Raw genomic sequence first — 144179 nt, 5'->3', positions numbered from 1 at the left:
AACTAGAAGAGATAGAGCGATTTTAACTGTTTTTTGTGATCACTGGGAGTGCACAGATTCTGCCAATATATGATAATGGGCTGTAGCAAAAATATTTTTGGAGATATTTAAAAAAAACTTTTGGAAAACTTTAAATGCGTTTTCTGGCTAAACTAGAAGAGATAGAGCGATTTTAACTGTTTTTTGTGATCACTGGTAGTGCACAGATTGTGCCAATATATGATAATGGGCTGTACCAAAAATATTTTAGGAGATATTTAAAAAAAACTTTTGGAAAACTTTAAACGCGTTTTCTGGCTAAACTAGAAGAGATAGAGCGATTTTAACTGTTTTTTGTGATCACTGGGAGTGCACAAATTCTGCCAATATATTATAATAGGCTGTAGCAAAAATATTTTTGGAGATATTTAAAAAAACTCGTGGAAAACTTTAAACGCGTTTTCTGGCTAAACTAGAAGAGATTGAGCGATTTTAACTGTTTTTTGTGATCACTGGTAGTGCACAGAGTCTGCTAATATATGATAATAGGCTGTAGCAAAAATATTTTTGGAGATATTTAAAAAAAACTTTTGGAAAACTTTAAACGCGTTTTCTGGCTAAACTAGAAGAGATAGAGCGATTTTAACTGTTTTTTGTGATCACTGGGAGTGCACAGATTCTGCCAATATATTATAATAGGCTGTAGCAAAAATATTTTTGGAGATATTTAAAAAAACTTTTGGAAAACTTTAAACGCGTTTTCTGGCTAAACTAGAAGAGATAGAGCGATTTTAACTGTTTTTTGTGATCACTGGGAGTGCACAGATTCTGCCAATATATTATAAAAGGCTGTAGCAAAAATATTTTTGGAGATATTTAAAAAAACTTTTGGAAAACTTTAAACGCGTTTTCTGGCTAAACTAGAAGAGATAGAGCGATTTTAACTGTTTTTTGTGATCACTGGTAGTGCACAGATTCTGCCAATATATGATAATAGGCTGTAGCAAAAATATTTTTTGAGATATTTAAAAAAAACTTTTGAAAAACTTTAAATGCGTTTTCTGGCTAAACTAGAAGAGATAGAGCGATTTTAACTGTTTTTTGTGATCACTGGGAGTGCACAGATTCTGCCAATATATATATGATAATGGGCTGTAGCAAAAATATTTTTGGAGATATTTAAAAAAAACTTTTGAAAAACTTTAAATGAGTTTTCTGGCTAAATTAGAAGAGATAGAGCGATTTTAACTGTTTTTTGTGATCACTGGTAGTGCACAGATTGTGCCAAAATATGATAATGGGCTGTACCAAAAATATTTTTGGAGATATTTAAAAAAAACTTGTGGAAAACTTTAAATGCGTTTTCTGGCTAAACTAGAAGAGATAGAGCGATTTTAACTGTTTTTTGTGATCACTGGGAGTGCACAGATTCTGCCAATATATGATAATAGGCTGTAGCAAAAATATTTTTGGAGATATTTAAAAAAAAACTTGTGGAAAACTTTAAATGCGTTTTCTGGCTAAACTAGAAGAGATAGAGCGATTTTAACTGTTTTTTGTGATCACTGGGAGTGCACAGATTCTGCCAATATATGATAATAGGCTGTAGCAAAAATATTTTTGGAGATATTTAAAAAAAACTTTTGGAAAACTTTAAATGCGTTTTCTGGCTAAACTAGAAGAGATAGAGCGATTTTAACTGTTTTTTGTGATCACTGGGAGTGCACAGATTCTGCCAATATATGATAATAGGCTGTAGCAAAAATATTTTTGGAGATATTTAAAAAAAACTTTTGGAAAACTTTAAACGCGTTTTCTGGCTAAACTAGAAGAGATAGAGCGATTTTAACTGTTTTTTGTGATCACTGGGAGTGCACAGATTCTGCCAATATATGATAATGGGCTGTAGCAAAAATATTTTTGGAGATATTTAAAAAAAACTTTTGGAAAACTTTAAATGCGTTTTCTGGCTAAACTAGAAGAGATAGAGCGATTTTAACTGTTTTTTGTGATCACTGGGAGTGCACAGATTCTGCCAATATATGATAATGGGCTGTAGCAAAAATATTTTTGGAGATATTTAAAAAAAACTTTTGGAAAACTTTAAATGCGTTTTCTGGCTAAACTAGAAGAGATAGAGCGATTTTAACTGTTTTTTGTGATCACTGGTAGTGCACAGATTGTGCCAATATATGATAATGGGCTGTACCAAAAATATTTTAGGAGATATTTAAAAAAAACTTTTGGAAAACTTTAAACGCGTTTTCTGGCTAAACTAGAAGAGATAGAGCGATTTTAACGGTTTTTTGTGATCACTGGGAGTGCACAGATTCTGCCAATATATGATAATAGGCTGTAGCAAAAATATTTTTGGAGATATTTAAAAAAAAACTTGTGGAAAACTTTAAACGCGTTTTCTGGCTAAACTAGAAGAGATAGAGCGATTTTAACTGTTTTTTGTGATCACTGGTAGTGCACAGATTGTGCCAATATATGATAATGGGCTGTAGCAAAAATATTTTTGGAGATATTTAAAAAAAACTTTTGAAAAACTTTAAATGCGTTTTCTGGCTAAACTAGAAGAGATAGAGCGATTTTAACTGTTTTTTGTGATCACTGGGAGTGCACAGATTCTGCCAATATATGATAATAGGCTGTAGCAAAAATATTTTTGGAGATATTTAAAAAAAACTTTTGGAAAACTTTAAACGCGTTTTCTGGCTAAACTAGAAGAGATAGAGCGATTTTAACTGTTTTTTGTGATCACTGGGAGTGCACAGATTCTGCCAATATATGATAATGGGCTGTAGCAAAAATATTTTCGGAGATATTTAAAAAAAACTTTTGGAAAACTTTAAATGCGTTTTCTGGCTAAACTAGAAGAGATAGAGCGATTTTAACTGTTTTTTGTGATCACTGGGAGTGCACAGATTCTGCCAATATATGATAATGGGCTGTAGCAAAAATATTTTTGGAGATATTTAAAAAAAACTTTTGGAAAACTTTAAAAGCGTTTTCTGGCTAAACTAGAAGAGATAGAACGATTTTAACTGTTTTTTGTGATCACTGGTAGTGCACAGATTGTGCCAATATATGATAATGGGCTGTACCAATTTAAAAAAAACTTTTGGAAAACTTTAAACGCGTTTTCTGGCTAAACTAGAAGAGATAGAGCGATTTTAACTGTTTTTTGTGATCACTGGGAGTGCACAGATTCTGCCAATATATTATAATAGGCTGTAGCAAAAATATTTTTGGAGATATTTAAAAAAAAACTTGTGGAAAACTTTAAACGCGTTTTCTGGCTAAACTAGAAGAGATAGAGCGATTTTAACTGTTTTTTGTGATCACTGGGAGTGCACAGATTCTGCCAATATATGATAATAGGCTGTAGCAAAAATATTTTTGGAGATATTTAAAAAAAACTTTTGGAAAACTTTAAACGCGTTTTCTGGCTAAACTAGAAGAGATAGAGCGATTTTAACTGTTTTTTGTGATCACTGGGAGTGCACAGATTCTGCCAATATATGATAATAGGCTGTAGCAAAAATATTTTTGGAGATATTTAAAAAAAACTTTTGAAAAACTTTAAATGCGTTTTCTGGCTAAACTAGAAGAGATAGAGCGATTTTAACTGTTTTTTGTGATTACTGGGAGTGCACAGATTCTGCCAATATATCATAATAAGCTGTAGCAAAAATATTTTTGGAGATATTTAAAAAAAACTTTTGAAAAACTTTAAATGCGTTTTCTGGCTAAACTAGAAGAGATAGAGCGATTTTAACTGTTTTTTTGAGTGCACAGATTCTGCCAATATATGATAATAGGCTGTACCAAAAATATTTTAGGAGATATTTAAAAAAAACTTTTGGAAAACTTTAAACGCGTTTTCTGGCTAAACTAGAAGAGATAGAGCGATTTTAACTGTTTTTTGTGATCACTGGTAGTGCACAGATTGTGCCAAAATATGATAATGGGCTGTACCAAAAATATTTTAGGAGATATTTAAAAAAAACTTTTGGAAAACTTTAAACGCGTTTTCTGGCTAAACTAGAAGAGATAGAGCGATTTTAACTGTTTTTTGTGATCACTGGGAGTGCACAGATTCTGCCAATATATATATGATAATGGGCTGTAGCAAAAATATTTTTGGAGATATTTAAAAAAAACTTTTGAAAAACTTTAAATGCGTTTTCTGGCTAAACTAGAAGAGATAGAGCGATTTTAACTGTTTTTTGTGATCACTGGGAGTGCACAGATTCTGCCAATATATTATAATAGGCTGTAGCAAAAATATTTTTGGAGATATTTAAAAAAAACTTTTGGAAAACTTTAAATGCGTTTTCTGGCTAAACTAGAAGAGATAGAGCGATTTTAACTGTTTTTTGTGATCACTGGGAGTGCACAGATTCTGCCAATATATGATAATAGGCTGTAGCAAAAATATTTTTGGAGATATTTAAAAAAAACTTTTGGAAAACTTTAAATGCGTTTTCTGGCAAAACTAGAAGAGATAGAGCGATTTTAACTGTTTTTTGTGATCACTGGGAGTGCACAGATTCTGCCAATATATGATAATAGGCTGTAGCAAAAATATTTTTGGAGATATTTAAAAAAAACTTTTGGAAAACTTTAAATGCGTTTTCTGGCAAAACTAGAAGAGATAGAGCGATTTTAACTGTTTTTTGTGATCACTGGGAGTGCACAGATTCTGCCAATATATGATAATAGGCTGTAGCAAAAATATTTTTGGAGATATTTAAAAAAAACTTTTGGAAAACTTTAAACGCGTTTTCTGGCTAAACTAGAAGAGATAGAGCGATTTTAACTGTTTTTTGTGATCACTGGGAGTGCACAGATTCTGCCAATATATGATAATGGGCTGTAGCAAAAATATTTTTGGAGATATTTAAAAAAAACTTTTGGAAAACTTTAAATGCGTTTTCTGGCTAAACTAGAAGAGATAGAGCGATTTTAACTGTTTTTTGTGATCACTGGGAGTGCACAGATTCTGCCAATATATGATAATGGGCTGTAGCAAAAATATTTTTGGAGATATTTAAAAAAAACTTTTGGAAAACTTTAAATGCGTTTTCTGGCTAAACTAGAAGAGATAGAGCAATTTTAACTGTTTTTTGTGATCACTGGTAGTGCACAGATTGTGCCAATATATGATAATGGGCTGTACCAAAAATATTTTAGGAGATATTTAAAAAAAAACTTTTGGAAAACTTTAAACGCGTTTTCTGGCTAAACTAGAAGAGATAGAGCGATTTTAACTGTTTTTTGTGATCACTGGGAGTGCACAGATTCTGCCAATATATGATAATAGGCTGTAGCAAAAATATTTTTGGAGATATTTAAAAAAAACTTTTGGAAAACTTTAAATGCGTTTTCTGGCTAAACTAGAAGAGATAGAGCGATTTTAACTGTTTTTTGTGATCACTGGGAGTGCACAGATTCTGCCAATATATGATAATAGGCTGTAGCAAAAATATTTTTGGAGATATTTAAAAAAAACTTTTGGAAAACTTTAAAGTTTCTAGTTTAGCCAGAAAACGCGTTTTCTGGCTAAACTAGAAGAGATAGAGCGATTTTAACTGTTTTTTGTGATCACTGGGAGTGCACAGATTCTGCCAATATATGATAATGGGCTGTAGCAAAAATATTTTCGGAGATATTTAAAAAAAACTTTTGGAAAACTTTAAATGCGTTTTCTGGCTAAACTAGAAGAGATAGAGCGATTTTAACTGTTTTTTGTGATCACTGGGAGTGCACAGATTCTGCCAATATATGATAATAGGCTGTAGCAAAAATATTTTTGGAGATATTTAAAAAAAACTTTTGAAAAACTTTAAATGCGTTTTCTGGCTAAACTAGAAGAGATAGAGCGATTTTAACTGTTTTTTGTGATCACTGGGAGTGCACAGATTCTGCCAATATATGATAATAGGCTGTAGCAAAAATATTTTTGGAGATATTTAAAAAAAACTTTTGGAAAACTTTAAATGCGTTTTCTGGCTAAACTAGAAGAGATAGAGCGATTTTAACTGTTTTTTGTGATCACTGGGAGTGCACAGATTCTGCCAATATATCATAATAAGCTGTAGCAAAAATATTTTTGGAGATATTTAAAAAAAACTTTTGAAAAACTTTAAATGCGTTTTCTGGCTAAACTAGAAGAGATAGAGCGATTTTAACTGTTTTTTGTGATCACTGGGAGTGCACAGATTCTGCCAATATATGATAATAGGCTGTAGCAAAAATATTTTTGGAGATATTTAAAAAAAACTTTTGGAAAACTTTAAACGCGTTTTCTGGCTAAACTAGAAGAGATAGAGCGATTTTAACTGTTTTTTGTGATCACTGGGAGTGCACAGATTCTGCCAATATATGATAATGGGCTGTAGCAAAAACATTTTTGGAGATATTTAAAAAAAACTTTTGGAAAACTTTAAATGCGTTTTCTGGCTAAACTAGAAGAGATAGAGCGATTTTAACTGTTTTTTGTGATCACTGGGAGTGCACAGATTCTGCCAATATATGATAATGGGCTGTAGCAAAAATATTTTTGGAGATATTTAAAAAAAACTTTTGGAAAACTTTAAATGCGTTTTCTGGCTAAACTAGAAGAGATAGAGCGATTTTAACTGTTTTTTGTGATCACTGGTAGTGCACAGATTGTGCCAATATATGATAATGGGCTGTACCAAAAATATTTTAGGAGATATTTAAAAAAAACTTTTGAAAAACTTTAAACGCGTTTTCTGGCTAAACTAGAAGAGATAGAGCGATTTTAACTGTTTTTTGTGATCACTGGGAGTGCACAGATTCTGCCAATATATGATAATAGGCTGTAGCATAAATATTTTTGGAGATATTTAAAAAAAACTTGTGGAAAACTTTAAATGCGTTTTCTGGCTAAACTAAAAGAGATAGAGCGATTTTAACTGTTTTTTGTGATTACTGGGAGTGCACAGATTCTGCCAATATATCATAATAAGCTGTAGCAAAAATATTTTTGGAGATATTTAAAAAAAACTTTTGAAAAACTTTAAATGCGTTTTCTGGCTAAACTAGAAGAGATAGAGCGATTTTAACTGTTTTTTTGAGTGCACAGATTCTGCCAATATATGATAATAGGCTGTACCAAAAATATTTTTGGAGATATTTAAAAAAAACTTTTGAAAAACTTTAAATGCGTTTTCTGGCTAAACTAGAAGAGATAGAGCGATTTTAACTGTTTTTTGTGATCACTGGTAGTGCACAGATTCTGCCAATATATGATAATAGGCTGTACCAAAAATATTTTTGGAGATATTTAAAAAAAACTTTTGAAAAACTTTAAATGCGTTTTCTGGCTAAACTAGAAGAGTAGAGCGATTTTAACTGTTTTTTGTGATCACTGGGAGTGCACAGATTCTGCCAATATATGATAATAGGCTGTAGCAAAAATATTTTTGGAGATATTTAACAAAAACTTTTGGAAAACTTTAAATGCGTTTTCTGGCTAAACTAGAAGAGATAGAGCGATTTTAACTGTTTTTTGTGATCACTGGTAGTGCACAGATTCTGCCAATATATGATAATAGGCTGTAGCAAAAATATTTTTGGAGATATTTAAAAAAAACTTTTGGAAAACTTTAAACGCGTTTTCTGGCTAAACTAGAAGAGATAGAGCGATTTTAACTGTTTTTTGTGATCACTGGGAGTGCACAGATTCTGCCAATATATGATAATGGGCTGTAGCAAAAATATTTTTGGAGATATTTAAAAAAAACTTTTGGAAAACTTTAAACGCGTTTTCTGGCTAAACTAGAAGAGATAGAGCGATTTTAACTGTTTTTTGTGATCACTGGTAGTGCACAGATTCTGCCAATATATGATAATGGGCTGTAGCAAAAATATTTTTGGAGATATTTAAAAAAAACTTTTGGAAAACTTTAAACGCGTTTTCTGGCTAAACTAGAAGAGATAGAGCGATTTTACCTGTTTTTTGTGATCACTGGGAGTGCACAGATTCTGCCAATATATGATAATGGGCTGTACCAAAAATATTTTAGGAGATATTTAAAAAAAACATTTGGAAAACTTTAAACGCGTTTTCTGGCTAAACTAGAAGAGATAGAGCGATTTTAACTGTTTTTTGTGATCACTGGTAGTACCAAATGGGCTGTACCAAAAATATTTTAGGAGATATTTAAAAAAAAACATTTGGAAAACTTTAAACGCGTTTTCTGGCTAAACTAGAAGAGATAGAGCGATTTTAACTGTTTTTTGTGATCACTGGGAGTGATTTGGATTCACTGGGATGACACAGATTCTGCCAATATATGAAAATGGGCTGTAGCAAAAATATTTTTGGAGATATTTAAAAAAAACTTTTGGAAATCTTTAAACGCGTTTTCTGGCTAAACTAGAAGAGATAGAGCGATTTTAACTGTTTTTTGTGATCACTGGGAGTGCACAGAGTCTGCCAATATATGATAATAGGCTGTAGCAAAAATATTTTTGGAGATATTTAAAAAAACTTTTGGAAAACTTTAAACGCGTTTTCTGGCTAAACTAGAAGATAGAGAGATTTTAACTGTTTTTTGTGATCACTGGGAGTGCACAGATTCTGCCAATATATTATAATAGGCTGTAGCAAAAATATTTTTGGAGATATTTAAAAAAACTTTTGGAAAACTTTAAACGCGTTTTCTGGCTAAACTAGAAGAGATAGAGCGATTTTAACTGTTTTTTGTGATCACTGGGAGTGCACAGATTCTGCCAATATATTATAATAGGCTGTAGCAAAAATATTTTTAGAGATATTTAAAAAAACTTTAATTATTAAAAATTATAAAGATATTTAAAAAAACTTTTTGGAGATATTTAAAAAAAGGCTGTAGCAAAAATATTTTTGGAGATATTTAAAAAAAACTTGTGGAAAACTTTAAACGCGTTTTCTGGCTAAACTAGAAGAGATAGAGCGATTTTAACTGTTTTTTGTGATCACTGGGAGTGCACAGATTCTGCCAATATATGATAATAGGCTGTAGCAAAAATATTTTTGGAGATATTTAAAAAAAAACTTGTGGAAAACTTTAAACGCGTTTTCTGGCTAAACTAGAAGAGATAGAGCGATTTTAACTGTTTTTTGTGATCGCTGGTAGTGCACAGATTGTGCCAATATATGATAATGGGCTGTACCAAAAATATTTTAGGAGATATTTAAAAAAAACTTTTGGAAAACTTTAAACGCGTTTTCTGGCTAAACTAGAAGAGATAGAGCGATTTTAACTGTTTTTTGTGATCACTGGGAGTGCACAGATTCTGCCAATATATGATAATAGGCTGTAGCAAAAATATTTTTGGAGATATTTAAAAAAAAACTTTTGGAAAACTTTAAACGCGTTTTCTGGCTAAACTAGAAGAGATAGAGCGATTTTAACTGTTTTTTGTGATCACTGGTAGTGCACAGAGTCTGCCAATATATGATAATAGGCTGTAGCAAAAATATTTTTGGAGATATTTAAAAAAACTTTTGGAAAACTTTAAACGCGTTTTCTGGCTAAACTAGAAGATAGAGAGATTTTAACTGTTTTTTGTGATCACTGGGAGTGCACAGATTCTGCCAATATATTATAATAGGCTGTAGCAAAAATATTTTTGGAGATATTTAAAAAAACTTTTGGAAAACTTTAAACGCGTTTTCTGGCTAAACTAGAAGAGATAGAGCGATTTTAACTGTTTTTTGTGATCACTGGGAGTGCACAGATTCTGCCAATATATTATAATAGGCTGTAGCAAAAATATTTTTAGAGATATTTAAAAAAACTTTAATTATTAAAAATTATAAAGATATTTAAAAAAACTTTTTGGAGATATTTAAAAAAAGGCTGTAGCAAAAATATTTTTGGAGATATTTAAAAAAAACTTGTGGAAAACTTTAAACGCGTTTTCTGGCTAAACTAGAAGAGATAGAGCGATTTTAACTGTTTTTTGTGATCACTGGGAGTGCACAGATTCTGCCAATATATGATAATAGGCTGTAGCAAAAATATTTTTGGAGATATTTAAAAAAAAACTTGTGGAAAACTTTAAACGCGTTTTCTGGCTAAACTAGAAGAGATAGAGCGATTTTAACTGTTTTTTGTGATCGCTGGTAGTGCACAGATTGTGCCAATATATGATAATGGGCTGTACCAAAAATATTTTAGGAGATATTTAAAAAAAACTTTTGGAAAACTTTAAACGCGTTTTCTGGCTAAACTAGAAGAGATAGAGCGATTTTAACTGTTTTTTGTGATCACTGGGAGTGCACAGATTCTGCCAATATATGATAATGGGCTGCACCAAAAATATTTTTGGAGATATTTAAAAAAAACTTTTGAAAAACTTTAAATGCGTTTTCTGGCTAAACTAGAAGAGATAGAGCGATTTTAACTGTTTTTTGTGATCACTGGTAGTGCACAGATTGTGCCAATATATGATAATGGGCTGTACCAAAAATATTTTAGGAGATATTTAAAAAAAACTTTTGGAAAACTTTAAACGCGTTTTCTGGCTAAACTAGAAGAGATAGAGCGATTTTAACTGTTTTTTGTGATCACTGGGAGTGCACAGATTCTGCCAATATATTATAATAGGCTGTAGCAAAAATATTTTTGGAGATATTTAAAAAAAACTTTTGGAAAACTTTAAACGCGTTTTCTGGCTAAACTAGAAGAGATAGAGCAATTTTAACTGTTTTTTGTGATCACTGGGAGTGCTCAGTTTCTGCCAATATATGATAATGTAGTGCACAGATTCTGCCAATATATGATAATAAGCTGTAGCAAAAATATTTTTGGAGATATTTAAAAAAAACTTTTGGAAAACTTTAAACGCGTTTTCTGGCTAAACTAGAAGAGATAGAGCGATTTTAACTGTTTTTTGTGATCACTGGTAGTGCACAGATTCTGCCAATATATGATAATGGGCTGTAGCAAAAATATTTTTGGAGATATTTAAAAAAAACTTTTGGAAAACTTTAAACGCGTTTTCTGGCTAAACTAGAAGAGATAGAGCGATTTTAACTGTTTTTTGTGATCACTGGGAGTGCACAGATTCTGCCAATATATGATAATAAGCTGTAGCAAAAATATTTTTGGAGATATTTAAAAAAAACTTTTGGAAAACTTTAAATGCGTTTTCTGGCTAAACTAGAAGAGATAGAGCGATTTTAACTGTTTTTTGTGATCACTGGTAGTGCACAGTTTCTGCCAATATATGATAATGGGATGTAGCAAAAATATTTTAGGAGATATTTAAAAAAAACTTTTGGAAAACTTTAAACGCGTTTTCTGGCTAAACTAGAAGAGATAGAGCGATTTTAACTGTTTTTTGTGATCACTGGGAGTGCACAGATTCTGCCAATATATGATAATAGGCTGTAGCAAAAATATTTTTGGAGATATTTAAAAAAAACTTTTGGAAAACTTTAAATGCGTTTTCTGGCTAAACTAGAAGAGATAGAGCGATTTTAACTGTTTTTTGTGATCACTGGTAGTGCACAGATTCTGCCAATATATGATAATGGGCTGTATCAAAAATATTTTTGGAGATATTTAAAAAAAACTTTTGGAAAACTTTAAATGCCTTTTCTGGCTAAACTAGAAGAGATAGAGCGATTTTAACTGTTTTTTGTGATCACTGGGAGTGCTTAGATTCTGCCAATATATGATAATGGGCTGTACCAAAAATATTTTTGGAGATATTTAAAAAACTTTTGAAAAACTTTAAACGCGTTTTCTGGCTAAACTAGAAGAGATAGAGCGATTTTAACTGTTTTTTGTGATCACTGGTAGTGCACAGATTCTGCCAATATATGATAATGGGCTGTACCAAATAATTTTTGGAGATATTTAAAAAAAACTTTTGGAAAACTTTAAACGCGTTTTCTGGCTAAACTAGAAGAGATAGAGCGATTTTAACTGTTTTTTGTGATCACTGGTAGTGCACAGATTCTGCCAATATATGATAATGGGCTGTACCAAAAATATTTTTGGAGATATTTAAAAAAACTTTTGGAAAACTTTAAACGCCTTTTCTGGCTAAACTAGAAGAGATAGAGCGATTTTAACTGTTTTTTGTGATCACTGGGAGTGCACAGATTCTGCCAATATATCATAATAAGCTGCAGCAAAAATATTTTTGGAGATATTTAAAAAAAACTTTTGGAAAACTTTAAACACGTTTTCTGGCTAAACTAGAAGAGATAGAGCGATTTTAACTGTTTTTTGTGATCACTGGTAGTGCACAGATTCTGCCAATATATGATAATGGGCTGTACCAAAAATATTTTTGGAGATATTTAGAAAAAAACTTTTGAAAAACTTTAAATGCGTTTTCTGGCTAAACTAGAAGAGATAGAGCGATTTTAACTGTTTTTTGTGATCACTGGTAGTGCACAGATTCTGCCAATATATGATAATGGGCTGTACCAAAAATATTTTTGGAGATATTTAAAAAAAACTTTTGGAAAACTTTAAACGCCTTTTCTGGCTAAACTAGAAGAGATAGAGCGATTTTAACTGTTTTTTGTGATCACTGGGAGTGCACAGATTCTGCCAATATATCATAATAAGCTGTAGCAAAAATATTTTTGGAGATATTTAAAAAAAACTTTTGGAAAACTTTAAACGCGTTTTCTGGCTAAACTAGAAGAGATAGAGCGATTTTAACTGTTTTTTGTGATCACTGGTAGTGCACAGATTCTGCCAATATATGATAATGGGCTGTACCAAAAATATTTTTGGAGATATTTAAAAAAAACTTTTGAAAAACTTTAAATGCGTTTTCTGGCTAAACTAGAAGAGATAGAGCGATTTTAACTGTTTTTTGTGATCACTGGTAGTGCACAGATTCTGCCAATATATGATAATGGGCTGTACCAAAAATATTTTTGGAGATATTTAAAAAAAACTTTTGGAAAACTTTAAATGCCTTTTCTGGCTAAACTAGAAGAGATAGAGCGATTGTAACTGTTTTCTGTGATCACTGGTAGTGCACAGATTCTGCCAATATATGATAATGGGCTGTACCAAAAATATTTTTGGAGATATTTAAAAAAAACTTTTGAAAAACTTTAAACGCGTTTTCTGGCTAAACTAGAAGAGATAGAGCGATTTTAACTGTTTTTTGTGATCACTGGTAGTGCTCAGTTTCTGCCAATATATGATAATGTAGTGCACAGATTCTGCCAATATATGATAATAAGCTGTAGCAAAAATATTTTTGGAGATATTTAAAAAAAACTTTTGGAAAACTTTAAACGCGTTTTCTGGCTAAACTAGAAGAGATAGAGCGATTTTAACTGTTTTTTGTGATCACTGGTAGTGCACAGATTCTGCCAATATATGATAATGGGCTGTAGCAAAAATATTTTTGGAGATATTTAAAAAAAACTTTTGGAAAACTTTAAACGCGTTTTCTGGCTAAACTAGAAGAGATAGAGCGATTTTAACTGTTTTTTGTGATCACTGGGAGTGCACAGATTCTGCCAATATATGATAATAGGCTGTAGCAAAAATATTTTTGGAGATATTTAAAAAAAACTTTTGGAAAACTTTAAACGCGTTTTCTGGCTAAACTAGAAGAGATAGAGCGGTTTTAACTGTTTTTTGTGATCACTGGTAGTGCACAGTTTCTGCCAATATATGATAATGGGATGTAGCAAAAATATTTTAGGAGATATTTAAAAAAAACTTTTGGAAAACTTTAAACGCGTTTTCTGGCTAAACTAGAAGAGATAGAGCGATTTTAACTGTTTTTTGTGATCACTGGGAGTGCACAGATTCTGCCAATATATGATAATAGGCTGTAGCAAAAATATTTTTGGAGATATTTAAAAAAAACTTTTGGAAAACTTTAAACGCGTTTTCTGGCTAAACTAGAAGAGATAGAGCGATTTTAACTGTTTTTTGTGATCACTGGGAGTGCACAGATTCTGCCAATATATTATAATAGGCTGTAGCAAAAATATTTTTGGAGATATTTAAAAAAAACTTTTGGAAAACTTTAAACGCGTTTTCTGGCTAAACTAGAAGAGATAGAGCGATTTTAACTGTTTTTTGTGATCACTGGTAGTGCACAGATTCTGCCAATATATGATAATGGGCTGTATCAAAAATATTTTTGGAGATATTTAAAAAAAACTTTTGGAAAACTTTAAATGCCTTTTCTGGCTAAACTAGAAGAGATAGAGCGATTTTAACTGTTTTTTGTGATCACTGGGAGTGCACAGATTCTGCCAATATATGATAATGGGCTGTACCAAAAATATTTTTGGAGATATTTAAAAAACTTTTGAAAAACTTTAAATGCGTTTTCTGGCTAAACTAGAAGAGATAGAGCGATTTTAACTGTTTTTTGTGATCACTGGTAGTGCACAGATTCTGCCAATATATGATAATGGGCTGTACCAAAAATATTTTTGGAGATATTTAAAAAAACTTTTGGAAAACTTTAAACGCCTTTTCTGGCTAAACTAGAAGAGATAGAGCGATTTTAACTGTTTTTTGTGATCACTGGGAGTGCACAGATTCTGCCAATATATCATAATAAGCTGTAGCAAAAATATTTTTGGAGATATTTAAAAAAAACTTTTGGAAAACTTTAAACGCGTTTTCTGGCTAAACTAGAAGAGATAGAGCGATTTTAACTGTTTTTTGTGATCACTGGTAGTGCACAGATTCTGCCAATATATGATAATGGGCTGTACCAAAAATATTTTTGGAGATATTTAAAAAAAACTTTTGAAAAACTTTAAATGCGTTTTCTGGCTAAACTAGAAGAGATAGAGCGATTTTAACTGTTTTTTGTGATCACTGGTAGTGCACAGATTCTGCCAATATATGATAATGGGCTGTACCAAAAATATTTTTGGAGATATTTAAAAAAAACTTTTGGAAAACTTTAAATGCCTTTTCTGGCTAAACTAGAAGAGATAGAGCGATTGTAACTGTTTTCTGTGATCACTGGTAGTGCACAGAGTCTGCCAATATATGATAATAGGCTGTAGCAAAAATATTTTTGGAGATATTTAAAAAAAACTTTTGGAAAACTTTAAACGCGTTTTCTGGCTAAACTAGAAGAGATAGAGCGATTTTAACTGTTTTTTGTGATCACTGGGAGTGCACAGATTCTGCCAATATATTATAATAGGCTGTAGCAAAAATATTTTTGGAGATATTTAAAAAAAACTTTTGGAAAACTTTAAACGCGTTTTCTGGCTAAACTAGAAGAGATAGAGCGATTTTAACTGTTTTTTGTGATCACTGGGAGTGCACAGATTCTGCCAATATATGATAATAGGCTGTAGCAAAAATATTTTTGGAGATATTTAAAAAAAACTTTTGAAAAACTTTAAATGCGTTTTCTGGCTAAACTAGAAGAGATAGAGCGATTTTAACTGTTTTTTGTGATCACTGGGAGTGCACAGATTCTGCCAATATATGATAATAGGCTGTAGCAAAAATATTTTTGGAGATATTTAAAAAAAACTTTTGGAAAACTTTAAACGCGTTTTCTGGCTAAACTAGAAGAGATAATGGGCTGTACCAAAAATATTTTTGGAGATATTTAAAAAAAACTTTTGAAAAAGTTTAAATGCCTTTTCTGGCTAAACTAGAAGAGATAGAGCGATTTTAACTGTTTTTTGTGATCACTGGTAGTGCACAGATTCTGCCAATATATGATAATGGGCTGTACCAAAAATATTTTTGGAGATATTTAAAAAAAACTTTTGGAAAACTTTAAATGCCTTTTCTGGCTAAACTAGAAGAGATAGAGCGATTTTAACTGTTTTTTGTGATCACTGGGAGTGCACAGATTCTGCCAATATATGATAATGGGCTGCACCAAAAATATTTTTGGAGATATTTAAAAAAAACTTTTGAAAAACTTTAAATGCGTTTTCTGGCTAAACTAGAAGAGATAGAGCGATTTTAACTATTTTTTGTGATCACTGGTAGTGCACAGATTCTGCCAATATATGATAATGGGCTGTACCAAAAATATTTTTGGAGATATTTAAAAAAAACTTTTGGAAAACTTTAAATGCCTTTTCTGACTAAACTAGAAGAGATAGAGCGATTTTAACTGTTTTTTGTGATCACTGGGAGTGCACAGATTCTGCCAATATATGATAATAGGCTGTGGCAAAATTTTTTTTGGAGATATTTAAAAAAAACTTGTGGAAAACTTTAAACGCGTTTTCTGGCTAAACTAGAAGAGATAGAGCGATTTTAACTGTTTTTTGTGATCACTGGGAGTGCACAGATTCTGCCAATATATGATAATAGGCTGTAGCAAAAATATTTTTGGAGATATTTAAAAAAAACTTTTGGAAAACTTTAAACGCGTTTTCTGGCTAAACTAGAAGAGATAGAGCGATTTTAACTGTTTTTTGTGATCACTGGGAGTGCACAGATTCTGCCAATATATTATAATAGGCTGTAGCAAAAATATTTTTGGAGATATTTAAAAAAACTTTTGGAAAACTTTAAACGCGTTTTCTGGCTAAACTAGAAGAGATAGAGCGATTTTAACTGTTTTTTGTGATCACTGGGAGTGCACAGATTCTGCCAATATATGATAATAGGCTGTAGCAAAAATATTTTTGGAGATATTTAAAAAAAACTTTTGAAAAACTTTAAATGCGTTTTCTGGCTAAACTAGAAGAGATAGAGCGATTTTAACTGTTTTTTGTGATCACTGGGAGTGCACAGATTCTGCCAATATATGATAATAGGCTGTAGCAAAAATATTTTTGGAGATATTTAAAAAAAACTTTTGGAAAACTTTAAACGCGTTTTCTGGCTAAACTAGAAGAGATAGAGCGATTTTAACTGCTTTTTGTGATCACTGGGAGTGCACAGATTTAGCCAATATATTATTATAATAGGCTGTAGAAAAAATATTTTTGGAGATATTTAAAAAAAACTTTTGGAAAACTTTAAATGCCTTTTCTGGCTAAACTAGAAGAGATAGAGCGATTTTAACTGTTTTTTGTGATCACTGGGAGTGCACAGATTCTGCCAATATATGATAATAGGCTGTAGCAAAAATTTTTTTGGAGATATTTAAAAAAATTTTTTTTGGAAAACTTTAAGCGCGTTTTCTGGCTAAACTAGAAGAGATAGGGCGATTTTAACTGTTTTTTGTGATCACTGGGAGTGCACAGATTCTGCCAATATATGATAATGGGCTGTACCAAAAATATTTTTGGAGATATTTAAAAAAAACTTTTGAAAAACTTTAAATGCGTTTTCTGGCTAAACTAGAAGAGATAGAGCGATTGTAACTGTTTTCTGTGATCACTGGTAGTGCACAGAGTCTGCCAATATATGATAATAGGCTGTAGCAAAAATATTTTTGGAGATATTTAAAAAAAACTTTTGGAAAACTTTAAACGCGTTTTCTGGCTAAACTAGAAGAGATAGAGCGATTTTAACTGTTTTTTGTGATCACTGGGAGTGCACAGATTCTGCCAATATATGATAATGGACTGTACCAAAAATATTTTTGGAGATATTTAAAAAAAACTTTTGAAAAACTTTAAATGCGTTTTCTGGCTAAACTAGAAGAGATAGAGCGCTTTTAACTGTTTTTTGTGATCACTGGGAGTGCACAGATTCTGCCAATATATGATAATAGGCTGTAGCAAAAATATTTTTGGAGATATTTAAAAAAAACTTGTGGAAAACTTTAAACGTGTTTTCTGGCTAAACTAGAAGAGATAGAGCGATTTTAACTGTTTTTTGTGATCACTGGGAGTGCACAGATTCTGCCAATATATGATAATAGGCTGTAGCAAAAATATTTTTGGAGATATTTAAAAAAAACTTTTGGAAAACTTTAAACGCGTTTTCTGGCTAAACTAGAAGAGATAGAGCGATTTTAACTGTTTTTTGTGATCACTGGTAGTGCACAGATTCTGCCAATATATGATCATAAGCTGTAGCAAAAATATTTTTGGAGATATTTAAAAAAAACTTTTGGAAAACTTTAAACGCGTTTTCTGGCTAAACTAGAAGAGATAGAGCGATTTTAACTGTTTTTTGTGATCACTGGGAGTGCAAAGTTTCTGCCAATATATGATAATGGGCTGTAGCAAAAATATTTTTGGAGATATTTAAAAAAAACTTTTGGAAAACTTTAAACGCGTTTTCTGGCTAAACTAGAAGAGATAGAGCGATTTTAACTGTTTTTTGTGATCACTGGGAGTGCACAGATTCTGCCAATATATGATAATGGGCTGTAGCAAAAATATTTTTGGAGATATTTAAAAAAAACTTTTGAAAAACTTTAAATGCGTTTTCTGGCTAAACTAGAAGAGATAGAGCGATTTTAACTGTTTTTTGTGATCACTGGGAGTGCACAGATTCTGCCAATATATGATAATGGGCTGTACCAAAAATATTTTTGGAGATATTTAAAAAAACTTTTGGAAAACTTTAAACGCGTTTTCTGGCTAAACTAGAAGAGATAGAGCGATTTTAACTGCTTTTTGTGATCACTGGGAGTGCACAGATTCAGCCAATATATTATTATAATAGGCTGTAGAAAAAATATTTTTGGAGATATTTAAAAAAAACTTTTGGAAAACTTTAAATGCCTTTTCTGGCTAAACTAGAAGAGATAGAGCGATTTTAACTGTTTTTTGTGATCACTGGGAGTGCACAGATTCTGCCAATATATGATAATAGGCTGTAGCAAAAATTTTTTTGGAGATATTTAAAAAAACTTTTGGAAAACTTTAAACGCGTTTTCTGGCTAAACTAGAAGAGATAGAGCGATTTTAACTGCTTTTTGTGATCACTGGGAGTGCACAGATTCAGCCAATATATTATTATAATAGGCTGTAGAAAAAATATTTTTGGAGATATTTAAAAAAAACTTTTGGATAACTTTAAATGCCTTTTCTGGCTAAACTAGAAGAGATAGAGCGATTTTAACTGTTTTTTGTGATCACTGGTGCACAGATTCTGCCAATATATGATAATAGGCTGTAGCAAAAATTTTTTTGGAGATATTTAAAAAAATTTTTTTGGAAAACTTTAAACGCGTTTTCTGGCTAAACTAGAAGAGATAGAGCGATTTTAACTGTTTTTTGTGATCACTGGGAGTGCACAGATTCTGCCAATATATGATAATGGGCTGTACCAAAAATATTTTTGGAGATATTTAAAAAAAACTTTTGAAAAACTTTAAATGCGTTTTCTGGCTAAACTAGAAGAGATAGAGCGATTTTAACTGTTTTTTGTGATCACTGGGAGTGCACAGATTCTGCCAATATATGATAATGGGCTGTAGCAAAAATATTTTTAGAGATATTTAAAAAAACTTTTGGAAAACTTTAAACGCGTTTTCTGGCTAAACTAGAAGAGATAGAGCGATTTTAACTGTTTTTTGTGATCACTGGGAGTGCACAGATTCTGCCAATATATGATAATGGGCTGTACCAAAAATATTTTTGGAGATATTTAAAAAAACTTTTGGAAAACTTAAACGCGTTTTCTGGCTAAACTAGAAGAGATAGAGCGATTTTAACTGTTTTTTGTGATCACTGGGAGTGCACAGATTCTGCCAATATATCATAATAAGCTGTAGCAAAAATATTTTTGGACTAAACTAATTGAGCTAAGTTCACCAAATTTTCCCAAATGATTAATTATAGTAAACACCAGAAACCTATTTATATTGGATGTAATTGAGGTACTTGTTGGTTGTTATATTGGATGTAATTGAGGTAATTCAACTTCAAAATTTATTTGGCTATATCTCAGAAACTATTGAAGCTATAGTATTGAAATTTCACACAATAAAATATATTATTAGGGCCATTGCGTTTGACAAAATTCATTGAAAGTTGTTTTGATTTTGTGAGCATCTGCGATAGCTCCAAAAGATATTTGACATTATCTCAGAAATTATTAGGGCTATAATATACAAATTTCATGAAACAAGTGTATTTTTTGTTATATGTGATAAAAATCGTTGAAATTTCTTGTTTGGCCGTATCATAATTTCTTGTTGTTGAAAATATTGAAAACACAGTACTGAAATTTCACATTAATTAATTTGATAATAGTCTGTCAGATATTAGCTATGGCATATTTATTCACACATAGGATATCAAATTCGTACGGGTATCACAGAGTTGACACGATCAACTCTATTTTTTTCTCGTTTAATGAAAATTTAAAAAAAAATTGCAGAAAAATTTTTGTAAAAAAAAAAAACAAAATTTCTTCATTTTTAAAATTTTTTATTTTGATTTTTCAGTGACTAAATAAGAATATAGTTAAACAGATTACAAAATTTGTATTCATATTTCAATATTACTGAAATCAAGTTATTATATGCTGTCATAATTTTAAAAGAATTTTAACTTTAGAATATTAGAATTTTAACGATTCTGTTTTTCAGCCTTCGGATTCAAAATATTTTCAGAATTTACGTAAATAATAGAAATTCGTAATTAAACACAAATTATTATTATTCAAATTTACAGTTCGATTCTCATTTAATTTTTAAGATAATATTGTCGGCCAGCATATGGACAAGTTTTGAGGTATGCTCTTGATTTACTACATAATTTATCATCAGTTCGGAATTTATCATCTGGACAATTTTTATACGACATCCTTTTAACGCACCTTATTAAGAAATAAGCATGATTTTTCTGATCATATTTATCAGTATTTATATTGAAATATGGATGTTCTTTTCTATAAATTTGTCTTTCTAATGGTGTACTATCCAAAATATAATGTTCTTTAGCTATTTTTAAATCTTCCATGAATTCTTCGCCTATACAGGAGTATTAAAAAAACATTGACTGTGAAAAAGTCAGTAAAATTTAACATTTTGTACTTACGTTTTACTTTACAATCGTGGAAAGCTTCTTCCATTACAGGTAAAAATGGATTATCTTCATCTAAAACTTGACTTAAATATGATTTAACATTTGGCAATATTACATTATGTTGATCGTCTATAATGCCAGTTTCATTGAATATACAGCTCCAATAAATCTAAAAATTAAATAAGATTCCATTTGTTCAGTATTTTTTATTCAAATTTAATAAACAGAAGTAAATTCATGTATTGTGCTATGTAGATAATAAATAACGCAACAGTTGTACATAACATAATAGATAAAAATCTGAAAATATTTCTCTTTTCAAAATTAATACTCACTGATAATTTTTGGAATCTAGCTGAAATACTAGTCCATCTTGAAAAATCTCTATGAAATACTGGTACATAAGTATCATCATATTCATTTGGAATTTCATATCTATGATCAAAATTGTTTCTTCCATTAAAAGACTGATGTGGGTGATGACCGTGATGATGTCTTCTATGATGATGTCGGCCACGATGATGTTTACCATGACGATGATGTCCACCACCGTGATGTCTATGATGATGACGTCCATGATGATTCCTATGTAGTCGTCTTTCAAATGATTCTTCATTTGAACTGCTTGTTGAATCATCTTGTCTTCCTAATTCAGCTGAAAAATCTAATGATGAAAGTATTTCATCAACTGATCGCTTATTACGATCATTATTATCATTGTTATTGCCATTACTATCATTATTTTCATTATCATTGTTTGGAATTATGTTTGCTTCTGAATGATCGTACATTACGTTATGATCTGGATGTGAGAATCTGTTGGGTCTAAATACTTTACGCATACATTTCTCATGTAGATCATCCTTAACAATTGTTGGATCTAAACAACATGTACGAGGATTCTACAATAAAATTACATTTGATTAGAAAAAATAAAAAATTGTAAATTATGGTAATTTATGTATGCATGTATGTTTGTATGTGTATATACTTACAACATATGGCGGTTTAACAAAACATTTTGGATCCATGTCGCTAGATGCTGCCTGCAATAAAATAAATGATAATTAAATTTCCATTTAATCGAAGATATCTTCAAACACACTAGTACTAGCGAATACATTTACGATTTGCTGTACAATTTTATATACTTACTGCTATGGTAGTAATAACGATAAATATCAAAATCTTTTCCATCATGTAGGCTTGTTTTCTAAACAAAGACTGGAAATGAACTGATTTCGGTGTAAAATGTTCTTTAATTTATATCACTTAATAATATTTTAAGCGTTAAATAATGATAATAATTACATTAATCATTTCTTAGTTCAAGAGGTTGTTGTAAAAATTTTAAAAGAAAGAAAATTAAATTACGTATTAATAAAAAATTTAAAAATAAATTTTGGCCACATCTGAAATACGATATTATCGCAATCATATTCAATATGTTGGATTTTTTGAAGAAAACATTTGCAAATACATTCTACTAATGAAAGTTATATGCTCTTTCAAAATTTAGATAAACCGAACACAAAATTTTATATGACTATCTTCATATAATTCTACATTCGTAAAATTCTATGTCCAAAAAAAGAAGTGATTACTGGGACACGCGTAAGAGAGATCGAATAATACGATATCTAGGTAGATATTAGGTTGGAATCCAAACGGGAAAAGGAAGATGGAATGAGTCCGTAACTCATGGCCGAAATACAATTAAGGAGGCCGATTCAAATGGAAAATGGCGGTCAAAAATAAATTACCCAGCCAAAAACAGGGTACAATTCAGCAGATTTGTTGAAGTCGTATGCTCTCACACCGAATGAACAAAGAAAGACAAAAAAACATAAAACCCCCTTGACTATTGAAAACAAAACTATTTTCTCACTATAATGAAAAGTTTAAACCCTTCCGGTTTTTTGGAATTTTTGTGGAATCGGAGAAAAAAAAACTTAATGTTAATTACTTGCAATATTTTTGTCAAAATATTTGACTAATTTATCAAAAAACGAACATTTTATTTCGAGTATACTGTCAATTTTTATGGGAATCCACCAAAAAGTGTATGGACAAAAAAAATTGTAAATTGCTATATTTATAATATAGAGCATGTAAAATACAATTTACAAATTAAATATACTTATTTTTATTGGAATATTCATAACAATCATTAAAACATTATTTTAACTTATTAGATACGCTAGTCTTGTTGACGAAAATCTATTTTTGTTGCGCCTACAATTTGTATAAACCAACACTATACTTTTAGGTATTTAGAAAAAAAATTAAGTTTTAGTTTAATTATTTTTAGGGGATTTTTGATATTTCATTTTGAATTTTTACAATGTCATTGTAAATAAATAGATTTAATGTTGATTACAAAGCCTAGGTTTAAAATCTCTAAACATATTAATTAATTCCAATATTATAAGACACTCATGTAAAAATAAAACTAATTTTAATTTCTTCATTAGATCCAGTAGTATTTGGAAAATTTTATTCGAACCTGATTTTTGTTTTACTACTTTAGAGGACATAAAACATCACACTATAAATCTTTCACATTATAATTGATATTATTTTTAAAAGGAGAAACTGAAAATAATTCATTCTTAATTTTGGTTCATTTAAATGTAGTCGTATAATCAATGAATAATGTTATAAAACATTATAATAAAACCGAAATTCAAGATATTTTCGCTATACATTCAAGATTAAAAACAAAAATGGAAAATATTATCTTTTAAATTTTTTATCACAAACCATTTTTTAATGCTCAATATCTATATATACATGTATACGTGATGTACTGTACTATACTATTTATGCACACATTCTATATTCTATAAAACACTCATACAACCACCGAATACTAATATTCCACCGAAATAATATTTATTCAATTTTAGTATTTTGAACTGTTAAGACATACATTTAATCATATCGTAATACAAGCCAATGCCGCAAAATAACCATTACTTCTTTTTAATATATTAGTGTTTATGTTCGAAAGTTTATATTTTTTCCCAATTAAAACTAAATTTTAAAGAACGGTAACAATTAAAATTATCTTGAGGAAGACATCAATTTAGACTTTTATTAAATTTTTTTCCAAAAACAAAGATTTAATAAGTTCATAAATAATAAACTGAAGATTTAAAATTTACAAATTAGCAATTAATGATTCAATTTGATACTGTTCACCAAAGTGCATTTATTGTGAATTCACTTTTCGTTCAAGACTATATAATAAAATTTACTGAAATTATGTGAAAATTAATTGAAATTAATTTTATTGAAAACCTAAATTAAATAAGTAAACTAATTCTCTATTAATTATAAATTAGAAAACTTACCAATATAATTTTAAAATACTGTGCATAAATGGAAAAAGTTCAACTAATATTTTTAAATCTGATCCAGTACAGCAAATCATCAATAAATTAGCAACTTCTGCGGAATTTTTTTCAACAGATTCTAAATTTGTATCATCTCCACACATCATTTCTCTCTTAATTTGATTCTGAAGATCTTTATAAATTTTTGTTGCAATTGGAATTTTTTTAATACTAAATGCATACGTAGCATATCGCATTATCAAATTTCTGAGTAAAAGTCCATGTTCGATAATATTTTCATCAAATACTTTTTCTTTAATTATATTAAAAAGTTTATTTGATAATAGTATTTGTCGTTGTATATTTAAATTTAAAATATTTTCTTCAATCATTTTATAAATTTCATCCTGGTCTTTTTTCGGCAAATTGTTTAATAGCCCGGAAATCTAATGAGATCCGAGATTTTATAGTTATTATTATGATAGATTATGTTGCGTGATAACTTTACCTTCAATAATAATTTAGTTAACCAAATTTGATGTCGTTCTATTGGAAAATTTTCATATAAATCTAGTAAATATTTTCGTTTGCGCGAAATATATAATATTAATTTGCCATCACAATCTATTTGAAAACAAAGTAATGATATCATTAAAGCCAATTTCTAAAATAAAATTTCAAAAAAAAAAAAAGATCGTGAAACGGTATACAATCATTGCAAGGGACAAAATTTTTAACATGTGATTTTCAATGAATTTTACCTCATTATTTGTAAATAACAAAGAAGAATATTCTGCTTCATATTTCTTAACAAATACAAATACAAAATGTATTGCAATAAATGTATTTTTGAAATTCGTAAATTCTGAATCCAAATAACATTTCTTTACAGCATTTACAAAGTTATATAATGATTCATGATTAATTAATAAATTTTCTTTGCACATTGTTAACATTATATAATAAGTAAATTTTGTTATTTCAGTATTATAATTGGGAAATGGATAAAATTCGAAGCTAAAATTTAAAAAATCATAATTTTTATAAAATGTTGTTTTGATATTCTAAAATATTTTACCTTAAAAATTCACTTGGTATATTGATTTTCTCAATAAAAGCAAATTGTTCATCCAACTTTATGGGAGTTGACCATTGCCTATAAATTAAATCCTTAAGAATATCATTCAAAATTTTCTAAAAAAAAAAGCAATTAATTTTGTTTGGTTGAGTTGATAAACTATTGAATTCAAAACCTGTTTGAATAATTTCTGAAAAATCGCATTATATCGAAACCATAAACAGGAATATTCATTAAATACTCGAATAAAATCATTGTCAGTACTTGTAAAAATATCACCATGAATTTTATTCAAAATTTGAATTACTCCCAATGAATTATTTGATTGATTTTCCTTAATAACAGTGCCAAGAGCCGTTCGGATAATTTTACCAATTTCTAAATCAATTTCAATATTAAACCTTGGTTCATTAAAAACATCAATATAATTTGTTATAGCCTTTGAATCCACAGCAAGTTTTGCTAATTGAAGTTCTTTCTCTAGCCTAAAAATATAATTTTAAAAATTGAAATTTTAAAATAATAAAATTAATCCTTAAAATTTCGAACCTCAGTTTCTGTTTGGAAGAGCCTAAATAATTTAAATTTTCGGTACTTATTTTTTTATACAATTCATTATCATTATTTTTCAAAAATATTGTCGCACTTTCTGCATCTAAAGTTAGTTTCGCTAAAAGCTGTTAATTATAAAAAAAATTCCAGAAAGTTGATAGAATTGATAATTTTTTCCGGTTCCAATTCAAATAGTACCGGTAAAGTAAAATTAGAATGGCTACAACTTGAAATCTTTATTTTTGAAGATCAAGGTGCTCTTACCAAAAGTTTACTTAAAAATTTATCATCATTCTTACAAAATCCTTTCTCAATATCGTCGTTAAAACTTTTCATTAATGTTTCAATGATTTTGTTAAATCTTTTATATATTACAGCTTCCTTATTTCGTTGCATTCCTTCAGCTATCCATTTTGACAAAAATTGAAATTTTTGAAATTCATTCTACAAAAAAAACATAAGTATGTGTGTCAATGTTGCCACTTTTAGCATTAATCTAAAAAGGATTAAATGCATATATGTAGGCTTATTATACTTCGTCATATGAAACACAATCATTACGAAATATTTCAAAAACTCCAATTGTGTTATTTTCGAAATCAGTCATTGGAAAAGCTGCTATGTTTGTTGGACTAATTTCTGGAATTTTTTGAAAATTAGGAAATCTTATATCACATTTAAATGTTGATAGATTTAGAGGCTTTTTCTCTCTATAAACATGTGTTGCTGTCGTCCTGTCGAGATCTGGGGACATATTCCAGATTCCAAATAGAAATAAATTATAATAAATTTAAAAAATCTTTCATTAATTTTAAAATCATACCAATGTTAAAAGCAAATCGCTTTGAAAAGAACTTATTTACGTTTTCAGGACATATAAAAAGTTTTTTCTTGGTTTCATCAATTAAATATACAATATAACCTTGACTTTGGTGTTCTGTTCTTATTGCTTCACCTGTCTCATAAATAAATTCAATTATATCTCCACCATTTGGTTTGTAAAGAACAGCGTGATTCAGTGCATTCAACTTCGATTCAGTTTGCCTGCAAAATTTAAATTTTTTTTTTTGCTATTTCAAAAATAATTTTATTAAATAACTTATTTTCAATATTTGAGAAACCTTAAATGAAAGCTTATTTTCAATCAATGCATTTAGATGGTACAATTATTTCTACAATAATTTAAATATTTAATTTTATACATTGCATGTTTTGTAAAACTTTCAATTAGAAGCAAATATGTGGGTTTGTAATATGAATATCCTCAATTTAATATTAAAATCATAGCTAAATAATTACGCACACGTCGGCAATCTTATGTTCAGATGATTTCAAAGTATAGTCTTGCAAAAGTTTTGCAATTGCATTTCCTTGATTTAATGCAATATCAATTTGAACTAGAATATTCTGGAAAATTTCATATTCTTTCTATAAAATCAAATACAATGTAATATTATTAAAAAAGAAAACATTTAAATTTCAAATTACATGAACACTTTCACTTAATAATTTTAGTGATTTTTCTTTTTTAAAATTCATTTTTTTTTAATTTACTTGTTTGAAAGCATAATTAATGAATAATGACATTAAGTGAACCTATTAAAAAATTGACGTATGAAAAATTTTTAAAAATTTAATTTTTGAAAAAACTATGTCCATTTCGAAATTTTTTAAAAACAGAAATAACATGAATTTTTGAATAATTTCTTGTTGTGCCATCTATTATGAAGTAGTGGTAATTTAGTTTTAATTTAAATATAAATTACAAATTTGATACAAATGTTTTTTGACATTCCTATTTTATGTAAGACATATATTTATGTAATGACAATTTATTAAAATTCCATAGATTCTTTAATTTAAAAAATTAATTTAAAATTGTAAGCTTAATGTCTTTTATATTATTAATTTTTTAATAATAAAATGACATACTACCATCATTATTTTTTCATAATATGACTGACTTAAAATTAAAATCTGTGTCTCGTGAAGAAGCTTTAAATTTTATTTTGACTATAATTTCGAATACACGTTTTTTACTAATAAACTATTTCTGAAAGTGTAATTTTTCAAATGAATCTTGCAAAAAAATTTCAATTAATTAGTAAACTAAAATAATGCCGAATAAAAAATAGCATGTAAACAGGTAACTTAATTTTTTTTCGTAAAATAATTATTGACATAAATCGCATGATAGCGCCACAATCACTTAAAAGAACTTATTCTTCACTTATTTCTAAATCAATAAAACAAAAACAAAATATAGATTTAAAAACCCAATAAACCTTTTATCTAATTGGAATATGTCAAAAACATATGAATAGCACAACTTTTTTTTTTTTTTGTAAAATAAAAACCAAACATAAAGGAAAGAATTTCTTTTCTTCTCTTGTGTAGTTTCGGATGGTCGTGAAAATTTATTTTTTTGTTTTGTTATTTAAATAAAATAATTATTTTTTAAAAAAATATAATTAATTATTTAGTGAATAAGTTGAAATCAATTTTGAAAAATAATAATATATAAGAAAAATTTTGTAAATATTTTTTATATAAAAAAGAAAAATAATCAATTTTGTCTAGAAAAAGAAAAATTGTGTAGTTTCAAAGAAGGTTTAGTAGGAAAAAAAATTTGAAAAAAATTTCATTGCAAAAAAAAAAAAAAAAGTAGATGCCATTAAGAAAATTTTTTGAAATAAATTTTGTAGCAAGTCTTTCAATAATAAATTTATAAATAATATATACAAATATACAAAATATTAAATTGGATTAATTTAAATTATAAATCTATATAACAAAAAAATTTTTTAGAAGGAAGAGTAAATTTAAAAGGTAAATTTAAGAAATATTTAAGAAGAAATTCTAAAACTGTAATACTGAAGCACTCAAGGATAAAATAAAAAAAAAATTGAAATTTTTTTTTATGCATACATACAATACATCATCTATTATATATCAACATACCTATTTTGTATTTAATATCTACATAGAACAATAAGAAATTTATATAATCGGAGCATTGGATGTGTCACAATTCCATTGCCATCGGTAAGTTCAAAGTCACAGTTTAATAATAATTTATATAAGTAAATATATATATATATATATATTTATACAAAACAGAATATTGAAAAGCGGTATATAAATTTAGAAATTTTTTTTTTGTTTTTAAATTTTAGTACAAAAATATATTTATAACTATATATAAATAAATAATTTTAAATAATAGTGAGTGAATTCAAATGCAATTAATTATTTTTAAGTAGGTAGATATCCATATAGGCTAAGTAGGTATATATATATATATATATTTAGGTAGAGATATATTAAATACAATTTGAAAATAAACACAAAATTTTCTATCTAATTTTTTTTTATATTTATTTACACATGTAGGAACTGAATTTATAAATTAAGCATAAACTTTACTTATTCATTGTAATTAATTTTATTAAGCAATTCAATTATATTTTTTTTTACATTTACATGTTATTTTTAAAACACATTAAACATTTTCATTAAAATACATACTTTAATTTTTATATTTTACCGTAGAAAAGATAGGTAAACAAAATACATCCATTACAGTACCCACTACTGACCTAGAAACATTTAAGAAATTTTTATGTTTTTGGCATTAAATGTATTATAAGTACTTAATGGACATCAGCATTTCTTTATTACATAGTTAAGTATATATATATATCAACTCACTTACACATAATATATTTAACATGCATCTTTTTTTTTTGCAAGTAAAATAGAATTAAAGAAGAAAATATGAATAAAATTGTGTAGACAAACAGCTGATAAATTTTATAAAAACATTTCATTGTTAGTAGGTACACAATGAAAATTTTATTTTCTGGTGCGCGGAAATAAAATACCGAAAGAAAATAAACATATAATTAAACTACTTACAAACAATTATACTTTGCTTACTTATTTTTAGTATTAATATCTTTTTGTCTGTACTATTGGAATTGATTTTCTAAATTCAATAATAATATGTATTAAAAAATACTTACGAATGAAAATGAAAGTTTATTTCCTGTCTTGCATAATAATAGTCAAGGCTGAAATGTAAGTATACTAGGTATGCGTACTTATATAAATTACAAATTATTACAGATTAGTTGAGAGTACAAGAATTGAATTTTAGATAAGTAAAATGACTACTTAACATACTAGGCATTATAAAATATTACTATTCTGTTATACTGATTTCGTATTTCACACCTTATTATTTTCATTTCAAATTTTTTAAAAATTGAGTCACTACTTAAGTATTTAGTTATTTAAAATTAAAGAGACAATGAATCATAGAATCTATATGCCTAATTAATATAAAGATTATTTACGCGGGAGATTTTTCAATAAGAAAATTTTTTGTGCCGATGATTCTTAAATATCTTTATAAACTTTTATTTAGTAACTAGTATTATTAAATTTATACTTAATTTAATAATTTTTTTTTTTAATTCTTAGGCATTTTCTCTTTTAAATAAGAAGCTAGATACTAAATTTATTAATTGTTGAACATCAAGGAAATTTAATATTTAGAATATTTATGATAATTTTCAAGTCTTAATTTAATTTAAAAGATCTACTTAGTATTTATTCACGAAATTTTGTATTGATTATGAATATTACAATTGAAATTTCTTAAAAATAAATGTTTTTAAAAGACTTAACAAGTTTTTTAAAATAAAAATTTTCCAATATTTCAACTTTATCATACTCTAATTTTAATACTTAAATAGTTTTCTTTTAATTCCTACCGCAACATTACGTCATGAAATGTGAAATAGTTTTCTATCTTTTCCTTTTTTTCTAAATGAAATTGATTACTTACAAAAAGCAAATCTTTCGGTATATTATTTCCTTGTATCATGATTACCATTCCATTTTTCTTTTTTTAAATTCATTGTTTCTGTTAAAATTGATGGTAAGGGATAAGTATTTCATTTTTTTTTTGTTGTCTTGTACACATAACATAAATATTTTTTCCATTTTCTTTTTCTCATTTTATTTTTGAATTGCTTAATCTTTGATGATTTCATTTCTTTTTACAGGTGTAAGCATATACTTATATACACATTCATATTTTATTTAGAAGTGGATGATTTCTTTATAATAAATTAGAAAATAAAGGAATAATTTGAAAATAACGTTTATAATTAAGTATTTTTGATGATTCATATAATATTAAATATTTAAATAAATTCATGAAATTGAAATATCCATAATAAATATACGTAAATGCAAATAGTTTTATGAAATGTGAAAATAGTTTATTAATAGTTTGTTATTGTACGTAAAAAATGAAATTATTATTTGAATTGTCAATTTAAATTAACATCAATTACAATTACTCACGCCAATTTGTAACTAAGTACTTTATTTCAAATGAAATGCAAATGTTTAAAAAATTTTGCTAAAATTTAAATTTAAATAATAAAATCTGATTATTAATAAAAAATAAAAATTAAATACCGGTACAATTTCTTTTTCGTTTTGTAATTTTTATTTTAACATTTTATTTTTTAATTTTTATTTTATCGACCGGTTTTGGTTGAGGCTGCCACTCAGTAAGTATCGGTTAAGTCGCGCCCGAATTTACTCCCAATACCGGCTAAATTTTCACTATGCATTGTGTTGTGCTTATTCCTTTTGTTATAAAAAGTTATAAAAAGAGCAACCCACTGACAAAAACCGTCGATAACTAAAACCCGATTAATAGACTACCGGTCAATAATCTCTGGCAATCGAAAAGCCGGTCGATGAACGTAAGAAATCGAAAAGCTTATAAATAGGCTACCGGTCGATAAAGTGTTAAATACTTGTTTAAATTAATTCACTTACTTATTTAAAAACAGCCCCAGAATTCGCTTATTTCTTGTCTTAAAAATATATTATTGGATATTCTAATAAGTTCAGAGTATAAATATAATTAAGTAAGCACACATTAAAGAATTAATTATGATAGAAATAAATGATTGAAGTCTAAATTCTTCAGTATAAAATATTATAGTTTTAAAATTATTATCAAAAATATTTGTACACGTACATATTGCATTCACTTATATTTATTTTCATTAAGTATTAGAAATTTTCTAAATTTATCTAATCAATTTTTATTAAAATGGAATGAAACTTAACTACTTACTTATGTATAAACTTTTAAAATACAACGTTTTAGTAATTATTTGTGTAATTTGGTTGTATTATTTTATTTATATTTGAAGATAACATTAAAATATTTTTAATATTTTAGTATAGGCACTTTTTGTTTTCTATGCATTTTTTGGTGCAACTATAAATTTAAAATTATAAGATAATAGTAAAAAATCTAAAATTATTAATTATAACAGTTTTAAAATTTCATTTAATAAGTAAGTAATTATTAAGTATTTATTATTATTTCAGTTAATAAATACTTAAGTAAATAAGATTAATTACGATTTGATTATATTAAATTTTAAGGCGCCATTTGAGACAAACTGTTATATTAACCTAAATTTATATATTGTATGAACGTTATTTTCAAATTGCCTTACAGCACTCATTTAAAGTTAGCATTAAAATATAAGTGTTATTAAAAATAACATTCCATATTTTATTTACCAAAAAGTTTTACATATATACACAAATCATATATACTTAATTATTTATTTTAATTTATCAAATATTACACTTATTAATTAAATTATTTTTTGTTTTTAGCAAGTATAAGTAAAGTACGCAACAAGTGCTTAATTAAAAATAATTTTTTTTTTCTTATTTTAAAAATAATTTTTTTTTTGCCAAATTATTTTTAGATGCGCATAATATTTAAATGTGTATCAATTCAAAATAAATTTTTTTCATTTAAAGACTCATTTATAATTTTAATAGGAAGGTCATCTAATTGATCATTTTATGAGAAATGAAAAAAAAAATCATTATTTCATATTAAATTTAAATTATTATTAATAGAATAAATACGTATAATAATTTGAAAATTCATAATTAAAAAAAAAATAGTAAAATAGAAAAAAAAAAATAAGTATTTTGTTTATACTTATAAGTAATTAAAAAAAAAATATATTTGGCCACAATTTTTCATTCAAAATTTATAAAATTTTATGCTAGGAGAAAAAAAAAACAATAAATAAAATCTAAAAATAAAAATTTTCAAATTAAAATGAAATTTTTTTTAAGGATTTTGAAATTTTTCTGTATTTCAATATTATTTAAACATATACATAAATATATAGTGAATATGGTGATACCTATATGTAGGTAGGAAGTAAGTATTTAAAAAAAAATATTTACAGAAATAAAAATAAATCTATTCATCTTCTTTATATTTATAATATGTTTAATATTTAATATTTTCAATTTAAAATATATTTCAGGCATTAAGTATAATAATGAAAACAAAATATATATTTACTTAATTGAAAATTGATTTGGATTTTTTCTGCAATACAGATTTTAAAATAAAAATTTTTTTAAGACAGCCAACATGAATTGGGGAATTTCCTTGTGAATCACACATATTCGAAATATTGTTTTCCTATAATGAATTTAAATACTACTTACAATATATTACAAATTTGTTATATGATAACTGATAACTACTTAAAGTTAAAGTATTTTACTCACCTTCTCAACACAAATAGTTAAATTTGATATAAAATTGGATTTTATAAGCAATACTTTATTATTTACTTATAAGTTATTTAGAATATAACAATAACTGTTTTATTGTCAACATTATTGAAGTGTTTCGAGAATGAAAATTAATTGTTCTGATGCTTTATATTTTATGTTAGTGCTGCAGTACCTAAGCACTAACATATTTTATTCTACATATTGTATTTTAATATTTATTTAAGACTTTGTTAAAAATTTTTAATTTGAAAAATGTTTACTCATATACTTAAATATCGTATTTACTAATATATTTGTGCATATTCCATAAAATTATTTAATTTTATTTTAATTAAAATTTTTAATTAAAATTGAATTTTATTAATTACTCACAGAAGTAAGTGGGGATGGAATGAAATTATCTGTGATTTTTTGAAATATTTTTGTTTTCTTATAATTATATAAAAAGTTTGTTTGGAAGTTGACTTAAGTCCATTTTGCATTTTCAAAACTCTTCTTATTCCCAAAGCAATGATATTTTCAGTAATTGGAATTGAAACTAATTTTGTCGGATAAGAAAATAAATATTTTATCTTAGCTAATACTTAATTAACCGAATTTTTGGCTATACCCTAAAACCAAACGGAGAAATATTTCATTTTTACTCGAAATGGAATTAGGTTTCCACTAAAATTAATCATATACATAGTTTATTTTTAATTCTCTCAAAATTTTCATTCATAATCTTCCTTACGTTAGTTAAGACCTTAGATTAACTCTAAATTTCACAAAAAATTATATCATCACGTGGTTTTTTTTTTCTTTTAGAAAATTAAAATTAATTGCAAACTTTTGTTATTGAAATATTCGTTAAAATTTATTTAAGGTAAAAAATAAATTAAAGCAGTTTTAGGTAACCCAAGTTTTTTTTTCAATTTTGAATTCATTTTGGCAAAATTTTTTTTTTTTTGTCTTTTGTGTTTTTTTTTTGCTTTTGGGAATTTTTGTCGCAGAAAGCATTTAAATTATCGTTCGATTTCAGGTAAGGAAGTCAAGTTTTTCAGGTTCCTCATCACGAGTACGTACATAAGTAGTAGAAAAAAAATTTATACAATAAATGTATAACGTTTATTGCTACATTAAAGGTGAATAATATATTTTAGCGTTTAATATACAATATTTTTAGCACGTTATTGCTGGAAATAAAATGAAAAATGTTTGGGCTCAATTCAATGTTATTGTTATTATAGTTGCACGTTTTAAAAGAGATGCCACAAGTTAATAAATTTTGAATTTCTTATAAGATCGTAAATGATTTGCGTATGAAATTTGACTTTCTAATTTAAAATTTTCAATTTATTCATTTTGGAGCCTCAAGACTATAAAAACTTCTCAAAATATTTACATTATTTAGAATATTTAATTTATAATATTGGAATTGTTTTTAGGTACAATACTTTTAAAATTCTAATAATATTGCGTAAGACTAGTCCAATATTAATTGATTTATTAATTGTAGCGTATTTATTAAGAATTAATTTAATAATTTTTAACTAGGATTTCTCCTTTGTTGTCTAATTCAATCACATATGCATTAAATACTTTATCCATGAAATATTCGTGAAATTGTCGTTTGTCAATTAAAATATTTAAGTATGTTAAAATATATGTATGTATAATATATACGTATTCAATCAATAAAACTTAATAATTTAATTAAATTTTCAATTTAACGCAATTTAATTACAATTAAAATATATATTTTACATATTGAAATATCTGTTAACTAAAATTTATATTATTTAATATCGTAAATTTATAAAACTAACCGTATTATTTAAATTTCTAAATATAATTAAACTATTCAGCTATTGCTTATTTATTTTTTTATTTCAATATCCTATTTTGTAATCGTATAGTACACTTTCAGCTACATAGTAGAATTATAGTGTACATACTCGTACAACTAAAATATCAAAATGAACTAAAACTTTGCAATTTAATTAAAAAAAAAATATTTTTTTTTTAATTAAATTTTACAATTCTTTTCTTTATTTTCCTACTGTAACTCAATATTACATATAAGTACAGATGTTGTATAGATTTAATAATGGATTGATTAAATAACAATTCAATAACCCAATAATAATATATTGCTTACTTACTATAATCAATAGTCATTAATTCAATTGTTATCTTTGTTTTGATAACTTGCTGAATTTATACAATAAAATAAATCATTTCAAGTTATAAAAATAAATACACAAAAATTATTTATTGTAATCATCGTTTTATAACTTACTTATTTACTATTTTAGAATATGTTGATATGTCTGTATTGTATAAATATACATAATCATTTATGATTTTAAGTTAATATACTACTGACCAGTTTAAGGTGGTCAACTATTCAAAATTATTTAATTAAAAAGAAAAGTATTGTTTTTATATTATAATTAAAAATATTTAAATTATAATTTGAATTTTTGAAATTTACCTCATATATTCTGCAAAAAAATCATAAGAATCAAATCAAACAAAATAATTTAACTATTATTGAAATTTATAGAGTAGAACGAGTATTCTATAAATTGGAACGAGTATGTATATATACAGATATCATTATTAGGGTGTAAGCATAAGTAAAGATGTGAAAGTGGCGAAAAAATATGACGAAAATAATTTTTCAAATACATTATTCATGGTACATAAATGGGTTACACGCCATTGGGAAGTAATGAACTAGATTGGGACTGCTTTTTTTTACCGGTTACAGTTTTTGGGAAAATAGGAGATTTATATCAAAAAAAATAACTGGCTCTTAAAATTCCAAATGCTCGGAAAAGAAAGCTTCACATGAGGCTAAGCGGCCACGACGGAGTAAAATAAAATATCGGTAATTGCTATCGAATCACTTTAATTGGCCAAACAACACATATGTAAACTATAAATATTATGATATAAAAAGTATTGTTCTTATATATTGATTAGTTGATCAAGCTTATTTTAACATTTACAAATAATAAAAATACTATCGAAATTATAAAGTCGATAATAAATTGAATAGTTAAGTACTTCAATTTTGTCATTCATCTTCTACTATAGGGCAAGTATACATACGTTACGTATTATAAAATTTTAAACATACGTACATATTTTATATTTTTTATGCGTATTTATTTCGGATATTATCTATAGTTGTATATAACTATAAAGTACAATACATGTTACTAATAAAATGAACCTATTTAATAGATACCTACTTGTTTTAAAAAGCCCATGCTTAATATATCCGTTTACGATAAAAGCAAACGATTATAATAACGAAATCTACTGCCCACATACAATCATTCATACTTATAAATAAATACGTATATATATGTAGGTGTATGTACTTAACTGTTTTTCAACTTATTATATTTTTCAATACTAAAACTTATTATGACTTAATTTTTTTTCTGGAAAACATAAAGAACAAGAAGAAAAAAAAAGAAAAAAAAAATACCAGCAAAAATCAACTTTTTCTCAATGATAATCGCCTTAACCTTCTTTTTTTTCACGTCCTTGACCTTTTCTGTTTTTTAATGACATAATACAAGATACTTATCTATATGTATATATATACATACATATACATACATACAAATGTATACATAACAATTACAGAATTGCCATATTCGTTTATTTTTTTTTTTTGATATTTTCTCGATTATTTTTCTGATAACAGCATTGAACTTGAATTTTTTTTTTGACGTTCAATAGTAACTGCGTATACTACGATTTATAATAAGCGTTTGTGTCGTCATTTTATTTTTAATAATAAACGAGTACTTATACTCGTATACAAAAATTTATTTATTTAAAACAAATTTTGAAAACATATGTAGAAAAAAAAAATTTCAACTAATTTTTTTGTTAATGTAGCGTATAATGAAGCGTTTATTCATAATATAAATATTATAACATACATATATAACAATATGTATATCCATACACATTCTACACACAGGCGCGGTTCTGATGTATTCGTCGCCCTAAGCGGTTCCTAAAAAGTGCGCCCCCCCCCCCCCCCCTTCAACCTTTTCACCTATTTTATTACTGTGAACAAAATTTAATAGGCATTGCACATTGTGCATCATAAAGCAGTTTCTTGTAACCTTATTGTGCTGAATTATAGAATTAAAGTCTGGAACTAAACTTTCAATTTTTTGTTTTATAAATTCAAAAACAAGGTAATTTATTTAACTGTACGTTTTTTTATGAAGTTATGATCAGATTTATATCAATCACTTAAACTTGATTTTTTGATTTTAACAACCAAAAAATTTACTTTTTGACGTAAGTGAAACTTATTGTAAAAGGTTCTATGAAAATTATATCAAATGAACTTTTTCACAGCTTATTTGAATATGAAAAAAAGTAAAAAATTATTTTTATTTTTATTCGTAATTTTATTTTTATTTTTATAATTATTTTTATTTTTATTCGTAAAATTTGGCTTTTTATTTCACAAATCGCCTGAGAAATGAAGCAGCGTATAAAAAAAGTTTCGACTTGCATTCAAAAATTTAAGGAAAATTAAAGTTTCGTTCTAAAATTTGTGACTTAAAAACTAAGCTTTTCATGTACATAGCTATAAGCTTTTATACTGTTCATTATATTTTTTAGATTCTATTAAAATAAATGCATTTACTGGTATTTATAGGCTCGTGGTTTTGAAATTTCAGAATGTCGTTTTGCTTAACTGTTTTAATTTTGGAGATAAATGTGTGAAGCAAATTATGCGCCATTTCATTTTACTCTTATTTTTTGCATGACTTACACTACATCAATTCAGCATAAAAATTCTTAACATTCACTTGATTATTAAACAACATTTTTTCAATTCAATATAAGTAGTAGATTTTATCAATTAAAATTTAATTCTGTGATTGATAACAGTTTTTTCAAAAACGAAAGCAGAACATAGTAGTAGAAATTCATAACGATCATGTAATTTTAAAATTCATTCAAAATTTTTTGTTGTTAAACAAAAACAAAATATTGGTATACACAATCTCAATATCAAGCTATGCTTTCCATCATTTAAGAATATTGCTCTCATTCTCTTTTTCTAATTTCTTTCTATTCTCATTCTTAATTTGTGTTTTTTTTGTTTTGTTCTTGTTGTTTACTAATGCAATAGTATACAGAAAAGTAATACATTATAATAATGTGTTTGTTTGTTTGGTGAGTGGGCGCCAACTAAGCAAAAATAAAATTTTGCATGTATGAAACAATTTAAATATAATGTGTACGAACGAGTGTAGCCACTAAGCATAATAAAAACATTGCTTTGTGATATAATTATATGTGTACGAGCGAGTGTTGATAGGGAGCAATCTCAGCAAAATAAAAATTTTGCTTTATGAGATAATTATATGTGTACGCATGAGTGTTGATCTTATTCATATTAGACAATATAAATTATGTGTACATGTGTATTTTTGAATATTTTTATTTGTTGCGTACATTGCTTCTATATATGTATGTATATTATATGAGACGATTTCACTTATATATATGAACGTTTGAATGTATACAGCTGTGTGAAATAATATTCTGTGTTTATAGGCATATACAGTACATAAAAAATAAGAATGAAAGAGTAGTGTAGAGTAAAGGAATGTATGAGTAATTTTAATTCTATGAACATTTTTTGTTATATGGTGCAAATAGAAAATATGTGTAGGAACAAAATATTATGTTTGCATGTAGGTAGATTTTATTAAGTTAATTTCGCTATAATTTGATGTATAAAAAAAAACTTGGAATCCTTTTTTTTGGGTGAAAATTTTTTTTTTTAAATTTAGGGGTTTTTTAAGTTTTCAATGGCGCCCCTATTTTTTATCGCCCATTGCAAATGCATACTTTGCATGTATGATAAATCCGGGGCTGTCTACACATATGAATGAATACTTAGAAAAATGGAAATCTGATCTTTTTTCTATGCTAAAAAGAATAATATCAAGTGTACACACATTATTTATCAGATTAAAGTGCTTTGAAAAGCTTTTAATATTTATTTTTTATACAAGTTGATTAAATTTAGAAAAAATCAATGAATACAGTAATCTCCGGTTAATCGTTTTAGCACAAAATTAATAACACAATTAAGGCGGGAAATTCAATCAAAATTTTTAAAGAATCTCATTTAATTGTATAATACCGACTGTATATAACAGGTAAATTCTAAATCGCCTATAAAATGTAATGAATTGACAAAATAATTCAAAAGTTTTGTAATCGCAACTCTACACTATAATATTATAAACCATAGTTAAAATATTTTGGCTTTTATTTAAAAATTTTCGTAAATTTTTGCTTGTTTTTCGGTTTTATTTTATTTCAGTTATTCGATGACTGGTAAATTCTTTAATTTCGTTTAATTGGATTTACAAAAATCATTGAAGCAAGTTAATTAGTTGAGTAGAAAAACGCACCTGGTTATAATAATATATTGTACATAAAATTTAAAATTGCTCTATATTAATATGAAATTGAAAAGGAAACGTTATTAGTAGTGAGTTGAAATTATTCGGGGATTACTGTTCATAGTGAGTAATTCCAACAATTAAATTCAATTTAAATAATGCTTGTAACTGTGGTATTTGTGTATTACATAAAAATATTGAAAAGAGAATTACATACTTACATAGGTACCCATGTACCTACTACCTTTATACAATATTAGTATAAAAAACGAATTTTTTTTTATTACAATAAAACTTTTATTACAAAAAATAGACGATAAATTTGCTATCTTTTTTCAATTAAGAAAAAAGTTTAAAGAAGAGAAAATGAAAAAGTTATATTAATTGGAGTTTCGAACAAACTTTATTATCTTTTTTATTAATTAACTTAATAAAATATATATGTATGTATGTTGCCTCTAGGATTTTTAAATTAATACCCAGCTAAAGAATAGTAGGTACTTAAATATTAATTTAATTCAATATTTTTGGTTTAAATATCTTCTTAAATAAAAATTATAATAAAATTTTATTGTTAAGCAATAGATTATTTAATATATAAAACACCTGTACTTAATTTAGAAATTAGTTTTCGAATGGGGGCAAAAAAATCAATTAACAAAAAAATTTATCAATAAATTATTATAGTATTGGAAGAAAATTATTTAAAATGGTTTTGCAATCAAATTGAATTTTAAATTCTCTCAAACACATTTTAAGAAAGTACTTTTTTACTTTTGTACCTATTAAGATTTGTAATACATGACATCAAATTTTAAAAGATCTAACCGTTGTATTAAAAAAACTACAACTTCTTACATTTTCAATGAAATAAACAGCTACATAGATAATCACAATCTACGACATTATTTAACATACTTTTTTTCATATATATGTATAAGTATATGTGTCAAAATATATCAATTTATTGCATACATTTGGGATGAACAAAAGAAAAAAATTAAAGGAAGCGTCAACATAATAGTCGAATTCGACAGTTAAGTAAGTTAGATAAATAATTAGACTTTTTGATGGTATGGCGTTTACCGTTTTCCTCTTTTATAGAAATTTGGAATAGCTTATAAAAATTCTGAATAGCTTCTGAATTCTGAATAGAAATATAAGCCGCCTAAGATTCAAATTTTATAGATTTCGAGAGGCGATAACTTGGGAAGGTAGAACTGCAAGAAAATTTTTTTATACAATAAATTATTAATTAGTACCTGAAAGCTTCTAAAATTTTAAGCTCCTACAAGATCTCGTCTAGAAAAAAAAACTATATCAAAAATTTGAAAAAAAATGTGTCTTATAGATAACCTTTAATTTTAACGGCTATTTTGTCAGTTCCATGCTCAACTATATGTTTTGCCGCGGTAGAAGAAGCTAACTAAAAGTTTTCTGCGCTTGCAGAATTCTTCAAAAAAGTGTTTTGCATATTTATGTTCTACATTACGTAAATTATTTCTTATTTAAACTGAATTTTCTTAATGTATACAAATCTGTTCAAGGATAAGCAAATAATCACTTTGATTTTAATAATAATTTTTGTAAATATTTTAAGGATAATCTTTTATATTGATTTTGTATATACATACAATACATATATACATACAATATAATTTTTTTTTCTGTATTTTATCTACTCTCGCTTATATACCATATACATAATACATATGCATACTTATGACAATATTTTTTTGTAAATAAGTTATTTACATTTTAGCTATATAGTAATGAGAATAGAAAATATGCAAGGATAATTCAATATGTATTCTTATTTATTTCCGTTTACACACTTTTATATTCGTCATTTAATATTGTATTGCACAGTATATACCTATATATATGTTTGTATATACATAAAATTATCATAAAAGGAAATTTCATTGAATAACTAAGTAAACTAACATATTCATATATATATATAGCATTGCATACGAACTTTATGTAACTAAGTATATGTATGTGAAAATACATTGTTATTACATGACTTATGAATATTTTATGAGTAATACAATATTGTTTTTAAATTTAATTGTGAATATTTTGTATAAAGAAATTATTGAAAATATTTGTACAATTTTCCAATTTTATTTAATTAATTTATTAAACTAATGTTCATATAATATGTATACTAATTTGTATACGTATAACAGTACGAAATATGCGAATAGCGTATATCAAAGTAATTGCAAAAATTAATGAACTTGATAAAGAATTGAATTTTATTGTGTTTCTTCTGTTTAATTCATATATAAGCAAATTTGTATACGTACACCTAGTATACGAATTACGCCTATGTGTATACAATATATAAACGTAAAAAATAGATTTCGTATAGGCAGCACATTTTCATTATGAAAATATTATAATGTCAGTAAGTATATTTTACAGTTTTGACTATAATTACTAATAATCTAGTACTAAATTAAATTCTAATTTAATTGTATAATTTCCATAGGTAAGAGTGAAAATTTCAATAAATTAAAGTTCTTTTAATCTATACAACAATTATAATAATTCAATTTAGAAGTAACTTAATCTAACTTCTTGTATATAAATTTAATATTATGTACTTATGTATATACACATGAATATAAATTCTTGGTATACTATTTCTTTAATGGATTAATATCGAATTGATTGAGTTTAATTCTATTAAATGCTAAAAATAATTAAATTCACATTGATACATATACAATTAATATTTATTATAAGAATGCATCAAATACACACATATATGTATGTATGTACCACCCACCAATACCTGTCAACACGTTTGTTATCCGGTTAAGAAGTCAATCATTTCTGGCATTTTCTACGGCATTTTTTTGTGTTTTTTTTTTTTAAATTCCATTTTAAAAATAACAATTAAGAAAGACATGGTATTATGGCGCCGTTGGATATTGACATTATAAAATTTGTTATTTTTTCTATAATGGTAGATAACAGTTTTTGTTGAAATTTCCCGACGAATTACTTATTGAAATACATAATAACTAATATGTACAATGTATAATTATTGCTCGAATATTTCGAATATTTATGCATACTAATTAAATATTTTTTGATATAAAATGTATAGTTCTTGCTAATCAGACTACTTATATTTATTTGTTAGATCACAATTATTTTTTGGTTCAAATGTAAGTGTAGACAAATGCAATTTAATTAACTTTTGTTGTACTTATTATTAGTTTTGAAAATTGTTTGCAAGCACATACAATTCATATTGTCCTTTTACTTTTAATTAATACAATTTTTGCTACATTTTATAATAATAAGTACATAGTCTAAAAGTCTATGGTCTAGACTAAACAAGTGATTATTTAAATATACTATTTCTAAACAAGTTTGAAGATAAATTTCATATAACAAAAAAATAAAAATAGAAAATACAAAAAACCACCATACTAAATCTATACAAATAGAAAAAAGCTAACAAATTGGCATGCTGCCATCTGACATTGTTATGTTCGCCAAATAAATAATAAAACTACTAGTAAAAAGAAAAAAAACACTATTAAAAAATATTTTAAAAATTTGTACAAAAAAAAAAAAAATTAAATACCTTTTTTTTTATTTTTAAAAAAATTTTAACAATACAACGTGTATTTTAAATAAAAAATATTCAATGTTAACTACTAAAAATAAACAATGAAAAGAAAAAATTTTATACTAACGTCATCTTAAAATGCTCTTAGATTTTTATTGTCATACTTAAGTATCACAAATATTCAAATGTCATTAGATGTTTTAAGAATTTTTTTAGGTTATGATCTCTTCAAATTCTTTTTGTATTCTATTCTAGATTTATAAGAGCGCAATATTGTACTCATTTATACTTAAAAATAAATGCAATTTAAGTTTTAGAATCCTACATACTTATATTAAGTTCGTTTTATTTATTTTTTTATTATTTAATTCCAAGCATTTGTTTTCTAAATTCTGTATAAGAAATTTAAACTATAACTAATCTTACGTTTAGCAATTTTTGTTTCATTTTTCACTATGAATAAACTATTATTAATTTAATATGATAAAATTTTTAGAAATATTTTTTCAGAAAATCACAGAAATACCAAGAAATTTATATTTTTAATTTTAATTATTAACATGCTCCAATTCAAATTTCATTAATCAGATATCGTTTTTTTTTCTTCAATTGAACCTTTAATAGTTTTGTACGTTTGGTAACATCGCTTACGTAAAAATAAAATAAATAAGCAAGAATTTTAAAATTTTTTTTTAAATAACTGTTCATTATTTGGAAACAGTTGTATAGATTATAGATTGTAGATTATAAAGAAGGGGTAACAGTGCACCGCGATCAGAAAATATAAATCTATTTTGACCGCCAATTAGGTGCGGGACAAAGACCTACAACACCCCCCGAAACCCATGCTCCTGATAAATTCGAGCAACTTTGAAGGGCCGGTAGACAGCAGTTCCGCTAGAATGAGCACGTGGTTTTTGGAGACAATGCATACACCTTGGGGTTCTTTCATCAATACCGATTATTTTTCATCAGCTAGATTCTGATCAAATATGTAGTCATAAAAGTATTATGTATTTAAAATATATCTGATATTAAAAGTCATAAGAGATAAGAATTGCAAAATATTTTTCTAAAATGTTTTTTTTTTTTTTTATTTTATATTTTTCTCTAAAAATAGAAATTAACAATTTAAAAATTTTGTATATGAAAATAAAAAATTTTCTTTTCAATTTTATGTTATTATGTGAATTGTATCAGAAACACCTGTTAACACTTTTCTCGCAAAACAGAAAAAAAAAATAAAAAAAAAATTTTTTTTTTCATTCATAAAAACGCACAAAATTGAAAAAGAAAATCCCACTAGAATTGAAAATTGTTTAAATTTGTAGGATGAAGAACAATCACGTAAAAAAAAAAATATTAAAACCAAATGAACAACAATTTAATTAAATTATTATGATATTTTTAGGCAATTTTAAATGTCACAGGTGACTTATAGCAAATACATATCATGATTTAATTGTTAATAAGATTACTGAAATGTAGGCATAATTACGAATATATCTGTACGTATGTACATATGTACGTAGTTGTATTAAACTGTAAGAAAGAAAATTATTCTTGCCAAAATATTACTGGAATGCTAATAAGTAAATTTCAAATTATTACTAGGTAGATTATAATGGTGGCATATTAAATTTATAGGGTGAAAAAAAATTTTAGATTAACGTCCAAATTAATAATTTCAAAGTACAATTTGTAAGTATAACATTAATTATAGTAAAGAAAGTTCATGTACGCCGTATACAGGAAAAAAGAACTCATAAAGTGTTAAAACAAATTATTCATACATAGTGTTGCCATTTTCACCCAAATAAGTCAAACAGAGTCTATATATTTTGTAATTGCTATTGCTGACTCATTTTTCGTAAATTAATTTATAATATGACCCTTATTTTAATTTTTTTCCATGCGTTCCATTCATTTTCACTTCTTTTATCAAATTCTCTTATTATTTTAAATTTCGTTCAACCCTGTTGTGTGTAAAACAAACAGTGACAACCCTGTTATAATATAAACAAAAAAGAGTGAGTAAAAATTGATTCGTATGAGTATACAATTAATATTCTCATATACAACATAAAAATATAAATAATAATAAGTAAAAACTAATTAAGGACAAAAAATGATGAGTTTTTTTTTTACTAAATAAAAATTAAAATCATGTGATCGAACAATTAAACTTGTGCATATGTACAAATACATGCATACAAATTATGAGAACTTTAATGTATATAAGGTTATGTATAACAACATTGTTTATGCACTTATATATCAATTTTTCCATATGTATTACAGTGTACTCCATATTTTTTTCTATTATTTACTTACTCATTATTAATTAAACAAAATATATTGTAATTCTCAACGTATATGGGCACTCGAACCATTTACAATAATGAAAATGACATTTTAATAATAATATTGTAATCTTGAAATTCTATCTTCCTTATTGCATATTTTTAACAATAAAAAAAAAAATTTCATTATTTATTTTTCTAATCATAATCTTTTAATTGACAGCTGATATTTTTCATCACAATTAATTTTATAATATACGTGCATAGTTAGAGTATACATAAATATGCACATATGTTCACATTTATGTACATATTTGTAAAAGTTTAATTCCCATTACGCTAACTTTATTTATATTTCAATTTATGTATGTAGGTATATTTATATTTTAAAAATGGATTTAGGACATTAGTTCGAAGTTCAATTTTTTAGTAAATATCTTTAAGTTCGCAATCATGAATTTTATATTATTGTGGCAAAAATAATCAGTTCAGAATACTAGTTTTCATAAACCATCATCTTTTTCTTCAACACGATTTCTAAATTTTCTCTATTCGTTCCCTGTTTGAAATCCGAGTTGTCCGAACAACGACTAACTTGTGTTGTGATAGTTTAAGTAAAACAGAATAATAAATTCGGCGTAAAATTTACTCACCTAAAATTAAGAGAAATGGAGTCTCTTTCAGAAAACTATTTTCTCATCTTATAAGTAAAGTATTTTTATGATTTAAAAGTACTGAATTTTTTAATTTGTTTCCAGGTAAACTAAAGCAATTATAATTCGCCACCTCTGTTTAGAAATAAAAAACTTTTATAGCTAAGTTCGAAGAGTTCACATTTTTGAATAAAATAATCTGAAAGTGGAAAACATCTGTTAATGAGAATAATTTTGAAATTCCGTTTTAGTCAACTAAAATTTTGTTACTAACTTATTCACCTGTTATATTAAAAAAATTAAAAAATTTAATTTAAAAATGATAATAATTCATTAAATTTATTATATGTAAAAACAAAAAACAAATGAAAAATTAAATAAAATAGAAACATTTGAAAATTGGAATTTTTTCTGAAAATTTCATTTTTAAATTCCTGTTATTTATGCAATAGATTTTATTAAACTCTCTTGAAAATACAATTTTCTAAAAATATTTATTTAATTCAATTGATTCTATGAATTTTTAAGAATAAAAACGTGTGTAATAAAAATTTAATTTATGCAGGGAAAAAAAAAAATTTACTTATCTTACCTATGAATTGGTATAATATTTTTGGAAATTCGTTTGAAATAATGTTAACAGTTTTTTTTAAGGTTTATTCAATTTCTGAGTGTTTGCGTTAGGAACGATTATTGGGGAAATCAAATAATATATTTAAAAATTAATTTAAAATACAATTTAATTAATTTCTATAAAATTAATTTGATTATTTTTTAAATTTAAATTAAAATTTCTGTCATATTTTATGACTTTTTGCTTTTTATGCCCAATATAAATATTTCAAAAGTTTAACATAAATCCCATGTTAAAATCACCACCACCCTCTATATATGAGAACAACTCATTTTATTTTTAACATTTGCATAGAATGAAACAGATTTTATAAATTTTAATAAGTCAAAAATTTTCAGTGTAAGCAATTCAAATTTGACTCAATATAAGCAAATTGATATTCTTGTGAAGCCATAATTACTATAGTAAACCTAAAATATTTAATTCTGTTCTACTTAATGTGGATACTAAATTATTTAAAATATTTGCATAAATACAGTAATCCCTCGCTTAACATTGTTTTCGTGACCGAAGAATTACGACTTCAAGCGGAATGACTCAAAACATTAGATTCTTATTTACATACCTAATTTTCACGTAAAAAAAAATTAACTATTCAATTATGGTTATTTATAAAAAAATAATGAATTTTAATGAGATTTAAATGACGTACAGTAAGGAAATTATATTAGAAAGTTTCGGAACTTACATCGAATTCTTTGTCGAGGTGGATTTATGATAGAAATTAATTCTATTTTTGTTGTATAATTAATAAACCCTAAAATTTTCAGATACAACTCTCATTTTTACTTTTTTCAGATTTTCAATATAATTCGGAACGAAAGTTCAGAAGTACTTACTTATAGTATAAATACCCATAATACAATTCTCAATTTCACTCTCCATTTTTGTTTTGTAAATTGTACTGCTAAAAAAGATCATAATTATTACAAATAAATAAAGAAAAAAATAAAATAAAGATTGACAGAGAATACTACTCGTATATTCATAATAAAACGAGAGAATATACAAATTATTATTATTTTTTTTTTGTAGAAGAGAATCCTCTGATATACACACATACAAATTTAGAAGTTTTTTTTTTTAATTTCTGTCTCGTTAACAATATAAAATTTTGATAAGACTTTAGTTAAATATAGACAATCCGTGTGAATGGCATTAAATTCAGTAACAAATAAATCTTGTCAAAAATAATTCTAATAGGGGCCATCATCGTTTTAATTTTTTGTTTTTAAATTAAATATAAATAAGTACGAGTATTTAGAGTTCCTTATTAAAAAAATTTAATTTTTAAATTTATTTAATTAATTTATAATGTTTTAAATATTAAGAAAAATTAGTGAAAATTAAGAGCAATAATTGTGCGTTGTTAAAAGAAAATTATATATGAAAAAAAAAAATATTTATTAAATTTTTATGATTTAAAAAATCAATAAATAATAAGTAATTATTATTAAAAAAAAACAAGTGTGTAAATAAGTTTGTTAACATTAGATTTTAAAATTAAACTCTAATAGGAAAATAATTTATAAATTATTTATATAAATTTATATTAAAAAAAAAACAAATTTAGCGGTAAAATGTGCTAATTATTATATTTAAATCATAAATATTTGTGTCATCTGACTGTCAACAAACACATATACAAAAAATACATAATAAATATAGGTCTATGTATTTTATATAGAATTTCGTGCCCATATTTTATTACTTCAATAAAATTTATATGCAAATTATGTGCTAAATTCAATTTAAAATATATTAAATTTGCTATTTATATTGCTATAATAATTATAAATTAACATAAAATAATAAGTATGTTAATTTTGAATCTCTTATTTATAATAATTATTATAATATAATTTTAATATTGAAAAATATATTTATTAAAATACTTATAAATTTCATATTAGTTATTTAATTTACATTTTTATACTATGGGTGATATTTATTTACATAAAATGTATTAGATGGTACTTGTAATATATATAAGTACAAATATATATATATACAAACATATATTGTGATAAGATAATAATTAATATACTTATGTACATTTAATTAAGAGTGAAGTGAACTTAATGAAGGTTATTTTCTATATTAACATATGAAATTTTTTTTTTATTAGATTTTTGCTATACAAATAATGTTTATGAATTTATATTAAGTGTATAATAATATATTCGTTTATATTTACATAATTATGTATATATATAAATGTGTACATAACCTATATGCAAATAAATAAAAAAAAAAAGAATACGGTAAATAAGAAATGGAAAATACCGAAAATTATGTTTTCGATTTTTGCATAAAAAAAATTGTTTATAAAACTTTAAAAAAGCAAATTGTATTACACTAAATAAAAGTGTATAACAGTCAAAATATTTAAAAATATAAAATATAATTGTTTTTTAATTATATTCATAATTATTATTGCATTTTTCAATATAAAATATTAAAAATGAAAAAACATTATACCTTAAGAAATATTGGTAGAACATTTTCTGAAACATCACCATTAAATCCAAATTCTAATAATATTGAAATACGTCCAGCTAGTTCAACTGGTTATATTAGTTTTATACCATATTTAGGATTTTTAAAAAATTCTGTTTTAAGAAGTACATCTTTACAGGTTTGTAATTATTTAAAAAAAAAAGACTTAAAAATATTAAATAATGTATGTGTGTATGTATTTGAAATGATTTTCCGTCTTTCTGTTAAAATTTACAAATAAGAAATTGAAAGGTGAAGGGGAGTTCAAAACACTAGATCTGTTTGTTTACAAAAAGTTACGTAAATATTATGTTTTATTATTCGAAACACTTTCGTTAAATGAGTTTGAGATCATTTAAATGTCATTTAAAAAAAAAAAGACTCACAAAAGAAATGAGTAAAATTTTTTTGTGGAAAATAAAATTTGGAAAAATTTATTAAGTTTTATTCTCTGTTGTTGCTGTATTTTACTCATTTACTATAATTTTTCCCAACTTTTTTAATTTTTTCTTTCAAAATGTTAAACAATAAATTAACCCTTTAAGGTTTTTTGTTGAAAATATTGTTCGTGTACTTTTTTTTTTTTGCAAGTGAGAGAAAATTCAAAATTATTATTTTGAAGAGTGTCGAGTTGAATTGAATGCTTGAAGTACTTTTTTTCATTTCACTAAAATTGTTCTGTCAAATTTTGAATTTTTTTGCAAAAATAAGTGTAAACAAAATAAATTTTGTGAAACTGTATAAATTTCTTGTATAAACTTTTTTAACATAATAAACTTTAAATCTTACTTATAAAGAAACTGTTTACATTTTTGATTGATAATTTTTAAGAATATTGATCGACAAAATTAAGTATAAATATTTGAGCATTTCTTATATAATAAATATAGTTCAATATTTACACGTATTTTATTTGAATAAAATGAATAGCATATTATTTATGTCAATTTTATATTTCCCCCGTTTATATATTTGTGCATTTGTTCGTTTATTTAACTAGCGATGTGTAGGTACATTACTTGTATTATTTGTATAACATTTTTCAATAAGTACATATATGTATGAGATTGATAACAGGAAAAGTTTATTAACATGACATGGACCAAATCATGACAAGAAATAACATGATTTTGGATTCTTAGTGCTAAATTAGTAATAAAAATTAAAAATTAATCTTACTTGATATAAAAGCAAATATAAGTAAAATTATTTGGCTTTAGTCTTTTACGACTACATGTTCAATATTTGCTAATATAAGTATTTGCACAAGTATACTAAGTAAGTGAATTGTAAATATTAAGTATTGATTTTATTTTGTTGTAAACATTGTTTTAATTTTATTTTCTTTTTCAAGAACAAAATTATAAGGAAATACAACTTTTTATATTGAAATCTTACTAGGAACTTTGAGAAATTTTAATAAACATGAAATTAAAGAAAAATTGTTAAATTTGTAGATTAATGTTATGTACTTATATGTAAAAAAGCTATGATAAGATCGAAAAATTTGTTTTAACACCCAAACCGCTTACACAGACAAAAGTTATATATATACATACATATATGAAAATTGTGTTTTTATGAAGTTATAGGAGAGCGTAAACAGTAATTAAGAAATTAAAATAACATAAAAAAATCCACTCTTATAGTTTGTTAACAAAATTATAAGCAACTTATGGGTGAAATTTAACCGTAATCGGGGTCTAGGAGTTAGTACAAGTATATAATAATGTTATTGAAATCCCAAACTTTATGAACATTTTTTTATATTTAATACATATTTATCTGACCAATGCTGTACAGTAAGTAATTGTCATCAAATTTTTCACTATACCTTAATGTTCCCAAATTGTTAATAAACACAATTTTCAACACTTAATGCACAATTACTTAAATTCGTTCTGAATTATGAGTAAAATATTTTTGCTTTGTACTTTACACTTGACACATTCAATTTTATGATTTCACACTTCATTAATCTTTGTGTTCGCATTTTTTTTCATAAGTAATTAAGTATATTGTTATTAACTTGATCTTTAATTCAATTTACGGTATGAATTTCAAATTAAAAAGAAAAAATTTATGTAATTTTTATGAACTTTTTCAGCCCCTTATTGTTTATTAGACCTTAAATATAATACGAAATTGATCTAATTTTGGCAGCTGAATTTATTTTTTGATTTTTTTATGTTTCGACTTGCTTTAAAATTTTCCATTCGAAATATGCGATAATCACATTTGTAATTTTTTGCAAAAAAATATTTTTTCTCACTAATTTAGTATAAATTACAAATTAATTTTAATCGTGAAACAATCATAAAATTTTAAAACACAAGTTTTTTTTTTATTGTTATCACATAAAATAAAAAACTTCAATGTGATTTTAAATTTTAATGAATTTTCTGTGCACTTATTATGTCCACGTTTTTTTTTTTAATTTTATGATTTAAAATTAAATCATAAACTATATTATAATGAAATTCTAAAAATATTGTCATCTGTTTCGAACATGAATGTTTAAGTAAATAAAACAAAAACCTAGAAAAATTGAGTCATTGAATATTTTATCGCATTTATTGCATTTTTTTTTTGTTTTACGGAAAATTCCATTATACTTTTTGCAAATGTGAGCATTTGATTTGTAAATAATTTTTCGATTTATTTATTTTTTTTTTCTAAATCTAATGTTATTTATAATTCATACGAGTATGATAGCAGATATGTAGCCTATTATATTCTTTCCCATTTAGTTTGTAATGTTTAGGGAAAAAATTTTACGGTATACGTACACGTATTAAACAGAATTCTGACTGACAATTTATTTGAAGATGTCATTACAGGTTTTAGTATATACTTAAGTAATATTATTTTAAAATTTTATTATTAAAATTTAACAATACTATTTTAACTTGCCATATATCAGGTCAGATCATTATTAATTGCTAGGTGAATTTCTCTATTACCCTAGATGTAGTTATTATAAATAATATATATTTAATATTGATTGCAAAATTATATTATATATGAATATATTATATTATATATTTCTGCCTAAGTGTAGTTAAACTGAGTAACCTATGGATTTAGGAAAATAATTAACATGAAAAAACAAAATGTAAGCGTTTTTCTAATAATAATCCCAGAAATATGTGAATTTTATTTATGTACGTAATATTTACATAATATTATGTGTACATGTAATATATTTTTAATACAAAATTTTTCTTTTAATAGAACATTGGACGGAATCATAAAATATTTAAATACTTCTATTAAAATTAAATTTTTTTGTAATTATTATTTTAATATACCTGGGTATTTATAGGCCTTTTCGCATAATAGATTGCGTTTATACCCTTATGTTTAAAGGTATAAAAAACTTCAAAGGCATAAGTAATCCCGACAGCGCCATCTACCGTTATTATTGGAGATGATCGGTTTTGTATATCTACAATTATTCCCGTTTATGACTCTATAATATCTTATACAAAATAAATGTCGAATATTTTGTAAATGTATTTAATTTTATAGCTTAGTTTTACTTCGTTTGTAATAGACTTTGAAGTGATCTTATATATCTTCCAAGGAAACGTACATTAAACTAAAAATTAAGCTCTTATACATCTTATGTAATTTTCATATGTCCATTACAAATCAAATATCAAAGACATATCGGCTCTCTTTTAATTTTACAATGCCATGAAAAATATAAATAATTTCCAATTTATTTATTAATAATATACATAAGCTCTTTTTTTACATATTAATGCATACATATTGTATACACTATACGTAATTGTTTAATTCATGTGGTCCAAAATAATTATGTAATTAAAAAGTCAATAAAATTTGACTTCGTATAATATTGTGGTGTTTTGAGAATTTTTAATTAATTTGCCAAAAATTAATCCTTTTCGTTATTATTTTTGGTGTAAAAACGAAAATAAAAAAAAAATTTTTTACAATTTTTTGAAAATATCCACGAAATAAAATTTCCGAGAAAATTTTGTGTAAGTACGATTAATAAAAATGAATAACCATAATTGCGTGATATAACATATATAAGTATTCCATGTAATTTTTATTATTTTAACCTCAATTTAAAATTTTATTACTGTATTAAATAATTATTTATTTAATATGTATTAAATAAAAGTATACATACATATGTAAATTAAATGCTTACTATATAAATTTACAAATAATGTGTTCGTAATTAGGTAAAGGGCCAAAAAACAGATTGCCACATAATTAATTTAATCACATTTTAAAAATGGATTTTATATTAAGTAAATTGTTCCATTTTAATTTTGGATTTTTTATGATAAACTTATAGTATTTTTGATCTAAATCGCTGCAATAAAAACATCAAGGTTCTTAGTATATGTATGCATTCATTTCCTAGTACTTACATTTGTTGGTCATGTTTTAAACCAACAAATATATATATTTCTCCATTCAAAAATTAAAACCCATAAAACATTAATAAAAATTTATTTAGCTAAAAGTTTTTAGGAATTAAGGGAGTAAAAACGCAAATATCAGCGATTTTATTTATAAAAATTTCAAGAATATTAATTATCCATTGACAAAATATAAATTTGATTGCACTAATTGCGACATTTACCATAAAATTGAAATAAAATAAAATATTTTTAATGAATTTTTCGTGCAAAAATTTAAATTATTTTTTGATAAAATATTGCTTATGTAATATATTTTCAATTACCTTATACCTATAATTAAATATAATTTAATATGAAAATATTTGCAATAATTTTGAATACATATTTTGAATGCACACGTAATCGAAAATAAAATACTTAAATAAATTTGTTTTGAATAATTTAAAAATAAACGAAAAATAAGGTTATAAGTGTTTGTAAAAAAATATGAATTTGGTTCAGCGTTTGCAATCTGTATTTCTTCCAGTATTTGACTAAATAATTTCATTACTTGCTTCTGGTATTTCATTTTTTTTTTCCTTCTTCACTCCTAGGAGGAGTATAGAGCTAGTGCATGATATCTATCATGCCCTAGTTTCTATAGTCATAGAAAGTTAGCTAGGTAGGTGACTAGCCTACCGTAGTTTTTTATTTATATTAAATATTTCAGCTTATTAATATTTACTGTTTATTTTTCTTAGCCTTTAGTATCGAATATTATGAATATTTGAAAATTACTTGTATAATATTTATTAGTATTAAGTTATATAATATTGAATATAATTTTTATAGTGACCTGACCGGGGTTTGAACCCGAGACCCTTCGGTTAAAGGGCCGGTGCCATAACCATTGCACCAATGGTCAGATGTCTGGTATTTCATTACAGTAGAGAATTTCTTGTCAGTATTCTGAACTTTGAAATTTATAAAGTTTCAGTTCAGAATACACGCGAATTCTACTGTTCAACTATTTTCATATTAAATGAAATTCGAAAAGTTTAATATTGTCAATCTGTTTTGATTTACAATTTTAAATACAACTATGTAAAAAATTTGTTTAAAATAACCATTTCATGAAAAATATAACAGTTTATATCCTATATAACTTTACAGAACCATTTAAAATTGTTGCGTTACTAATAATAACTATTTAAAATTCTTAATTATATTAAACACTTACTAGTTATGCAATATGAAATTCAATTCAGGCTTACCAATCAGTGAATAAATATCACTGGTCTCATATTATCCTCCAATAAATAAAGAAACATTTTACTATTTAATATTTTTATTATGAATAAACTCTTAAGACGAATTTAAATTTTTTTTTTCGTAATTGTTATAATCATAGTTAATAATATCAAATGAAATATAACTTGGTCACTGAAATCAAAATTTTTTACTTTAATCGCGTGAAAATTCAAATTTGTAACACTTTATTAACATTACCAAAATTCTACTAAAACTAAAAATAACAATTAAAAATATAAAAGAAAATCTTTTAATTCATAATTCTTTTTGAAATTGTTTCAACGATGCGATTATTTATAAACTATTATGAGAATTTGAAATTAATTTTCTAATTAAAATTTTTTATATTTCTAAAATTGAAAGCGGAAAATTTTTTTTTTCTTTTAAAATTTTTTGTTTTCAGACGTTTAATCGTTAAAACAGGTGGTCGTTACGGTAAAAATTTTTAAATATAATTTTTTTTTTGTTCGTATGTGTTGCCATAACTTAATACATAAATTCATACATGTAGGTACATATTTGCTTACCGTTAGTTATTTAATACATTCCTATGTACTTAGCCAAAAAAAAAAATGAAATAATTGCATTTCCGATCCTATGTATTTGCAAAGAATCAAAAAATTAAAAGAAAAAAATAAAAATTGTATTTATGTAGGTAATAAACAAGGAAAATATTGTTTAACTTGCAAAACCCAATTAAAAAAGATAAAAAGAATAATAATTTCAAGAGCAAATATAATTTTTTTTTTCTTTATCAAAAGCACAACAAGCATTTATGTTTCTAACAAAAGTCTTGTATTTATTTTTTTTTTGGCTCTTTGTGTCTTATAAATTCTGAGGCTTGGAATTTAAGCTGTTTAAATTTTTTATACACAAAATAAGTCTAATAAATTAGAAAATTTTTAAATTTAATTAAAGCTAATAGTCTTATATCTTGTCAAACCTAAATGAATGCGGTATCCGGAATGCTTTTTTCAAAAATTCCATTAAGCCTCTGCGAAAATATCTAAATTCTGTGCGCTCTGCAATTACAAATAATCAATTGTTATATGTAAATGTATTAAGTACTGCCGTTTGTATAAAAAAATGAAAACGGTGAATATAGCGTCTTTAAATTTCAAACGCCAAACGCAGACGCTAAAAATTGAATAATCGAATCCGATACTATTGTCGCACGAAATGCATTAAAAATTGCATTCAATGCTAAAATCTACAGCAATCTATAAAATAAATAAATAAATATTTATTTGATTAACCTCCGAAAACGTGCACATATGTACGTATATACATATATACATGCATACAAAATGTACATTATATATTGAAATGACTCTTTCTTTTTCTGAAAAATATCTAATAAATATCTAAATTCCTATCGCCGGAATCAAAATAAACTTGAAATAAATAAAGTCGGCGCGCGATTATAGACGAAACAAAAGAAACAAAAAAAAAAACTTATAGATACATAAGTACAATATAAGCAAAAAACAAAAAAATATAATCATAATAAAAGTGCAAAAAAACACGCTTCTGTGCTAAAACCAAAGAGTTTTAAGAGTTTACACAACGTTGGCGTTAAGTTTAATAACAATAAAGCAAAATCAAAAATAACAAAAAAAAAAAAAGGAAATCAACAAAAGCTTTTGTAAACAACGAAAAGTATCTTCTCGGTACACATTTTACTTATGAACATACATATATACATACATGTATACATACCCACAATAATGAACATACAATAATATTTTATTCTATTAGAAAAAGGCCAATTCAAACAGCAATAATGCATAATAATAGTATAATATAACTATATAGGTATGCATACATATATACAATAGCTATATATTCAACTGTATATATTGAGAACAATAAAATATTATATATATATATATATATATATATATACAAATATATTGCTCACAATATAATTTTATAACCCATAAATAAAACTATACAATATACACAATAATATTATATTTAACCAATTATTTATTTAAGTTTGGCAACACTATTCAATAAAATTGAAACGAGAAAGAATTATAGTATGTATGTACATATGTATTTACATTATTAGCTATAGAATTGGAAATGGGAATGAAGAAAAATCTAAAGAACACATCACACTAAAATATTGTATTTTTTTTTTTTTGTAGTAGATTGCAGCATATTTTATAGTTTACATACACTTCTGTGTAAAGTCTACAGAGTGGCTAGTAAAATAGAAAGTAGTAAAGTAAGAAGCAAGTATAATATGTACTACAGAGAAACGATAAATTATTACAAACAAAATAATAATAAAAACAAGAGAAAAAAAGAGAAAGAAAAAAATATTTATCTAAAAAAGTTCTTAATCGAAAAATTCATTCACTTTCAAATGTTTTAGTATTGTGACAAGCGTGGCGCTGTAAATAGAGTATTCTCATGTATTTTGTATTTTTTTTTTTGTCTTTATTTGACCTATACTACTTAAGTATATTTAATGTATTTATTAATTATGTTTCGGTATATACATACTATGTACTTAATTATTTTTTAATTATTAATATTTAATTTTTGTACATATTTGCATAATTTTAATATGTACACAATATAAGTATAACAGTTTTTTTTTTTATTTTTGCAATTATTAATAAATTTAATTGAAACGTAATGATTTATTTATTCAAGTTTTATTTAAATAATAAAAAAAAATAAAAAAAAAATTAAAATAAAGAAAATTTTACTTAAAATTGAAATTTAGTTCATATAACGGTTTAGCAGTGTATAAAGTGAACTTTTATATTGAAATTAAATTTTATTTTTTCTTTTTGCCCGGTGTGGTTTGTAAGAATAAAAAACAAATTGAAAAAAAAAGGAAATAATCATTGAAAATATTTGCAATTCGCGAATGAAGGAAAATAATTTTTTTTTCGGGTTTTTAATTGAATTTTATTTTGTAAATAAATATTTATCTAAATTATTGTTTAACTATCCAAATTATATAATTATCTAAAAAATAACATTGTTTTATTAGGTATTAATGAAAAGTAATGCGCTTATTTGTAGTTAATTATGTAAATTTTATTTTTTAATGAAAAATCTATAAATAAAATTAAAAGAGAAAATTATGACTCTTTTTTTTTTCAATTGTTTCAAACTATTTAAATTGAAGTTTAATAGAAAATTAATTTTAGTATAAAAATTGGAGTTCATATCGTTGGTGTTTTTTAATTTTAACTTTTTTTTTTTTAATTAAATTTATTCCAAAATTCGGTCTGATATATAGTTCATTTAAAATATCCTTTTAATAGCTATAAAATTCAAATATTAGTATTAAAAATTTGTGATAAAAATTTATTATTAGATTACTGATTTTATAATTTCAATTACTTACTTATTAAATAAAATTAAATGTGATTTTAATAAAAATATAGAAAAAAGTTATTTTCAAAAAAAAAAAAAAAATTAATAAAATATGTTCAAATCACTACACCATCATCATAAAGCTGGTTCTTCTGATCGTGAGGTTTGTTTTGTTATACTTTTATACTCAAAATAGTAAAATTTATCCTTATTAATTTTGTATAACTTAATTCTAATTTAAAACTGAATTTTCTAACATGCATACTACAATTGAGTGTTTATTGTATAAATTTACTTAAAAATTTTCTTTTCGTAATCCTATAATAGTATGTTTGAATTTAACCAAAATAATATTTTCAAAAATTAATTAATTACATTTTATTCGAGAACTGTTTTTATATAACACAATTTTAGTATAAAAGTTTCAGTGATTGATTCGCAGAATATTAAATATCCATATAAAAGTGATTTAATTAATTACTTAATATTTCCAATTTTTGATTTATTTAAATTATATTTTAATAAATTCGATAATATGCGGCAATATGCACTTATATATATACATATTTAAATTTTATTATACAAAAATTTCAAAAATATAACATTAATGATGCCATCCAAGTTATGAAATTTGTATACTTATATAAAAGAAAAATATGAAAATTTAAAATACATATTTCTTTTATATTTTTTTTTTCTGTTCAATAAAATTATACACTTATTTTATGAGTAATACTTGAATAATAAATGAATGAGTAATAAGAATGTAAGTGCATATTATAATAATTATATACATAAATTATATAGTTATATACTTTTACAGATTTGAAAACATAATAAGTATAAATAAATTTAAAGGACATCTTTTTATTTAAGATTTATGAATTTTAGAATACATATGCATTATAATGTAGAATAAATATTTTCACTTAAAAATGGATTTTTTTTGGTGATTTTTAATTATTTGTTCACGCTTTGAAAACTCTTGAAAAATTTATTTATAAGAAAGTTTGGCCCTTGCCTTTGTTTACATACATGCATATAATTTGTTTATATTATAAAAAGAAATAATTGTAGTCCTGTAAAATACAAAATTATGTGAGTTTATAATTGTACTTATAACAGAAATTAGTGAAAATTTGTAATTTTTGAGATTAAGTACCAGGATTAATGAAATTACTTTGTGTTTTTTAGAAAACAGAAAAATTTCATTTCTGGACATTGTATATTGAATCATATTTCATCAGTTCATATTGAGTTACAGAAAATGACTAGTATTATAAGAAATGAAAGTCTACAATATTACCCTCAACTTTTTTTTTAAATTATTCTTAATTTATAATATTGAAACAAAATTTACTTACCATATAGACTTACCATATTTTATTAAATTTGAATGTTCTTCATTTCATTTTTAAATTTTCTCAGGGTCTGTTTTTGAATAACTACCTTATGTTTGTTTACTATAATTGCAATTTTAACATGTAAACTCACTGTAATATAAGTTAATATCATTTATAATGATATTAATCCCTTTGTTCTAAAATTTATTGATATTATGTTAAGCTCCTGTATAAATATAAATATAGTTCTAGAAATTCTGTAGTAAATTAATTATCAATAATAAACATAATGATTATGTAGTTACTACTCGTATATATATGAACGTTGTTAATGCAAAATTATTTTATAAAATATTAAATAGAAATTTTTACTATTATCAAAGTTTATCATAAAATATTTAGTAAATATTTTTATCAACATTATTCCGGAACTTTTGTTTTTTTGTTGTATTTGAAAAATACTTAATTTATTAATTTCAAGTTTTTATAACATTTAAAACGTTTAGATTTAGCGTGATATTTTTTAACTTGTTTGTTTAACTTTTTTTTCCCCATTTTATTTAATAAAGTCATATATCATTTACTAGTATATGTATATAAATTTGTTGTTTATTTTTATCTTATTACGTGATTTTTTCAACTCTTCATACATTATTATAAACCCATAGGCTTTTCTTATAAAAAAAATAACAAAATATTGGCTTTCTATTTATGGCAATATTAATTCTAGTTTTTTGAGACGTAGAGAATAATTCTCAAAACTTGTTAATTATAAATATACTTCAGATTTAGACAGAGTAATTAAGTATTAGAAAATCGAACCTACTGCCCCTATCAATTTCTAAATCATCAGTTTTTCTTTTACCTAATTAAGAGTTTTTGTTGTAAGCTATATAATTTTGTTAAAAATAAATTTATGTTGTACATTTTGTGTTAATGTATTTAAAATTTTTTACATATGGGAATAAAAACAAAAAACTGTATAATTTTATTGTATAAAATATCAATGAATGTGCGAAATATGAACGTGAAATTATTCTCCCATGCGACATTTTCTAGTTAAGAATATAAAAATAATAATTCAATATGTACAACATATGGTGATTATATAATCTAGTTAGTTATAATATAAGTCACATATCTGTTAGTATTAGATCAACGATATTTTTCAAAATCATTCTGAATTCCTCTTAAAAAATTCTTGTTTATAATATTGTACATTTGTAAATGACACATTTTATAATTCTATTGTGATATTTCTAATTTAAATGTCTTTTATATTATTTTGTCTTTTGCTCTTTATAAATTATTACGTTCCTATGTAGGCTTAGGCCTAAATTATTAGAATTTATTAGAGTTTTAAATTATTAAGAATCTAATAGTTTTGGTTTTAAGAATAAAATATTTTAGTAGTCACAAAATAACTAATAAAATAATAAGTACAGAACAGAATTTGCTCATAAGAGAATATGTTCATAAGAGAATGTGTTCATAAGAGAATGTGCTTATAAGAGAATGTGCTCATATAAGAGAATCATATATTATTCAATTGTTAATAATTTATATTTTAAATGATTTTTTTTCATAATTTTATAGTCTTAGCATTAGTAAGGGAAAGATGTCACTCACATAGAAGTCCGATCACTCACACGACTCGCATGTACTATAGGCCAACAAGAAGACCCATTGTAAACTCTCAAATTAAAATTTTCATATGCATTATACTTAAGAATTTAATAAAATAAATTTTACAATATTAGAACAAAATTTTCTCATAATTTTACTATTTGCGGCAATTTTCACTTGAAAATATTAATTCTAAAATATTGAAATTCCCGAGGAAAATTATATGAAAAATTATTTTTATTTCATTAAAATAATATACTGTTTATTTATTATTTTTATTTTTATTGCTTTCTGAAATTAAATAACAAAGAAATTTTCAGATTTTTTTTCTTTAATATTTTATTTATTTAATTATATAATAAATATTATTTCACTATATATTTAATGAAATAATTTTTGAAAAAAAAGAAGACATGTGTATATGTACATTATATTAAAAACATTTTAATTTCGGTTAATTAAATAAGAATGTTAAAGAATTAAATTTCCTGAATCAGCAAAAACAAAAAAAAACGAAACGACAAACAAAAAAAGATTTATATACAAAAAGTGTGAATTTCAATGTGGAAAAATTTGGCATGATCATTTTAAAATTTTAATTAAATTATATACCGATAGGTGAAATATGTATTTGAAATTGTTTTTTTTTTTAAATAACTCTCATAACATATATGATTCGTCGGTCTCTCATAATGCCAATTTGTCTGTAATATTCAAATAATTTAAGAAAGAAAAAGAATTAATTTTTCAAAGGAAAACCGAATTAATGATTAAGTAAATCATATTTTAATGAGATTTAAATTAAATTAAAGAAATTAATAATAAAATATTTATTTAGAATGTTGGGGAACGTTGCACGGATATGGTTTGTACACTATAATTTTGTAACTTATGTCTTCTTTACGTATTTCTTGAAATTTTTCAAACTAAAATTCTGTAGAGACCTATTACCTACACGAATTGAGTATATTGCGAGGACGCTTGAGAGAAGACAGTTTCCCAGACCTAATAATAATACAAGCCTTATAATAGTACAATAATAATACAAATGCAAATATTAAAATATCAAAGGATTTTTAATTCATTTTTTTGTTGCCGCGTCGCCATAAATTTAAATGTTCTAAGTTAAGAATTCTGAAAACAGTCAAAAAAATTTTTAAAATTATTTAAAATTTTCTCGAATAAACTTCAAAGCTACAAAAATTACGATGAAAATATGGTAAAAAAAAAAATACTTACTAACAATTTTTGCTTTTGACATCCAATTTATATCAAAATCAGAATTTACTCTTTATATCCACTTTAAATAAAAATTATTTGAGAAAAGAAAAACTAAAAAAAAAAAAAAGCAATAAGTATTGCCTTTTTCCTTTTCCAATAATTGATTGATTGATTACAGTCCACTTCCAGATTTAAGCATTTTTATCATAATTTTTTTTTATTGTTTTTTTTATTGTTTTTCTCAGTAATAAATTAAAGTATTTTATATTGTACGAGTACATTGAAAAATTTAATTTATTATTTCTTTGTACTTCTAAAAATAACCAACGTAAGGTTATTTTATGTTTTAGAATTGAAATGTTAATTGATTGATTTTTAATTATTTTTTTCGTATTTTTCTTTTCTATGTTTCCACCTCATTATATTAGAGTGCTGATTATATGCTTCTAATAAAATTTTCACAACTGAAATTGATGACTTCATTTGAAAATTTTATAAATTTTGCAAAATAAAAAATAAAATGTTCTCATTTTTAGATTGAGTTGATTGATTTTTGTACATGAGTGCATACATTAAAACCTATCTAAGACGGAATCCTATCGGTCAGGTTCTTGACAGACCTTTAACAGATTGGGTGACAGTAAAAAATTTTTTTCATTGGTTTTTTTATTCGAAAATTACAGAAGTAACTAAAAATTAAAGATATTGAATTAAATTACACAAAGCAAAAATTCAAAAAAATTAAATTTTTTTTAAGTTTAAAATTTTTGTAGGGACATACGAAACTAGATACGTATGAATAAATGCATAACATATTGCATATGGATGTCAGTAGTTATTTATAAATTTCTTCAAAGAATTAGTTCTAATAAATGAGTCGTATTCAGCTCACGAAAATTAATCCGTTTCTTGTCATTAAAAATTTCGTTTTTGACAAGTGACATTAGTTAACATTTTACTAAAATATTTTCATTTCCGTTTTAGACAGGTTTCTGTCTTAAAGGGTGATTTTTGTTATGAATTTTTTTTTTCAAATGTTTAATTGTCAAAAAAAATGTTCTTTTATAAACTGCTTGCTGTATTCTTAATGTTTCGTCTAAGACGGATTGTACTGTATTTACGTATATACGAAATGAATTTTTTTAATAAAAAAAATTTTAAAGTAATAAAAATTTTTGTTAAAAATTAACTAAGTATAATTTTCCGTAATTTTAAATGTTTTGATTGTATAACTGAAATTTGAGAAATACTTTATTTAAAATTATCTTTCATATTATTATTACAGTTATGTATTATGTATAATTATTCCGATCACCCTATACTAAGTACGTAATGATTGAATTTTTAAAACAAAATTTTCGATAAAAATTAAAAAATCAAATGATTTTAATTGCCACATTTCTTATCATATTGTTAATTTAGTATTATCTAATATTAAATATTAAATTTCAAGTATTAAAATTCTATTGTTAAGTCATTAGAAATTAAATAATAAAATTGAAATATTGAAAACAGAATCCTTATCCAAAATCATGCGTGCCCTGAAAGATAAAATGTTATCCTTATCAGTTATCATCTGTTTTATTATTTCCTCGATAATGCTGAACTGATTATCAGTTTTTGCTTTAGTTATAAGGTATTCGATCTATGAATTTGATAAATCGTATACAATATCAATTTATCGAAAAAAAATAAACATTTTTATAATCTCGTATTTTATAACAATATATTTCCTTAATAAATGCAACATAAATAGAATATACGTCCGCTCATAAAAATTGAGTGATTATTTTCTAAAATTTAATTTTGATTATTATCTTTGGAAACTGTACATACATATGTAACATAAAATATAAGTTAGTTAATATTTTTGTATAACACTTTAAAAATTATGATAAAACAAAGTTATCACTTTTAGGATATAGGATTGTTGTTATTTATATTTATTTATATATATTAGCGCTCTCTTTTATCGTTTTACGAGTTATAAATACGATAACAAATACGAAGATCATCATAAATTATTATTATCAGGAGATTTCAGGATTTAGAAATATCGATCTAATTTAAGAAATAAATTAACAATAAAGTTTACATTGTAGTATTTTCGAATATTTTTTAATAATTTGAAAATAATAGTTTTACTATAAAACTTTTTGTACCACAAAAAAATATAAAGTATTGCTTTTATTAAAAATATATTCTATACATATTTAATTTAAAATAATAATAAATTAATTAAAAATTTAAGAAAAGCACAAACCTACTGACTGTGTAAAACCATTATCTATATACTTAAATAAACTATTATAAATTATAACATTAAGAAACATGGCTCACTCTCTCTCTGCATCTTATAAGTATAGGAAAATTTTTATGCTTCTCAATTAAGATCAATCAAATATAATTAATTTGTATTGAAAATAAAATCTGTATAGCAAACAATATCAAATCAATACAAATTTAAAATAAATTTATACAATGTAGTACAATATTTTTATACACATAATGATATACAAATATTACTATGCTTAACCAATTAATAAAATACTATAGGAGTAATAATCAATAAATAATAAAAGGAAAAAATCAACAAAAATCCAAATCAATTTACAATATATTTTAAAACAAATTATATAACTAAGAAAATTTTTTAATAAATAAATTATGAATATTTTATACACTCTACTTGTATTCAAAACCATTTTTGAATGTAGTTTTTTTTAACGCTTTCTTATATAATATTAAAATTTAAAAAAAAATCAGTATATATTTAATAATTTATCATAATAAATGTACATATTATATATATATATAAATGTTCTCAATTGCATACAGAGTTCAAGTGTACAAAACTCGGTGGCAATAATAAATATTTTAATATTATTACAACAACTTGAGCATTACATAATTCGATTGTGTGTCCCATCAATAAATAACACAAAATTTATTTTATACACTTTCTTTGGAGTTTCTTCTTCAATTTCATATTTTTTTTTCTTCTTCTTGTATATAACAATAATTAATAAAAAAAAAAAAATAAAACGAAAAAAAAAAATATAATGACAACTCCATTGAAAAGTGATGCTCAATCACCACCAATGTCAGAACCACCAGAATTACCATCAAATATGAAAAATGAAAAAATAAATGAGCAACAGCAACAGCAAATAAAAGATGAACAGCAACAACAAAAATATAATAAAAAAAATGATTTGGAAGATCAAGAAAAATATCAGCATCAACAACAACAACATCATTATACACAATTATCATCATCGTCTAGTAGAGAATCAAAACAACGTCGTCGTTATGAACATATTAGTGTTCTATTATATGGTTTACATGATACAAAAACAATAACACATGATGATTTACGTAAACCATTAAATGATAATGATAATAATAAAGATCATAAAGTAAGATTTGCTACACCAGATGATTTATCATCAGATGATAGTACAACATCTATAAATAAACCATCATTACCATTACCACCAGCTGTTATAATTACAGATACTGATAATAGATGTGAAAATGAATTTATACCATTACATTTAACACAATCAGCACCAGTTGTATCTGATACACCACAAAGTCCAACAAGACGTTTAAGTCAATTTAATTTTGCTCATCATTTAAGACGTTTTTCACATTCTAATATGGTACCTAAAAAAAAAAAAAAAATTACAAAAAATGCAACGAATTAATTTTCTTGTGTTCTAATTTGTTTCTTATGTTCTAATTCTCTTGTTTTTTTTTTTGTGTTAAGAAATTCTTAAAAAATATTAGAAAATAATAGTTTGCATAATACTAAATCCTAAAAAGAAACAAAAAAATTCAAATTCGTTTATGGTTATTTGTTTACTTACTTACTTAAAAATTTTATTCTATTCACTTTCTAATTTTGTTTTTGTTTGTAAAAGACTTACGTTACTTGTTTCAAAGGGCAAAATCAATTTTTTTTATTCAATATTCTTACTTAACACACCCCTATTTTTAATAATTAATAATTTACTAATAGAATAATTTTTAAAATAGCTTTTGTTTTGGCCAAATATTTAATTGTAATTTATTAAATTTATATGTTTTATGTACTTATAAATACATTAAAATCAAATTTAATAATCTAAAAAAAAAATTTGATATCAGAATTGCAATAGTACTTTGTAATTACAGAATTCAGCAATTAGAAGTTATAAGCTGAATTGTGTAGTAACACAGTATTAATAAAATTTCGATATTAGCGATTCACCAAATTAATTTTTTTTGTTTTTGTCTTTCTAAATTTTTAAAATTAATAAAAATAAATAAGAAATTCACGTAAAAATTTTTAGTATATAAGATTTTACACTCTATTCTCTTAGATATTACGTATTTTGAATTCCAGAATATATTATAACAGTAAAGTTATTGTAAAATTAATTCAGCATAATCAAAAAATTTCAATAATTTCTTAATTCCTGGATTACAAGTATTGCAATATCTACCAAAATTTAAATCTATAACATCAATTTCACTTATTCAGCTCAACAATTTTTATTGCTGAATAAGTCAATTTCATATTAGATCTGAGTTTTGGTAGACGTTCTTTATAATAGTATTATGGAATTCATTTTGTCTTTTATATATATTTTTTAATGTATGTACACTTAAATCTAACAAAATTTGTAAAAAAATTAGCTATATAAATTTGGATTCACTATATTTTACATATATCAAAATTACGCTTAACCTAAATTATAATAATTATAAACTTTTAAATACTTTTAAAATATAATTGATGTATTTTCCTGTAATCTAAAATGTCATTTGAATGTTGGCTGTAAAAGCAGAATAATTTTAAATGCAACTGGTTTAATAACTGAATAAATTTTGAATTTGTATTTTTGTAGGTCGCAAATGTAATTAATAGCTTTGCAAATGACATTTTTGGTTTTCAGACTTTAATTTCACTTAAATTATAATGTCATTCTAAAGTTGGATTTATTGATTCATCGTATTCAGCTTGAACTGTTCTAAGTTCAAAATAATTTCTATCGTCAACGTTCGAATAGAAATAAGTTGTGACAGAAATTTAGACTTTATTAATGAAACTACGTTTTGAGAAGATGAAAATGCGGTATGTCAAAATATGTAGAGAATGTCAATTGTCATATATAAATTCTTATTAAGTTAATAATAAGTATAGCATGACTGAAATACAATGAAACAGTATATCCGGCTTATCTCTAAACTAAATTTTGTACTATCCGGCTTATCTCTAACCTAAATTTTGTGTCTGTTCTATTTTCTAAAGACAAATATCTTTCTTATATACCAATTACTTAGCATGTTTATGTTTAACTATACAAAATTGGATCACAAATGAAAGATGATTCAAAAGTTCTACATTCAAATTATGGCTTTGTAATAATAAAATATGTGTATATTTATTAAATATTTAATATGGATAATGTTTAGTTAACCAAAGGCAATGCTTATAATATTTCTCCCCTCTTTTAACGCAGATTTACTAAAAAATTGGTTGTTCAGCCATTTAATTGTAGGCGTTGAATAAGTTGATCATAAACCGTGACTTAAAAAATGTACTAATATTGCGCTACCGAACAATTTAGCAAATATTTTTCTTAGGCTGAATTTTATATATAAACCTATTTCAGTCTGTTCGAGTTTTTAAATATTCTAATTAATTTTCGAGTTTTAAGAATTCTAATTGTGCTACCGTACAATTCAGCAAATACTTCTCTTAGGCTGAATTGTATATTTATACACTATTTCAGTCTGCTCGAATTTTTAAATATTCTAATTAATTTTTAGGTAATTATCCTTGATATTTAATTATCTTTGACTTCCAAAACGCAGTGCCACAGTATTAAAAAACAATACGCAGTTTGTGAATTGCGGTATTAATATACGATTCAGCTTGTAAGTGTGAATTGCTGAATTGATTAACAATACCGTATTATTGCAATTTGGAAGTCAAAGTATATTGCGTAATACCAAATTTTGTTTACAAACTATGAAATCAATCATTTATGCCACTTGTTCTATAAATCATGTGAAAGTTATTGTGAAAGAAAACTACATACACCTTCGAATTCCCTCTATTCTATTATTTAAGCCATAAAATTTTAATCAAATGTAAGTACATCATTCATTATTAAGGTATTTCTTTGCTGTTCAATTTGTGATTATTCATAATTAAAAGGAAGTGTGGTCTTATATTACAATTTACGTTTTCATTTTATGTAATAGAGTGATGTGCATATGTGCAAAACGTATTTAATAAAATAAAATAATTAACCTCTCTATCTGTAAATCTGAGTTGAATAAATTTACATTTTAAAAATAAACCTTATAATTATGATAAAAAAAATTTATTTCATTTTTAAAACTAATTATAAAGATAAGTGACGGTTGCAATATGCATTTACTATTAAGATAAAACGTAAATTACATTAAATGGAGCCATATTATATTCATTTATTTTCTTTGCACTTTATATTTTATTCTAAATAATCAATTTTTTGTTTATTTACACTTCCTCGACATGAAATTATGAAATAAAAAGAAATTAAAAATAAAATGGAATGATCTACAAGAAAATAATATCAGTGCAAATAAAAGTGATCAATTCCATTTGAATTGTAAGAAAAAATTATGAATATGCAACATCATGTTGCCGTAAAAATAACTACAAGAAAATTTGAGATAATTCGCAGTTCAGCTATGGAGTAACGTGACTTGTGAACCATATGAGCCGAATTTCATATTAGATTAATTCAAAAATAAGTATCTCTGATTTCTTAATTTCAGTAGTACAATATTAACATTCATTTTTGTTCTTGAATATTTTATATTGTTGAATAATGTTGTTGAAAACCGCATTTTTCAAATAAGCATATATTTTGAATTTGTTCAAATGCTTTAAATAATTTCCTACCTTATTTTTCAATTAACTGCACAAAAGTATTTTTACAACCGTAAACATAAGAAATAATATTCAAATTATCATAATTTATAACTACTGTAATAATAACCGTTTTATATTCTGTTAAATCTTTTCATTTATAGATGGCGGTAAAAATGTATAAAATATTTTTTCTCTTATTTTTTTAATGTAAAGTTAAGGAAATTAGGAAAAGCTTTTATTAAAAAAGTTATTGAGAATATTTATGAATTCAATCTCATATTCTCATCAAATATAAAGTTTACTGATTTACCGGTAATTATTATTCATTTTTAAGAAAAAAGAGAAAAACAAAACTCAAATATAAAAACACGTTTAACACGTAAAATTAATTCATGATTTTTAAATTTTTAATTATTGTTGTTTCTCAAGTTACCTAAATAGTCATCTGTTTTTATTCTATGTAGGTGAATGCATATGTACATATGCATGTATATAATTGAGGATTCCCAATTCTAATGTTATAGTTTAATACAAAAATTATTCTATTCTGTTGAATTTCTTCCGAAATAAAATACCCAATTATCACAATAATAATAATGAATTAATGCACGTCAAATGTATCAGTAGATATGTATGTACATACACATATTATGTATAGGTATACATATAAAAATGTACGATATATTATTTTTATTAATTTAATTAGTTTGGGGAATTATTCTAACTCTTCTATATAAGTATAAAAATAATTAGCAAACCTAAAATTGGTGTAAATAAACGAAGAAATTTTTGGTAGGAAGCGTAAGAGACCTTCAGAATTTAAATTAAGGAGGATTTTTCCTAAATGCTTAGGAAAAATAAGTATATAGTTAATACGTGATTATAATTTATAAGTAAAACTTCATTCATTTTATCCTTATGCTGTGGCACATTGCACAAAATATTTTAGTAATTTTCATTGTCTGAGTTTTTAAAATAGGCAAGGTTCATGATTTTTGATTTAAGGTAACAAATGATTAACTCAATTTAATATATATGTAGCTGTAACGGTGAAACCATTACACATAATTTATTCACGATTAAGTATGCATTCTTCATTTCCATTTTTATCAACAAAATATTTTGTAAAACAAAAAAACCTACTCTTAAGCTTTTATGTATAATAATTATTTAAATAGTAAAAGTTTATTCAATATATCATTCTTTCGTAATTAGTCATTGTCCCACAACGATTATGACGTAGTTTAGTGGAATTTTCACAATTTCGTAAGCTTAACATTATGTTTATTATGCAGATGCTTTTATATCTTTAATAAACACGAAATAAATTTTTAGTATGAATAAATCTCATATATGTACTTATTTTTTTCTTGTAAAATTTAAATTTTTATGAAAAAAACCCAAATTACTTATGCATAAAATTTTCCAATTGTACTATCATATATGATGGCGTGCTACAATTACGATATCACTTTAGCAGCTAACATCCAAAATTAATAGCAAAAATTTTGCCCAAATAGATAATATTATTGATTTATAAAAAAGCTAATTTCGGTGTATATGGGGCGCGTAAATAGAACAAAATAGAATTTTATTGATTTTTAAGGAAAAAAACAAAATTTTAAAATTTGTTGATTTTAAGAACCAGTTAACAATTTAAATAGAAATAAAATTAAATCATTAATTTTTTTCATTATATTCTTGAAATTCCTAAATCTACAGAATATTCTTAGAATTCTTTAGGATTTCACTTTTTTTTTTGAATAATATTATTGAAGATTTTAAGATGAATTTAAACCGCAATTCTGACGTAATAACACCATGGTATCTACAATTAAATTAAAAAACTATATAAAATGAGTTTTGTAATTAAGAGAAAAGCGAGTCTGCATTAAACTGACGTTGTAATATGCTCTTTTTATTTTATTAATCTAATCTTTCTTTATTTAAATAACAAATAAATAAAATATGATATTAAAAAATAAATAAATTCAGATAACCTTATGTAAGTGAGTAATAAGATTTTGTAAGATTTTCTTGTCTTAATTATACATGATATAGTAATATAATTAACGTTTAAATATTATAATAATATGCAATTTGAATATTGTGATATTTAAAACAAAAATTCTTGAATATTATCTTCCGAGCAAGTGAACAAAAAAACAATGCCATTTGCCATCTTATTATTTAAGGCTTAATTTAAACTTAAGAGTTCAATTTAATAAAATTAAATTTTTATTTTAATTAAAATTATATTTGAAAATTTAACTATAAATAGTTTAAGTACTTAAATATTAGCAAAGAGATTTACGATTTTCAATTATTACTTACAAGGAAGCATATTTATTACTTACGAAAATTGTTTCGAGATGGGAAATCGATTAAGAGCGGAAAATTTTAGTAATATTAGTATAAGATTTTGTAATAAATTTCTAATCATATTACAATTGATTTCTTTTCAATGATCTCATATTTATATTCAATTAGAATTAGGTATTGTTTGATAATAATCGTGTATAATACTTATATTTTAAAATTTTAAGAAACAGCGAAATTAATTTCTAATCACTTAAGTAATAGAGTTTTCTATTTAATAAAATTAGTTAAACGGAGACTATAATTCTTTCCTTCATTTTAAATGCTTGAACATACTTAAATCACTATATGCAATATTTATTTTTATTCAATAATTCACAAAGATATTACTGTGATTTTAATAATATATAAGTATATAGAGACATAATGATTAAAATTAATATAAATAAGTTATAAAGTATTATTGACAATTTCATTTTTATCTATAAAATTTCGTTTGCACTTTATACACTTTATTGGCTTGCACTTTTATTAGAATGAACAAAAAATTTTAAAATATCATAAAAAATAAATAAGAATTTGCTATTATTTCGAAAAGTAAGTACTCAAGTTTTTATTTAAAATCACATAATTTCAATCTTAAGTGCTCAAGTACATACACAAGTAATTTATGAGTTTTATAATAATTACAATTGTAGGAGATTATAAAATCCTGTAAATTATATATGATGTAATTAATGTAAATAATTATTTTCTATATAAGAACCACTTATATATATACTTGTTTACTTTACATTATACTCAGTTTCATTGATTTAAAAAATTATTAATTATAAAAAAAAAAACTGGTATAATTTAACTAACATAAAAATTTTAAAATTTTACGCACATTTTATCGGTAATTAACCTACTCAAAATATTGAATGTATAGTAGATACAATTAATTTGAGCGTATGGTAGTTATACGTACGTATATACAAATTTTGTTTTAACTTTTTTAAAAATATTATAAAACACAGTTAAAAATTGGAAAATTTTTTTTTCCATTTATAAATAGATTTGTACTACAAAATTGCCTATTTATGTATAGAAAACTCGTTTTTATTAAACTTTTTTCTTCATTTTCTTAATATCCAATAGAAAATTGCAAAATTATGGTTAAAATACAAAACTAAAATATCATAGTAGAAAAAATTGCAATACTACTTAAGAAGTTTTCATATAGAAGCCTAGATATACAAAACAAAGTCTACTTGTACATTTTTTATTGAGTACAAGGTGATTTAATGACAAAAATTGGAAATTTTCTTATCAATAAATATTATTTAGGACCATTAAACAAAATATATATTTTTTTTTATAAAATGTAGCTATTGTTATTTAATTTTTTACTATAAGATTCCTGTGAATCCTCGTGGAAATATTCAAAAACCTAATATTATTAAAATTGCAATATTTCAGTACTCATGGCGGTTTGAAAATTTTTAAATATAGTTAAAACACGCTTACTATACAATTATCCTTATAACACGCTCAGAATACTTACCAGTAGAATTACCAAATTTTGGTACAGTTACGTTTTGATAGTATAAGCATAATTAGTTCTCGTTATTAACTAAAATTGAACAAAAATGGGATTTCTTACATAATTCTAGCAAAATTACTTTCGAATTATCTGATGTATTTTCTCAAATTCCATGCATATACACATATTCAAATAAGATGCTTAATAATGTTTTAGAATTTTCCATTTTATACAAATTATATATATTGAGAAACCCTATAATAATTTGTAATAAATAAAAAAGTCTATCATATACAACTAAACACTATTACGAAAACTTGAAATTTAGCTAAGCAATTTTTTTCTATTTTTTTTTTGTTTTTTTTTTTATTAAGAACAGACAAAAGTTCAAATACATCATCATCGTCATCATCGTAATTCACCTACAGATTATAGATATGTATATATATTTAGTATAGGTACAGTAAAATGAGAATGCAACTACGAATAAAATGTTAATCACCTTTTTTATTATATATACGTAATTGTGAATATATAAATATATATTAAGTAAATATTTTATATTAAGTGTGTGTGTACATGTTTGAGTAATATATTTATGCAAGTAATAAATATTATTCAACTCTTATGTTAAGTATAATAGTATACAAATAAATGTTATACACTATTAAACTCATAGTATACTTAAATATACTTATGTTTTGTTTTCTTTCTTATTTACTATCTCATGTGTATTTTTAAATTTTGAACACCTGTACGTGTTCTTTACAAAAAAAAAAACATATGTATGTATGTATATATATTCAATTACAAAATTAATTGTTCCACAGATGAACTTGAAAACCTTGAATATTATAGTTATGGTTGCTTTCAATATTTTGAGAACAGAATCAAAATGTTTAATGCCTATCAACTTATGCACATAATATAATTTATGTAATGAACACCTATGAAAATTTAATGAACAGTAGTGAGCAAAAAAAAAATTTTTTTTTTTTTAATTAATTTTTTAGTAAACATTAATAAGCACATAAATACATGTGACTATAAACATAAATTATAACTTAAGTTACAATTATAAATCGAAATCATTTTGTTACAGCAGAAAATTAATTTATTAGCATTAATAATTATAATTTATTACAATTGCAGTAAGTATACACGGACGATAGAATTGCAATAATATAATGCACAAAATTCAGCTTATAAATTATAATTGCTACACAATTCAGCTTATAAATTATAATTGCTGAATTTCATATTAATACCGTATTTTTATTATAATTTGGAAATCAATAATATTTGTGACATATTAACTACCTTTTAAAAATTTATTAGTTTAAACTAATTTGGTAAACAATTTACTATGAAGTAAACTCGATTCCACAAAAATAAGGCGAATTTTAATACATTCCAACTATTCGTGATTTGAAAAAGGAAATACCATTATATCCTTCACTTTTTATTTTTATTAATAAATTTTTATAAAATAATAAATTTGAAATTCAAAATTTCAGTAACATATGGTATTAATACACAATTCAGCTCATAAATGTAAATTGCTGAATTATCTAATAATACTGTATTACTCCATTTTGGAATTTAAAGTATATTTTTATACAATTCAGCAATTACAATTATTGAGCTGAATTGTGTTGCACCATATGTTTTTATAAAAATTAGAAATAAATTATTTAAAATCAATTATAAAAATTTATTGATACTTTTTTGTTCGTAACTGTACAAATATGTATTCTGGACCTGTATTTAATATAAATGGTATGAAAAAAAAACTGTTCTCAAATGGCCTAAATTATTATGCATTTGTATGTGTTACTTATTTATTTTTTTTTCTTTCTTATTTTCATTATTATTTATTACCATAGGTTAATTTTAGAACTTCTTTATTAAAGATTAAGTACCTATGTATACTTATTTGAAGAATACAAGAATATAACATTATAAGTATAATAAGAAAACAAAATCTTTTATTGTGGGATGCGACAAGGGATTGGGAAATTGTTATGTGCACTTTATATTTTATAAATAAAGAAAGGAAAACAAAGAGGATATTTTTTTCCTTAGTCTTTTTGGTTTAATTCTAATTTTTTTTTTGTATTTATGTTTTTGCATTTTAACTTTTTTGTTTTTTTTTGATTTTCTTAAATTTGTTTTAATAAAGAAACTGGTTTAGTGTGACCAGTCGCAGTTAGAATCGCGTACATATATATTTTTTTTTAAATATACATGATCACATATTATATCTACAATACGTATAGAAAATTTTATTGTTTCACCCAATGTTCATTCAAGTATTGTAACGTAACAAGCGATGAGGTTATAGAAATTTTCCTTTTTAATATTTTGCGGTATAATTTTATAATAAAAAAAAAAAATTATTTAATTTCTGTAAATGATAATAATAAAAATAATTTGAATTGGAAAAAAAATTAAATTTTTTATTTCATGTTAGCCTCCAATATTTTATTATTTACTTTTATATTATTGCGTGCATACATACATTTTACTTTTTATGTATGTTCTTATTCTTGTGTTGTGTGGAATTGGAAAGTTCTTATTATAGAATTTTACTTATATACATATTTTGTTTTTTATTAATTTGCATTCTCAAGATCAATTAAAAATTAATTATAATTAATAAAAAAAAAAAATAGCAAAAATAAATACTTAAATAATTTTTCATAAACAAATAAATTTACAGTGAATTATTGGGAGAAAAATAATATTTTTTTTTTATTATTTTGTGATTTCTTATAATAATAAAAAATATTATTAAGATTGTAGAAGAAATGAGAAACTTTTAAATAAACGAAAAACTAAAAATTATAACAAAAAGAAAGAAAGAAAAATAAACAACACAAGAATCACCACTTTATTAATTTCAATTATAAATACTTAAAGTAGAAAAAGACAAAAAAACAAAAAAAAAAAAAAAAACAATAAAAAAAATAATAATTTTTTTTATCATTTTAAAAAAATGAAAAACTCTCATATTTAAAATTTAGTTGAAAACACGTAGTTATTCTAAGCAGTTCACTGTTATTCTTTAGCACAATATAAAATCAAATGTACCTACAATATTTGAATAATTTAATTAAAAAAAATAAATAAAATCGCGGCGAATTTATTTTAATTTCTAATTTTATCGAATTATTGAAATTCTTTTTTTTTTAAAACTACTATAAATTTTTTTAATAAAATAGAAAGAGAACGTTTATAATAAAGATATTGTGATAGGTCAAACACATACATTTTTCTTAATTGTTATACGCAATGTGATACATACAAAAAAAAAATAATTCTTTAAATTTTGTGATAATGAAATCTAAAATAACATTTAGTAATTCGTGACGTGCCTAAGTATACAAAAAAAAAAATGAAATAAGTACTAAAATTATGTACTAAAATTTAGTACTAAATTGTTATACAACTTTAATTCAGTGCTATTTTTTTTTTTTTAATTATAAAATAGTTTTTAATATGTAAAAATCACCTGTGATTGAACATAATTATTAAGTTTTATATTTTATTACCGGTTTCTATTAACCCAATTATTTTAATTATAATATACTTATACCTACGAGTATATACATTGTGTGCAAATATTTTGTGCTACTTATACTTGAATGCGCATATATAAAAGTATATTACTTGTATTACAATATAATGCAAATATAACAGTATATATTATGATGAAAAAATGTTTATTTTTTTTTATGTTTTAATTATTAATTAATTTAAAAAAAATTTAAATTACTTACATTGTTATTAATAAATTTAATTAATTATAACAGCATTTTACATACTTATGATATTATAAAATTCAAAAGATTCTTAAAATTTTATTTGCTTTTTTCTTTTATAATGTGAAAATTTTTCATATACATACATTCTTATATAATTTATTAAAGACAATTAAATATCGTGTTGCATTTTATGTTTAATTAAAAATTTATATTTTTTTTAAATTTAAATATAATTTTTTCTATTCATATTATTATTTGTGATTTAATAGTTTTAGTAAAATTTATACTTAAATATTTGTTTTAATATTAATAAATAATTGTAATAATATATTTTATATACTGTATATAAATATTTATTAATGTGTTATACATTTAATAATGGAAAAATCAAAAAGTTTAGATGAATTAATATTAAGTCCAGCACGTTTAAATTTAAAGAATGGAGAAAAGAAACAATCAAGATGGATATTAAATTTAAGTAGAAAAGTTGGTATTTCATTTTATTTTTAATTTTGTATATAAAAAAATTTAAATGGGTACTTAATATTTAATTTTGAAGAAATTTTTTCGAGATCCGGTAACCTCATTATACCCGTACGAACGTATGTTCGAAGGGTATACTAAATTTGCCTTACCGTTTGTAACGCTAAGAAATAATGGTCTGAGATATAGACTCAAGTATATGTTTTTGATCAGCGTCGAATTCTGAGTCGATTTAGCTTTGTCTGTCGGCGTGTCCGTCCGTCCCGTCCCAACGATAATTCAAAAACTAATTAAGAAAATTTTACCAAATTTTCACAAATGGTTCATTATTACGTATAAATGCCAGAACCCTATTTAAATTGGACATGATCAGGGTACTATTTTGGGTAGCTGCCATGGAAACTTCAAAATTTATTTGGCTATATCTCAGAAACTATAAAAGGTGTGATATCGAAATTTTACACAAGCGAATACATTAATAGGGCCAATTTGACTAATAAATGTTGTTGAAATTGCTTGGCTCCTTTTGGTAGCTGCCATGCAATGGCGGTAATACGACAACTTAAAATCATAGGCATATTTATTTGCATATAAGATAACAAATTCATACGGGTATCACAGAGTTGACACGGTCAACTTTATTTTTTCTCGTTTTTGACTAATTCTGTATAATTGATATTTAAAAATGAATGTTAAATATGAAATTTCTGTTGTATCATAAAGCCTGATAAGATTTAGTTGAAAACTTTCTATATTGAGATAAAATAAAAAGATAAAAATGCAAATTTTTTTTTTTTAAAACTGTTTTTTTTTTTTTTAAATTTTCATATCGTCATACTGAAAAATTTCACTTTTTGTCATAAATGTTGGGTTTTAAAATAATTTACATCGAATTATAAATTAAAAATATTAATATTTATTAGTTATTAATTAATTAAATAAAAAAATATAAGATAGATTTAATCATTAATGCATCTTTATCTTCAAATAAAGTACATTTGTTTTTAAAGTACATATTATTGTACTTTTTAGTGCTATGTATATGCAAGTACTATGAATTTTTTTGCGAATATTCAGTATTTACTACTAGATTTTATGTATTAATGTTATTTAGAACAGGAGTAGGTACCATTATTTTTTACCGTTATAAAAGAAATCGCATTTTAAAAACCTGAAATTTCGTATTCCCATAAAATTAATCAAAATATATGACTTGCAATACTTATACTACTTATATATACAATCACCATTTCAGTCCTCCCGAATAACTCAATTCATAATTATTAATATTGATTAAGTGAATTGAGATATTATTTTTCTTTTCGTCCCATTTACACATATTTAAATATTTTAATATTGAATTATAAATATTTATTTGTAAATAATATTAGTGTACAGATGTAAAAAGTGGAATAATTTCATATATTAGTAAAAATTTTAAAATATAATTAAAGTCAATAATCTGATTACAATTAAAGTAAGTAATAGACACACGTGATATGTTAAATATACTTATTTCATTACATACATACATACATGCGTAATTAACTGTGAATTTAACATAATTTTTTTGAATTTATTTATTTACTTATTATACGTTTTTATAACTATTTACTGCCTCACATTACAGAACAACAAAAATTTGGTAAATTTTAAATATTTATTTATAAAGTTGATAGAAAATTGTAAATGTGCTTGTAAATCAGATTTCTGTACATAAGTATATGAACAAAGCACAACTACGTATGCAATTTATTAATTTATGATATTTAATTAATTACAAATCTTATCAAAGTTACACATTACAAAAACAAGACAAATTAGAGAAAATGTCATAAATAAAACTGGTTTTCACAAATATCAGATTATTTAAAGTCCTTCGTATAAAATTTCAGCATTTTTAAGCACATATAATTTTTATACTACTTTGAGTTGGAATAATCCCCATTCTTTAATTAAAATTAACAAAAATATAGGGTTTTTGAGTAACATACTTATGTATAAAGAAACTATATTGCAGTTGTAATTGGCTCACTTTATTTTATTTTAAATATGGAATAGATCTTATAAATAGATGGTATCTATACATATGGTTTAACTCTCTTAATTGGATGAATGAATAAAAAAGCCTATAAGACAGGCAAATTCATTTAAAGATCTTGGAAAATTTTTTATTGTAGAACAATATTTCATGGTATACAAATCAGCTTATATTATTAATACTATATATATACACTAAATACTTATCATTATAATTCGTATAAACACAATTACACTCCAATTATGGGAGTTAATACGGAAAATACAGAAAATTAAATATAATTTATTTAATATTTTTTATTATACATAAATATAAATTTAGTGCATAATTTTATGAATTATATGCGAAATATTTATAATATTAACTCAACATAGCTAGTTGTCTGGCATTTTTATTTATTTAATAAGAATCACGTAATAAAACACGTGACAATAATTTTCACTTTTATATGCTCGTATATATTGCAATTTACATTTTCTTTTACCGTAAAATAAAACTATATATGTATTTTCAAGGATGATATTTAGGAGAAGGTTATTTTCAAATATATACTCAATTGTTATACAGTACGGCTTACTGTTATACAGTATAATCATTCCTTATTTCCTACAAGTATTAAATATTTGTTGAATCAATATATGTACACGTGTATTTAGTGTATATATACAAAAAAAATATTAATATTACATTCGTTAATATAATACAATAACTGTAAAAAATTAAATAATAAATGCATCTGCCTTACTTACAATATAATATATAAAATGTGATTAGTAATAGGCAAATCTAATTTTTTTTATTATTTCCCATTTTGATTACTTAACTAAATAGGCTAATTAAGAGTTTTTGTTTCAATATTTAGATAAAATTGTCTATACATTTAATTATCTTTCAATTTAGTACAAATATATATACTTATTAAATAATTCTAATTTTTTTAAATGTCACTTTAAAAAAACAAGTTTTCTAGATTAGATTTTTTTTGAGCAGAGAATTAATAGACAAAATTACTTCATAATTAAAAAATAAAAATAATCAGTCGTTCACCTTTTTTACCGATATTTTTTGAATATAAAATTAATTAATTACAATAATTTTACATATACGAGTATATGTATGTGGTTTAAATTTTGGATTTGATTTTTTCATCATTCATTATTATCTGTTATACTATTTTACCACAAGCTATTTTTCGCCACACGCAAAATGCAATACAGTATAGGTTATCTCTTAAAAACAAAAAATAACAGAATTTATATGAATGATGTTGCTTTAACTGTAATACAAAAAATCTGTAATATATAAATTACATACATATGAAGTGATAATAACAAGTAAAGCTATTACACATATTTTTAATGAGGAATATAAATATATAAGAATATACGCAGCCCACTGTACTCTATATACTAATATAAATTAGTCTGAAAGTTAGTGTAGTACAGTTTTATAAATGATAAAAATATGAGATGAATATAAAAATACTTTTGGAAATTTTAAAATTATGACTATACATTTAATATGAATATTGTAATGACGCATTTGTATGACTCTGGTAATTTTACAAGTAAAAAGAATTCAATTATTTTCCATTCAAATCATTATTTCTCGAAAAGTTTTCCTAAAATCGGCACTAATCTGTTATCTCACTTATTATACATGTTTATACAACAAAATATCTATTTATTTTAACAATATTATACTAACTATAATCGAATCCTTATTGAAATATTCAATTCGATCGTATGATAATGTTATTTTGACAATATTTTCAAGTACTATATTCTTTAAAATTTATACGGCGTCATCATAATATACAAATACTTATATTTTACAAGCTATTAGAATTGTTAACATAATAATTTAGTAAGTATTTATTGACCAATTCAAAATTTATTAGTTGATTATCAAAATTTTAATTGTTAATGCACTTAAAAATTTAATAGGAATGCATATTATTTTACCTTTTAGTACGTAAAATAAATTTAAGTATCACCGATTGAATAATCAATTAAAAATATAATTAATTAATTTAAAAAAAAAAAAAACATGAAAAAAACTTGAAATTTAATATCGAAATTTTGATAGAAAAAATGGATTACGTACAGCACAATATTAGAAAACTGTCATATTATTGCCACATTTCAAAACTTTCTGCCATATTCAACTCTACCTAGTAAGTAGAATAGTAATTGCACTCACATCGCATAGTAGTAATGTAGCTTTGCAACAAGTTCTGTAAATTTTCTGTAATGGCAAAATATTTTTAAATTCAAGGTATATAATGTAAGGTACTAAATACAAAATATTTCCACAAATAATTTGGCAATAGAACAAACCTTTATACTAAATACTTATGTATGAAAATGTAGGAAAAATGTTTAAAATTTGAATAAATGTTGATTTATGGCATTTATGACATTTATTCTTTCAACGGTAAAATAAATAACCTCTTCAATTTGAAAAATTTTAGAATATTTGAATTGTTTACATACTTACTTATAAAAATTATAACAGTATAATGATAGTAAAATCAAAGATTAGAATAACAATTAATTATTTCACATGATATAAACTTAAAATTTTGATTTTAAAATGACCTAAAGACATTTAATTAATAATTAGTCTTAATTTTAAAATTCAAAAGAAATTTTTTATAATAATTATTTAACAAAAATTTTTTAAAATTATTGTTATTAATATATAAATCAAATATTCTTTATTAAGTAAGTAAGTACTTTTTAATATTCAAATGACACAATAAAAAATTATTCGTACTTACGTACTTATAATTTTCTAATGAAAAATTTTAAAACTGGAGGGATCCAAATGAATGTATGTATGAGTTATTAAAATAGTAATTAAGATGGTAAAAGTGCCATAATATTTATGTACCGTTACGTACTAATTAGTAGTTTTGATAATGTGATGAGATTATAGAATTTTGTTAGTGAATTTACTTTAATCAAAATTTACTAAATTGACTCGAAATTGCAGAAATAACACAATAGTAAACAGTACTTCCCTTGTTTAAAGTAAACTTGAGTATTATAGCAGACAAAATATTTTAATACCAAATTTCTAACAAAATAACAATAACTAATCATTTTAAATTATATAATAACAGTAATTAATTTGATTTTATAATTTTCTTACTAAATTGTTTACTTATTTTTATATATATTTGCTTTGATTAAGCATAGTGCGTTCTACCATTATAAAATATTTGAATTTATAGAATGCATAGTTAAAATTAAAGTATACGAAGCTAAATGAAAGTAGGTACTTAATTTAATTTTAAATATTATAAGTACTTATAAATAATTTGTAAAGCTTATGCAGAATTTAACATTGCCGGTTAATTTTCCAGTTTACTGATTTTGCAGTCTTTAGTACATAACAGAAAATATAGTAAGTCTCAAGTTCTAATATGCATTTAGCTTGTCTGCTAACTGCATATATTGTAGCTTGCCGCTAATTATAATGATTACTATTGTTGCATCGTAGTTTTATAGTTTGTCTTGTACTCATGTTCTTTCCTTGTTTGTCTTTGAAAGCTTTTAAATATACTTAACGTTTATTTAAGAAAAATGTGGTTAGTTTTTACAAAAAATTTTGACATTAAAACTTTTTTATTAATTTATTTAAAAAAATAAATAGAAATTATTAATTATTTAACAAAAATGCTAAAAAAATGTTTCCTCATTGGAAATTGCCGGATTTAATTTATGGAACTTAATTGTTTATCAATAATTTTTTTTATAAATATGTAGTACTTAGTTATAATTTCAAAATAATTTTAAGTTTTTTTTTTCAAGCCTCAAAATATTAAAAATTTTAACAATAAAATTTGTTTTGCTAAAAATGTTATTGTCTTGTTTAGTAGTTAATTCTAGATTGTAGGTATTAGAAAAGCCTTAGTATACCTAATCCTACATTTAATTTGAAAAAAAAAAATTTTTTTTCTTGAAATAATTTCCTTATTAAATCAATTTTAATACCCTCTTTTAAGCGATAATATTTTTTTTTTATTACGAGCACAAAAATATATTTAAATTATTTAAAATATTTACTAATTTAATATTAAATTTTTAGACCCTTAATCGAGTTGGAGAATCTATGGGTTCACTGGGTCATCGAACTCTATTACAATATGTTGATTCAAATGATTTGTATGGCCTTAAAACATTATTAGATACACGACACATTCCGGTCGATGATCGAGATGAAGTTAGTATTTTAAAATTTTATATAATCTTTTTTTTTTAAAATATATTTAATTATTAAATATTTTATTATATATAGAATGGCACAACAATACTTATGGTTGTAGCTAGTCGTGGATTAACACAATTTGTAAGAGAGTTCTTAGCAAGAGGAGCTGATGTACAAGCAGAAGATGCAGATAATTGGTCATCACTTATATTTGCTGCCAAATATGGTCATCTTGATGTTATACAAATGCTTTTAGATCATGGAGCTGATGTTGAACACCGCGATATGGTACATTCAATTAAATATAGCCAAATATATTTTTTAATTTCTATATAAAATGCCTAACATTTGGCATTATTTTTATTAACTAAGTAATCAAAAAAAAAAAGTAGCAAGCTTTTAAAACATTTTAAGGAAAAAGTTATATTTAAAATACAAATATTATTTATATTTCTATTAGGGAGGCTGGACAGCTCTTATGTGGGCTGCATATAAAGGTCATACAAGTATAGCTGAATTATTGGTTAATAAAGGATCTGATGTTAATTGTCATGGAAATTACCATTTAAGTCCTTTATTATGGGCATCTGGAAGAGGTCACAAAGAAATTGTTCAAATTTTAGTACAACGTGGTGCTAAAGTTAATGTTGGTGATAAATATGGTACAACAGCTTTAATTTGGGCGTGTCGTAGAGGTTATTCTGAAATAGTAGAAATATTATTAAGAGCTGGAGCAAACGTGGATACAGCTGGTATGTATTCATGGACAGCGTTACTAGTAGCAACATCAGGTGGTTTCGTTGAATGCGTTTCAGCTTTATTAGAAAAAAGACCAAATATTAATGCATTAGATAAAGATGGTATGACAGCATTATCGATAGCATGTCGAGAAGGATATCAAGTAAGCTAAATAAATAATTTGATAATAAAAGCATAATTTTAATATTTTCTTTTAATTTGTCAACAAAGGAAATTGCAACCGCTTTAATGGCAAATGGGGCATATATAAATATTCAAGATCGTGCAGGTGATACACCATTAATTCATGCAGTTAAAGGTGGTCATCGCGGTGTTGTCGAAGGAATACTAAAAAAGCACGCTGATGTTGATATACAGGGAAAAGAAAGAAAAACTGCCTTATATACTGCTGTTGAAAAAGGACATACAAGTATTGTTAAGCAACTTTTAGGTTCAAATCCAGATTTGGAAGCCGCCACTAAAGACGGTGATACTGCATTGTTACGTGCTGTGCGCAATCGTAATTTAGAAATTGTTCAAATGCTGTTGGAGCGAAGAGCAAAAGTTAGTGCAAGTGATAAAAGAGGTGATACATGTCTTCATATAGCAATGAGGGCTAGATCAAAAGCAATTGTGGAAGCGCTATTAAGGAATCCGAAAAATAGTCAATTATTATATAGAGCAAATAAAGCGGGTGAAACGCCATATGCAATTGACACTAATCATCAAAAGACAATTTTAGGTCAAGTTTTTGGTGCTAGGCGACTTAATACAAACGAGGATTCAGAAGGAATGTTAGGTTATGAATTATATTCATCAGCATTGGCTGATGTACTAAGTGAACCAACTTTAACAACACCAATTACAGTTGGCTTATATGCAAAATGGGGTAGTGGGAAGAGTTTCCTGCTTACAAAATTACGTGAAGAAATGAATAATTTTGCCCGTCAATGGGCTGAACCACCAATTAAAGCAACTGGATTATTATTTTTAGTTATATTACATTTATCACTAATATTAGGTATGATAATAGGACTTGGTACCTGGTCAGCATTATGGGGTGTATTATCCGGCGTTTTATTTATAGTTATAATTTATTTGATTTTATTTTCAATTAAATATGCAAGTAATAGATATGATGTGTATTGGGCGTATTCATTTTATCATGGTATTATGAAACGCCTAGGTCGCCTTAGATTAATTTTACAAGTAGCATTTTGCCATCCACCTGGTGCGCAAAGCGATAGTCAAGCTAAACCAGTAAGATTTCATTTTGCAGAAGCAAGCAGTGCAGCACCAACTGGTGAAGGATCAGTTGGTATTATGTTAGCTTTATTATTTGAAGCTATTGAATCACATTATGGTTGGTTATCAACACGTTTATACAGAGCATTTCGTCCAAAGCCACTGAAAGTTTCATCTGGATGGCGTTATAGAAGAATGTGTTGCATACCATTAGTAATCATATTTGAGTTGGGATTTTTAACATTCGTTGCAGGTGTATCGCTGATTATTGCTTATTTTTCATTCAATCCGGACACAAACAGCGAAAATGTTTTAGTTTCGATATATGTGATTACAGCTTTGCTTGTTACTGCTATTTGTACAAATTTACATATCTTAGCGAAAGCAATTACATCTCTATTTACTTCGCAAGGTAGACATTTAAGAAAGTCTATGAAAACAAATGAAGGAGCACCATTAACTGCACTTGGAGCTGAAGTGGCTCTTATGACTGATATGGTTAAGGTAATAATTTATAAATTTTTACTTTTAGAAATTTCTATTGAAAATATTTGGTTTTTTAGTGCCTAGATGCCTTTACCAGCCAACAAAGCCGACTTGTTGGTGTTGTAGATGCTTTAGATTGCTGTGATACTGAACGTATTTTATCCGTGCTAAGTTCAATACAAACGTTACTTCAATCACCGAATCGGCCTTTTGTACTTTTAATAGCTGTAGATCCTCATGTTATAGCCAAAGCTGCAGAAGCTAATAGTCGTCGTTTGTTTACAGAAGGTGGCATAGGTGGTCATGATTTTTTGCGAAATTTGGTGCACTTGCCAGTTTATTTACAAAATTCTGGTTTACGTAAAGTACAAAGAGCTCAAATGACTGCTTTAGCCTTTAAACGTACTTATCTAGATTTTCAATCTGATGAGCCAACTTTAGGTCATTCCGCTTCAGCTCGTAGATTATCAAATGCTTCGGAAATCATGTCTAGTCAAGAAAAACTTAGGGCAAGTCATCAACCTAGTCGAGCTGGCTCCAAAAAACTACGCATGTCTGAATCAATTGCTAGTTCAATCGGTTCTAACTTGCATCGTTTGGGACAGAATCCACAGACTGGTGTGTTAGATTTATCAAAAATAATTCTAACAGATGATTATTTTAGTGATGTAAATCCTCGGAGTATGAGAAGATTAATGAATGTTATATATATTACCGGTATGATAAATTTCGATGATATTTAATTAATTGATATTTAATAATTTTTGAACTCTTTTAGTTCGACTACTGAAGGCATTCCAAATAGATTTTAGTTGGTATCGTTTAAGTTCATGGATCAATTTGACGGAACAATGGCCATTAAGAGCTAGTATGATAGTTCTTCAACATGACCAAAATGGTGATGCCTTGGATGACACAGCATCATTACAAAGTGTATATGAAAAGTAATAGGATAAACTAAACAAATTTAAAAGGCAAAATTTAATTTGTGTTTTTTTTTATAGAGTGAGACCGAAAATAAGCTGTTTAAGAGAAGCCGCACCCTTATTAGAATTGGATAGAGATGAAAGAAAATTAGATGCATTTCTGCAGTTACATAAATCAGATTTATTAGTATCTGATTTAAGAATATTTTTGCCTTTTACAATAAATTTAGATCCTTATTTACGTAAAGTGTTAAAAGAAGATCAACAAGCGTTTGAAGATGAGGGTGCACCAATAGGAATTGTAACAAAACCACAATCAGCTTCAAACGTTATTCGTTTTATGCCACCTACTGGTACTCCTTATATTCCACCAATTTATCCAACAGCAACACCATCATCTATTATGCCATACCAATTTTATAGTGATGGAAATAATTATAGTCCTGTAATGCAAATGGCTGCTTCAAATGCTGCAACAGCTGAATTTGCATATAAAAATAAAAACTTATTTAATAATTTATCTGAACCGCCTTCAGAGGCAATATTAAAAGCAATGGAATCATCATCATTCCCGGTAAGCTAAATAAAATTAATTAAATACTCAATTTATAATATTATATTAAATTAATGAATATATTATAATATTATATATCATTTAGGAGGATATATTGCAAATGAATTTATCCGAATTAACAACAGATGGAGTGATTAATTTATTAGAAAAAATTGAAGACTTAAGACCAACTATAGAAAAATTATCTCCGATATTAAAACAAAATGCAATTAATGGCAGAGTACTTAAATATTGTGATCTTAATGAATTAAAATCGGTAAGATTGAATAAAAATATCAAAACAATATGAAAACTAATTTACAAAAAAAATTTTTAAGGTATTGGAACTTAATTTTGGTCATTGGGAACTATTCCGCCTATTAATAACTATTTTAAGGGATTGTGAGAAATTTCATTCTAAAACAAAATTAAATAAACAAAAATCGATAGAGTCCAGTACTGTTATAGATATTACGGATTCAACTCCAACAGCAAGTATTGTGCCATCTGTTCCACCACCTACGCAAAGGAAATCGACGCAGATGGAAAAGCAGGTAAATTTATTTAAAACTTAACCTATAAAAGAAAAAACACAAAACTTTTAAATGATCTATAGGGGTTAAGTTTTAAAATCTCATTTTATTATTATCAAAAGGATGTTTTGAAGTGAGATTTATTAAAACCGTAAAAGTTAAGTAAAAATTTAATTAATAGATTGCAGAAATTTTAATTTGATTTAGTTTGTATATGCTAAAGAATCCTTATAAATGTGTTTAATTTTCGGTAAAAAAATTAAACAAAAGTTAAATAAAAATTTCTGCATTATTTCTTTAAACAAAAGTTTAAATATTTTCAATAAAAAATTTTAGTAAATAAGTGATAAAAAGCTCATTTCCTTATTATTTTTATACAAATTTTTTAAATGAATTAAAACATAATTTGTATTTTATATTGATAAACTTCCTCTTTAATAATTTGAAATTTGATTAGAACATTTCTAATTTTGATGTCATTAATATAATAGTAAGGAAAATGAGCTATAAATACATCTGTTTAACAACACTCCATTATCATGGTTCTCATTGTCGAATTAAGATACATATATAAAAAAAAAAACCAAAAATGCTTTTATATTTTTTTAGTTTTGTCCCAAAACATAGAAAATTTATTTTAAATTTTTTCATTCTTATATTAATAACGCAGAATAAACTTCTTGAGTACGAATACCTACAGGTAATCAATATTTATAAACAAAACAACAATATAGCATTGAAGATAATGAATGTGTAACTACAAAATTATTGCTGTTTTTATGATTTTTTGTAAATATTAAAATGATAATAGGAAAGGGATGAAAACTAAGGTTATGATGTCATTATGTCATGTAAAACACATAATTATAAAAAATAAAATTGGCCATAATCTAAAATTTTGATTTCAATTTTTTTCTTTTTATTTGCTCTATTTTAAGCTAAAATTCATGTTATAAATCAATTATGCTTTTTAAAATATATTTTTTAAATGAAAATAATAAAATATTCAATGTGTATGATCAATTTTTTTTTTAATTTAAATATTCAATAATTTAAATATTAATATTTTTTAATTTTTAATTAAAATAACATTATTTTATAGTTAGAAAACTTATTCAAACAAAAGTTGATCATGTACAGAGATACAATAATACAATATTTTTCCAATTTAGTTTTATTACTACAACATCTAATAGAAACTAACTTTTGTTGAGTAATATATTTTATATTAAAAAAAAATCTATGTGAGACGATACTTAAGTTAAAAAAATACATAGTCCTTAGTTAAATTTACATCAATGTTTTGCAAAATAATTCAATTTTTCAAATTCCTTTTCAATTTACATATATTCTCCTCTTTTTTTTTTGTGATTAAAGAATTTTAATTTTGCATGTTTTTTTGTAACAAAAGAACATGCGAACAAATGTCTTTCGTAACCAAAGAGTTTTGCATGTTCTTTGAATATCATCTACAATTCCTAATAACTATTTACAAATTTATAATGTTAACGAAACATTTATGTAAAATTATGGGTTTTTTTTTATTTACTTTTCATTACTTTGTTGTAATTTATAGTTTCTCTTGTACCTTTTTATAAGATTTAATTAAAATGAAATTTAAAAAATAATTAAGTTTCTAATTATTTTCTTTTACTTAATATATTACTTGTATTTTACAAGATTATCTAATTCTTTTCGAATTCTATTGTTTTATAAGGAAATTCTAGATACACTACATGGTTACATACACATACAAGTCTTATAGCACTATAAATATTTCAAATTTTGAATTTCAATGTTTTTACTTTGAATTTAGATTTTCGTTTTTATAATTATTGATGTTGTTATACAATTGGTGTTTTATATATTTCATAAATAATAAAATTACATTATGTGATAATAATTCCACTATATATATTATTTATACATTATTTGCGTTAATATTTAAATTTATATACGAATATTATTTAAATGTAAGCTCTTTATATTACTCCAAAATTGAAAATTTTCAGTTTTCAATTTAAAAATGTTGTACCTTATGTTTTCTCGTTGCGAGAACATTTATCAATCTTTACTATTATTAAAATGTACATAAAATGTAGATATATAATTTGTTATAATTACTGAAAATTTAACTTTAATTAACTGGAAAAAAAAATAGCGTTTACTTGATATGTTTCTATTTTTTTAATATGATCACTAAGAATTAATTTTTGAAGCACTATATAATTAAAATACTGAAAAATCTTTTATATTTTTGAATTACTAAAAATCCACGTAAAATTAATTAAAATAAAATTTAATTAAATAATTTGTTTTGAGATTTATATGACAAGAACCCCATACTTATACTTATGATAGAATAAACTTGTTTTTATTTTTTATATTTCTTAATTTTAAACGATTCCTATTAATCGAATTAAAAAATACAATATAATATACTTATATATTTTTAATATAATCCCTTGCATTGCAAGTATGTATTTGAAAATTACGTACTATTTCTTGTAGATAATATGGATGATCAGTTTTCGTTTTCTATTCATTATAATCATATTTTTTTTTTTTTTGTTTTATGTTGTAAAAAATTATGGATTTTTGCGTATTTTTAATATTCAAATTTTTTTTAAATATATTAATTTTAGGTTACATTAGAAGAACAAATGATTGTTGGAGCATTATCAACATTAAATGAAGATGCTTATGAAGATGTTACAAACAGTGATAGACCGAGCCCATCTGGATTATCATCAGGTGAGATGTTATTAGCACAACATTTAGCACCAATTCGAGAATCTTCTGAGTTTGGTTCACCAATGGATGATAATAATTCTTTGCGCAATCATCATCATAACACTATTAATTCTACTATAAATGATAATACACATTTTAATTTATTACATGCAAATCATATTCATGCTAATAATAGTATTCAAATTAAAGATAACATTATGCTTAAAAGTAATAATAGTTTATTAAGAAATGGTGGTAGTCCAACTACAATATCAACTACAACATCATCAACTACAACAGGAACAATATTATTATCTAATACATCAACTACTTCAACGCCAAATAAAGCAATATCTACTACAGCTGCTTTATCAGCTAAATCAGATGACAGTAACAATAGTCCGAGACAGACTGTTATTGTTATGCCATCTGATTGTAATGTATTTGATGATACTAGATTGTAAAATAACATTATTGAATTTTAAAAGAAAAAAACAAAAAAAAACAAAATACTAAAAAAATATTGATTTTTGTAGATAAAATATAGACATAAAATAATTATATCTCAAATATCATTAATTTTAATTCAAAACTCAAAAGGCATTTGGATTTTAAAATTTAAATAACGTTGTATCTGGTTTTATATTAGATAATTACCTCTTTTCTTTTTTTTATTATTATTTATTTTTCACTTTTTATTTATGAAGAAGTTCATCAAGAATTCATTTATTATAAAATATTATAAACTTATTTATATTCTTTATTATAAATTTATTATTATTATTAGTATTATAACATTTTTGAAAAAAACTTAATATATTTAAATTAAGGAAATTTCGTTATTCATTCCATTGTTTATAATTTAACAAATAGTTATTTTGTAAGTAATTACTTACATTTGTCCCATGTGAGCATTATTTTTCTATATTGATTCGGTTTAGTGGTTTTCAAATAACCAATATAAAGTTATTAAAAGCAATATTAAAAGCTATTGTTTGAAATATTAATTTAAATAAGTTTGGATCCAACTGTTTAACAATACGTTTTAACTCATTTATTAAATTACTTATATTCATTTAATTTCATACAAGTACCACTTTATTATTATTTATTATAAAAAATGAATTCTTGAAATTATAATTACTTTTTTTAATATATTTATTTTATTATTGGAAAAAATTTTCATGTTTGTTTGCCCAGTATTTTATTTATTAAACTTTTTTATTCTTTATTATTATTCTTAAGTAAACATTAAATATTATGTATATCGATAGGAGGTTTTCCTATTTTAGTTTTCTAATAATCTTTACCGTCTTGATATAATCGAAATACTTTTTTTATAAGATTCAAGCATATATAAAAGTTACTAACTATTTATAAAGTATAAAATGTTAACTAATTATTGTTCCTATAAATTGCAAAAGAAAACAAAATTTTGTATTAATTAAATAATGTTTTTCACTTTATTGCATTAAAATTCATTTATTTTATTTCATTGTATATCTTTTGAACCTTATAAAATACATTTTTCAATTTAGTTTAGAGTTATATCAAAACGGCAAAAGATAATATTTTGGATTTTAACAATATTAAGTGGGTTTTACATGCTATTTTATTTTAATTTTTGTTTATTTTCTTTTTTTTTTTACTAACAGTAGCATTAAGTAACAAATTTTTTTTTCTTACGTAAATAATATTTATCTACCCCAAATAATTTAGCAAATTGATTTTGATATAATTGAAAAAGACTCGATTTAAAAAACTGGACTTTATTTTGAAAAAAAGTTTTGTATATAAAATTTCTTGACAGATTACTTGATCTTATTTTTTCGGTATAAGCTGTAATGTTAATTTCTTTTACATTTTTTTAATTCATCTATATATTTTTTGTCGTTTTGTAATAATATTTTTTTATACGAATTCGAGTTTATAAACTATTATATTTAAAATATATAAATGTAGGTACATATTTTTATCAAAAACCAATATAAAATTAAAGAGAAAAACCTTTTGATATTTTTTTTTATACTGCTAAAACTTTTTAAAAGTTTGTACATGTAGAAAGAAATAGTCAATTACAATTTTAACTTTCAAGTCAAAATCAATTTGCATTTCATGGAAATTATATTATTAAAAAAATATAATCATAGAAAAATTAAATTTTATTTATTTTATGGTATAACTAAAAAAACTGTATATAAACTTAAAAAAAAAACATTATCATAGAAATTTTTAATTAAACAAATCTTAAAATTGGGTCTCAAAAAGAAAAAAAAGACAGAAAATCTGAAAGATTTATAAAAAAAAAAAATTCACAATGTAATAAACTAACATTAATATAATTTTGTGGTGATTTTACAAAAAAAATACAAAAAAAAAAAATGTTTGGAACTAACAATAACTGTAAGAAGCATGTGCCAAAACTAGATAAGTTACAAAAAAAACAAATTTCAGTATGATTATTTTCTGATTAAATAATATTTAATTTTATTGAAATTTTCATTGATTTTGAGAGGTCGTCGAATAAAAATACCAGCAAATAATAGCTTTGATTATTAATGTTTTATGATTGGAAAAGGTCTCCTTCCTATTTTTTTTTTTGTTTAAACATAAAAATTATTTTATTAATACCAGCTGATCATAAACTGTATGTGTGTAGATTTTCACACTAATTTTTAATAAATTATAATTAATAAAAGAAAATCACTTCAAATCCTAAGTCTTCCAAAATTAATATAAGATGTAAAAAAAAGTGCCTACTTTTGCCGCAACATCTGAGCAGTTAATAAATAAGAAAACAAAAACAATTTTTTTAACCTTTTAAAAGCACTAATATAAATTATGAATATGTTTTTTTTTAAACATGCCTTTGGTTCCTGAATATTTTTCTTAAATTAATTAAAAATTTACATATATACATGTTTACATAAGTATATGTTATATTCTATTGGCTCTATATGTTTTCTAAATTGTATTGGGTGTTGGTGGAAAATTGGAAATTTTAAAAAGTTTTATAACGCTAAATAAAGAAACTGACAAAATAATTACAATTTTTGAAAGTAATTTTATTTTCTATTAAAATTATTGTATTTTGCTAAAAATTAGTTTATAATTATTTTAAAAAATATAAGTATATATTTTTAATATTGTGTATTATTTCAGTACACAAGCTTTCTTTCATAGAATGCACATACATTAATAATTTAAATAATAAGCTTGTATTTCATTTTCAATTAATATCTTTGTTAAAATATAATTTTAACACAATTAAATTCAATTGGTTTTGTTAAAAATCGATTCGGAGCACATATTAATCAAAAATTCGTACTGTTTTTAGTGTTTCGTTATTATTGTCTTTTGAATTATGTTCTTTTTTTGTAACTATTCTGTTTTGTCATATGCTTTAATTCATGTTTTGTAATGAATAACTTGCATGGATATTTCTTTTTTTTTTTTTTTGTAATTAGAAATAAATAAAATACAAAATGGCGTAGATACTTACATTATATTGGATTTAGAATTGATTTATTGATTACTAAAAAAAAAAAAAAAAACAAAATAATATTAAAAATAAAATCTTTTTAAAATGAAATTTTATGATTGTTTTGAATTTTTGAAGTTACTTTATTTTTAAATTCTTTAATTTTGCACTACTTTTTGGCTTAAAATAATAATAATTTTATTTAATAAATGAGTTTTTGAGAATATACTATAATTAATAAATTTTATTTTGTATACATATAGAATATTCAAAATATTTTTTGAAATACATAATTATAATTTACTATAAGATGAAACTGGTGACGTTTTCAAGATGATCTCAAATGCTAATTGATTTGCACACGTATTAATAAAATTATTCCAAAAAAAATAAAGAAATCACAAGAATCTTAAGCACTTCAAATTATTTGAAAGCACATTCAAACATCTCTTTATTTACCAGTTAAAATATTTGATGTACTAAAAAAATTAATTGTTGTTTTTATTAAAAAAAAATCAACAACTTAATTGCTTAAAATGTTCAAACTTGAATTTTTTACTTTCCTCTGTTTTTGTTTATTCTTAAACAAAAATATTTTTTAAAATAATCTATGTTTGAATTATAAAAAATAAAAACAACTACCATTTGTTAACTTCTTATAAAAACTATATTATTTATATGATTAACATTCACTCTGTGTCCTGAATATTTAAAATGATGTTAACTTAGTTTTACTTTATTATATTTATAGCAAAAAAAGAACTAATACTGGGTGTAGGACCGGGTAAATTTTTATTTTAACCAATTTATTTTGTGTATTATACATTTTACTTAAGTGTACAAATGTATTTCTAATATTTTAAAATTTGATATTAATGCAAATTATATTTATATATTTATTTTTTTTTTTTTTTCAAAACTTTTAGAGAGTATAATGATAAATTTACCAACAACTGTTAGTAGTGGTAGACCACCAATTCCAAATTCTCCATCAACAGCCCGTAGAGATTCAATTTTAAAACAAGGACCAACAAGCATATATAAACCAGAACGAAGAGTATCAATTAAACAAGATAATTTAGCAATTAATAAAAATATCGCTCATTTAGAATATTTATATGAAAAACCTGAAAATTTTGAACGTTGTAGATCTTTATCAGCTGGTTCTGGAGGTAAAAAACTTAATTTTGTTATAAAAAAATTTTTTACAAAACAAATATAAATTAAAGATAACTAATATTTATTTTTAATTTTAGCTGTTCGCCCTAATACACTTTTATTAAATAAAAATGAAAGAACACATTTCAAATTAATGAGATCATCGTCAGTAGATTATGATGATGCTGAAACAAATCCAACAAAAACTGCTGAAGTAGAAGAAGATGAAAATGCCCCATTAGTATTTACTATTGTCAAAGGAAATAAATAATAGCAACAAAAAAAAAATTTAGAAATTATTTTAATATTTATATATAAAAAAGTTAACAAATGCAATAATGTAAATACAAAAAAAAAAGAAAAGAGAACAAAATTTTTTAAGTTAAAATAGTTTTTTTTTTACAAATATACTTAATATTTAAAACATAAATTCTAAATTTTTATTTACTATGAATTTTTCTTATTAATTTTATTATAATCGATCGAAATTTATTTTGAACAAATTAATACGGAATAAGATTTAAAAATTTACAGCCAACGTTAACCTTCTGAGTATGATAATCTAGTGCAGCTTTTAAAATTAATTTAATTTATATTTAATTCAAATTTGAATTCAAATTTTATTTAAAATATAATAACTACATCGTGTAATTTTATAATTTTATTATGTATTTATAAAATTGACACTATACAAGAAGGCCAAACAATATTATATTCTTTGAATATACAATTGAGGGATTTAATCTTCAAGAATAGCGACCAAAATTGGTGGCAGTACTGTGGAACCAATAACAGTAGTTATTTGATTCTGTATATCTCATTTGTAATTTGCACAAATTAATTAGTTTATATTTACGCTAATGATATCGGAACTTTTACGATGAATATTCATTATCATTAAGTGATTTGTCTCTCAGAATAATGGCATTAATCGTTGAAAAACATTCCGAAATTTTACCTATGAATATTTTCAAATGGTAATTCAATTTCAAATATCTAATCTAACAATTTTTATTGGTAAGATGAAAAATTTACTTTTTAGAAAAAGATGACTCTGAAACATTAATAAGCTTATGGCGATATTACAAATCGAATCTTGGAATATGTATTTTGTTAATATGAAATGCAAATTCTTTGGCTGTACGTTTAATGTGTGTGTATAAAATTAATTCAACTTGTGTAATTAAAAAATTTCTTTACTTCATAAATAATGTAAACTTCTATTTATATATTTTAACCTAATTGTCAACAGTCTATAATTAAATTCCTACATGCTAACATATTATGTATGTATATACTATGCACTTACAAATTTGCATTATGCATAACAGAAGACCATTTGGGAAAAAAATTTTCACCCTGGCCTTGAATCTTGACATGAAAGGGTAACTATATACTTATATATATTTTTTTATATATTTTTAATTTATATAATGTACACATGTATTTTATACTATTTCCATGTTCTCACACTTGTAACATTTTTCCATTCTTTGTTTTCATCATTGTGAATATTCTCAATAGTCGATGTAAACAAAAAACACATGTTTTATAGTGTTGTGTTTGTGTTTAGTTTTATTTTCACTTTTATAGCAATATTTTATCAATGAAATCTATTATTAAATAATAATATAAGTATATTCATACGTATATATATATATACATAATAGTTAAATATACGTACATATATATGTAGTAATATGTAAAGTTGCATATACAAATAATAAATAATAAACAAAAATCATATGATTTTAAGCTTTTATTTGACATTTCGAATTTACTTTTTTTAACTTTCAAAAATTAAGAAAAAGTTTCTTAAATATTTTTCATTTAATTTTATTTCACTTGTTTGTTTATGTTTGTATACTTTCATATATGTATAATATAATATGCATTAAGAACTTAATGTAAAGTAAATTTGGAACAATCTTTTAGTTTGTCTTGTGAATTGAAACCTGTCAGATATAAATGAAAAAACAAACATAGAAAAAAATTAAATTATTAGAAAAATTTTCGAAAAAAGGTCACCTTGAAAATTTTTTTTCTTAATTTTCAAGTCAATTTTTATACATTTTTTTTGTTAAATTATTAAATTTTATAGTGGCAAAAAAAAACAAAATATATTATTTAAATTTGTAAAAATCTTGAAATGAACGTAAAAATTTACTTTGAAAAGATTATTTTTATGAAATTTCGAAAATATAAAATTGTGAATATTGTTATATAAATTTTGTTTAAGAAAAAGTTCTATAGAATTTGCTAAATTCGAAATAATTTTATTAATAATAAAAGATTGTTAATTAATATACTTAATACTTAATAAAGTGAAAATTCTTAAAAGAACTGAGGATTAAGCGCACAATTTTCAGTCTGTCTATTGTGTTCATCTATAACCTACAACAACCATACTGCCGATAATAATAGATAACAAATGTTGTATTGGTTTAATATAACAGATGTATTAGTTTAATATAACAGTGCTGACACATTTTAATGAAAAAAAAATTAAGAGAATTTAAATTGTTACAAAGAAGTACAAATTTTTATACTTTCATACATATAAACAGCCGTGCCCTTTCAATTCAACTGATCAACTACCTATTTATATTAAGTAAGTAACTTGCTACTGTGAATTACATACATATGTACATGTGTGTATTTAAAATAAAAAATATAAGTACAACGTTCCCACTTGGATACAATTGTATCCATTTGGATACATTTTTGCTTTAAATTTGAGCTTGGATACAAAGATACTCAAATCTGCTAAAATGTCGAATTTGGCTACATTTGAAAATTTTGCTGAAATATGGCTACATTTTTTTTTTCAAACACTAAATAAATATTACAAAACAGTTAAAATGCTGGTGATATTTAATCGTGATTGTTGATTTATTTTCAAAAAAAGGTTATTTGCTGCCTTTTCTAAGCAGGTTTCCGAATTTTTTAGAAGAAAGTAAAAAAGATACTTTATTAACTGCCTATTCCTGTATTCAAATCTAACATTTATACAAGAACGTACCAGAAATATTTTAGTGTAAGCTAGGTGTTATAGAAAATGCATTGGCCGTACATATTTTTTAAAATTTGTCCGTTTTCATGGTGAATCATCTTTACAGCATAGTCCAACAACTGCAAAGCATAGACGTATGTTTTTTCTTTCCTTAACTTTTACATGTAAAATGTAATAAAAGTTGTATGTGCTTTCTTTACTAAAATTTATTAAAAAAAAATAAAACTTATGTTGTGGAATAAAGCAAATTAATTTCAATTATGGGTTAATTTGTACAGAATAAGACAACTTAGTATTTAAGTTTAGACCATTTTAAGAGGTTGGATACATTTTGGATACATTTTTTTCTCGAAATTGGATACATTTTGTTTTTACCGAGTGGGAACACTGTATAAGTACCTATCTATGAATACATATGTACATTTGTTATTCAAATTATTTAAAATGTATATATCAACAAATTTAAAATTAACTAAGCATTTAATACCTATACATACAAACATAGTTCAATTTGTGCATTTACATAGTTTTACAGCAATTCATAGTAGAAATTATACATTTCAATAAGTATAGGGATACTATATACATATATTTATATATAAAAGTTTTCATAGTCTTTGAAGAATATTCATGAACTGTAAATTCTTAAGTAATTCAAGTTCGATTATCATTGATGAGGTCTTGAACATAATATACTATTCTACTACCAATTTACGTATCTCTGTGTGTAGGTACTGTATGATTACTTTCGTATGATAGGTATTCTAAATTTACTATTCGTTTTGAAATACCAAAATATAACAATTTTATTTGTGGCCTGTGGTTATACGCACAATAGATTACAATACATTGGTATTGTACAATTTTAAAAAACATAAAAAAGGAAAATTTTCGAAATTGGTAGGTAATTTTTAAATTGTCAAATTAAATATCAATAGTGAACTTGTATACTTATTCATATTTTAAATAAGTAGTACATAAATGCTATAGTGACATTAGTACATAAGGTAATTATTACATAGTTATTTCGGATTCAAGAATTCTTCAATAAGTAATAAGTATTGTAAGATATCAAAATGTTTATTAAAATTGCCGACCTAATTTCAATTTGTTTATTTTTTGACGACAGGAATATGCCTATGTATTGTTACGAAATGCAATTTTCTGTGGAATAAATTCAAAATATGTAAAAGAGATTAATTAATTATATATTCAATAAAATGTAGATTAAAAAAATTATATTCTATGAGTACCATGCTTAAAATTGGTAGGTACAACTAAATTATACGATATGAGTTTTTTTGTAATCAAATTGTACGATTGTTAAAACAATTTTTTTTTTAAATAGATTGTCCATGCTTAGCTCCTTGATAGTATACGGTACTTGAAAACGATATTTGTTGCATTTTTTTTCTTAAATTTGTACAAAAGAAATATCGTTACAGTAAACAAGAATTTCATAAAATTTCGTTATTAATTACTTATTACATATTTGCTTTTGTTTTTAGACAAATCCCAATTGCTTTGTCAATAGCAACCCTGGCTATTAAATAAAATGGAAGCGTCCTTTCTTCTTTTTGTATTTTTGAGTTCTTAAGATTGCCTTGAACTGAAATGATTTTGTTTAAATACTTTTACGAGTATAATAAGGGTTTAATATTACTTACTCTTCTTTGAATTTTCGTGTATAAGCGGTTTTTCACATCACATCTTAGAACCGGTTCAGAAAATCACATAAACTAAAATTAAATAAGAATTCTTGAATTTTATATAAGTATTTGTTTTTTTTTTTTCAATTTTAACTTATTTACATATGTACATGTATGTATATGTATGTAAAATGGTGTAATAAACAAAAATTGATAAAAAATGGATATTTTTTCTTTTATTCGGCCTAAGGAAAACTTCGCTGAGATAATAGTGTAAAATATTAGAGGAAAAAGTAACAAATTAGCTTATTGGACACAAATAATTTATGCAACTTATTACAACTACTTATAGTACTCAATTATTTTTTTAAATGAAAGAAATTTGAACATAATATACTTAGACTCTAATAAATATCTTATAATAAGAAAGTGAGAACATACCTACGTAATAGCTGATATACATATGTACATACACATTTGATATTTTTGGAATATAAAAAATTTGTTTAGGTCAACTGAAAGACATTTTCTGATTAAAAGCATAGATTTTTATTAAAATTAAAATTTATATTTATAGTATGAAAACATAACAATATGTATGGTAAGAAATAATATACACAAATATGTATGTATATATATACATTTTAATAATTTTAATCATTGAATCAGATTCTTAATGTTATAATGTGTACATTTGTGTATAATGGCTACCTATATTTACAATATTCTGTTTAGTATTAATTTTAAATGATTAAGTATATATTTCTTATTAAAACAGAACATACTTATTTACATACATTAATATACTTACATACTTACATATATATATGTATATTATACACATATTATGTGCATAAGTAATAATTGAGTATTTGACTTTGTAATTTTGATTAGTTGAAATGATCAAGGAAGCGTTCCATAATTTGGCAATCAGTTTAATTATGTATAACTTGGTACAGTTTAATTTTCTGTTATATGCAGATATTCTTTACTTAAGTAGTATCGGTACAATTTAACTGATTGGATTTACATTATTCTATATTGATATAAGATTATGCTGAAATAATTGCGGCTGAAATTTAATTTCTTTTTCGGGTTGGTAATGCTGAAAAATATTATTTAAATAATTGATAGGATTTAGAATATGGAGGTACTTAATAAAATTCATCTAAAATTTTTAAATTAGACTACATGTGAATATATGTAAAAAATTACATAAGTATGTGTAATTCAAACGCTACCCTAGAGGATCATAAGGGGCTTATTCTGAGTATATCGAATCACTAAGTGATTGTAGTGATAGTGATAATTATCGTAAAAAGTTCAATGTTATTATTGTAAATACAAACCAACTTACATACATATATACAAATGATTCGTGTCTATAATAAATTTTTTGAAACTTTTACGATAAATATCACTATATCTTAGTGATTCGATATTCACAATAAGCCTCATTATGCTTATTACTTAATTATATGAATTCATTTTGAAAAAAACCAAACTGTTATTGCACAATTTTAATAATACTAGATTATTTTATATTTATACTCATATACACATAATATATAAATATATATAGATATGTATGTCAAATTAAATTGTCATTAATTTTAGTAGACAAAAAACATTTTCATGATATGGCGGCGGCAAGTAATAAACCTACAAAAAAATATAAATAGATTTTGTGCTTATTATAATATTTCTAAAATCTAAATTACCTAAGTATGTGCGTTATGTATGTATGTATATAAGAAAATAAGTAATTATTTCGCATTTTTACGATCTAATTCCAATGTCTTTAACACATCACACAATTGACATAATTTTCTTTATTTGTTGTTTTTTATTATTTTGTTTTGCATTTCAACTTGACGTATTAAAATTAAATTCATTAAATTTAAAATTAGCTTTTAATTGAGAATATCAATGATCAAGTTCGTAAAAAAAAAACAAAAAAAAAATGAAACAATTTCAAATGGCATTCCTTATATTTTTATAATTTTGTTTGTTTATTTACGAAAACAATATGAGATAAGGAAAATTGCTTACAAAAATTCCATTAAAATTATTTTAAAAATAAATATTTTATGTTTAATGTAAAATTAAATAAATAAATAAAATAATTTAACGAATTAATTATAATAAGTTTTAAGGAAATATTAATAATTTTCAATAATTTATGATGTTTATTATTGCTAAATGGATTTTTAAAATTGAAATGCAATTATAATTGCCCACCTACTAATATAATATAGATTAAACATTTTTTCACTCGTAATTGCACTTAAATTCGGATTGTCAGTGAGCTGAATTCATTTTTCAGGTTCTTGATAAATTGGACAGACAAACTTATTATACATCTATCTACGTTTATAAATTTCAAAAATGTACTTATTAAATGTACTGGTCCTTTAACTGAAGGATCGCTCAGGTTCAAATAATCTTGAATATATAATATAATCAAAAAACTACGGTAGGTTCATTATCTACCTAGTAAACTCAATGACGTCAGGCACTCGTTCATGTTTGTTTACTATAGTTATGCCCTATGCCCCCCTTGGGAGCGAAGTAGGATGAAAAAAAAAACATATTAAATAATTCATTTTTCCGGATAAACTTTTTTCTCTCGGATATAAAAAACTCAATTTTTATTTTTTTTTTATTCTTTTAAAGAGAAAATAAAGAAAAAATTAAATTTTATTTGAAAATTTTTGAAGACCAAAACCTCCTGTTACTGCTCTTGTATGTGTCGTAACACTGTTGTGTTTTAATTTGAATTGAACAATTATACCCAATTACCAATTGAAAACACAGTTTTTTTCATCAAAAAGCGTAATATATTTAGAAAGACAGTAGATATATAACGCCAGCTTCTCAGAGAAAACTTTCTTTTGCGAAAAAATTAATTCTGAACAATAAATCTGAAAATAATATATGAAAATCTGTACGTCTGACAACCCTAACTTAATGATTAAAGAACAGAGTGAAGAATTTAATAGAATTAGAATTATGGTTAAAAAATTATTTGAAAAGCAAAAGGGCTCTTTTCTTAAAACTGGATTGTGTAGGATCACCTGATGGATGTATGTATGTATTTCAGCTAAGATTATTATGCCGCGCATAAAATTCACAGCACTATTGTGAATTAATAATAAATTTAAAAAAAAAAACAAACTTTTAGATTATCTATAATGCATTATTAATCATTTAATTATTAAATAATTTTTAATTTAATTTATTTTAATGGTTGATAATATTATTATTATAATTTTTTTTTTCCATCACGCACTCAACAGTTTGCCAATTTTCTCATCAACCTAGAAATCAAAGAGCAAAGAGATAAGACTTATGTGCTTATACAGGCTTACAATAAATTGTAAATTAAAAAAATGTTATAATTTTTAGTGTTATACATATTATAATTACAGTGTTGTTAATTTTACTACAATTGTAGTTTTTTACTATATTTTAGTATTTTGTACTACTGTTTTTACTTCTTTTTTGCATTTATACCAGAAAATGTCATTATTTGAATTCGTTTATAAAAATTATTTAACAACTTACTGTAAAAACCGCTTGTACAACAACAATTGTTGAAAAAATTAAATTTAGAACTTTGTTTGAAAAACGTTACCGCCGAAAAAAAACGTCTAACCTTGAAATTTCAAATTGTGGAAAACTCGCAGTTGCCATTTTCAATATGAAGTATGAACGCGAAATCTTAAAAGGGGGAATATTAAAGACTTAAGTTTATTAATATTTGTTTTGGATTAATTCCGTTACTTTTTGTTCGGTGTAAATGTTAACCCCAAATTACTATACGCTAAAATTCTCGACACTACTTTTTTTTTTGAGACAAAAGGCTACTGAAAAACAAGTTGAAACTAACAACACTGATTTTAAATACGTTTTACTTTTGATAATTTTGAAACAACAGAAAATAAGAAACAATAGAATTTGTGAATACTTACATATATACATATAACAGATTTTTATCTTAATCAGTTTATTGAAAATTAATTTTCATTTTTAAAAATTTTTTTTAAACAGTTGTTTTAGAGTTTTAGAAGGGAAAAGGTCTTTTTTCCAATTTCTTTAATTACCCTTGAAAATTTTCTTAAAACTTTTTTAATTTTATTTTTTTTTTTTTGACAAAGAAAAGGAAATTAGTTTTTTAAATATTTTTTTTTTAATTGAATTAACAAAATCCATGAATTTCCTAATGAACTCATAAGAAGTGCAAAAAATTTAAAATAATAATAAATTTTGTAAAATTTATGAAAAAAAAAAAAAATAAATGTCGTATCGAGAAATGATAATTAAATATTTATTTCGTTTTTTATATATTTGTAAAACAGTTTTGTCTAAAATTATAATATTTTGTTGTAATGATATTTTATTAATTCGACTAACATTATCAAGTATAAAATTCATAATGGGAAATGCAATTAAATTTAATTCGGTATGTTAAAATGCAATTTAATTTTTTTGTAATTAAGATGTTGAATGAAAAATGGGTGAAAATTTTATTATTCCAAAATTAAAAAAGATGATAAGAAATCTAATTATAAGATTATAATTAGTTTTAAATTAGATGTAGCCAGCAAATGTAATTATTAGAAAAGGATCATTCTTAAAAAATCATTCCTATATACAAGTGGCTCTCTAGAAATTTTAAATTCTTATTTTTTAATTTATTCTAAAACTCATACGCTAGCAACCACAGAAATGTAATTTTATAACTTATTGTGTGGTAACTAGCTTTCAAATTTAATTAACAACTATTAGAAATTTACATTGTACGCCTAATCACAGGAAAATTATTTGTAAATATAATTATACATATAATATTATTTAAAATATTTTAATAAAAAATATTTTAAATATTCAATGTGCGTTGAAAAAAACTGCAGCACTTTTATTTCTGCTAACAGTAGTTTTTGTTAATAAATTTTAAATATTTATAAAAGTTTTAAAATATTAACAAGACTTTGGAGTCTCTTGTCTCTTTTGAGAGAATTATTGATATTATTACAGTATTAATAAGTTTACGGTTAGAGAGAGCAAAATAAAATGCATAGGAATGACAAAAGTAGACATTTTCCAATTGGAAACCAATAAAATTTCTCAATCAAATTCTTCTTTAACTTTAAATTTTTGGGAAAAATATTTTTATAAATTTTTTTTATTTTTAAATTTACACTTCATCTATTTAATAGAAATTCAAATTATTTTTACAGAAAGTCAAAAAATTCAGCAAAACAAAAGAGATTATTATTGAAGAAGAAATTTTATACAACATAAAAGTTCAAGAGGTAAAAATTAATTAATATTATTTGTAAATCTATACAAAATATGTTCATAAATATTTTTAGATACCAGAAACCACAATGGCAAACATTCAACGTGTTTTATCTATTGCTTATGATGATAAAATTCATGCTGAAAGTACACTTTATCGAGTTAAAAAAGGATCAATTGTACGTCTTACACCTGGTCCATCATTTCTTGGTAAAGAAATTGCATTATATACGAATTTTCCTGAGGAAGGTAAGAATAATAAATTTTTACAATTAATTTTTAATTGAACTCATATATTAATTTATTATTACTTATATAATATTTATTTTAGCACAATTCATTCGTACTACTTATCGGCCATTAATGTTCTATGGCAAACATGGTGAAGAATTATTACATAATGTTAATAATAATCCATATGTAATTATTTCTGATGTTGATGTTTATTGTGAAGTCAAATTAAATAGATCTGGAACATTTCGTTTTTATTTTTTACATAATCGAGATGAAATTACTGGTCTCGGTCAATATCATAATAAAGATGAAAAAAAAAATCATGGTGATGGTTCATTTTATATTCAAGTTGAACCAGAATTAATTGTAGGACCAGAAGGAGCAAAAAAAATTATACCATTAAATTCAGTTCGATGTCAAACAGTATTATCAAAATGTTTAGGACCAATAAATACTTGGGAAGCAAAATTACGTGTTGCTAAAGAATCTGGTTATAATGTTGTACATTTTACACCAATTCAAGAATTAGGTGGATCACGTTCCTGTTATTCATTGAGAAATCAATTGAAAGTTAATCCTGATTTTAGTAGTCAGGGTGAATTGATGACATTTAGTGTTGTTGAATCTGTAATTAAAAAATGTCGTGAAGAGTGGGGTGTAAGTATATAATAAAAAAATGAAAATGACTTCTTTTTTAATAAAATTATATTAATTTTTATTTTAATAGATTGCTTCTATTTGTGATATTGTATTAAATCATACCGCTAATGAATCCGATTGGTTAGAAACTATGCCAGAGGCTACATATTCTTGTTCTACATGTCCTTATTTAAGACCAGCATTTTTATTGGATGCAATGCTAAGTGATTGCGCTTTAGATATTGTTGGAGGAGCTCTCGAAAATGTTGGTGTTCCACAAATAATTCAAACAGAAGATCATCTTCAAGCATTAAAGTACCAGTTGCATACAGTTTATTTACCACGAATTGATCTGGCTCAACTTTATCAATGTGATGCAAATGCTTATACGAATAAATTTATTGAAGAAATGCGTAAACGTGAGCCACCAAAGCGTGTTGCAAAGCATGAAAGATACAATGAAGTTAAAATTAAACAAGATCCGGAATATAAACGTTTGGCTTCAACAATCGACTTTGATTTAGCATTAGAAATTTTTAATGCTTTTCGTTCAGATTGTTTCGATGAAGAATGTCGGCTAAAAAAATGTGCTGAAGAATTTAGACGGCATCTGGATGCTTTGAATGAAGCAATACGTGCAGAAATCCAAGGTTATCTTACATATGCTGTTGATAATATTCTGGCTGGAGTTCGATACGAACGTGTTCAAGAAGGTGGACCTATGATAAGAGAAGTATCTGTTAAATATCCAATATTCTCCAGATATTTCACAAAGTTCGGTATGACTGGTAAAAGTTTAACCGAAATTGAAAAGGCTATGTATGGTGAGGAAGGCAAATTCTTTATGGCCCATAATGGTTGGGTGATGGGTTGTGATGATCCACTTAAGGATTTTGCTCGGGAGCAACCAGGTCGTGCCAATGTTTATTTGAAAAGAGAACTTATTGCCTGGGGTGATAGTGTAAAATTGCGATTTGGTGATAAACCTGAAGACAACCCACGTCTTTGGAATCATATGAGAGAATATGTCGAAACAACAGCAAAAATTTTTGATGGTGTGCGTTTAGATAATTGTCATTCAACGCCATTACATGTTGCTGAATATTTGCTCGATTGTGCTCGTCAGATAAATCCAAATTTATATGTGGTTGCTGAACTTTTCACAAACTCTGATGCCACTGATAATATATTTGTAAACCGATTGGGTATAACGTCTTTGATTCGAGAGGCTATGTCCGCCTGGGATTGTCACGAGGAAGGTCGTCTTGTATATCGATATGGTGGTGAACCAGTAGGAGCTTTTTATTCATCACCGAAAAGACCTCTTGCACCAACAATAGCGCATGCATTATTCTTAGATTTAACACACGATAACCCATCTCCTGTTGATAAAAGATCCATATTTGATTTACTTCCCAGCGCAGCTGTTGTTTCAATGGCCTGTTGTGCAACTGGAAGTAATAGAGGCTACGATGAGCTCGTTCCGCATCATGTAAATATAATTTATTCTAAATTTTTAGGATTGTTGTTTAAACGAGGCTATTTTGTTATAGATTCATGTTGTAGATGAAGAACGAAAATATCAAGAATGGGGCAAAAATGTGAATTTTAATACAGGAATTATATCTGCTAAACGGGCTTTAAATTTACTTCATGGACAGCTAGCAGAAGAAGGATTTTCGCAGGTATTTTCAGTTTTTAAGGTTTATAAAACTGTAAACATCATAAAACATTAATTTAAGGTTTTCGTGGATCAAATGCATCCTGATATTGTAGCTATCACGCGACACAATCCCATTTCTCATCAAAGCGTAATATTAGTAGCACATTGTTCTTTCTCCAACCCACATCCTGATGCAGGTCCTACCTCAGTTCGTTCACTTCGCTTTGAAGGTTGTTTAGATGAAATTATATTAGAGGCTCAAATGACTCATGTTGGTGGAAAGCCTTTTGATAGACCCTATGGCTTTAAAAAAGATAATGATTACATAAATGGTGTTAATGAATACAAAGTTGAACTCAAAGAGCATATTCCACTCACAGAATCGAGAATATTTAAGAAATTTTCCGCAACTGAAGGCAATATAACCCAGCTAGATTTCGTTAATTTGAAACCTGGATCTATTGTAGCGGTTAGAGCATCAATACATGCAAACATAAGACCACATTTAAATATACTTAACCAAATTGTACAAGAGCTTCATGATGAAAAAGGAACAATTTTCAATGAATTAGAGAACATAATTTCTAAATTAGATTTAGTTGATCTGAATCGTGCACTTTTTTGTTGTGATGTTGAAGAACGTGATATGGGTTTTGGTGGAGCTGCTTACAATATACCAAATTTTGGACCAACAGTTTATTGTGGCCTCCAAGGTTTTATCTCCTTGTTAACAGAAATAGCTCCAAGAAACGATTTGGGCCATCCTCTTTGCAATAATTTAAGAGATGGAAATTGGATGATGGATTATTGTGCTAACCGTTTAAAAAACCATGATAACACAAAGGAATTAGCAATTTGGATGCAAAAGCAATTTGGAGAAATTGGACAAATTCCCCGATATTTGATACCAAGCTATTTTGATGTTATTTTAACAGGCATATATGATACTTTAGTTGCTCGATGCTTTAGTCAAATGCCGGAGTAAGTTGAATTTTTCTCTTTCTATCAATATTATTTATATTTAATCATTACAGTTTTATTAAAAATGGTACTACATTTCCTCAATCTCTTGGCTTGGCATCTCTTCAATTTCTAGCAAGGTGTAAATCTGCTGATCTTCCTAAATTAAGTCCTAACATACATCCGCCAGCAGCACCAGAACGTTTTGTAACTTTATCAGCTGGTTTAACACATTTTGCAACTGGGTACATGAGGTGTTGGGGCCGAGATACTTTTATTTCGATGAGAGGATTAATGTTGTTGACTGGTCGTTTCAACGAAGCTCGTTACATTATAATAGGATTTGGTCAATGTTTACGTCACGGCTTGATACCCAATTTATTGGATAATGGAACAAAACCAAGATTCAATTGCCGTGACGCAGTTTGGTGGTGGATGCAAAGTATTAAAGATTATGTTCATGAAGCGCCAAATGGTAAAATGATTTTGAACGACAAAGTTTCAAGATTATTCCCTACCGACGATTCAGAAACTCAACCAGCAGGAGCGCATGTAAGTATTTTTTCTTTATATAGCTAACATTTTGTTTTAATAATTTTTGCATACTTCTTATATTCATTAAAGGATCAACTGCTGTACGATGTAATGCAAGAAGCTTTAAAAATTCATTTCCAAGGTCTGGTTTATCGAGAAAGGAATGCCGGAACAGCTATAGATGCTCATATGACTGAAAAGGGATTCAATAATCAAATTGGAATAAATCCTGATACTGGATTTGTTTTTGGTGGAAATGATGCTAATTGTGGAACTTGGATGGATAAAATGGGCTCATCAGAAAAAGCTGGAAATCGTGGAAAACCAAGCACACCCCGTGATGGTTCCGCGGTAGAGCTAGTTGGTTTAGAATATAGTGTACTTAGATTTATGCAAGAAGCCAGCGAACATGGCTGGATACCATACAAGTGCGTCGAAAGAACCGGTAAAAATGGGCAAAAAACTACTTGGACTTATAAAGAATGGGCCGATAAAATTATGAAAAATTTTGAAGATAAATTTTTCATTGATATTGGTTCTGGCCAATATGTAAACAAACATAACATTTATAAAGATTCATTTGGTGCAAGCCAACCATGGACTGATTATCAATTACGTTGTAACTTCCCAATTGCGATGGTAGTGGCTCCTGAAATATTTGAACCACATAATGCATGGGAAGCTTTAGAACAAGCAAGAAAACACATTTTAGGACCGCTTGGAATGAAAACGTTGGATCCAGGTGATTGGGCATATAAAGGAAATTATGATAATAGCAATGATTCACAAGATCCTACTGTCGCTCATGGTGCAAATTATCATCAAGGACCTGAATGGGTTTGGCCAATCGGTTTTTATTTACGAGCTAGATTAATTTTTGCTAAAAAGAATGGAAAAATCCGTGAAACTGTAGCAGAAACATGGTAATAATTTGTGTTCATAAAAAAGTCTTAAAATTTATATATATATATCATTATTATTATTTTATATTTATATGTAAATTAAAAATTTAGGCACATTTTGCAAGCACATCTAAGAGAATTACAAACATCACATTGGCGTGGTTTACCAGAATTAACAAATGAAAACGGTTCATATTGTAGGGATTCATGTCGTACACAAGCATGGAGTATTGCCACCGTATTAGAGGTGATTTTAATATTATTTTTAAAATAAATATGTATATAAAATAAATAATATTTATATTTTTAATTTTAGGTTCTACATGATTTGAATTCATTTAAATCAAAGCATTAAAAATAATTATTTATATAAATATTTTTAAGAAACTTAATGTAAATCAATTATTTTTATGCAATTTTTTGAAAATAAAGATAGAATAAGATGTTTCAAAATGTAGTTGAATAAAATATTGTTCTCATTTCCAAATATTTTTTCAAAACAAAAAAAAAAATAATTTTTTTAATGTTAAAAAAAAATTAAATTATTGTGTAAAATATGTTTTTAATTCTAGATTTATAATAAGTAAATTAATTGCATAAATTATTTTTAATTTTCGAATTTATCGAATTTATTTTTGCCATGTTAACACACTATTTCATTCATTATTAAATTTATTTATTGATAATAATTAAAAAAGTTGCAATAAATATTAAATTTATTTTTATGAAATATCAAAAATTTTAAATGTTTAGTTTCTATTTCAGTTTGAGATTAGCAAGAGTCATAATTAATACTAAGTTTATTATGTTCACTTATAAAATATAAAATATAAAGCGATATATGTAATTCAAAAGGGTCTTTATTCTTTAAAGCTCCTAATAAATCAATTGAAAAATATTTTCTTACTTGATTGAATACTGCAGCAAAATTTATGAAAATTTACTTTCTATAGATATCAAGTACACATATATTTTATACATATATTAGAATGCTTTATTTATTTATGTTTCTAATAAAATTTAGTACGTCTTCGCCATAGAGAATTTAAAATGAAATGTCCAGAAAAACTGCACTTATTTATTTATAAAAAGTAAAAAGGAAAATATTTTCGATTCTGAAGAAATTCTCTTATTCAAATTTATGTATGTACTTAATTAGGAATCAAAATATCAATTTATAAAAAATCAAAATAAAAAATTTTAATTTCAAATTTTAAATAATCTAATATTTAGTTTTAAATCAAAATTTCAATAAAAATTATGTTTTTGGTAGAAATTTTTTAAATTATTTTTAGGTTTACGATTTGGCTTTTTTCTTTTTTTTGGAACCAACTTTGATGTAAAATGTAGAATGTTTTATCATTTCCAGATGTACACATGTATAATAAATCTTATATTTATAGTAAATTGCTCTGTTTTTGGAAAATGGATTCAAAATTTCTCTTTGGTAAAAACAGTAAAGATACCAAAATTAAACAATACATAGAAACTAAACAAAGAGATGTAAAAATAGCACCACCTTCGTCTTCTGATTCTGAACTTATGAGAGATAGTTATTTTTCGTAAAACAAAAATGTTGCAGAATTCTTTCCAAATCACATATCTATGGCTTAATTCCAATAAACAAATTTATTTAAAAGCGTGTTGTTGTCATGAACCATGTAACATTTAAGGAAATGTTATCCTCAATGGCTTACAATTTGTTTCTGTGGAAATATTTTCAAAAATTCAACAGATGCAAATGAAAAATACTAATTTTATAAGTTATTTCTCTTTATTACAAATTTTTTACAATAATAATTTGGTTTTCTTTTTTTCAATAAGTTGTAAATGCATCAAAAAATTAAATTCTCTCAAAATAAATAATTCAAAAACAAGAAAAATAAAAAAAATAAAATTCATCTTAAATGATGGTATTTTATTTTGAATGTTTTTCATCTTCATTGTTTTCATCAATTGATTTCAAATCCCGTCCGCCAGTCATTATTTTTAATCCAATATTCAGATCGTTCGTAAATAAATTCGTAAATATTAAAGGTTCATTATTTTTAATGCAATCTGGTAAACAATTTACATTATCATTATTAGTGAAAAGTAGGTTATAATCAAAATTATTTAAGTCTCGTTTCTCTCTATTCAATTTTTCATTATTTTCAGTTTTAGTTTCTTTTACCTCTAGTATGTCCCTTCGGATTGCTTCAATATTACTTTCAGTTATTTTTGAATTTTTAATTGATTGAATCATTACATTACTTCTTAAATCTTTAGTCATATTACTATTATTGTTATCTGATACTTTTAAATTTGTAGTATTCAGTAAATCTTTTGAAATATTTTTATTGTTAACTAATTGATTCAGATTATTGGAATCAATGTCATTATTAATTTTTGTTAATTTAGAATTATTAGTTGAATTGATTAACAATGGTAATGGTATTGCTGCTCGATTGTCTATGAAATGTGATTTTGTTTCATTTATTTTATTTAAAATTTCACCGGTTTTATAAGACAATGGTTCATAAACTTTTTCCTTTGTTTCTTGTATTTTTAATTTTTCATTTTCCTTTTCTGATTTTGAATCAGTTTTTACGATACCTGTGTTATCGTTATTTAAGATTTTAACATTTGACTCTAATTTTGTAATTTCATTACTTGTAATATTAGTTGCATAATCGGCTTTCTGTATAATTTCTTTTGAAGGTAGATTTTGTAACAACTGGGCAACTAGGGATGCTTGCGGTGGGTTGAATTTTGTTTTTACTTCGATATCAGGTGTTTTTTCAATAATTTCATTGTGATTGTGAATATTCAAATTGTTTTTAAGACTTTCATCAATTTTAGCTTGTTCATTTTTTTTCTCTTCTTTTACTTCTTCTTTAATTTCCTTTACTTGTTCAATTATGTTACTCAGTTTTTCATTAACTAATTTTTGTGTTTCTTCATTTTGCTTTACTATTTCTTGTTTCAGCTCATCAACTTTCTTTTCTAATAATTCTTTAGTTTTCTGTAACTCAGCTTCAGCTATCTCTAATTTCTTATCTTTATCTTTTGCAGCTTCTTCTGCGGCTATTTCTTCATCCTTTTTGATAGCATCTTTATCAATAACATTGTTTGTGTTAACAGTTTTAACCACGTTTGTAGCTAAAGGTGTGTCTTTTATATTTTCTTCTTTTTTAGTTTTTATAACTGAATTTTCTTTGAAATCACTAGTTTTTATTGATTGATCAAGACTACCAACATCAAGTTTATTTGGTTGAATTTTTGATGCTTTTTCAATTACCTTAGAATCATTAGTTATAACTTGGTTCGGCAGAATTGATTTTATATTTTGTGTAGCAATTTTATATTTGTCAATATTAGCTGGTTTCGGTGGTTCGGGTGACACTTTCGAACTTTCTATAGGTGGCTTCAAATTAGATAAATTACTTATTTTTTCTTCTTCAATTATTTTATTTGTTTCAAAAGGTAATTTCGGGTTTTCTTTAATTATTGGTGGGTTTTCAAAAGGAAGTTTAGGTTCTAATATATTTGCTTTCAATGAATCTGATGTAGGTATAATAGGTGGGAGTTTTGGCACAAAATTTTGTTCTATTTCCTTTTTGGCAAGTTTATCTGCGATAGATAAATCCGACTGATGAAAATTATTCTGCAAAATTACAGATCTCTCTGTTGCTTCAGTTGAAATACCAGATCGTTTTTCATCAATAGCATTTAAATTGGCGTAAGTTCCAAGTATCATTAAAAAAAATCCTCCAACTAAAACCACCTTTAAGTAAAACTTATTTAAAGTTAATATAAAAAATTAAAAAATTCAAGTTTACCTGAGCTACCGTCTTTTCAAATGTTCGAATTTTAGAGAACATTTTTAAATAAACTGAAGCCGGGAACAAAACACAAATAGCAACTCCAATTGTAGATCCAACTAAACCTATAACTAATTCTATTGACGGTATCATTAAAGCAACTAGCAATGAAATTAAAACTATTGAAACTGTGATGACTTTAAAACGTTTCTCTGGAATATAAGTTGAGGCATCTCCATGTCCCTGAAATTATTATTGATTTAACTTTCATATGTCTATGAATAAAATTCTAATTTTTAAAATATGTTACCCGTTTGTAAATTAATGAATATATGCTGACTCTGCACGGAAATATTACAAGTGGAAAACTAAATGCAACCGAAAGAACAAATCCAAGTTTTATGACCTCACTGCTTAATGTCGGCGAGAAATGTATTAAAATATTTCCTAAAAATATGACTGATTGTATTTAATGTCAAACCTAGAATGATTGTATTTTATCTAACCTGTAAAAGGAATAGTACAAAATCCTATATACCCAAATAAACCAACCATTATATAAACACATGTGCAAATTTTTGTAGACTGTTTTACAATTGAATTCATTTTTTCTAATGAATGATTTGGAACAGTTTCCATTACTTCAAACAATTGCCTAATAATTAGAAAAGATATAATTTAATTAAAGGAATAAAATTTTTTAAATTAATGGTTGCATTAATATTACATTTGACATGAACAGGCCATTGAAAATATTGGTAAACATTGTAGTATCCCATCTGGATCCCAATAAATAACTTTTTCATGCCAGTCATTAGCCATTAAATGTGCTTGAGATTCGCTTATTGCTTTTAAAACTAAACAAATATAAAAACCGATAGACGCTGTTGAAACTGCTGATAAGCTATCAACATTTCTTAATAATCCCAATGGGATTATACATAAGATAGTAACTAAATATATCAAAATATTATTTTTTTTATATGTTTATGAAATTGCAATTGTAAAATAATACCAATTATCATGACCCATGTTCTTAAATTATCACTTTCATTTAAATCTAATATTTTAGCTATTATTCTCGGTCCCAAATCACCTACGACAACAAAATAGGCTATACAAGTTCCAATCAGGTACCCAATAATGCAAAGTTCAACCATTAATTTACCAGAAGAACCAAATGCATAAAAACCTGCAACAAAACAGATAAAATGAATATTAATTAAATTTAAATAAAAATGGTAAACAGGTGAGTGCATTCATACCTAGGAATTCAAAACTCCTTCTTCTAGCTAATAGAGCTGATCTTATAAGATAATAACAGGAGATCCTAGTAACTAAATAATTTAAGACTAGCAACAAAATCGATAAAACGATCCCACACTATAAATAAAAAAAAAAATACAAAAAAAATTTCATTATCAAAAATATGGTATCTATTTGATTATTTACATATTATAGTAGCTACAAACAATATTGATATTAATTTGTTGATATTTATATAAGTATATATTATGGTAAAGATGTATGTATGTATATGGATATTTGTTTTATTTTGGCCACCACGTCATGTTTTCATTTTAAAGTGTGTAGTATTATTTCAAATTAAATAATTTTTGTTTTCAAATTTGTCAATTATCTTGCTTACCTTGTGAAAACAAAAGGGCATGGCCAATATTCCTACTCCAATAATACTATTGGCTAGGGTCATTACATGACCCATATTAGTCATTAACATCTTTGTTTTTGTTTACTTTCTTCTTCCTCAATATGTGGGTAGATATGTGGTATTATTTGCTGATTTACAACTTTACAACACCACTTTTTTTTTATATTATGTATGTATATTTCTTTGAAATGTTATCCAAATATCACAAAAATCTTTTAAAGATTTAAAATAGAACTGCATAATTTCCCATTTAAAATATTTGAATATTGCAAAAATAAAATTACGCAAATTTATTAATTAACATACGAACGCAAAAACGTAAGCAAAAAAAAAAGGGAAAGCTTTTTAAAGATGTGCTATTTTCCTATTTTCTAAAGGTAAAAATTTGATGATTTTTGATTGCAAGTTACCTACATACTTGTATTATAATTATGTAGAATAGGTAATAAGTATACATATTGTCATATTTATTAAATTTTTTTGTAAACAAACAAAATTCTACTAATCTATGTTAGCGTCATCTTACAAAAAAATTTAAAACTAATTGTATTGAAAAATTACTTTTTAAATGTCTCTCTGCTGTTAAAAAGAAAATATAATTTGGTTTTTGAATTTTTATGGAATTGTTCTTTTTAGGTTTAATTGATATATTCGGCTTCTTCACTTGCCTTAGTAAAAAATAGTACAAGCGTCTTTTCTATAATTTGATTTTTTTTTACCGAAAACTATTATTAATTTATTTACAAGTTGCATTAATTTTAACATATTCTTCGACATTATAAAAGAATAACTTAGTTATTCGTTAATAAAATTATTTTATAATATTAAATTCAAATGTGAGAATGATAACATCATGTAAATAAAAATATATAATAGGGAAAGAGTTTTTAGGAAACAGGGCTAGAAATAAAATCTTAGCAACAATCTAATATATTAGACGGTATTAAAAAAATTTATTTATATTCGAAAAATTTAAAATATATTACTGTATCCAATACTTGCCAATAGATGGCACAATATTAGCGATGCTATCTGAATCTTTTTTTTCATAATTTGTCAATCTATATTTGACAACCGGAAACTTGTTCTTTTCTTTCTGGACATTTATATTATAAAAATGGCTGAGGTAAATATTCAGAAAAATTTCCATAAAATTCTATATCATCGATTACAAAGTATTTATTTTGACAACGAAAATTAATTTTACTAAATGTCGGCTTTTGTTGAAATCTAAAATTTATAACTTATAATTAAAATAAATCATTTAAATGAATTTTGTTTTGATTTGGATCCCCGGTTTAGGTTGATGAAACTCAAAAAAAGAAGCGTGCCTTCAGGAAATTCACCTATAGAGGTGTTGATTTGGATCAACTTCTTGATATGCCAAAGTAAGTATATTAAAGTTATATATTGACCATATCGAAATTGACACAATTTGCTTTTGTTTATTTATAGTGACCAACTCGTAGAATTAATGCATAGCAGAGCTAGAAGACGTTTTTCTCGTGGTCTTAAACGTAAACCAATGGCTTTAATTAAGAAATTAAGAAAAGCTAAAAAAGAGGCCCCACCATCTGAAAAACCAGCAATCGTAAAAACACATTTGAGAAATATGATTGTAGTTCCCGAAATGGTCGGTTCAATCATTGGTATTTATAACGGGAAGACCTTCAATCAGGTAATTGATTTAATGAAGATAAAATAAGTTTGGATATTAATGGCAGGAATTTTTTTTTTTTTAGGTTGAAATCAAACCTGAAATGATTGGACATTATTTAGGAGAATTTTCATTGTCATATAAGCCTGTAAAACATGGTAGACCAGGTATTGGTGCTACACACAGTTCAAGATTTATTCCACTTAAGTAAATGTTGATAATGATTTTAATAAAATAACTAAACAAGAAATATGCGAGTCGCTTCATTCTTTTAAATTTTTGTAATGTGGTTCAAGGAAATGAAATAAATAATCTACATGTAGTCTACAAAAAAATAAATTGCTCATATGGGAGGTTAACGCAGCATTTATATCTAAAAGAATTAACAGTTATGGAGAACGGTCAAAAAGAAACTTTTTTATTAGTTTAATTTCATGATCTAACTACGTATGTATATGACTCAACAAAAAAAAGAAAATGGGTAAAATTTATTAGTTAGCTACGCATTGATCCATGGATCTTGAAAAAAATTACTATACTTTCTACTTGAAAAAGTAAATATAATAAAATTGTGACTAAAGGTAATAGAGTATAGCTAATATGGTTTTAAATCACAATAAAACTAGTTTCAGTGGGCTAGTATGCCAAATTTTCACATAAATTATCTTAAAGAGTGGTGAAACTTTTGAATTTAATGCGTATGTACTTTGTTGTTGTTGACGTATTTTCAGGAACTAAGCCAAATGAAAATTTGAAAGGTTCAGAGGTACAATGCTATTGCTAAGAGATCATTAATTTGAGAGATAGGTAACTTGGAATTGTTAACTGTAAAGTATTTAAAAGATTTTTAGGAAGATATGTTGGTGATCGTTTAATATTTTTGAAGTGTTTTCCTGGAAATGCTTAGAGATTAATAATGTCTTGCACAATGAATGTAGATAATTTAAATTTATCCCTTATGAAATTTAACAGAACGTTATAGCAACAAATATTAATGTTAAAATAACTAAACAATTAAAGTAAGCTTCCAAATTTTCATTCTGTCTCAAACTTTGGTTCAGTAAATTGGTTGAGTAAGGTGAAAAGTTTAATTAATATTTAAGAAATAGGAAAAAATTCAATGGAAAAATTGAGTACTGAATCTTATAATTTTAAAAGCTATTTAATTTACGTTCCACAAAAAAATAAAAATGCCATGTATTTGTAATTCATTCATCACTAGACTATTTGAATTTTTCACACCCCTTTCATGGTTTAAAATCTTGATCAACTTGGTTTTATTAAATGGGAACTTGAACGTTTTGGACGAAAATTTTGAAGATTTCCATAGAATTATATTTTCAAAATGAAGGCCATTTTCAGATCTTTGTCATTTGTTATGAAAGCATATTTGATGCACAACATTATAAAGTAATTGCATACATTTATCCTACCAATACTCTTGTTAAGGCGTACTTAAGCATGAGGCTAATTAAATGTAGTTTTGCTATTTCAAAAATAAAACATCTAATTTTCAAGCATAAAAATTTTATTATTTTTTTTTTGTTGAATGTTTTAAAAATTTATTTCTGTTGAATTAACTAAAAAAAAATATTTTTTAAAAAAACTAACACAATAAAAATTTTCTTTTATAATAGAAATAGTATATTAAAAAAAACTTTAAATAATAATTATTTTTAAAATTAAAATAAATAGTAATTATTGAAGAAGAATTTATTTTTTAGTTTTATTTAAATTACTATTGATAGTATTTATTCTATCATAGGGTGTATCTTTCATTGTTGATGTACTAGATGGGTAAATTTCATTAAAATTTTTTTTACGTGCACCATATTGAGTTTGTGTTGTTTGTGTAGTTGTATTTGCTGTTGATATTATATTTTGTTTTGTTGTTGATGTTGATATTGTTGAAAATTCTTTATTAATATTTGAATAAATTTGTGGTTGAGATTTGGTTTTTTTTAATTCATCATTTTCACCAGAATAATTAATTGTCTTTAAATTTTTATTTATTAAATATTTTTCATTATTAAATTTTATATTATTTGTTGTAGAAATATTATTAGTAGTAGTTATATTAACTCTATCATAGGATCCATAACCACTGTCTTTATGTAAATTAAAATTTTTATTTAATTGTGTTAATTTTGTGTTGCTATTGTCAGTTTTTTGTTTGCTGTTGTTTTGAAACTGTTGCTCCTCTGTTGTGTTGTAAGTTTCTTGATTGTTGCTGTTGTTGTTGTTGTATTCTGGAACCGAAATTGTTGCAATTGATTTAAAAGCACTCATTAAACCAAATTTTGATACATTATTACTATTTATATTATTATTACTATTACTATTATTAATAACTGCATTTAAATTAACATTATTGTTATTTTTTTGGCTATTTATATTAATTGTATCTGAAGCAGAAAGAAATTGATTTTGTTGTTGTTGTTGTTGTTGTTGTAGTTGTTCTAGTGATTGCTGTGATTGTTGCTGTTGTTGTGTATTATTAAAATTATTTATATTTTGATAAAAATTATCATTATCAATATCAATATCAATTAATGTCATTGTTTTTGTCGATGAAAATAAATCATTTGTTGAAGATTTAAAATTTGAATTTTTAAAATTGAATATTTTCTTTAAAGAATCTGATCTGGTACGTTGTAAAGGTTTTGTTGTCCGTGATATTGCTGTTGTTGTTGTTAGTTTCATATCATTATTTATACTGTCATTATTGTGATTTAATTTTTTGTTAGTCATATAAATAATATTATTACTATTGTCTTGTGTGTCAGTTAAATTTGGATCGGAGAGTGTATGATAGAGTAAATTGCTATTATTATTGTGAAATTTATATTTATTGTTATTACCATTATCATTAATATTATTATTATTATAATTATTAGAAATAGAAAATGTGCTAGTAGTAGTATTTGGTGCATTACTATTATTATTACTATAATTATAATTAGAAGATACAAATTGTTTAATTAATTGTTGATTTACCATTTTTTGTTGTCGTTGTATTTCCATTCCATCATCATCTAATAGATTATCATCAAAATTATTAAAATCTAATTGGTATGGATTACCTTCACTCATTATTAAATTATTTCGACTGCCAAGTGTTAATAAACTGCTATTTAAACTTTGTCCAGCTGTTGTAGCAGTTGATAAATTACTTAGACTACGATAAATAGTGCCCATTTCACTGGGTCCCTGTTGTAATTGACCAGTTCTAGGATCAAAATGTTTTTGTGAAGCGTCTTTTATTGTTGTATTAATAGTTTTTTGACGAGCTTTTTCAGCTTCATTTTCGGCTCGTACCGATGATATATGACCAGGTACTGGTTCACGTGATACCGATGATGATGGTGAAGCAGATGCACTACCCGAATCCTCTTCCTAATAAATAAAAATTAAAATTTATAATAAATAATAAATTAATGGAAAAATTTAAATTAAAATTGTGAGAAAGAAGTCGATGAATTATATTGCATTTGTTGAAGTTTACTGATGTGGGAGAGAGGAAGGTCATACATTTCATATTTTTTTTTTATACTAACCTCTTCATCTTCCATAATAACTGAAGATTCAATCCAATTTTTTATACGAATTTTTTTCTCTCGACGATCTACTGTTGTTTCAATACCTTGTTCAGCTAAAGACCATAATACACGATTTTTTTCTTCTGGACTACTATGAAATGAATACATTGATGGACATAATTCATCTGGTTCAAATTCAGCCATATCTTTTTCAGAACCTTTTGCCAACCATCTATCATCAAGAAAACGATTTAATTCAATTAAAGTTTTTGGTCTTCTGTCCGGTCTGGGCTCTAAAAATTTTCTAAACATTCTTGATGCTTTTGTTGTTAATAATTTAAATAATTTTGGTGTTCGCCTTAAAGGAATCATCATATTAATATTTTGCCATGCTAAATAACGTGCATAACGTGGATCATCTGTTGATGCTTTCTGCCATGGTAAACAACCAGTTAAACATACGAATATTACAATGGCAAATTGCCAGACATCATGACTAGGTAGCGCTCTTAAAATAAATGAAAATAAATTTTATTTTTTTTATTTTATTCTATTGTGTTATTATGTATTTATGTGCAAGTAAATAACTGTTCTTATACATGTACATATATGATTTTATTCTAAAAAAATTTTTAAATTTAAAAAATCTTATTAAATTATTAGATTTTTTGCATTTAATAATGATTTTGAGTCTTTTTCGAAAAATTAATTTATAAAATTTATTAGGAAATTTACTCATATGTTCCTTCCGGTTGTATTTGTAAAACTTCTGGTGGACTGTATGGTAGCCATTCATTTCGTCGTTCAACAATTGAACCAGTTTTATAAGATTCACCAAAATCACATAATTTAACACGAGAAAAATCTGATTTATAAATTAATACATTGTCTAATTTAACATCTCGATGAACAATTTCTCTGGGAAAAAAAATAGAAAAAATTATAAAATTAAAATGGAGGTGAAGAATATTAAAATATTGTCATAGTTTTTGATTGAATGAACAAATCAGGGATTAGAAATATAAACTTAATTTCAATTTAATTAAAATTATAATTAAATTAATTCAGAAAACAATGATTAATACTACATGAAATATACACTTTCAATGAAACTGTGAAGTTTTTCTGGAAAAAGAAAATAAAAGTATAAGCTTTTATGACATAAAAGACTCGTTCTCGAACGGGCCTGATGCAGAGAGGCTGGTGTAGTTGATGATCGTACGTGGCGCATTTTAAAAAGTTATAGGTTGCTTAATCGAGTTTGGTCGTTCAAATTTTATACTAATAGTTGGGGTGCTCAATATGGATATTTACCTAAAATGGATGGGCAAAATGGAGAGTATATATGTATATTGTACCGCTTCTTAGGAGAATAAGATGACGAAGCATCTACTGTGTGAATGTGAGGCTGAAGTATATTTCTGGGGTTTCACAACTCCACCCTGACACAATATTAGATTTGTAAGATACATAAATAACTTTATACTTACTAAGGTAACAACAAAATTTCTAAAATTACATATTTATTTGGAATTGGAAGTTTGAGGTTATATTAGTATATCAGTACATATTTACTGTAAGTAAAATAATGCAATTTTCTTTAAAATATTCTGCAAAAAAATTTTTTTTTTATATTTTATTCTATTGTTATTGAATAAATTTAAATTTTCAATTAAAAATAAAATTACTTTTCTTATAACAATTGTAATATCTACAGGTTATAGGTACGGTTACCTATTTTTTCATTCTATACGTTTCGGTACCTAGATTTTTATAAAATCATTTTCATAATCTAGTTCATAGGTAACAAAATATTTTTGATGAAAAATGTATAACAAAAAGAAAAATATTTGTAAAAGGAAGAGGCATGGATGGAATGAAGTCATTTCGGAAAAACAAAAAACTTTTGTAATTAAAAAAGGAAACATTGAGATTTTTCATGCTAATTAGGTCAAAAATTTCATTTTCTATATTAAAATATTTTAATAAAGAATGGAAAAAAAAAATTCTTTTTGTTTTTTTTTTTTAAGATAGAAATTGTTATGTATAAGGGGCAGGACAACAAAAGAAAAATAGAAATTTTTCCACAACAAAATTTTGCATACAAAATATTTTATTTTTTGTTTTTTTTTTTTTTTTTGTTTCCACAAAAACATCCTGATGTAAATTCTTTAAAACTTCTATAGTTTATTTAGTGTTGGATGAATTTGTGTATATGTATGTGTGTTGTCTATGGATAAAATTCATTTATCCTTCTGTACTATTTTATAGGTTATTTAGATTTTTTTTTTGTTTAACTTACTTTGCATGCATATAATCTAAGGCTGATGCAATTTGTTTAGCAACTCTTTTACTATGAAGTTCACCAATTCCGCTATCAGCTACATTTGATGTGAGATCACCTGAAAATTTAAACAAAAAGAAGAAAGAAAAGAAAAGTTGAAATATAATAATAAAAAATTGACTAGGAAAATCATGTTATTTTGATATTGTATATATGTACAGGGTGTCTGAAAAGTTCCCGTACTTTTAAAAATACTAATTTTTCTCGTTATAATCCTGGTTTGTTTTCAATTTGGTTTCTGTTAACTGTGTGTTTATTTTTTGTTAGCCTAGAAATGAATCGCAATAACAAGCGCATTACTTTTATAGAATTACACAGGTCAGTTATGAAGACAGCTGAGATTGTAACGACTGGTTACAAAAAAAATTGCTGTCTATGATGCCATAAAAAGTTGCCAGGAGTTGGTGAGCACATCGAACTATATGATACAATTACCATCGAACAGTGCACGACCATTATCAACAATTTTACAAAGCGCGTCTGTAAAAGCGCGTCGTTTACATGTATTACTGCAAATATAGCTAATTTTGAGCAGTTTTTGTAAATTTTTTATTGAATATTGTTATTACTACTCTAACAAAAATCTCTGACCAGTTAACAATGTTGATTTCTTAATTTATGTAGCAGTTCTAAGCTGTAAAATTATTTTAAAAAAAAGTACGAGAAATTTTTAGACACCCTGTCAAATGTAATGACACCATGGAAATTCAATGTAATTGGGGTATCAGTAGAATGAAATTTTCTATATCATTTACTATCTCATGTACTAATGAAATTCCTTGAATAGACAAAATGTACTGAATATTCACTAGAATGGATTCGCAGTTTCTAGTTCGCTTTTCTATAGGTCTAGGTAAGAGCTTTGAATAAAATTACAGTCATAAAGGATGTGGAACAAAATAATTTTATAAGTATATAGGCTAAAAATTCTGAATTATTCTAATAATTATAATTTTTTCTAATTTCTGCATTATTCTAATAATAAATATTAAGAAAATCTTGTGTTCAATTGAAAATTAAACCTAAATTTTTGTTTTCTTTCAAGTTTTTAGTGTGATGACGAGCTCATTAACTGAGAATTATTTTCTTCTTTTGTTTGGAAGTGCTGTTAAATTTTGGAATAAGGTCGACAACATCAAAATATATGTCAATATTCACTCTTATCGCTGTAAAATAAATTTACTTTTAAATTAAATTCAAATTTTTTTATATATTTTAAGCTTTGTCTATACATTAATCATTGGTTGTAGGAATGGTGGTCCGATATTAGGCATATAGGGTGCTTAAACAAAATTGGTTCATATTGAACCTCTTTAAACTTTTTAATCCTCTTCAAATTTTTTGGATAGGATTGAAAGCAAAGAGATGATTTAAATTTAAATTAAAAAGGTTTTCTTTTAGACACACTCTGTATTGCAATGGTATGCCATTACTACTTCTTTAAATGTTAACAATATTGTTTGCATGCTTTTTCTTTGTTCTAGCATACTACTTTTTTTTTTTTTTCATTTAAAATTTACAAAATCTTGTATGCACTCTAAAATATATACATAATAAATTTTTCTATATATTCGTACACTTTATAAAATTGGAATACATTATGAAAACTTTATTTATGTACATTAAGTTTAAAATTATGTATAACATACTTAAATAACTTACCTAAAGGAGCATATTCCTGTGTGAATATATAAAATCCAGCCGTTTCAAATGCAACATCATATGTAGTCACAATATTTCTATGTACACCCAAATGTAAACCAAAATGGAATTCTCTATAAAAATCTCTAAGTGATACATATGGTTTTGGTAGAGCTTTTAATACCATTTCAGTATCGGTGGCACGATGTTCAACCAAAAGTATTTTACCAAACCATCCTTCACCAACAATTTGTAAAATGTCAAATTCATCAGATAAAATTATCTATTATGGGTGTATATAATAGAAAAAACAGGTATTGGTTGTTGTTGTTGTTGATTTCATTGTTGTTATTACATTGTTGATATTTTCCACATTTTGCATAGTTGAAATTACACAATTTGTAAATTAATATACAATATTTAAGTATAATGTATATAATATTAACAGCATTGATGAAATATGCAAATGAATCAAAAAAAAGAAAGAGAAGAAAATAATTAAAAACTTTGAGAAAATTTCGATAATATTAAAATTTTTTTATGAATTTTAAAATTATTGTAAAATTGATGTTAAGCATAATTGCAATAAAAAAACTTTAAAATTTTAATGTAGAACAAGAAAATCAGAAATCAAAATTTAGAGAATAAAGAAAAGAAAGTAAAAAAAGCAGAATAAAAATTTGACTTAATATTACAGAAGCTTAACATAATATTGACGTAAGCGATATTGAATAAAAATGTCTCTTAACCTCAAAGGTTCATAATATACCACATGATAATGGTATATATGACATACAATTTCTCTCCTTCTCATAGGGAATAGAAAAATATTTTTTTAAGAAATTTTAAATTTAAGAATTGTTTTTCATTCGTTTACTCTTTCTCATGATACACTTAAAGTATTATGTAAAAGAGAATAATATTTAAATTTCATATGCTCTCAGAGTATATTACAAGAGTATTTAAATGGGAAATTTCTCAAAAAATATTTTTATAAATTTATTTTTAAAATGGAGAATTGCTTGAGAATAATCCTCATATATTATCAATGAAATATAGAGTAAGTGAAAATGTAATTTATGACCATAAATGCTTTGAATAAATTTAAAATTTTGTATATAATTCTAAATTAGACTGAAAATATTTAAAAAAAAAACTTGTGGTATTACTCTCTAATATTAAGAGAGTTAGTTACGGTGTATTTTCGAAATTCAATAAAAAATTTCTTAAAATTTACAGCAAATTGTGATTTAAATTACACATTAACACCTCTTATATTAAGTATTAAATTAAGTATTAAACACCCCTTATATACGTGATCAGTGTTTAATAGCGACACCACTATAAGAACTCGCAATTTTGATAGCATTTCGATGATAGCTATAGACAAAAGATTTAGGTCAGTAAATAGACGAATACTCGTATAAATGCGTTATATATTTTGAAAAAAAAAAAATATTTACTATTAGTATAAAATACAGGTTAAAGAAAATTCTAATTCCAAACTTTTATTTTCGGGACCATGTGATTGCGTTGTGGAAGATCAAGTTTCCGGGGTGGCTCAACAGAGTTTTATTATATGCATGCTCATCTTATCTCCCGGGACACAATAACCATCCAGATGGGCATTTGAATGATCTAGTGAATATGCATGGAAGTAAGAATTTTCAATTAATAATAGGAAGTAATAGCTATACCTCACCGTCTATGGGAGATTACTGGTATATATGAATGACGTGAATGCTTACTTAAATTTATATGTAGTAGTAAATTAACAAATCTGACTGAAGGAAATAGATCAGCTTTTTGTAAATGCGAGATCAGGGGGAAGATCCATTGATATAATTTTATTCGCTATGACGTTATCAGTAATTGTAACGAAATTTTTATTTATTAGTTTTTAAAATTTATATATTTATAGGTTCTTGAAACTCAATATATGGTAATAAAATTAATTAAAATAATTTTGGAATAGTAGATTGTAATTTTCGCGTAACGTTTCTTATTGAACTTGAAAATCTGGGCCCTGTTGGAACAACCATTTTTACTTTTGTCTTTACTTCTAAAATTTTTTCATAAAAGTACTTTTTTTTATTAGTATAAATTAAATAGTGTTATCTCTATTGGTATAACAGAAAAGTGAAAAAAATGTTTTTGGTGCAATTGAGGGCCTGGTCGCATTAATCATTAAAATAAAAAAATTTCCTCTTTCATTGTTAAAAATATAAATTTCAATTTAATTATTTATAAAACTAATTAAAATAAATAATTTTCTTAAAAACAAGAAAATGACAAATTGTCCCACTTTTTTTTTCTTTTACTAAAATATTTTCTAATAATTCTTCGGTAAAAAAAAATTTTTGTATCAAAAGCATTATTTGAATTATTCTTTTATTATTTTTCTCTTGTTTTTCCCATAAAACATACTATATTGTATTTTATATTTTGTATTATATTTAATTAAGTACAATATTTTTATATTTCATTTAAATAATTTTCAAAAATTTAATTGAAATTTAAGGATACAAATTGCATATAAATATGTAGAAAAAAAAAGAGGACAAGAGAATTTTAACGCTGCAACATTAATTAAAATAAAATGAATTTTAAAATATGCTTTTCTCTTTCCATATATAATATATATATATATATATTGCATATGTAAGAAAAGAATAATATGCACTTAAAAAATTTTTCGAATTAAAAATGATCTGCATGAAATTTATATACAAAATATTTTAATATACAAAATTTGTAACAATTTTGTTTTTTTTTTGTTTTCATCTTTATACTATTATCCTTTTTGTGTGTCCTTCTAATTTGTCATTCAAAATTTAACATATACATAATATATTATATTTTGTATATATAGGGTGTTTCGCATATGGTAGCAAATAATTTCAGGAATGATTCTTTGATCAATTTCCAGCAAAAAATTATATGAGTGGCGGGGAGGGATGTTTGCAAATATGCTCGTTTTCGAGCCACAGCCTGTTGAAAAAATAGGGTACCGAATTTTTCTGCATATATAGTCTTACAGGCTATGATTGTTCTTTATTTTTGGTCTTACAACAAATTCGATTTGAGCCATAGTTTTCGAGATACACCTCGTGAAAGTCAGAATTTTTGCTTTTTTTTTTTTTGGAATTTTTTTTAAAAACTCGAAATTTCTCGAAAATTTTTGTAATTTTTTTTTGTTTTTGTTTTTTTTTTCTATGCGCCACGATAAAAGTTAAAAATTAATTCAAGCTTTAAAGAATCATCCGTGAAATTTCCGTGAAACATCCTGTATAATTAGATTCATATACAAATATATGAGAAAAGTGAATTTCAAAAAGAAAATTATACTTTAGAATTTAGATAATAATCAAATTATTTAGAGTACATTTAATGTATACATAAATACGATTACATATATATATACGAGTATATTATATACATACATACTTAATAAATTATTCTTTTCATTTATATGTAAAAAATTTGACTGAAAAATTATTTTGCTTTATTTCTTGTTCAGTTTTTGTTATAAAATAAAAAAATTCGAATGCAGTAAATGCAATATGTAAAATTGCATTTACCCTATAAATATGCAATTACATTAAAATTTTTAAAATTTTTTTATAAAATCTTCATATAGCTAGCTGTAGTTTAGTTATCAATCATAGATAATGTACATTTTAATGGGCATTCTGTATTAGTAGAATTTGTAGATCAATGTTGTGGTTTATGGCTCTAAAAATTGAATATGTTCCATTTGTATCGCATCATAGAAATATTTAGAAGAAGCAAAAGAATATTAAAAATTTTTATTATTTCATTGCATAAATTATAATATTTAATATTGTGAAAAATATTTGTTTTTAGTATTCTTCAGGGATTTCATAATTTATAAGAAAAACCTTTTGAATTAAGGAATTAAAAGATTTTTTGAATTTAGTTGTAAGTGACATGATGAAAAGTGATATTGATATTTTCATTTAGGTTATTTGAATTAAATATTTTTGAAATTTTTTCTAATTTACCAATTGTAAGAATTTTTAAAAAAAATTAAATAGAAAATACAATGATAATAAATTCTAAGTAAATATTTGAGCGGTTTGAGTACCATATCTGAGAATAATTATCAAGTGCTAATACATGATCATGAGAACTTACTACTGGTTATTTAGACCCATTACATAAATTTTATTTGGCACATAATTTAAATTTATAACTCTTTTATTCTCTCAAAAAATAGGCGGCACTTAAAATCCTCCGGGTTTCAATTGCTTACATATGGATTTGAATTTGATTAGGTATAACCATAGAGAATATTTTTTTTTTATTTTACATAAATTAACATTTATATAGCTTTATACTATGTACAAAAAACATTGCTTTAAGCTTTATAAAACAAAAAAAAAAAAAATCATTTAAATTAAAAGTCATTTACTCTTTTCTCTAGTAGTGCAATAGTCGAGAGATTTTCCAATTGAAAAGGAATAATTTCATCACCCTGAAAGTAGAGATTTGAAAAAATTTTGAAAAAAAAAATCTAATAATTATAAAATAGAACACGAAAATAGAATTCTTTTTTACTCTACTCTGCACTCTTTATTAAGATTCACGCTGGAAAATTAAGAATTCTTCATTAAAGAAGATTACAGAATAGTTAATTGCACTTAAAAATAATAAGGAATTGCAAATTATATGGCCAATACAATATGGTGATGATATATACGAGTATAAGACAATAACATAATAAAATTTACAATTAACGAGTTAGATAATAGGGTTAGAGTGGCAAAAATGAAAAGCGACTAGCGTTAATTTAGCATTTTTATTTGTTTTTATATTATTTATATGTGTATTGCTTGTAAGAGTTGCAGTTTTGCTAAAACAGCTGTGAGCTAAGCAGAAAGACTATTTTTTTACTAGAAAATATGTAAAGGTAGCATTAATTAAGTTTCTTCAATTAAAAGCTTTCCATTGTAGATCTCAATTTTTTTATGATTCGATGAGAAAAAAAAATTGAGCTAAAACTTTCATATTTTGTGGACTTGACTTCTTATCGATAGACGGCAGGGCGGTGTTGTTAGCACTATAATCGAATCAGGTTACATTTAAACTGATTTGGGGTTGAGTGCTCGCACTGGTGCATTTGGTATCAACAAGCAGAGTAATGCTCATTTGGTTACCGGAGCACAGGGAAAACGTGATTTTTAACGATTTGGAGCTGGGGAAATCTGAGCCATTAAGGATCCACTTAACGCTCTGTTTGAGGGGGAAATAAAATCTTTCCTGGAGGACTATTGAGGTTTTTTCCATCTACTGAAATTGTTTCTTCTGTATGTGCTCAAGAAAGTTCTCTTCCGAGTTGTGGGTAATGGATCGAAATTAGATTCGTAACATTACTGTCCTCTTCACTGGGAATTAGCTGGTAAAATATCATTCAGGGGTAAATTCTTTTTTGTGTAGATTCTGCCAGGATGGTGAGTAGACGGCCACATATATTCTATGTGACTGTCTTGTCCTGACCGTCAGAATTCTCGGATGATTTGTGGCAGTGTTTCGAAGCTCGCATCCAACTCTCTAATGGAATATCATCTGATGTGTACTTTGTATATGGGGGGTACTACGATAAGCCATGGCTGATTGCGGAGGTTATAGCAAATGTCTCATATCTCTCTTCAATAATCTCGTGAAGAGAATAAATACAATATATATTATGTATATATTTGAGTAGTGTTAATTTTGTTATATTATGTGACCGCGTTTCCTTTCCGGCGATAATTCAAAAACAATCCAAGTACAATCTCATACTGAATACAATTCAAAATCTTAATGGAAGTTATTTTAGAATTCGTAATGCTATTATTAATGTTCGATTGTTTAAAATTTCTTGTTCAGAGCTTAGTGTTTAAGAATTTTAGAGGTAAACAGTGTTATAAGTATGAAGATAAAGTAAATTTCAGTAGAAAAGGTAAAACAATCTCAGATTGTTGGAATAAAACTCTTTGTTTTCTGTTTTCTGATATTAAAAAGTTGCTTAGCTTTTGTTAATTATTTCTCTATCTGCTTAATAGCCTATAATGTGAATGATATATGTATATAATAACAGGAACCACTAAAATAATTTAATTTTTAATTTTATTTTTTAAAATCTACAATTAATTTTAGTTCTTTGAAACGGAAAAGAAAAACAAAAAATAATTTATTTTCAATATTTTACTATTTAAAAATAAAAATTCTTTTAATTATAAAATAATTTTAATTAAATTTTTTTTTTAAATGTTACTCAATTTATGATTAAATACACTATATGTTTTTGTATAAAATGTATATACATACATAAATAATATTATATACTCTAAAACATATACAGTTTATGTTGTGTAATACCCTACTTATATAGGATAATAAAAAAATTTCTGAAATTATTTTCATTTATTACTTTTACTTTATTTTAATTTTTCTTTATTTTAAGAGAGAAAAATTGGGATTTTCTTAAAAAATTAAATTTATAAAAATATTGTTGTATTGTACGAGCAATTTTTCTTATTTTATTTAAGGTTATTCAAGGTCAGTTTTATATTGTTTTGTTATATATATAGCTACTTAGACAATTTGTATTATATAAATAAAATGTACATATATAAATTTATTGTTATTATTATTTTTTTTCTCAAGTATTGAATATTTTTTTTTTTGATAATTTTCATTCTTAATTGGCATGAATTGAAAACAAATCTATAAGGATAATATAGTAGATATTGTTTATATTTTTTTATTATTATTTTTGTCGTAATTGAAAAATATTTTTTCTTAAAAATATAAAAATTCATTCACTTTCTTTTCCAAGATTTTAATTGTATGTACAGTATTGTTTTGTGTAGGTGTACAGAAATTTATGTTTTTGCGCTCGTAAAGCATCAATAATAATAATTAAATTCATATTTTGTTCTCTTCCGTTACTGTATTTAACCTTTTACAGTATGAAAATGGCTAGTGAAATTTATTTAATGATGTTGAGTAAAATCAATGGTTTGTAATGTAGCATTTTTCCATTCAAAAAATGAAAATATTGCTTTTAAAAACAATCTAATACATTATACAAACAATTTTTAGTCGTATACCAAAATATTTAAAAAATTGCATATATTTAGGATGAAAAAAAAAAAATTTAAAGAAGCGTTATAGTAATAGTCGAGTCGAATTCAGGAGTTAATTACGGGAGTTAAGAAAAATAATTATATTTTTTGATGGTATGGGATATACCGTTTGCTTTCTGCATTTATAGGAATTTGGAAAAGTATGTATAGGGTGACAAAAATTCAAATTTTACAAATTAAAAACAGGCGATAACTTGAAAGAGTATGGAAGTGGAGAAAAATGTTCTTGTAACAAAATAAACAATTTATTAATGTTTAAAGGTTGTTAAAATTTCGGATTCTTGCAGCTAATATGTTCTTGGAGAAAAACAATATTAAAAATTTGGAAAAAAAATTGATTTTAGATAACAGTAAATTTTAATGACTAATTTAGTTTTTTAAAAGTTTAACTACTTTGTGCCGTGGTACAAGAAACCAGCCATTACTTTTCTGCTTTTGTAAAATTTGACACATGGTTATGGTATCGTTAAAATGAATATTCAAAAAATGGCGTTCAATGGTATTTGAGAGGCTGCCACTTTTATAGGGGAAGAGATAGGTTAAAATTTTATTCTATCGGAATATGTTCCTATTAAAAATTTGTATATATATGAAATTTTGAGTTTTTTATCTTCAAGTGTGTAAAAGTTTTCTAAACATGTCCACAGAAGGGCAGACAGGCAAAGTGAGCTTAATAAGCAGTTTTTTTTTAATTTTTTTTGAAAAAAGTGCTTAAAATTACTTGAAGAATTCAAGTTTTTTTTTTCTATTCGTATGTTAGCAATGCGTTTTGCTTTTTTGTTTTTCAAAAATAATTTTTAAATTAGAAATGACATTATGTCGAATATTTTAAAGTGTAAAATTTATAAAAATAGTTTACTTTTCTTTTTCGAATTTTTTTTTGAAATATTTTACATAATTTTGGATAATTAATAAACGTTTTAAAGTAAAAAGTTTAAAAACTAAAAATATTATTAAAATTTTAAAGAAAATTTAAAAACTTACTGTTATCCTTGAACTTTTTGTGTTTAATTGTTTGTATTTGTAATTTCTAAGAATTTTGAATCGATCAATATAAAATCAATATTAAATACTAACAATTTTTTCGAAAATCATATTATTTCAAGTAAGCGTACAGGTTTTATTTAAATAAGTTTACATCTTTTTAGAATTTATAACAATTTAATTAAGAAATTTATTCAGTTTTGAATCCCTAAGGTGTACCTACTCTTAGGAATCTATAAAATTCTAGATACTAGAGGAAAAAATTAAAATTAATGGAATTTCGGAAAATTTAAGTTGAAACTTCTTATTTAATTTACAACATTAAAATTACTGTTTAAAGCTAATTTTATAAGAATAGTAAGAGTTCTCGAATTTAAATGTACTACTAAATACCATTATATAAATCATTTGGAGTATAAGTAAAACTTTTGTATGGTGACAATATTTACAATTTAAATTTTTCCATCTTCAAAATCATTCCGAATTTTGTTCCGAAATCTGAAAAGCCTTTGTTATATGAGATTTCCAAATCACATTTAATAACGCTCTTACTTGACAAAGAATAGAATTATACTTAAAATTTAAAAAAAAAAAAAAATTAACTTCATAACTCTCTCTAACTCGTAACCGATTGATCTTTGAACACTGTCTCCACATGCAAAAGTATAACCTACTGCAACAAGAGTCTATATAACAGTATATGACATTGGACATACGTATAAGACAAAACGAGTATCTACTTTATTACCAAAAAAAATTATGAAATTTTCTAAAAATATGATTAAGAGTTATGTCTGAATACTGTGATGAATATTCCTCAAATATTCGCTTAATAAAATTTGTTGATTAAATCGATTTTTAGGTCATGTTATTGTTGGCAACATAGATTATCTTATAAATAAATAAAAGTGCATACAACATAATAAATATATAATTTATTGATATAGTTAACAAACCGTCTATCCTAAATTTACGAGAATTACGAGAACATTATTTAAATTATGCTTTCATATACAAGTACATATTGTATTTGTCCGGAACTGAAAAAAACTTTTCAATATTTTATGAAATCTTATTTGTACAGTGTGTATATACGGGAAAAAATAAAAAAACACCTTATTTTTACTTTTATTATCCAATTATTTTTCTTTAATTATTCTGTTTATAGTTTAATAAAATAATAGCCTGGCGTTTTATTGAACATAATTTTAAAATCAAAATCACTTATTTTGCATTTTTTATACCCTATACACCATAGGGAAGAGTATATATTAATTTTTATACGGAGTTTTTAATTACTTGAGGGATTCGTCTGTAGTATGAACATTTTCTTCTTGCACTGCATATCCACTACTAGATGTTAGCGATCATATGATGCTGAATATTAAATTTTTGAATCTGTCTCTATCAGTTGCCTGATGTATCAATTCGCTCGCATTTGTTATACCAGTCCAATTTCTTATATTACGGAGCCATGAAAATTGTTTTCTTCCAATTCCTCTTCGACCTTCGATTTTGCCTTGAACAATGAGTTGAAGAATTTCATATTTTTCGTTTCTAATCACATGCCCGAAGTAATAGATCTTTCTTCTTTTGACATTTATTAAAAGTTCTCGATTTGTATGGATTCTTCTCAGAACCTCTTCATTTAAAATGTGATCTACCCAAGATATCTTCAGCATTTTCCGAAAAATCCACATTTCAAACGCCTCGAGTTTTTTCATATGACTAACTTTTAAAGTCCATGATTCCTATCCATATAAAAGGACAGACCAAACATAGCATTTCATAAATCGTAGGCGGCGGTTTAAATTTATATCTCGGCTGCAAAGAATTCTTTGATATTTAAAGAAAGCGTCTCTAGCAATCTCAATTCGATATCTGATTTCTTTTTCGCAAGTATGAACATGCATATATATTATTATTCAGCGGAAAATTCAGTCCGTTCGTCCCCACTCAAAAACGAAAATATTTGAACTCCTTCAAACTCTCAGAAATTGTTTATTTTCTGCTAAGGACGGTTGCTCTTGTAATTGAACCAATTCGAATAAAGAGTTCGAGGAGCTTTCACACAACTCCAATAGCTTATTTTAAATACAATGTATTTCAAAAAATAATTCTATAATGAGATTTTCATCATGTAGGGTACATTGCAGTGGTTTATGAGATGAACCGAAATGGTTTTCCTTGTTTCAAAGTAAATTTTATGTATAGTTTTTTTTTTCTTTAATTTATGTACAAAGAACGATCTAAAAAATGGATTTTTGTTTTCTATTATTATAAAACAAGAAAAAAAACTTAAAAACTTCCACAAAGTTCAAAATAAGAAAATAATTTAATAAAATGTGCGCTATTTTTAATTTTTTGAAAAATTAAAATTTATTTTCTTATAATATATTTTTTTATTCGTCACACGTACCTCTAATAAACAATGTGTACACACACCTATATATATATATATAAAATTCAAAAATCATGTGATTGTGACGTTACTTGAAGTTTTTTAACATTCAAAAATGAAAAAAAAGGAAAATTTTTCTTTTTGTATTTGTGAAATTTATATTTACAATTAAATTAAGTTTATAAATTATGTTAAGATTTATTTCACATTTGAAAATATTTAAGAGCAAAAATCCATTTCCCGCATTTCCATTATAAAAAAATAAAAAAGACCATTAACAGGCGAGGTGTGTAAGATTTCAGGAAATCTTTAAAATTTTATATGAAGTGTAAATATTCATATTTGAAATGAATATTCTGATTTCAGGCACATCTCTACTAAAATGACCTAAATAAATTTGAGCATTTCTAATCTATTGAAGTTAAGCAGATTAAAGAAACTTATATGTTCATTAAAAAGTAAACACAATAATATAAAGCTCATATAATAAAAAAAAAATTTTCTAAATTATTTTTATCCAAAAATTATTAACAATAAATTAAAAAAGAGACAGAAGAATGGAAAATTATGAATTTTAATTTATACATATATAAAATATTTGTATATATGTAATGTATAATATAAATAATAAAAAAATTCTTAATCACGTACATATTACCCATAATTAATATGTGCTATATGCAATAAATATGTAAGGTGACCATTTAGTCATAACTCAGATGTACGAGCATACTTATACAATGATTTCAAAAACTATTGAAAATGGTAATCTATAGGGTAATTTCTGCATTATTTATTTACAAGTGAATGACATACATACAAAAAAGTTAATAAAAAATAATCAATAGAAATGAAAATTACAATAAAAAAAAAAAAAGAATAAAAAAGTTGGGTCAAACCAATGGTTTGTATTGTAGCACTTTTCCCTTCAACAAGTGAAAATTCTGCTTTTAAATACAGTCTATGTATAGCTATCACACTATTAAAATTATTTTCATTAATATACAAAACTATTTCTAGGATTGCATATATTTAGGATGACGCATATATGCAGTCTTTGAAATAAAGCAAAAATTAATATAAAAAGGGGTTAACATAATGCTCGATTTTAAGGGTTAATTGTGTGAGTTAAGAAAAATAATTATATTTTTTAATTTCATGGAATTTACCGTTAGCTTTTTGCGTTTATAAAAATTTGGAAAAGTTTGCGGTTTCGGAAATATAAGGTGTCAAAAATTCAAATTTTACGAATTTCAAGAGGTGATAACTTGAGAGGGGGTGGAGATGGAAAAAAATTTTCTTCTAACAAAATGAACTATTTATTAATATCTAAAAGCTCCTAAAATTTCAAGCTTCTACAGTCTGGGGTCTAGAAGAAAAACGACATTAAAAATTTGGAAAAAAAGGACTTTAAATAACGGTAAATTTGAACGGCCATTTTGTTTTTCTTAAATTGAACTATAGTATACCGCGCAAGGGGAAGCAAGCCACTGCCTTTCTGCGTTTGCACAATTTCAAAAATGCTTATGGTTTCATTGCAACAAATATTTAAAAAAGGCCATTTTTAGGGTTTTGAGGGGGTATAACTTCTAGAGGGGGGGAGATAGGTAAAAATTTTGTTCTACGGAAATAAGTTTCTAGTGAAGATCTATGTACGTATTAAATTTCAGCTTTCTATCTTCAAAGGTGTAGAAGTTTTGTAAACAGACACACGGACAGACGGACGGACGGACGGACGGACGGACGGACGGACAGAGTGAAACTAATAAGCACTTTTTTCAAAAAATTTTTTGGAAAAGTGCTAAAAACGAGTAATGGTATAGAAAAACCCATAAGAGAAAAACAAAACAAACTGTGAATTCCTCTAAAAAAGGATTGTTTGCACATCATATTACGCCAACACCATCGACTTTATACCTAATGACGAAAGGGAAAGTATTTCAAAGCAAAACAAGACTGACAAGTAAGAACAAATGCATCTTGCGGTATAAATGACAAGGAATCTCAACCACTGGTGATTTAGAAGACCTATTCCTAATATTTTATTAGGTAGATAATCACAATAATTTCGTTCGATAATTCTGTTGAAGAGTCTGATACAACTCTAGTTAAGGTACTGGTCTAGAGAACAGGCCAGCAGAAATTTCCTCTTTTCAGCGATGTTGCCGAATCTCCTTCTTCCAGTTGCAACTTTAGTACGGCCATTAAAGATTCATCTCAGTTTTATTAGTTCGGTTACAACAGAAAGCATAATGCTACAATGTACACACAGATCAAGAAAAGGTATAGAAGTTTCTATATTAATAATGACAATTATTAATAATAATGACAATAGAAGCCGCAATTGAAAATGACACCAAATTTGTATAACTTTTCAGAGAAGTTTAAATGAGTTCTCCCAGCACCTGCGACTTCCAGGATTGAGTCGAACACCGTTATAATGGTGGTCGACTCCAACCCCAACCACATCACGAACACTATTAAGAAAAAACAATAGAATGAGAAAGCTGACACAATGGGCTATGCAAAAATGACCCCGACACTGTGTGGATACATCAAAAATTTTAATGTTTCATAAAATATTTCAAACACCGAAATTATTTTAAACAAAATTTAAAAAATATTTTATAAAAGTGAAAGGCTTTATATTAGAAAAACAACCTCTTGCCTTTATAGACAAACTATAGATGGTTACCGCATTAATTTTACCGAACATGTTATTCATATATAAATATTAGCTTTATATTAGAAATATTTGAAATTGAAAATATTGGCTAAATGCCAAATAATTATTTGATAAATCTTATAACATATACATATAACAAATGTATGTACGTATGTACATATATATGCGTTGCGGGGCAAGCAGAAATACTCAAAATAACAATATTTTCCCCCCTGTCAGGTAAATATTTTCATATACATATGTAAATATTAATATTTTTTTTTTGTTTTACTCGTATTCCGTTCCGCTTCGCTCTACAAAAATAATCAAAATATAATTTACAATGTACATTGTACTTTAATATCGTAAAATTTTTTTCTCTTACTAATTCAAATTTAATCAGGATTCGAAATATTTAATATAATGTAATAAATTTCGCATGAAAAGATGAAAAAATAAATAAAAATAAATTATTGAAAATTTTTAAAGAAAATAAATTATTTTTCAATATAATAAAAATTTATTTTTTGTTTATAATTTTACAATGTATGTATGTCGAAGTAGAATTATGCAATGTGATAAATTAAGAATCGCGTCCATGTCAATAATATACGATAAACAATACTTAAAAAATTATTTCATATCGTATGCGTAGATTGATTGAAATTAATGATTTTTTTAATGTGAAAAAAATATAGGAAAATTTTTTTATTGAACATAAGAAAAAATATTTGAAATAAATTTTAAAATTTGTTTAAATTTATTTTATTTCAGTATACTTATAGGTATTTGTTTGTGTATAGAATTAATATACATGGTGTATATTTATATATCAGTAAGCTAAAATTCTTTTGGGTTTGCTATTTGTAAGTCGTAAGTTTAGTTACCTACTATCTGAAGATTCTCATAACCTGGTAAATGCTGTTAAATATACAGTGAATCGAATGGGGGCAAGAGGACATTTATACCTGCAGACATTCATCACTTATTGCAGCCTGAACGCCCTCTTTCCCACTATCACCAAGGAAAGTGGACAGCAGTTCCGAATGCTTAAGAAACCCAGTACGAAATGGTTTCGATCCCGGACAGTTAGTGCGCTAGTCTCAAAAAATATGTAATGTGGCTTCGTCACTTCGATTTTAAGCAGGGGAGATTTTACTGGTTTATTTCAATTTAATTGAATGTTTTTATTCCTGAGAGTATCCGATTTCATTGTCGTTCTCTATTTCTTATAAATTTTTCTTATATACATATATTATTATTTATCAAAATAAAATAATGAATAATTTATAAAAAAGAAACTTTTCATAATTTATTAGTATTCACTAAAGATCACCATAATGATCAATCACAACAGGTGCTGTTTTATACTTGAATTTGTTATACAATCAAAATAATTAAATGTGAGACAAAACATTAAAAAAAAAAAATGTGTCTATATATGTATAATATGAGCAAAACATTAAATTATAAACAATTAAGAATATTATTTTTATTAATTCTAAAAATGTTTTGATATTTTTAAATTTTTCTTAAAATAAAAGCAAAATTTCTGCAGACCAATTACAATTCTTTTTAAGTTTAATAAGTGTATAAAATTTCGTAATTACACTTATTTTGTCTAATTGATATGAAGTGTTCGTATGTATGTATATTTTTACATAAATAACATTTATACAATTAATAAAAAGTTATTGGACAAATAAATGATGTCAGTAAAATGGAATGACACTGGCGTCGGGTAACTATTATTAAATTCGTCATTAAATTTTCATATTGTACAAAGAAAAATTTCTTCCTTAATATTGAACGTCGGATAACCACGCATTCTTGTAAATGAAATTTATTACCAAATATAAAATTTCTTTTTAGACTACTACGCGATCTCACATTCATCTCACATTAAAACTGATTCATTTATTGAGGGTTCTACTTATTTGGTATTCAGGTATTTTTATGATTCTAATTTTCCTTTTATTTAATTTTTTTTAAAACTATATCGAAATTTCAACTACACTCGTCATCTTGAGGACAATTTTAAATAAATATTGCGGAATTTCTACAAAATTGAAATAAATAGAATAAAATTAATGCAAATAACAACAGTGACTTATAGAGTTTAATGTAGAGAAAAGAGAAATAAGTATTGAAATTTTATGTTAGGCTCAAGATTTAAAATTTAATTGAATGAGAGAAAAATTAAAATTTAAACTTACATTTTTCTATTGCCCACATTTTATATTTAAAAATTTTTAATATTATAATAAATAAAATAAAAAACGTGTTGCACGAAATTAATAATTTATAAAAATTAAATAAATAAATAAAATATTTAATTAAAATAATTTTTTTAATTAAATTTTAATTAAAATTTTTAAAAATAGTAATTTTTAATGATTGGTGACACTATGTTGAATTTAAGTATTAATGTAAGTCTTTTGTTTGTACTTATTGAAATAATTAAAATTTTTTACAAATCAGAATAAAAAATAAGGCTTAGACTGCAGGTTTTACGGTTTATTAATTCGATGCATTTACTAAATTTTGTATTAAAAATATTATTGTATAATTTTCTTATAAAATCTGATATAACCTAGTTTTAGAATTAAGAGAAACGGGAAAAACTGTATAGTTTATCTTTATAACATTGTTTATCAATAGAAATGTCATGTAGGGTTGAACCGTTTTATATAATTTAATATTTTTCCTATAATATGCCATTATTTCGAAATTGAAAATTTGTGAGTTGAACAGGTTTAATTTTGAGCTTCATTTGGAGAAGAAAGATATTGAAGATTTTATCATATCAAACAACATAAATATATATTTTCTTAGATCAGAGTAATGTAAAAAAAATAAAAAACAAATATTTCTTTCAATAGGATTAAGGTCTGTCTGTCCGCTTGTCTGTAATGTTATTATACAATATTATTTCCTTCATTTACATAAATACAATATTGCGATCAATCATAATATATGCTGACCAAATCAGACTTATTTTATATATTAATGCAATACTATGGCGACAGTAACGGGACAGTAATTAACATGAGAATCAATAAAAAAATTGATACAAAAAATTTTTTTACATATTTGCATTTTAGTAAAATATATGGCCTTATAGCCTTTCTAAAATTTCTTTAAAAAACTCAAAAATGAACAAATAACATTATTTTGAATTAAAATGTTCTGCAACAATTCTCGGACTTCTTTTAAAGGAACCTCTTCTCGTCTTAATTTAAAATAAAAAAGAAATTGTTAAGAAAAGAAATATTTGTAATTATTAGTTTTAGCTTTAAGCAATTGCAATATATAATTATAAAATAAGGTGTGTTATTTAAAATAATTAAATTGTAAAATTTTTATTTTTTGCAATTTGGAAAGAACAATTTTTTACCTTTTCTAATTCAAATTCTCTAATTTTATGTATATGACCGGGTGGTTTTTTATGCGTCGACATTTTTAATTATTTTATTTTTCTATTTTTTTTTTTTAAATTAAATAATTCACTTTTGTTTTGCTTTTGTTATTTATTTCAGATAATAACTTAAATTTAATAAATATGTTATAAATCTATTTCTAAAATTTTATAATAATTTATTTAAAAATTATTATTATAAAAGAATTATCAATAATACTATGTAAATTTTCTCTTTTATTATTATTTATTTTAATAAATTTGTTTATTTTTATATTAAAAAAAAATTTTTTAAAAATAAATTAGAAAATTATTATTTTTTTCAAATAATTTCACTTTAATATTTTTTTTTTTATTGAAAATCATAAACATTTTAGTAAATTTTCGTAATGAATCACATTTCTTTTTAAGTTCATTACTAAATTTTTATATTTAAAATTGAAAATCAACCAAATCATTGCTATAAGAGAGAAATGTGTAATTTTTAATTTTTTTTGTTTTTGTTTCCTCTATAATATTTTAATTAATGAAAAACCATTATTATTATGTATCAAATATAATATTAAAATTTTATTCTCATTTTTAAGTTCTTTAGCACTTTGAATTTGTTTGTTTCTTCTTCTTCTTCTTTAAAAAAATATTATTTTAAGCTACTCTGGAAATGAAAAATAGAAACAAATAATAAAATTATATTCGTTGTGTGTGTGTGTATTTAAATAAAAAATAAAAAATTTAAATTTCAATCTCTTGTCCGTTCTATAGAATTTATTTTAAGTTAAAAACAAAAAAAAAAAAAATAATTAAAAAATAATATAAAAAAGCTGAAAAAGCGACACTTTTTTCATATACAGCGATTTTGCATTCTTTTAAGCAAAAAAAAAACCAAAAAAAAAAAACAAAAGTTTTTTTTTTTTGTTTCATTATTCTAGTCACAAAAAATCATAGATTATTAGTTTATCTTTTGTATTTTTCTTTTCTATTACACTCAAAATTATTTTAAAACAAAATGAAATTTTTAACATTTGAATTAGTTTCTCTTGTATTCGCACATATTTATAGACATACGTACATGTATACATATTTGTTAAAATGAGATATAATGAGAAGAATATACACATGTGTATTGTACATGTGAAGAAAAAAGAAACAAAAGAAAAAAAAAAATAATTTTTTTTCTGGGCTAATATTGGCAAATTTCCAAAATGACGTCATAAAACGCGCGGCGTCTAGCCCCATACCAATATAATGTAAATATCTATGTTGGTACATTTAATTTTTCTTGTCTTTTCATTGTTTTAAATCTATATATATATATATATATATATATATATATATATAAATACATATAGTTTTATTAAATATTATTAATATTTTTATTATTGGTTTCATTATTATTGTGCGCTGTATATTAAATATTTTATATTGTATACATTTTTACATAAACGATATTATAATATATATATATATTTAGGTACATGTACATATTAAATTTTGTGAAATCGAATTTTGTTTAAAAGATTTTGTTTTTTTTTTTTAATATCAATATAGTACAGTCAATTTATATTTTAATTTATTCATTAAATTATTATTATAGATTAATTTTATTTCATATTGTTCTACTATCTTTTAAAAACAAACAATTAAAACAAAACTGGAGGTTATTGTCTTATATTATTTACGATAATTATAAAGAAATGATTATTAGCCGTATTTTGATAATAGATTCGCGGAAATAATTTTTGTAAATTCAAAATATACCTCTCATATTTATGGCTTAAATAAGTAATTGTACTTGGACCAGGATTAATGTTAAAATTATTCCAATTTTTTTACCAAGTTAAGTTGAAATTAATAAAAATTTCAAATTTTATTTATTCGAACGATAAAGAAATTAAAATTTTCTTGTGTTCATTTTCAGTTTTAATTTTTCTGGCAATGTTTTAAAAAAATTGCATACTTTTAGGGGTCCGTTCGCAACAAAGTAAATGTAATACCCAAAAGAAAAATATATGAAATTTGGG

The 144179-nt window shown here is 24.6% G+C and overlaps 6 protein-coding genes across 16 annotated transcripts; 3 read left to right on the top strand and 3 right to left on the bottom strand.

Moving 5' to 3' along the window:
• Positions 1-20388: 20388 nt before the first annotated feature.
• On the bottom strand, positions 20389-24310 carry LOC129616041 (signal transducer and activator of transcription B-like). Its single transcript, XM_055531485.1, has 6 exons — positions 24235-24310; positions 22034-22113; positions 21874-21924; positions 21214-21780; positions 20891-21047; positions 20389-20823 (listed from the first exon to the last, which is right to left on the bottom strand). Exons 2-6 carry the CDS (start codon positions 22076-22078, stop codon positions 20537-20539), a joined length of 1107 nt encoding a protein of 368 aa, XP_055387460.1. The 5' UTR covers positions 22079-22113; positions 24235-24310; the 3' UTR covers positions 20389-20536.
• A 3941-nt stretch (positions 24311-28251) lies between these two features.
• On the top strand, positions 28252-96409 carry LOC129616039 (kinase D-interacting substrate of 220 kDa). Of its 11 annotated transcripts, XM_055531475.1 has the most exons (17): positions 28252-28675; positions 28834-28891; positions 65705-66531; positions 84013-84147; positions 84223-84420; positions 84593-85033; positions 85102-86619; positions 86679-87318; positions 87380-87545; positions 87606-88101; positions 88187-88357; positions 88419-88634; positions 89284-89313; positions 91259-91367; positions 95579-95611; positions 95754-95999; positions 96084-96409. In XM_055531475.1, exons 3-17 carry the CDS (start codon positions 65929-65931, stop codon positions 96254-96256), a joined length of 5175 nt encoding a protein of 1724 aa, XP_055387450.1. In that variant the 5' UTR covers positions 28252-28675; positions 28834-28891; positions 65705-65928; the 3' UTR covers positions 96257-96409. The 11 variants fall into 11 exon arrangements, with proteins under 11 accessions (XP_055387450.1, XP_055387457.1, XP_055387453.1 ...); XM_055531482.1 differs by lacking the exon at positions 65705-66531; XM_055531478.1 differs by having other exon boundaries at positions 28252-28891; positions 65949-66531.
• Positions 96410-104972: 8563 nt separating this feature from the next.
• LOC129616030 (glycogen debranching enzyme) lies at positions 104973-111558 on the top strand. The gene is made up of 11 exons (XM_055531456.1): positions 104973-105112; positions 105891-105965; positions 106026-106200; positions 106283-106842; positions 106913-108316; positions 108378-108509; positions 108567-109468; positions 109522-109999; positions 110072-110904; positions 110995-111130; positions 111200-111558. Exons 1-11 carry the CDS (start codon positions 105086-105088, stop codon positions 111236-111238), a joined length of 4761 nt encoding a protein of 1586 aa, XP_055387431.1. The 5' UTR covers positions 104973-105085; the 3' UTR covers positions 111239-111558.
• Positions 111559-112652: 1094 nt separating this feature from the next.
• LOC129616029 (putative sodium-coupled neutral amino acid transporter 10) lies at positions 112653-116731 on the bottom strand. The gene is made up of 8 exons (XM_055531455.1): positions 116335-116731; positions 115952-116069; positions 115702-115878; positions 115414-115639; positions 115193-115341; positions 114997-115133; positions 114705-114929; positions 112653-114649 (listed from the first exon to the last, which is right to left on the bottom strand). The coding sequence occupies exons 1-8, from the start codon at positions 116422-116424 to the stop codon at positions 112802-112804; spliced, it is 2970 nt and encodes a 989-aa protein (XP_055387430.1). The 5' UTR covers positions 116425-116731; the 3' UTR covers positions 112653-112801.
• A 691-nt stretch (positions 116732-117422) lies between these two features.
• On the top strand, positions 117423-118262 carry LOC129616031 (uncharacterized). The gene is made up of 4 exons (XM_055531457.1): positions 117423-117481; positions 117658-117743; positions 117811-118033; positions 118098-118262. Exons 1-4 carry the CDS (start codon positions 117473-117475, stop codon positions 118221-118223), a joined length of 444 nt encoding a protein of 147 aa, XP_055387432.1. The 5' UTR covers positions 117423-117472; the 3' UTR covers positions 118224-118262.
• Positions 118263-119562: 1300 nt separating this feature from the next.
• On the bottom strand, positions 119563-142393 carry LOC129616027 (5'-AMP-activated serine/threonine-protein kinase catalytic subunit alpha). Its single transcript, XM_055531454.1, has 6 exons — positions 142138-142393; positions 125558-125819; positions 123854-123953; positions 122287-122469; positions 121570-122059; positions 119563-121408 (listed from the first exon to the last, which is right to left on the bottom strand). The coding sequence occupies exons 1-6, from the start codon at positions 142198-142200 to the stop codon at positions 119726-119728; spliced, it is 2781 nt and encodes a 926-aa protein (XP_055387429.1). The 5' UTR covers positions 142201-142393; the 3' UTR covers positions 119563-119725.
• Positions 142394-144179: the final 1786 nt, after the last annotated feature.

The sequence above is a fragment of the Condylostylus longicornis genome, unplaced genomic scaffold, assembly GCF_029603195.1.
Source record: "Condylostylus longicornis isolate FDR11 unplaced genomic scaffold, ASM2960319v2 ptg000160l, whole genome shotgun sequence".
Lineage (NCBI taxonomy): Eukaryota > Metazoa > Arthropoda > Insecta > Diptera > Dolichopodidae > Condylostylus > Condylostylus longicornis.
The sequence above is the reverse complement of the archived record's forward strand: the minus strand, read 5'-3'. Positions and strand labels throughout refer to the sequence as shown.

Coding starts and splice junctions, on each gene's coding strand:
- LOC129616041 (XM_055531485.1), bottom strand. CDS start 22,078: ATGATGGAAAAGATTTTGATATTTATCGTTATTACTACCATAGCA. Junction 21,925..22,033: donor TCGTTATTACTACCATAGCA/GTAAGTATATAA, acceptor ATTTTATTGCAG/GCAGCATCTAGCGACATGGA. Junction 21,781..21,873: donor TTGTTAAACCGCCATATGTT/GTAAGTATATAC, acceptor ATTTTATTGTAG/AATCCTCGTACATGTTGTTT.
- LOC129616039 (XM_055531475.1), top strand. CDS start 65,929: ATGACAACTCCATTGAAAAGTGATGCTCAATCACCACCAATGTCAGAA. Junction 66,532..84,012: donor GTTTTTCACATTCTAATATG/GTACCTAAAAAA, acceptor TTAAATTTTTAG/ACCCTTAATCGAGTTGGAGA. Junction 85,034..85,101: donor CATGTCGAGAAGGATATCAA/GTAAGCTAAATA, acceptor TTGTCAACAAAG/GAAATTGCAACCGCTTTAAT.
- LOC129616030 (XM_055531456.1), top strand. CDS start 105,086: ATGGGAAATGCAATTAAATTTAATTCG. Junction 105,113..105,890: donor ATGCAATTAAATTTAATTCG/GTATGTTAAAAT, acceptor TTATTTTTACAG/AAAGTCAAAAAATTCAGCAA. Junction 106,201..106,282: donor TACGAATTTTCCTGAGGAAG/GTAAGAATAATA, acceptor TATTTATTTTAG/CACAATTCATTCGTACTACT.
- LOC129616029 (XM_055531455.1), bottom strand. CDS start 116,424: ATGTTAATGACTAATATGGGTCATGTAATGACCCTAGCCAATAGTATT. Junction 116,070..116,334: donor TGCCCTTTTGTTTTCACAAG/GTAAGCAAGATA, acceptor TTTTATTTATAG/TGTGGGATCGTTTTATCGAT. Junction 114,650..114,704: donor TTGAAAAGACGGTAGCTCAG/GTAAACTTGAAT, acceptor TTTTACTTAAAG/GTGGTTTTAGTTGGAGGATT.
- LOC129616031 (XM_055531457.1), top strand. Junction 117,744..117,810: donor CAACTTCTTGATATGCCAAA/GTAAGTATATTA, acceptor GTTTATTTATAG/TGACCAACTCGTAGAATTAA. Junction 118,034..118,097: donor ACGGGAAGACCTTCAATCAG/GTAATTGATTTA, acceptor TTTTTTTTTTAG/GTTGAAATCAAACCTGAAAT.
- LOC129616027 (XM_055531454.1), bottom strand. CDS start 142,200: ATGTCGACGCATAAAAAACCACCCGGTCATATACATAAAATTAGAGAA. Junction 123,954..125,557: donor ACAGGAATATGCTCCTTTAG/GTAAGTTATTTA, acceptor TTAAATTTTCAG/GTGATCTCACATCAAATGTA. Junction 121,409..121,569: donor TTATTATGGAAGATGAAGAG/GTTAGTATAAAA, acceptor TTTATTTATTAG/GAAGAGGATTCGGGTAGTGC.